This window comes from Brachionichthys hirsutus, chromosome 3 (assembly GCF_040956055.1).
Source record: "Brachionichthys hirsutus isolate HB-005 chromosome 3, CSIRO-AGI_Bhir_v1, whole genome shotgun sequence".
In the NCBI taxonomy this organism is placed as follows: Eukaryota; Metazoa; Chordata; class Actinopteri; order Lophiiformes; family Brachionichthyidae; genus Brachionichthys; species Brachionichthys hirsutus.
The window spans coordinates 16,661,410-16,805,588 of record NC_090899.1 but is presented as its reverse complement, the minus strand read 5'-3'; the positions used below and the strand labels follow the sequence as shown (position 1 = coordinate 16,805,588).

The 144,179-nt window shown below is 47.6% G+C and overlaps 3 protein-coding genes across 4 annotated transcripts in view; 1 reads left to right on the top strand and 2 right to left on the bottom strand.

The window, feature by feature from the left end:
- LOC137917764 (aldehyde dehydrogenase, mitochondrial-like) overlaps positions 1–43,315 on the bottom strand; it is a 56,109-nt gene extending 12,794 nt beyond the window's left edge. Inside the window, exons 1-8 of one of the 2 annotated variants that reach the window (XM_068760493.1) lie at positions 43,127–43,315; positions 33,553–33,657; positions 28,597–28,737; positions 26,518–26,597; positions 18,655–18,766; positions 17,295–17,423; positions 12,897–13,010; positions 10,451–10,553 (exon numbers count right to left, since the gene is read on the bottom strand). In XM_068760493.1, coding sequence (XP_068616594.1) covers positions 10,451–10,553; positions 12,897–13,010; positions 17,295–17,423; positions 18,655–18,766; positions 26,518–26,597; positions 28,597–28,737; positions 33,553–33,657; positions 43,127–43,243 — 901 coding nt within the window. In that variant the 5' untranslated portion in view covers positions 43,244–43,315. The remainder of the gene's footprint in view (positions 1–10,450; positions 10,554–12,896; positions 13,011–17,294; positions 17,424–18,654; positions 18,767–26,517; positions 26,598–28,596; positions 28,738–33,552; positions 33,658–43,126) is intronic. The other variant, XM_068760494.1, reaches the window with a different exon arrangement.
- Positions 43,316–51,332: 8,017 nt separating this feature from the next.
- On the bottom strand, positions 51,333–81,434 carry rwdd1 (RWD domain containing 1). The gene is made up of 7 exons (XM_068760105.1): positions 81,296–81,434; positions 77,211–77,276; positions 76,995–77,125; positions 75,367–75,510; positions 74,453–74,585; positions 51,758–51,820; positions 51,333–51,555 (listed from the first exon to the last, which is right to left on the bottom strand). The coding sequence occupies exons 1-7, from the start codon at positions 81,366–81,368 to the stop codon at positions 51,443–51,445; spliced, it is 723 nt and encodes a 240-aa protein (XP_068616206.1). The 5' UTR covers positions 81,369–81,434; the 3' UTR covers positions 51,333–51,442.
- Positions 81,435–88,835: 7,401 nt separating this feature from the next.
- Positions 88,836–121,882, top strand: dtnbp1a (dystrobrevin binding protein 1a). Its single transcript, XM_068759559.1, has 9 exons — positions 88,836–89,038; positions 95,128–95,181; positions 95,413–95,463; positions 95,555–95,615; positions 96,936–97,068; positions 108,744–108,876; positions 111,792–111,814; positions 115,780–115,926; positions 121,388–121,882. Exons 1-9 carry the CDS (start codon positions 88,983–88,985, stop codon positions 121,528–121,530), a joined length of 801 nt encoding a protein of 266 aa, XP_068615660.1. The 5' UTR covers positions 88,836–88,982; the 3' UTR covers positions 121,531–121,882.
- The last annotated feature ends 22,297 nt before the right edge of the window (positions 121,883–144,179 follow it).

Sequence of the window (144,179 nt, the reverse complement as noted above, 5' to 3'; positions counted from 1 at the left end):
TGTAAACATATCTCTGAATCAATTTCTTTATTTTACGAACTTAACAATAATGATGAAACCTCTCCATCCATATTATGGGATACTCTCAAAGCATACATATGGGGCATAATCATCTCATTTACTTCTCACGCAAATAAACAGCGCAGATTTTGGCAGAAGGAGCTAGAAGATGCTATTGCTGATTTGGATAAATCACTTTCAGCCACTAATACACTGGACTTGTATAAAGAAAGAGTAAAACTTCAAACAGAACTTGATCTCCTCCTTACTTTCGAAGCAGAACGACTTCTCCTCCGCTCCCGAGGGATGGTGTATGAGCATGGTGACAAAGCTGGACGCCTTTTGGCTCAGCAGTTGAAGGCAAAAGCGGCATCAAACCAAATTACTCAAATAACAGACGAATCAGGCTTATTAACTTCTGACCCAGACAAAATAAATGATACGTTCAGATCATTCTTCTCCAAAGTATATGCCACAGAGTCCGTGACAGAATAAACTAATTTAAATACATTTTTTGAAAAACTGGATCTGCCCAAAGTCTCAGCGGAGGATAACCAAAGATTGGATGCCATTATCACACTTTCTGAAATTAAAGGGGCAATACAATCAATGAACAGTGGTAAATCTCCAGGGCCTGAGGTTACCCGGTTGAATTTTATAAGAAATTCTCAGACCAGTTAGCTCCCCTACTCCTCGAAATGTTTAACCACTCATTCAAACAGGGCACCTTACCAACCACACTTACGCAGGCTTCCATCTCCCGAATATATAAGAGTGGTAAAGACCCTCTGAGCTGTGCATCCTACCGACCAACATCACCAAGACACTCATATTCTAATATAAGAAGGCTTCTTAACGTCATCCTCTCCACATCTTCTAATGTCCCAGAAGCCATAATATCGCTTGACGCGGAGAAGGCCTTCGATAGGGTGGAGTGGGCGTATCTCCTCTTTTCTCTGAGACAGTTCGGCTTTAATCCAAATTTCATTTCATGGGTCAGTTTACTCTACTCCTCTCCCTTTGCTTCAGTCTGTACAAATAACCAACATTCCACTCCATTCCCATTATTCCGGGGAACACGACAAGGATGCCCGCTTTCTCCGTTGCTGTTTGCCCTGGCGATAGAACCACTTTCAGCCGCATTGAAGATGGAGCAGGGATTTGGGGGGATTGAAAGATGGGGCATAAAACACCAGGTTTTGCTGTATGCGGACGACTTGCTCCTCTATGAAAGTGATCCTTTGTCAAGTATCCCACGCATCCTAACTTTATTAGACTCTTTTGGCTTAATATCTGGCTATAAACTTAATTTCTCCAAAAGTGAATACTTCCCAATCAACCAGTTAGCCATAGACTTACCGACATCGACCATACCCTTTGAAATGGCCAATACGGGATTTAAATATCTTGGCATTACAATTACACGATCTTTGCGAACAATGCGAGAGCATAATCTTACTTCGCTAACATTAAAGGTTAAATCTGATCTACAAAGATGGCATTATCTGCCATTATCCTTGGCTGGTAGGATACAAACTATAAAAATGAATGTCTTGCCAAGATACCTGTATGTTTTCCAATGCCTACCCATTTTCCTTCCCAAATCATTTTTTGCAACTATAAATGGCATGATTTCATCGTTCATCTGGGCGGGGAAACGGCCAAGGGCGGCCCGTATATTGCTTTGTGAGGACAGATCGACTGGGGGACTGGGTCTGCCCAATCTAATCGGTTACTACTGGGCAGCCAACATGCATCTTGGTTTACTTGCCCTCAATCCAGCTGGTGCCGGAGCGAATCAATCTCCTGCTCCTCGTCGCTACTAGCTTTGACTTGTAGTACCCTGCCCCTTTCCCCGTCAAAATTTACCGCTAATCCAATCGTTGTTGGAACATTAAAAATTTGGACACAGATAAGACGCCATTTCGGATGGGATTCTCTTCCGCTGGCAACTCCTATTTGCAATAATCACCTGTTTACTCCTGCAAATCTTGATTTAAGATTCTCCACCTTGGAAAAAAAAGGGATACGTAGTCTGGGAGACTTGTACATAGACGGGGTGTTTGCAAGATTTGACCAATTAATTTCTACTTTTAATCTACACAAATCAGACTTTTTCCGGTATTTTCAGTTGCGAGATTTTGTGAGAACGCACACTGCATCATTTCCGCTGAAACCATCACCCAGCAGAATGGACTTGGCCCTTAAGGCTGGGACCTTGTCAAGGGGGCACACCTCTTATTTTTATAATTTACTGTCCTCATCCAGTGGACCGATTTTGAGCAAGACCCGGGTGAACTGGGAGTCGGAACTTCAGCTGTGCTCCTCAGAGACCTTCTGGGAGCGAACTTTGGGGGCTGTTAACTCATCATCCAGCTGCGCCAGACTCTCATTAATACAATTTAAGGTCGTACATAGGCTACACTATAGCAAGGAAAAACTGTCGAGAGTCTTTCCGGACAAATTTGATGAGAAGTGTAGTAGGTGCTCGCAGACCCCTTGTAACCTCACCCATATGTTCTGGACATGTCCCAAGCTGTCTGGGTCCTGGAAAAGATTCTTTAAAACAATTTCAGATATATTAGGCATTAATATAATTCCAACTCCGCATATCGCCATCTTCGGCTTGCCCCCAGATGACCTCCAGATCACAGCGATCCAGAGAGACATTATTGCCTTTTGCTCGCTTGTCGCTCGTAAGAGAATTCTCTTATTATGGAAGTCCTCCCAACCACCATTACTGAAAGTCTGGCTCCATGATATCTTAGGCCTTCTGAAACTGGAGAAGATGAAATTCTCGCTTAGAGGTTCATCTGATAGATCCTCCACTCATTGGAGACCTCTATTCAATTATCTGGATGGGCTGCCGGCTGGGGAGGTTTCTCTGTAAGGTCCTTGTATGTGGTTTTGTTTGAACCTGCCCTCCTGTGCTGGTCTGCCAGCGGCAGATAACTGCCACTCTTTCAAGAATTATTCAGACACTGTAGCACAACAAATCTGCTTGACTGACCAAGGAGTAGGCAGCTATTAGGAGTCGTCTTGTTTACATAATCAGATACTGACACTTGTGTGAATGTATGTATAATGTATTTTTTTCTTTTTCTTTTTTTTTTTTTTTATCCTTGTTTGCTTTTGAGATTACCACTGTTATTATTATCACATGTACGAGTATTGTTCATACTTGTTTGTTATCTCTAGTCTACTATATTGGGGGGTGGGTGGGTGTTCATTTGGTTGGTTGTTTAAAAAAGAAAAAATGTAACTGTACGTTTGCACTTTATGTCCAACTTGCATTTGATAAATAAAAGTATAAAAACAAACAAACAGAAAGACAGTCACAAAAACAACAACTAGAATGAACAATCAGATTGCAGACCCTCGCCTCCAATAGACTATTCAAACTATTCAAACCTGCGCTAACTTGCTGCTCCTAAACGGGAAAAGATACAACTACAACTGTAACATATATGAAACTAGAATGACCTATGAGTGTGCACACCAAATTTGAAGTCTCTAGCTCCAGAATTGAGGTCAGGATGGACTCCTGAAAAATGCCGATTTTAGAATGAAAATTAGCTTTCAGATCCGGATTGTGATCCGGATCAACACCACTCTCGGGGAGGACCGACCCACGGACAGAACCTTGCTTGTGTAAAAATCTCAAGTCGATTACCGTATTTTCACGACCTTATGACGCACCTGGTGATTCGGCGCAGTCTCATTAACAGCTGATTTTTCGGTATTTCAAACGTACAAAGGGCGCGCGGATCAAAAGGCGCCGGCATGATAGGTGCGCAAAATAAAGCAGGAGGAAAACTGAGTTTGGTACTCACATCTTTAATCGTCATTAATCAAACAAGCATACTAGTGCGCGTTTTAAAAAATAGAGCCGGAGCAAAACAGAGTCATTAATCAAACCCATCAAAGTCCTCATCCTCTGTTTCTGTAGTGAACAGCTGCGCTAGATCTCCGTCAAACATGCCGGCCTCTTTCTTCACTGTCAGAGTCTTTCTGTGCTGTGCGCGGCGACGCCTCGGAAATGAAGCGAACAACGATGCTAGCAGACAGTTAGCCGAAGCAGCTACAATCCAGTCAAACTGTGGCGCTGCGCTGCCTTCCACTCTGAGTGGAACTGTGTTCTCCTTCTGTCCCCAGCGCTCCCACGCAGCACGCAGTTTAACGTTGAACGGTTGGAGTTCTTTGGTTAATCCACCGGGGATGACGCTGACAAGCTAGCTTGCTAGTTAGCGCGTTAGCTAGCTTCACTCCGGTTTAGACCGTATCGGTGAGATCGCCGCGCACGGAGTCGCAGATCGCAGGAACCGAGTTGCTGCAGGTCTTCTTCTTGCTTCCTCCGCTTCCTCCACCGATTCATTAATGCTGGATTCTCTCTCCGCTGCTCTATTCCCGTGTTCTGCTGCGGGACCGACAGCCTCGGCAGCCACTTCCGTCAACACGCCATAATAGTTTACTATGGTGAAGCGCATCGGCATATCACTCCGCGAGGCGCCTGACTGAGTCCGCCTTACAACAACAAATAGGCCGCGCGGACCAATGGACGCGCGGCACATTTTGAAAAAAATCTAAGACTATCAGGCGCGTCCTATGGGTGTGAAAATACGGTAGTTTACTAGTTTTTGAGTTATGCGCTTGGACAGACAAACAGACAGACAAACAAAAGGACCCAATTGCAATACCCTCGCCTCCCCTTCGGTGAGGGTAACGACACTGGCCATATATCCATCCTGGAAGAGCACAGAACGGCCGTTGGCTCCACGGCCGCCCTCTTGAATTAGGACCAGTAGGATCAGACAGAGTACCGGGAACAGTACTATAGGCCTGCGCTGACCAACTGTCAGGGGCCAACAAGGATCTTCAACACCTCCTTGGGACAGGCTACCATTCCGCCTTGCCTCAAAGCAGCCACCATCGTTCCGGTCCCCAAATGACTACAGACCAGTGGCACTAACATGCTCCCATTGAATGAAGTGCTTTGAGAGGCTCGTCCTTCACCACCTCAAATCCTGCCTCCCTAAATACTGCGACCCCCATCAGTTTGCTTATAAAGCAAACAGGCCAATGGCTGATGCAATCAACACTGCTCTGCATACTGCTGCAAGCTACCTGGAAAAACAGGGGAATTATGTCAGGATGCTTTCTGTTGACTTCACTGTTTCACAATATGGTGTTGAACACCATATTGCCGAACTTACTCATCAGGAAGCAGACTGACCTAGACTTCCCAACCCTCCCCTGGGACTGGATCTACAGCTTCCTGACCAACCGTCCACAGACAGTGATGATTGGAATGGAGAGATCATCCACCCGGACACTCAGGACTGGCTCCCCTCAGGGCTGTGTGCGGAGCCCCTTCCTGCACGCTCTGTACACACATGACTGCGTCCCAGCCCACCCCTCAAACATCATTCTCAACTTTGCAGATGACACTACAGTGGTGGGTCTCATTTCCAACGGCAATCACAGAGCGTACAGGGAGGACGTCCAGTGGCGTGCAGCCTGGTGCTCAGCAAACAGCCTTCTGCTGAACACCAGCAAAATCAAAGAGATGGTGCTGGACTCTTTGTATTAATAATCCACGTTTCCGGAGGAGATGACGTCACTGAGCTGAGCGGTTGGACTAGCGCAGAGCTCCCGCTCCCATTTATCTTAAATTACATTTTTAACAACCACAGAGTTATTATTTTTTGAAGCCCGGAACCTTTTATCCTTTATAACAATGTTGGGCAAAGAAAGCGGCTCGGTCTCGTCCGGGAAAGCGAATAAACCTCAAAGAAATCCGAGAAGCAAACACGATAGCGAGGTAAACAATGGCGGCCCAGGTGGGGACGGCTATTCCTCCCAGCTAATTCGGGAAGTTACCGAAAGCGTCAGCAAGATTCTGGAGGAGAAGCTGGCCAAATTTACGAATGCATTGGAAGCCATGACAGCCCGTGTGGAGGGCAACAGTAAAAGGCTGGACGAAGCGGAGGGTCGAGTGTCGACACTGGAGGACCTGCTAGCTAACGCCGAAAACAAGCTTCGGGAAGTTGAGGTGAAGGTGCGGACGCTCGCTGATAAAGCGGACGACATGGAGAACCAAGCGAGACGGAATAACATCAGGGTGGTCGGTTTAAAGGAAGGAGCTGAAGAACAACCGGTGGATTTCTTTGAACATTGGCTGCCGAAAATACTGAATTTGGAAACTAAACGGGGCATAATTAAAGTCGACCGGGCGTACCGGGGGTTCGGGCCGGCCCGCGATGACCGGCCCCGACCCGTTCTCATCAAGCAGCACAACTCCGGTGATAAACAGCGGATCATGGCTGCGCTGCGGGAGAAACGCCAGCTGACGCATGAGGGGCAGAAGCTATATTTCCAACAGGACTTTTCCGCCGCAGTGAAGGAGAAGCGGCGCGGATTTAACAAGGTGTGTGAACGTCTGATCGGACTGAACGTCCGCTTCTTCATGCGGTTCCCGGCTGTCCTCTGCTTCACATACAAAGGAGAGAAACAGGCTTTCCAGTCCCCCCGAGCAGCGCAGTCCTTTGTGGACGGACTACCGTGACCTGTATAAGGTTTGCTACTGGCTAACGTATACTCCAGATGCAACATGTTTAGAGGCAGGCTACAATTGAAATACTGATTCTGCGTTGTGCCTTTCTTTATTTTGTTTATATGTTAATACAGCTGTTTACATTCGTTTTGCATAATGGTTGGTAAGTATAGCTGCTGTGGTGAGAGCATAACTCCTGAGGAGAAAGGGGCCTGATTAGATTGTTTTATTTATTTTTATTTTACTCTGAAGGGGTGTGGGGGCGGGGGTTACTTGAAGAGAATGACGCTATTTCTCTTCTTTGGTGTGTCTTTCACTTTCAGTGTCTTATGACTGATGCACAAACCTGGTTACTATGGTTGTGTTTTTGTTTTTTCTTTGTTCTTGGGCCTGCTGAGGCCCATTTTGGTGTTCAATGCCCATTGTTCAGGGGCAGAGTTTTTGTTTTCAGTGCTCTGAAATATAATACTACCTCCTCATCACTACTAAACCCTGTCATATATATTTTATTTTATGTTACCTCCATCCACGTTAAGATCTGGGAATGTAAGGCTGTCAAGCTGGCGTTGCTCATGTCCCATCCACTCTGGCCAGTGCATTTTTGGTGTATCCTAACTTAATGCATTTAGTATGAGTGACGTCAAGATTATCTCTTTAAACGTTAAGGGGTTAGGCCATGTTGTGAAAAGGCAAAAGATTATCTCCCTTTTGAAGAGGGAGAAAGCACAAATCGCCCTTCTACAGGAAACTCATCTGACAGATACGGAACACGTTAAGTTAAGGAGAAGCTGGATAGGGCAGGTGTTCTACTCGTCCTTCAATTCACATAGCAAGGGAGTAGCCATTCTGATTCATAAGACATTGCCCTTTACTTTGGATGAGGTTATTAAGGATGATGAAGGTCGATTCGTTATTGTTTCAGGTTTTCTTTATGGGGAACGAATCCTTATCGGCTCAGTTTATGGTCCTAACACGTTTGAGCCCTTATTCTTTTCTCGATTACTCGCAGCAACATCCTCACATCTGACGCCCTTCACAGTAATCGGGGGAGACTTTAACTGTGTCCAGGACGCCGGTCTTGACCAATCTCCATCAAGGTCGGGTTTCACCTCAAAAAAGACGGCAAGGCTGAAGGAGCTGTGTGCAGATCTGGGTCTATTTGATGTTTGGAGGCTAATGAATCCAGGGGCAAAGGATTACACATTTTACTCTCACCCTCATCAATCCCTGTCAAGAATAGACTATTTCCTAGTGTCTAGAGATGTAGTAGACCGAGTCAAAACATGCTCAATTGACATATGTACACTTTCCGACCACAACCCAGTATCTATAATTATCTCCCCTCCCCATCTTGATCCTTCCTCACGCCATTGGAGACTCAATTCCTCACTATTAAGCAGCCCCCTATTTTTGGATTTTCTGGAGAAACAATGGGAATTTTTTATGTCAACAAATGACACCCCAGGCATAAGTCCTTCCCTATTATGGGAGACAGCTAAGGCATTTATAAGGGGGTCTATTATATCTGACACGGCGGCTCAAAAAAGGGATGCAACCAGGAAGCAATTGGAATTAGAACATTCAATCCAAGAATTAGAGAGTGAGTTTAAAGGTTCTCCATCAAGGCATGTTCTTAAAAAATTAGAGGCAGCAAGATCGGCACTTAATCAGCTCTTAACAAGCAAAGCAGAGACTTCTGTTTTTTTTGCCAGACAGCGATTGTATGAACACGGCAATAAACCTGGCCGCCTCCTTGCCCGCCTGGCAAAGGGCCGAAATGCTGTGAATTTAATATCATCACTTAAAGATAGTACCGGTAACAAAACTCATGAATCCAAGAAAATTAACAATATTATGAGACAGTTCTACAAGAAGTTATATTCCAGTGAATGTGATACTGCAGAGGGGCCGAGAAAGTCTTTCCTGGATCAGGTTAGTCTCCCCTCCCTCACAGAAGAACAGAGGGAGTCCTTGAGTGGACCGGCTACCAGGGAGGAGGTACTAGATGCCATTCGCGCACTTCAAAGTGGGAAAACACCAGGACCGGATGGTTACGGACCAGAGTATTACAAGAAAATGAGCAGAGTTGTGGTGGGTCCCCTGACCAATATGCTTTTGGACTCTTTCAGGAAATTAGAATTTAGCCAATATCTCCTTGATCCTAAAAAAAAATAAGCCATCAGACGAGTGTGGGTCCTACAGGCCTGTCAGCCTTATAAATGTGGACAGCAAGATCCTCTCTAAGGTACTGACCAGGAGACTGGAGAATCATTTACCATTACTTATAAATGAAGACCAGACAGGATCTCCATATCTGTCTGACCGCCTTTGTGTCCCCACTCCTTCCCGCACCCTGAGATCCTCTTCCTCCATACACCTGTCTGTCCACTCCGCCCATCTCATCACGACGGGGAGCAGAGCATTCAGCCGCTCTGCTCCCCGTCTCTGGAACTCATTACCACCCCAACTCAGAAACATCGATTCTTTCCACCATTTCAGAGCACAACTCAAAACACATCTGTTTGAAACTGCCTACTCCATCGGATGCCAACTGTTAAGTTTTAGTTTTTATTCTTATTTCTCATTACCATATCACAATCTTAATTTATTTCCGTTAAATTTGTTTTGAACTTACTATTTTATTTTATATTCTGTTGCATTCTTATTTTAGATATGTTATTCTTGAAATGTGTTGTACGGTGTCCTTGAGTGCCGAGAAAGGCGCCTCCAAATAAAATGTATTATTATTATTATTATTATGACTGGAATGAAGCAATAGCCTCTGCCAGATCTACATTTATTTGTAATCGAATGAGAGAAACCCAGTTTAAGATAATTCATAGAGCCCATATAACACCATATCTCCTTAATAAGATGGATAAGCAGACCTCCCCTCTTTGTATTAAATGTAAACGGTCGGTGGGGACATACATTCACTGTTTCTGGGACTGTCGTCTAATTTCAAGGTTTTGGAGCAATGTAGCCCAGGAACTGAGGAGGATTTTTCCAGTTAGGGTTACAAAAGATTCAGGACTTTTCATTTTAGGCTTGCCTTCAAAAACATTCAAAAACATGAGCAGATTTGATTCCAGACTTTGTGACAAACTCTTGTTTCTGGCCAGGAGATGCATTGTGAAACAGTGGAGAAGTGACAGACCTCCCACTGTTACACAACGGTACCAGGAAGCGTATAAAGTTCTGCCCTTAGAGAGGCTTACTGCACGGATGAAAGGGGACGATGGCCTGTTCGAGAGAACGTGGTCGGCCTTTCTGATGTACTTGCCCCCGTCCCGCTAAACTGGAGTGTTCCCACGACATGACCTAATGTCATCATTTACCTCATAACTTATTGTTTTTGTTTTCTGGTGACTTGATTTAATTTACTTTGTGCATGTTGTTATTTTTGTTGTATTTATTTCTATATTTTAATTCTTAACTTTGTTAGATTTTCTCCTTTTTTTACAGGGTTGGGTTTTTGAGTGAGGATGGTATGGAGTTATATGAAGCGACTTTATTTTGGATGGTGGTGTATATTTCTGTAGAATGTAGGTGTAGAATGATTTGGTTGGTTACAACAAATATTTATTTTATAAAACACTTTTAAGTCTAATTAAAGTGACATTTACATAAACTGATAATGACCAAATCCCTAGTTCAAAAACGAGCTGCTAGGCTACATGACCAATTTCTTACTCCTTCCCTGAATGTTTGCAGGGTGTCAGTTGACATTGAGATTTACTGTATATTGCTTGTGCAAATTTCCAAAGATATTTACAGCTGCTCTTTTACTGAATGGTATGCCGCCCTTCATTAGAATGTTACAGCAAGAGTTGCCTGTTAAACAAGCAAAGAGCAGCATATTCCATCTTAAAGCGGCGTAAACAGAGAAATACATACGGTTAGCATCTGACAGGACGATATTAGGACTCTTTCCTCCCAGCTCCAGAGTGACTTTCTTCAGGTTACTGCTACCTGAAGCCTGCTGAATTAGGTGACCCACCTGAAATGCGAAAAGATACATTCACTTTAAACTAAATCTTGAATTCGACATTTCAAGTTAGAAGTAACCACTATCCAATTTATTTAATTTAACTGGATAAAAATCTTAAATGCATGGTTGTATATAAAAATTCACAAATATGAAAGTAATTCATTGATAATGGCCGTGAAGACTTACAACCCAGACTGCTAGAAATAGCTGAATGTCACTGAAGGAATTTACACATTCTGTGACATTTCTTGGTTACAGACCGGGGTGTGTTAGGGTGCTTTCACACCGCACCAAGAGGACTCGGTTCCTTTGGGAGCAAATTCCTGCATCTATAATTCGTTGAAAGGTCTGCGTTCACACTGTGATTTCTTCATGGAACGAACTTTTGGAGCAGCGTCGCGTGGCTGAAAGGGGCGCTCGTCGATTGGACAGAGTAGAAGGGGAAGTCCCGCCCTCTCCCATGTTTCTTTTTTGAGTGCGCAGTTGCGGCTGCTGCTCCTTTAGGGAGGGAATCTCATTTAGTTCTGGCCTAAATCATAAATGTTACACAACGCTAGTCGTTTTTAACAAACACAAAGTCGCTGTGGATCCGTAAAGTCTCCGGATCAGTTCAGAACAACGGAATGAAAAATTTGTAAAATGCTTCGGCGAATCGCTGATTTCCTGTCAATCAAAATCACTCCTCAGACAGATCATCCAGTCATCATGCCCCAGAGATGCTGATGGGCGGGACAAAGCCCAGCATTTATCCAATGACCATCCAGTTTCGCGCATTTGAACCGCCCACTCCCCGCACCGCGCCGTGGAGCTGCAGGGAGAAGTCGTATCAGTTACCGGTGATACGTAGCTGGTTCTGAAAAAAATATTAAAGAATTATAACGCATATTTAGTTCATGAAATCTACACACAGCGGTACATATTTCACCACTTAAATTTTTTTGGGTAACTGAGCTTCCCCTGCAGAGCAGCTTGGAGCGCTCGCTGTACTTCCTCTACCTGTCACGGCCTGGGGCAGGGTAGGACCCAAACGCGAGGTAGACGAGCGGAAATGCAAACACAGCTTTTATTGGCGGGTAGGACAGGCAGGCAAACAGATCCGGGGGGGGAGCAGGCACAAGGAAGGTCCAAGAGACAGGCGCGGGTCACAAACCCAGCCAGGCAGGCAGGCAGACGGAACACAAGGGGCAGGCGAAGAGGCAGGGTCCGGGAAGCAGGCAGGTTCGATACACGGGGGGGGTCGGTCTGAAGGCTGGAGAGCAGGTAGCATTACTGACAACCTGGCAGTGAGGTGTGGCATGAACAGGGTCTACATAGGGCACCGGCTGATTGGAGATGGGTTGCAGGTGCTGACGGAACAGAGGTCTGGGAATGAACTGATTGGCAGGAGGACAGTGAGGGAATGACCCCGCCCCGCCTCGAGGCGTGACGCTACCGGAGACGCACCGTAGCGTCACTACGTACAGCTGATCCTGCCTTTGCTCCGCCCAAAGGAACCGAGACCCTCCTTTTCAGGCGGACTTTTCTGATCCTCTCCCGAGTCCGGATGCGCGTTCCCACTGGCCCAAATGGAGCGGATTATCCGAGGAAAGGAACTCTGGTCAGTTTAAAAGGGAGCAAAGAGCGGCAGTGTGAAAGCACCCTTAGAAGGGAAAAATCTGTCATGCAGGGTTTCTCACCAAAACCAACTGTGTTGTGGAGGCCTCATGAGCACGTATTTGTTTCTCCATAAAAACACTTTAACTCATTCAATGCCAATGACGTCTGAAGACGTTTTTTCTAACCCAAACATTCACTGCCAACCCTGACATTGAAATCTGCCTCTCTTCAACAGCCAATAACTCCGAAACGAAAAATGGTAGCAACACACCTGATGAAAGAAGATGCTTAAATCTTAGATTTGGTTGGTTCTGTGTTCGCATAGTCAGTCCAGAATATTCGGTGGGGCTTGGAAAATCAAGGTAAATGAGTGAAAACTGGGGCACTCAGCATAAAGCTGAGCTGAAAATGGCTGGCACTCAATGAGTTTGAGGAATTAACTGTTTCTAAAGTAAAAAATTGTTTTTGCATCTATACATTCGCTTGCTTCTTTCCTTCTTTTAATAAGTAACATACTGAATATCTTTGTATAGCATCAAAACCAATTAAATTTGTGGAATCTGGTAAATCTGCCAAGAACATGTTGCTAAATCTAGGTACATCTTTATGCTTATTATATACATAACACAGTTCATTGATCTGACAACTTGGTAGACCGCACCAGTGATGCAGCTGAGTAACGTCATTAACCTTCAGTTTTAATACTTCATTTTATTGATGAACAACATCAAAAAGGCAAAAACGGAATTTCCATACCTCCGTGGAGCCAGTGAAAGCCAACTTGTCAATATCCATGTGGCTTGCAATGGCAGCACCCGCTGACGGCCCCATGCCAGCCAAGATATTCACAACACCTTCAGGAAAACCCACCTGGAACAAACCACATCAATACATGCTTGTGCTGCCAAAAAACGCCGTCGATAATTCAACATAATTCCGTTTCCGGAATGGCGGCGCGTACACACGCTGCGGCCCGAGGCTCCCGGCTTTTCGTGCTTGTTTTTGTATTCTTGTTTATATTTGCACCTATTCTGAGGATCCAGCCCCTCATCCAGTCTGGAAGCGCTGAACTGTGGAAATTGGGGAAAAACCAGGTTGGATTACCGTCTATTTTGGATTTTATCCCTCCCGAGCTCCAGCGAACATCGGAGCCCCCCACTATCCCACCGCTGTGGCCGAGGAGGCGAAGAAGATACCGTAAACAAAAGCGGGGTAAGCGGGGCGGCGTGCGTGCTAGGCTACGTGCTAACCCACACAGGCCGGCGCTACCCAGCATCTTCCTCGCCAACGCCAGGTCGCTCGTCAACAAGATGGACGAAATACGGCTGAGGATCGTCTCAAAGCGGACCGATAGCTGCGTGGCGATCTTCACCGAGACCTGGCTGGACGCCAACATCCCCGACGCAGCGGTGGAGCTAGCGGGCCGCTCGCTGCTCCGCGCCGACCGGACTGCAGCTTCAGGCAAGGCCAAAGGCGGAGGTTTGGCGCTGTACGTTCACAACTCGTGGTGTTCTGCTACGAACGTGATCGGAACATTCTGCTCCCCCGACCTGGAATAACTTGCAGTGAAATGCAGACCTTTTAAACTGGTTAGAGAACTCAGCTCCGCTGTGATCATAGCAGCCTACATACCACCGCGTGCTAATGCTAAGCTAGCGCTGGAGGAGCTGTACTGCCTGGTTAGCAGCCAGATGGACGCTAATCCAGAGGCCGCTGTGATTGTAGCTGGAGACTTTAACCACGTGGAACTGAAAGCTGTGCTCCCCTAATTCCACAAATTCATCACCTTCCCCACCAGAGAACACAACATTCTGGATCAGGTCTACTGCCACATCCCGGGGGCCTACAAGGCTGTAGCAGCCCCCCACCTGGGTATGTCTGACCACATCTCAGTGAACCTGATCCCTGCATATAAACCGCTGATCTGCAGGACTAAACCCACCACCAGGACCGTGCAGGTCTGGACTGAGGAGGCTTCCTCAGCCCTGCAGGACTGTTTTGAGCACACGGACTGGGAGGTATTCAAAGAGGATGCAGATTTTGAGGAGTACACGTCATCTGTGCTTTCCTATGTTCACTTCTGCACTGATGCTGTCCTTCCCACAAAGACGATCACGGTTTTTCCGAACCAGAAACCGTGGGTGGACAGCACGGTGCGGCTTCTGCTCAGAGCCCGGGATGCAGCCTACAGAGCAGGAGACCGGCTGGCCTATAGCAGGGCACGGAGTGAGCTAAAAAGAGGCATCAAGCAGGCAAAGCACAGATACAAGCAGCGCATTGAGGAGCACTTTGAGAACAAGAACCCACGTGACATGTGGAAAGGCATCAGGGCTGTGACGGGCTACAAACGCAGGGACCAGCTGAAGTTTGCTGACGACACCACCGTGGTGGGTCACATCTCCAACAACGATGAGACCCACTACAGAGAGGAGGTCCAGAACCTGATGCTGTGGTGCTCGAGTAACAGCCTTGTTCTGAACACCAGCAAGACCAAGGAGGTCATAGTGGACTACAGGAGGTCCAGGAAGACTGAACATGCCCCCCTGTGCATACGAGGGGAAGCAGTGGAGCGTGTGGAGAACATTAAATTCCTGGGCATCCACATCTCCTCTGACCTCTCCTGGACACTCAACACCAGACACCTGGTGAAGAAGGCCCAGCAATGGCTCTTCTTCCTCAGGAAGCTGAAGCGGGCTGGACTCTCCTCTGTGCTGCTTGAAGACTTCTACCGGGCCACGATAGAGAGCATCCTGTGTCTCAGTGCGACCGTGTGGTACGGCAGCTGCACGGCGCAGGACAGGAAGGACCTATCCCGGGTGGTGAGGACAGCTCAGGGGATTGTGGGTCACCGTCTGCCTGATCTGGACTCTGTTTACACCTCCAGAGTCCAGAGGAGGGCCAGACGCATCGCCACAGGCCCCACCCACCCGGGCCACGGACTGTTTGTCCCGCCCACAGACCCCACCCACCCGGGCCACAGACTGTTTGTCCCACCCACAGACCCCACCCACCCGGGCCACAGACTGTTTGTCCCGCCCACAGACCCCACCCACCCGGGCCACAGACTGCTTGTCCCGCCCACAGACCCCACCCACCCGGGCCACAAACTGTTTGTCCCGCCCACAGACCCCTCCCACCCGGGCCACAGACTGTTTGTCCCGCCCACAGACCCCACCCACCCGGGCCACAGACTGTTTGTCCCGCCCACAGACCCCACCCACTCGGGCCACAGACTGTTTGTCCCGCCCACAGACCCCACCCACCCGGGCCACAGACTGTTTGTCCCGCCCACAGACCCCACCCACCCGGGCCACAGACTGTTTGTCCCGCCCCCATCAGGGAGGCGGTTCAGGACAATAAGAAGCAGCACAGCGAGGCTCAGGAACAGCTTCTTCCCCCGAGCTGTGAAAGCAGCCGTTCCCTCGTAGTGATCTGGGACTCGGAATGGACGCTCTGTGCCTGTCCTACTGAGGACGCTCGGTGCTTGTCCCACTGTGTTTCTATTGCTGTGTGTATATCTCATTGTTTTAAAATGTTTTGTATTTTGTTTGATGTTCTTCTGTGTGCCTTAAGCCGGGGGCCTTCACACAATATTGTTATGTTAGCATAATGACAATAATGAATCTTGAATCTTGAATAAAAAGAGCATTTAATATGTTTAGATCATAAGGGCTTAGCTCTGTTAGGAGGCGAACTTCTCTCCATTTTGCCATGATTTTTGGCACTAGCCTTCATTTCCATGGAGGTTCCTGATCCTTCCGTAGTGTTAAATATATATATATATATATGTATATATAATGTGAAGTTTGAGAATATGGACCGAATTCTGATATACAGTAGTCCCTCATTTTCCGTGGGGGTTACGTTCCAAAAACAACCCGCAATAAGTGAAATCCGCAATGTAGTGATCTTTATTTTTAATTATTATACATGTACATAAATGTTTTAGGGCTGTAAAACCCCTCACCACACACTTTATACGCGTTTAACAGTCAGGCATTAATCTAAATAGATTGTTTCAGTATTATAGAATGAAACCAAAGATCAAAACCTTTTCAGAACTAAACATTTGTTGGAGAAATATAAATATATAGTACGTACAGTAAACGTTTTCCTGTTAATAATGTTAAGGCGTGCAGGTCGAGGAAAGAGCCGCTTGGAGTGCAGAAGAACAAATATTCTACTCGTGCTGTCTTTAGCCTCTCATGCTGCTTTATTGGATAGCTTAGCACAGCGGAACGGCAGCGGCTACATGTATCAACAGGAAGAAACAAAGCCCAAAAGGGACGTGACGTTTATGCTCCTACAAAATAAAAGCCTCTTTTTACACAGAGAATAAGAGCGCTATTAAACAAACGCTTAACAAATAAACATGATAGCTTTTAGAAATAACGAATTTAATTTTAATGATCAACCTACGAGGTTGAACACATAAGAAGTTATTAATAGCAACTCGCGCTTATTTCACAGTTCCTCCGACCGCGCCTTCGTCTTGTGCCGTTTCAAGGCGCGTTCAAGTGCAAAAGAAATCTGAAAAATTGCATTAAAAAACTCTGCGAAGTCGCAGAAGATGAACCGCATTATATCGAGGGACTACTGTAAACCCTTTTTCCACACGCTCTCATGTTAAAGTGTGTCGTCGCTGAACTGAAGTGTGGCTTAACTACTTCGCTGATGTGTAGTGCTAAATTTATGTAGAAAGTAGCGCTTCCACAATAAGATCATCAGGTCTATTAACATAAGTAATAAGTGAACCTAAACAATGATGACATGACAGTATGAGACCAATTTAGAGATTTATGTGTCTATTCAACAGTATAATAAGAAAAAGGAATAAGATTGTAAGCCTTGATGACCTACTTCATTTAGTTATGGTTTGGTTATATTAGAATAGTGATATGTTATTTTTTGAGTTATTTACCTTGAACTAAAATGTGTTCTTTCTTGTAGAAGAACACACATGCCACACTCATGCCCTTCACACATACACTTACCCTGTAGTATTTGATGCTACAAGAACAGATTAAAGCAGAAAATAATATCTGTCTCAGTTTTGATTCCCACACACTCTGAATGACCTTAACCCTATTGCCAGAGCACCAGGGTTAAGCCAGCACTCTACCAGACAGAATAGTGTTCTCTCCACTCCAGTACCTCTTTAATCAAGCTGGCCACATAGAGTGCTGTGAGTGGTGTTTGCTCTGCAACTTTCATCACCACAGTATTACCAGTCGCAAGGGCGGGGCCAAGTTTCCAGGCCTGCATCAACAGAGGGAAGTTCCACTGCAAAGAGAAGGAGACGTGTCTGGGAAATATCAAGCATGCTGGTACGTTCACATTGTTATATTAGATTGTCATTTTTCATTTAAAGACTGTGTGACAAATGTCAATGGAAATGTCCTGCTTCGGGGGTCATGTTAAGGAAACTCGGGCAAGTTTGCAAATTAGTTTTCTGTTGTTCAACTAAATTAAGCCAATTGAAACACTGGTGCACTGAATTTGGGCAGGGATAATTGTGTGAGATCAATTCAGGTTTTTAGTGCATTATTCTACTTCCAGATTATAATCTGCATATACCAGAACTCAAAACACACACACACACACACATTTTAACCCACTTCAAGAGACAGACTTGTTTATAGCCGGAAATAAACATTCCTATCCAACACCTCCCCCAGAGATCCGCAGAGGAATGTGATAATGCATATATAAACACGAACACTCATACATCCTCCTAAGAGGTATTCTCAGCAGAGAAGTGGCAGTAGATAAGACTCATCTCATCTGCAAGAAAATGGATGTGTGTATGCTTATTACAAGTACATAACATGAGGTTTAGTAGTTATATTTACATTCCTCTTTTTTTTGTAATTACCAACCACCCATCCGCAGAAAAATAGCCTGGTGTGAAACCGGCCTGTGGCAGCAAAAAAGTTGGGGACCACTGCAGTAAAATATATCCCTCTTGTTGGTCATTTTGTACTTGTTCAACTTATGTCCATTTTTACTGGCCGGAACCAATCTTTTCACAAAAATTGCTCAATTAATTTTTTGGGGTCAGAAATCGTGATTTTTGTGAAACCAGCCTGTGTTCAGCTGCCGCTACAGGGACACCGTCGACCTACAACCTATGTGACTCACGACTGCTCGACTTTATGATTACACTCATCTGTTCTTTGTCTGTTTGCGAGGTGTTCTTACGACATACCTGAAAGCGGCCGAGCAAATGGAGTGTGCCACAGTTTCTGCGGTCTCACCCACAATGTCTACGGAGAGGAAATGGTCTCTTTCTATCGCTGCGCTGAAAACGTCTGGCATTTAATGAGTTAATTGACAACAGTTGAAGATGTATGACAAAAAATGGGAGGAAATGGGAGAGTGAAGAGTTGACATGTGAAAAAGGGCCGTGAGCCAGAATCGAACCCAGTGCCACTTCATCTACATCCGGGGACAATATTTCCGGCCTTCCGCTTACCCCCCGGTGCCTAAAAAGAAGAAAACCAGAATCACTTACCGGTATGATCTGTCCACAGACTCCGACAGGTTCATGTCTTGTATAGCAGAAAAAGTCTCCATCAATGGGGATAGTTTTTCCCTCCCATTTGTCAGCCCAGCCCGCATAATACCTAAATAACACAAGTGGTTTGGAGTGTGAATTTGTGAATACAATCCAGTTTCCAAAAACTGCTCATCATTTCGAAGGACTGTCATTCCAGGGCTGCCTTTCTGTTTCCCAGTATCCAATCCAATCCAAAAACAACCACGTCGCCCAAAGTGCTGAACACAGCAGTGAACTTAAATTCAAATAGTCAAAGCAGACAACAAGCTCAAAGTGCTGCTTCAATGCAAGCAATATGCACATTAGTGGAATAAGAACAAGAGAAACTTGAAAAAATGCAACATTCATTTTAATTGTCAAGTTGTGCAGAAGGTGCATCAGAACATTCTGAATGTTGCCAATACTACAAACACACTGCAATTTAAATACATCTTCAATATTCATGTGAATATTAATCAACATTTGTATTCTAAAATTTAATGTGAAATGTCTAAATTGTAAAAGCAAATCCTGATCCAGAATAAATATATTTTCAGTATAAATTAGACCCATATTCTGTGGATAAAGTGCACTAATTGTGTCTTTTAGATTTTATTTCTCACGAGTTTAATCTTTGTCTTTGCATGCAGCTTAACTGTCGACGATTTATGTACGAAGGACTTTCAACGGAAACAAGACCGCAAGGGCTTTTTAGAAACGCTCCTCTTAGACAGGATGTGTGACTGTACTTGTACTGTAATACATGCTACTGTGTGACTGTACTTGTACTCTAACATTCTATCTAATAAATATATTCATCATCATCAGCCCTGGTGACTGTTCTATGGTTAGTTAGACAAACATTTGGTAACACTTAAACTCAGCGACTCGTTTATGCCTTTTTATTCCAGCTTGTGATTTCAGTGCTAAATTAATACGGTCCCGATTTAAACGTTGTGGTTTCCTGGTTTCTTCACGTCCCTCGTCCAGAACACGTGATTCAAAGGATCATCATGAATCCCTGCAGAAGCCTGCTGACACTAAACCAATGGCTTAATAGTTATATTATATTAACCGTATGTGAATATGTTTTATTCATTCGTACTAAATAGACTTGATACGTACTAACAAGCTAGCTGTAGACTTTCCAGCAATCTGATTGGCTGTCGTTTCTGTCCATCGTATTGTTAGCCAATCATTGAACGGGTTCCACTCTGAAGGGCGCTGATGTTTTGATTTTAACGGAGAGACGGTCTGCCTCCGTGGAGCGAGTGACCGTCCCGTCCGAGCGGTCAGCAAAAAAACACCAAACGGAACGGATCGAGTTTACGCCATCGACCTTAAAAACCGACGGGGACGAATCGTTTCCGTATCCGGCCGGAGGGAAAATAGTAATGATTACTTTTGAAAGAAAAGTTCATGTAATATTATTACTGAAAATGTAAAAGTAATTTGTTACACTATTCGTTACTGAGAAAAAGTAATATTACTTATAATTAGGCCCGAGCGCCTATTCTAGGCGTAAGGGGCTATTGCTTTTGCAACGCAGAAGACGACAAGTTGACGAGCGCAGCTCGTCAACTCTCGACAAAGTTGACGAGCGCAGCTCGTCAACCCTCGACAAAGTTGACGAGCGCAGCTCGTCAACCCTCGGCATCCAACACACTCACGCACACACACACCGACACTCAACAGCACACACACACACACACCGACACTCAACAACACACACGCACACACACAGACATCGACAAACACAGTTGACGAGCGCAGCGAGTCAACTGTGTTTGTAACTGTCTTCCGATGGTTGACGAGCGCAGCGAGTCAACCATCGGGCGACCAACACACCCACGCCCACACCCACGACACTCAACAGCACACACACACACACCCCGACACTAAACAACACAGACACGCAGACACACACACACACACAAACACGAGTTGACGAGCGAAGCTCGTCAACTCGTGTTTGTGTGCCCCCACAGACGCGTAGCCCTCGTCGAGACCATTCCGAAAATGTATTTTGTGTAGAAATCGCACACTCAGAAAAAAAGTTATATTGTTTTTGCAAAAATTCTTTATTCTTTTTCTTTTTCTTTTTCTTTTTCTTTTTCTTCTTTGTTCTGCTGTTTAAACGGCAATTTGACCCCCTGAACATGCTCGAAAACTCACCAAACTTTGAACCAAGCTCAGAACCGGCGAAAAATTAATTATTTTATGTGTTTCAAAATTGGGCATGAAAAAGTGGCGCGCCAGCGCCACCTACAAAAATCACAATGCATTGTGCCTATGGGGGGTCCGACGCCAACTTTGTCGGACAGCCACGAAATTCGGTACACACATGCGTCAAGTCAGGGCAAAAAAAAAAAAAAAATATGGCCACGCCCCCAAACACACAGGAAGGCGGCCATATTGGATTGAATTTTAAAAACTGCTGAGTCAGCGTTTGCACACACACACACTCCAATCCAAACCAAATTTTAAACACTTATTGACCCTTCCTACCTGGACACTTTAAAAGGGAAACTTTGACAATCAGCCTTACAGCGCCCCCTAGAGAACGATAACAAAAATTGAAAGGGAATTAAAAAAATACTTTGCCAGAAATGATTGAAATTTACCAGAAAAGTCCCTCATGTGGTACCAATCAAAAAACACAATCGTAACCATGTTGTTGTTTTTACGGTGTTGCCGTGGCGATGGCAACCCCTCCTATGGGGAGCGGTCCGACGCCAACTTTGTCGGACAGCCACGAAATTCGGTACAGACATGCGTCATGTCAGGGCAAAAAAAAAATGTATTGTGGCCACGCCCACAGACACACAGGAAGGCGGCCATATTGGATTGAAACTCCTGATGGCAGTTGCCATATAATCCAAATAACGATTTGACTAAACTGTGAGCTACTAATGCAGCTAAAATCTAAACACTTGCGAAGCACTCAGGACAAAAGCGGCGTGCGTCGGCGGGTCAGCTCAACGGCCTGTCGGCCGGCGAGGGCCTACAACGCCGCTTGCGGCTTTAATTACTAGTTACTTTAGTTACTTTCCCCAACACTGGTGATCAGTGCAGCGCAAATTAGTTTGCCAGAAATTATTGAAACTTACCAGAAGATTTCCTCATGTGGTCCCGATCAAAAAACCCAATCGTAACCATGTTGTTGTTTTTACGGTGTTACTATGGTAATGGCCAAAGTTCCCCATGTTAGTCTATGACAAACGACACGATATTATCCCATTATATTTAAAAAGACATATTACCATGGAAACGTCCCAAATTTGCCACATACAATCTAACCCGCATGCCGGTCGGAAAACTCAATCGTAACCATGTTGTTCTTTTGACGGTGTTGCCGTGGCAATGGCCGGCATTCCGCATGTTAATCAAATGAGTGCGACACAAAACAATCACCAATCTTATGAAAATGGCATATTAGCATGGAAACGTCCCAAATTTGCCACATACATTCTCACACACATGCCGGTTGAAAAGGCAATGACACCCAGGCTGCATTTTTTACGCTGTTGCCATGACGATGGCAACCCCTCCTATGGGGAGGGGTCCGACGCCAACTTTGTCGGACAGCCACGAAATTCGGTACAGACATGCGTCATGTCAGGGCAAAAAAAAAAAAATGTATTGTGGCCACGCCCCCAGACACACAGGAAGGCGGCCATATTGGATTGAAACTTAAAAACTCCTGATGGCAGATGGCCATATAATCCAAATAACGATTTGACTAAACTATGAGCTACTAATGCAGCTCAAATCTAAACACTTGTGAAGCACTCAGGACAAAAGCGGCGTGCGTCGGCGGGTCAGCTCAACGGCCTGTCGGCCGGCGAGGGCCTACAACGCCGCTTGCGGCTTTAATTCGTCTTCTTGTCCCTGATTGCCATGATTTTGGTGTGACAAGTATCCATTCACATCACGCTTGTGATGGTCAATTGAAGGTGTGTCTGAATGCAAATGTGGCAACTTGCAAAACAGGTGAGATTTACAATAATAATAATAATGCGTTGGTTTTATAGCGATTTTCTGGGCACCCAAAGACGCTTCACACTGTGCATCATTCATTCACTCCATACTTGGTGGAGGTGAAGCTACTATCGTAGCCACAGCTGCCCTGGGGCAGACAGACAGGAGCGAGGCTGCAAATTTGCGCCATCGGCCCTCCTGACCACCACCAACATTCACTCGCTCTCTACATTCACACAGGCAATGTGGGTGAAGTGTCTTGCCCAAGGACACAACGACAGTGTACACATGTACCGGAGACGGGAATCAATCCGCCAACCTCTCGGCCATAGGACGACCCGCTCAACCACCTGTGACTGTCGCCCCTATCAACACAGATTACTTACGGGTGTCCGCACGTTTGATAAAAACAATTTTTTTTGTACTTGCACAGATTCAAAATTTATCGTGTTATACTCCTTACGTCTTTTAACCACCATAGTCTTGATCAAAATAAACAATTAGGATTTTCAGCAAAATTTTGCCCTTCTACGAGAACCAGCTCCTTCGTCTTACTCTTGAAAGTTAACGACAATAGTTCTTGGCATAGCTTTAGGTCTCGGTTTTGGAACCAGGCTCCGGTGGGCGCGCTGTAATGCAACTCCCCTCTCAAAAACCCCTCGATAAACTGTGGCACCAAGCTCCCCTCCTCGCCTTCTGCCACATCAAAGATGCGGGTATTGTTTCTCCTAAACCAGCTCTCGAGGTCCACCACCTTGCGATGTAAAGATTTTTGCTGCCGCTGAAGCTCCGAAAGAACGTCAATGATATCTAGAGCGCCGCTCTAGGTCTCAGCTGCTGCCACTCGCCCGGACAGGCTCTGCATCACCGTAGTCAGGCTGTCGAACTTGCTATTAATGTCCTGTAGACCTACCCTGAGCTCGGACTTGAACTTTACCTCCATTCCGGCTTCAGTAATGTCCGCTGTATCGTCGTGACCTCCAGTAGCCTTTGCCTCGTTCCTGGCCGAGATAGCTTTAGCATATTTTCCAAGACCAAAGTTTTCTTCAGTCCCTAGCTTTATTAACTCCACTTAATTATCGAGTTCACTGTCAACCGTCTTAAGTTTCATGTTCTTTAGTGGGTAGAATACAAGCTGACTCGGGAGAGCTGCGCTAACGGGCGTCTATTCTCTACATGTCCAAACCGGAAAGCGGTGGCCTGTTTTAAAATTTTCCACAAGTTTTTGATAGTGATATTTTGAAGTGCGCAAGCTCTCTCTCAATATCTGAAAAGACACTACTAACCTGTCCTTCTTCCACTTTTGCTCAGCTCTCCTACAATTGCGCCTGGTGAAGCGTGTTGCCTCATTTAGCTAAGGTTCAGGTTTGGAATTGGGTTACTTTGTGTTAAGTGGAGCAACGACATCCAAAGAGCTTCCACATATCGACTCGAAATGAGCACAAAATGTCTCAACATCAGCTTGACAGTGCTGCGGTTCTAATTGGGCCAAATGCTGCTTTTGGAGCAAAACAGTGGAGAACTGAGCAGCAGGGTAACACACATCAATATTAAAATCCCCTAACCTCCTATCAATGCTTGATCGTATTTTGGAATAATTTCAGAAAAAAAGTCAGCAAAGTCCAAGATTACGTTTTTGTCATACTTTGGTGGTCTGGACACGAAAGCGCATAAATCCGGAGAACAGTGCCCAGTTCAAATGAGTTTATTTCAAAGCTTGAGTAAGATGCTGCCAGCGTGAGCTGCTTACAAAGAAAAATGTCTTTGTAGACTTTCGCAATGCCACCCCACGACCAATTACCCTCGGGTAATTAAAATAAGCACACTTGGGGGGGGGGGGGGGGGGGGGGGGTCAACAAGGCAGCAGACTCACCGATAGCCATCCAGGTCCCCGTTACGCACAGAAAATGCAAGCCATAACTTGTGAAAGAAATTCAGAATGAAAGTCTTGTTGGCTGCAGCTCGGGCCTGGGCAATATCTGGCAGAGGGGCCCAACAAGCCGGCCTCAGGTTGTGGACATTTACTCCACACCGGTGGAGGTAAGGAGAAGTCGGATGGCGCTCCAGGATGTCTGTATCAGAGATGAACCAGGTAGTGACAGGTAGTATCCAGGGTCTGCCATGGGATAAAGCGATGACAGCCCGGCTCAAAATGTTCCAAAAGTCGTGACCGAAGGTGGGACAAAGCTCTCAGTTTCACTGGCCGACCGGTCCGCCTCCCGTGCCGTTTTCGTCTTCCACGCGGAGGAGGAGCTGGTCCTCGCCGCAGGTAAGCCGGTATACCAGACAAGAATGGATAACCATCCCACTCAAAATTCACCACATTTTGGAGTGGAGGATGGAGATGAAGAAGTGTCTGTCGGTCATACACAAGTATCGAGTTGACTTTTGATACAACAACCCATAAAAGCAATAAAAATACAATTACCGTATTTTTCGGACTATAAATCGATCTAGTCAGAAAATGCATAATGAAGAAAAAAAAACACATACAAGTCACATTTTTGGGGTAAATTTATTTGACAAAAACCAAGAGCAAGAACAGCAGAGATAGGATTTGGCCCAAAAATTCCCGGAAATACGCTCCGAGCACGCACTATGATCAGAAACTCAGACCGTTGTTCAAAAGTGCCCTTCTGTTATTCAAAGTAGCCTACCCCAAAGAAAGAAAGGAAACAGTTCCAGCACAAGCTGCTGATTGCTTTATGACGTTAAAAATAGGCTGCGTATTAATGCAAGTGGATCGCGGGTCTACCTCAAAAAATACACGCACGCGAACAGACACCGCAAGCAGTAAATTCTGGATGGACGAAACTTCATCTATGGAAAATCTTTTCTTTTTAGACTAACGCCTTCAGGGCCAAAGTCGCAAAATTGAGACAAGCAAAGTATGGGGCCTCATGTCGTTACCACTCCACACTATGTTGGTAGTTACTTGATTATAAGTATGTACGGATCGCCGCCCGGTCGTGGAGAGGAGACGATCCACATTTTAGCAGGAGAAAACGCACCATGTAGAGATTCCTGAACGCCTAACGGCTGACTCAGATTCTGACGAGGAATATCCACCCTCTGATGAACATGTTCAGTCGTCCAGTGAGACGGACAGTCCATGAGCTTGGACCCAACGGCGCCTCTGCTTCACTTCGTCCTGTCCAGGGTGGATGGAGGGGACGTCGCAGGGTTGGTAACGCTAACGCAAACGTTTTGACTGCCCACGGAGATGCAAAAAGTCGTGGAAATAGCGCCATACACGGTAGAGATCGCGGGAGAAAATACGCCGCTAACGGAGGGGGCAGCGGGTGCGCTCGCCGTCCCACCGTAAATGCAGGCAGTGGTGCTGTTCACTGTCTAACCATGAATAGTGAGATGAGATGAGAGATGAGGAAGTGGTTCATGTACACTGGATGCCTGGTGTCATAATATGAAGATCAGATTTTTATACCCATCACAGACTTTGGTTCATACTGACGATTATTCTCATTTACACAAAAGTGATGTCAAAACTGAATATTGTATTGTAAAAACTCTGGAGGCCAAAGGGTTTACATGGTTTACCATTTCAACTATAATCCCACGTTTATTGGGTACCTTTTGTCATCTAGTGGAAGAGCTGTAATTTTAATATACAAGTATAAAATTAAGTAAAAAAAATGTAATGCATCATGAAGAAAAACGTATACAAGTCTCACCCGAGTATAAGTCGCAGGACCAGCCAAACTATGAAAAAAGTGTGATTTATCGTCCGGAAAATACGGTAATGCCCCAGTGATGGACAGCGAGCCACACACACTGGCAGCGTCTAGGAAATGCACATACTGTTACTTTAAAATAAGTCCTGTATAGTTTATTTCTTACCTAAATACCTTCACAACATGGGGCAGGTCCACACTGTAGGAAATGGCATATGGCTTTCCATTATCAAGGGTCTCCAGTTCCTGTGTCAACATGATACATTTTACATTATAACATAAATCAATACAAGTTGGACAATGACACATTTTAAAATGTCAGAATATCCTCTTGAGAGCCAGCCTGCTAGCATGTCCTCTGTAGTGGACATTTGTGGAAAGCTTTTATTGTCAGTGTCAACACAGTACAAGTACGCAGTACAAGTACAGTGCAACATTGAAACAAGATTCAATGAGTGAGCTTCCAACGCTGCCAACAACTCTTCTTGGAGAAGGTGCAGAAAGCATCAGGTACACAGGACAACACACGGAGAAGGGAACGACACGCTGCACCGGGAACGATGCACCGGGAACGCTGCACCGGGAACGCTGCACCGGGAACGCTGCACCGGGAACGCTGCACCGGGAACGATGCACCGGGAACGATGCACCGGGAACGCTGCACCGGGAACGCTGCACCGGGAACGCTGCACCGGGAACGCTGCACCGGAAACGCTGCACCGGGAACGCTGCACCGGGAACGATGCACCGGGAACGATGCACCGGGAACGATGCACCGGGAACGATGCACCGGGAACGATGCACCGGGAACGATGCACCGGGAACAATGCACCGGGAACGATGCACCGGGAACGCTGCACCGGGAACGCTGCACCGGGAACGCTGCACCGGGAACGATGCACCGGGAACGATGCACCGGGAACGATGCACCGGGAACGATGCAATGGGAACGCTGCACCGGGAACGCTGCACTGGGAACGTTGCACTGGGAACGTTGCACCGGGAACACGCAGGGATTTTTTCAATGACGAGCAGGAACCAGGCAAGTCCGGAGAATTGTCCTTCGGGGAGGGGGGGGCGCAGTAGGAAGGTTTCCAGAGCAGATGAGCCAATGAGGGGTGTGTGTGTGAGAGAGAGTTCACGTGTGTGGAAAGTCAGAGAGATGTCCTTGGATTGTTTTGGTAGACAGATAGGACCTGGCATCGTACAGAACTCTCTCAGAGGGGGAGGGAGGGGGGGGGGGGCTGGAAACATGAAATGAAACTTTAGCTTAATCCAAATATACAACTGGTCCTCAGTTATTCCTCGTTTTGTGTGCGAAGGTGAGACTTCAGTCCCTCCAAGCCAGGACTCAGTCCGGAGATCGATACAGTTCTACCTGCTGGGGCAGGATGGTATCCATTTCTGCCGGTCCTCCCTGGATCGATCCCTGAGCTCTTTGCCCAGGTCCTCGATTCGAGCCACCACACGGTCCCCCAGAGCACCGAAGAGCACTTTTAGATCCATGGTCAATTTATCCAGAACTTTGAAAGCCACAGTCTTGGAGACTTTCCGGTACACCAGGGCAGCTCCCGTCCCAATTAGCAGACGCCCCCCCCCACAATCCAAGGACATGTCTCTCTGACTTTTCACACACATGAACTCTCTCACACACACACACCCGTCAATGGCTCATCTGCTCTCAGAAATCTTCCTACTGTGCCCCCCCTCCTCTGCCGAAGGACTATTCTCTGGAATTGCCTGGTTCCTGCTTCTCATTGAAAAACCCCTTGTGTGTTCCCACTGCACCTTCTCCAAGAAGAGTTGTTGGCAGCGCTGCAGTCGCTGCTCACTCATCGAACTTGTTTCCTTATTGCACTGTACTTGTACTGTGATCACAATGACAAAAGCATTCTATTCCATTCGTGTCTTGGAACACTCGTATATCGAGGTATTACTGTACCTACCTTACCTATTGAAGTGAAGCACAAGAGTAAAATTACATTTTATCGACACGTTTTAATTATTCATGCATCTCTTTTTTTTACTTATTCTCTAAATCAATTGCATAAAGAATAAGAGACAAAAACAAACATTTCAATCCTGGACATTTGGACTACTCCATGCTCTTCCATCGCAGGTTTGATTTTTGATACTAAAACCTGGTGAATATGCTCATGTGATTATACTGGTGGAACAACAGCAAAACAAATAAAAGACAAGTTATTTACTCAGAAACAGGTCAGTATATTTAATAACTACTCACAGCGAGGTAAGCAGCGTCCCTCTCAATTGCATCAGCCAACCTGTTTAGAAGCAGGCCGCGATGAGAGGCATCCATCCGTCGCCAGGGTGACCCCAAACGGAAGGCATTGCGGGCTGCTTTCACCGCTATTTCTACATCTGCCTGTAAATAATGACACCACAATACGTGCTTTACTTGGTGTAATAGATTCAAGATTCAAGATACTTTATTGTCATTATGCAAGCATAATAAAATCGTGAGAAGGCCCACGGCTTAAGGCACACATCATAACATAATCAAATCAAAAACTAAATTCTCTCTATTTAAAGGAACAATATATATACACACAAAGAGAATATATATACACAGAGAGTGTGAGAATCACAGGCAGTAGTGCAGAATAGCAAAGCAGCAGCAACAGGACCGGCATAAAGCGTCCCAGATCACTACAAGGGAACGACTGCTTTCACAGCTCGGGGGAAGAAGCTGTTCCTGAGCCTCGCTGTGCTGCTTCTTATTGTCCTGAACCGCCTCCCTGATGGGGGCGGGACAAACAGTCTGTGGCCCGGATGGGTGGGGTCTGTGGGCGGGACAAACAGTCTGTGGCCCGGGTGGGTGGGGTCTGTGGGCGGGACAAACAGTCCGTGGCCCGGGTGGGTGGGGTCTGTGGGCAGGACAAACAGTCTGTGGCCCGGGTGGGTGGGGTCTGTGGGCGGGACAAACAGTCCGTGGCCCGGGTGGGTGGGGTCTGTGGCGATGCGTCTGGCCCTCCTCTGGACTCTGGAGGTGTAAACAGAGTCCAAATCAGGCAGACGGTGACCCACAATCCCCTGAGCTGTCCTCACCACCCGGGATAGGTCCTTCCTGTCCTGCGCCGTGCAGCTGCCGTACCACACGGTCGCACTGAGACACAGGATGCTCTCTATCGTGGCCCGGTAGAAGTCTTCAAGCAGCACAGAGGAGAGTCCAGCCCGCTTCAGCTTCCTGAGGAAGAAGAGCCGTTGCTGGGCCTTCTTCACCAGGTGTCTGGTGTTGAGTGTCCAGGAGAGGTCAGAGGAGATGTGGATGCCCAGGAATTTAATGTTCTCCACACGCTCCACTGCTTCCCCTCGTATGCACAGGGGGGCGTGTTCAGTCTTCCTGGACCTCCTGTAGTCCACTATGACCTCCTTGGTCTTGCTGGTGCTCAGAACAAGGCTGTTACTCGAGCACCACAGCATCAGGTTCTGGACCTCCTCTCTGTAGTGGGTCTCATCGTTGTTGGAGATGTGACCCACCACAGTGGTGTCGTCAGCAAACTTCAGCTGGTTCCTGCGTTTGTAGTCCGTCACAGCCCTGATGCCTTTCCACATGTCACGTGGGTTATTGTTCTCAAAGTGCTCCTCAATGCGCTGCTTGTATCTGTGCTTTGCCTGCTTGATGCCTCTTTTTAGCTCACTTCGTGCCCTGCTATAGGCCAGCCGGTCTCCTGCTCTGTAGGCTGCATCCCGGGCTTTGAGCAGAAGCCGCACTGTGCTGTCCACCCACGGTTTCTGGTTAGGAAAAACCGTGATCGTCTTTGTGGGAAGGACAGCATCAGTGCAGAAGTGAACATAAGAAAGCACAGATGACGTGTACTCCTCAAAATCTGCATCCTCTTTGAATACCTCCCAGTCTGTGTGCTCAAAACAGTCCTGCAGGGCTGAGGAAGCCTCCTCAGTCCAGACCTGCACGGTCCTGGTGGTGGGTTTAGTCCTGCAGATCAGCGGTTTATATGCAGGGATCAGGTTCACTGAGATGTGGTCAGACATACCCAGGTGGGGGGCTGCTACAGCCTTGTAGGCCCCCGGGATGTTGCAGTAGAACTGATCCAGAACGTTGTGTTCTCTGGTGGGGAAGGTGATGAATTTGGTGAATTTGGGGAGCACAGCTTTCAGTTCCACGTGGTTAAAGTCTCCAGCTACAATCACAGCGGCCACTGGATTAGCGTCCATCTGGCTGCTAACCAGGCAGTATAGCTCCTCCTGCGCTAGCTTAGCATTAGCACGTGGCGGTATGTAGTACGCAAAAGAATCACTTAATTATATACTAAATAAAAAATACACTTAAAAGGTGAAACGCTATTTAATATATGAATAAACTGTATCACCAACCACCTTACGGCCACAGCACCGATCAGCCGCTTCGACAATGGAGGCACAAAACATGGTCCACTCAGACTCAATGTCCCCTGCCTCCCCCGGTACATGATCCTCTCCCGGAGGTGGGAGTTAAAACTCCTTCTGACAGGCGATTCTGCCAGACGTTCCCAACAGACCCTCACAATACGTTTGGGCCTGCCAGGTCTGTCCGGCATCCTCCCCCACCATCGGAGTTGACTCGCCACCAGGTGATGGTCGGTTGACAGCTCCGCCCCTCTCTTCACCCGAGTGTCCAAGACATGCGGCCGCAAGTCCGGTGAGACGACTACAAAGTCGATCATCGAACTGCGGCCTAGGGTGTCCTGGTGCCAAGTGCACATATGGACACCCTTATGCTTGAACATGTTGTTTGTTATGGACAATCTGTGACGAGCACAGAAGTCCAATAACAAAACACCACTCGGGTTCCGATCAGGGGGGCCATTCCTCCCAATCACACCCCTCCAGGTCTCACTGTCATTGCCAACATGGGCGTTGAAGTCCCCCAACAGAACGAGGGAATCCCCAGAAGGAGCACTCTCCAGTACCCCCTCCAAGGACTCCAAAAAGGGTGGATACTCTGAACTGCTGTTTGGACCATAGGCACAAACAACAGTCAGGATCCGTCTCCCCACCCGAAGGCGGAGGGAAGCTACCCTCTCGTTTATTGGAGTCAACTCCAACACACAGGCACTGAGCCGGGGGGCAATAAGTATTGCCACCCCTGCCCGGCGCCTCTCAGTGGAAGAGAGTCCAGCCCCTCTCAAAAAGAGTGGTTCCGGAGCCCTTGCTGTGTGTCGAGGTGAGGCCAACTATATCCAGTCGGAACTTCTCAACCTCGCACACCAGCTCAGGCTCCTTCCCGGCCAAAGAGGTGACGTTCCACGTCCCTAGAGCTAGCTTCTGGAGCCGAGGGTCGGATCACCAAGGTCCCCGCCTTCGGCTGCCGCCCAGCTCACACTGCACCCAACCCCTCTGGTCTCTCCTATGGGTGGTGAGCCCACGGGAAGAAGGTCCCACGTTGCTTCTTCGGGCTATGCCCGACTGGGCTCCACGGGTGAAGACCCGGCCACCAGGCGCTCTCCATCGTGCCCCACCCCCAGGCCTGGCTCCAGGAGGGGGCCCCGGCAACCCACGTCCGGGCGAGGGAAGCCCAGGACCAATTATCAAACTCGTCATGAGGGGTTTTTCGAGTCATCCTTTGTCTGTTCCCTCCCCTAGGACCCGTTTGTCATGGGTGACCCTACCAGGGGCATATAGCCCCCGACAACTGAGCTCCTATGATCACTGGGACACGCAAACCCCTCCACCACGATAAGGTGGCAGCTCAGGGAGGGGGTAATAAAATTGATTTGAAATCTCGTGAACTCAATCTCGTGAGATGTCTCGTCTCGTGGAATTTGTGTCTCGTCCCACCCCTAGTTTCAGACTATCACTCTTATTTAGAAATGTAGTCAGTCACAAGAACTGACTGACCCTGCTAGACAAGAACAGTGTGCGGCATTTCAGTCAGGGTTTTTTTCCCCTGACTCCTGTAACAACTCACACTTATTTCCTCGGTTCCTTGATGAAAAATCAAAAACCTGAGTGAAAAAAAGCCTTTTGGGTTGGGCCTTGGGCTGGGAAGCAGAGAAGTCCACCGGTTCAAGTCCCAGCCCAGACAACACGAGGAACGTTTGCTGGTGGCTGGAGAGGGGCCAGTTTTACCCTCAGAGCACTGCCCCCCCCCCCCCCCAATTGCTCCAGGTGCGGCGATCACAGCGCCGCCGTCACCCTGTGCCTTCTCCGCAAGCTCTGGGGCCCCTATGCATATATATGTATGTGTGTGGTTTTTTCAAGGGGCCCTTGTACTGGGGTGGTGTTTGCAGTGTAAAAAGTGTTAAACATATAAATGACAATAAAAAGCTAATGTTAATGTTATCTTAAAGGTCACATATTATACCCTTTTTCCACAAGTTAACGCAGTTGTCAGGCAGTTATATGAAATATATGTGCCACTCTGTGGAGAGCTTCGCCTTTCGACTCTGCTCCTTGTTGACCCCAACGAATGAACAAGGATGCAGTATCGTGGACAGCGCTGATGTCTGTCGCTTTCTGTCACCTGCTCCATAAAGCAGTTCGTTCAAAGTGTTTAACACACACTAAAACATTTTTGCCCATTTTCGCCGGAACATTACCACCAAAAATAAACTTTATGCAGGGAAAATGTCATAGACCGTGGACGGGCAGAACACAGACATTGGGGTGCACGATGAGTCATGAGCTGGCTGCTCTCAGCAGCGGCTTGACACTGCGCTTCTCGCGGATGATGCGGCTCACCCGATCTCTAAGGTAGAGTCCAGCCAGCCTGCGGAGGAAGCTCATTTCAGCCGCTTGTACCCGCGGCCTTGTTCTTTCGGTCACTACCCACAGCTTGTGGGGTAGGAGGGTAGGATCGGAGATTGACCAGTAAATGGAGAGCTTCGCCTTTCGGCACAACTCCCTCGTCACCATGACGGTGACGAGAGCACAGCAGGAGGTCATTACAGACATAGGGAAAAGTGAGTTTTTCATAATATGTCCCCTTTAATCTTCAGTGAAAATGTTAACCCCTTGTTTGCACCTCAGTAAAATAACAGTATCCTTGAAAATCGTGTCAGAGAAATCACCAGCAAGATCTATCAGCCTCCTACTTTACTACATGAGTTTGCCAATGTCTCTCCAAGTCCACTCTGTCTGTATGGAGGGTGGGGGGATCTGGACATTGCGTCATGGAAAGGTCAAATGGAATCATTAAAATCCAGTTTGCTCAATCCTACCTGCAGCCTAACATCTTTACCTTATCAGCCTCGGCAACATGACAAATGACTTCTCCAGTTGCTGGATTGATGGTAGGGAAAGTTCTTCCACTCGCTGCATCCCGCCACTGGTTGTTAATGAACAGCTGAAATGTCAGGACAAAGAAAAGGATTACCTTTTGGTGATAACAAGTTTTCCTTAACTTGCAGTCAATGGAGCTTCAAAAGTTGTTCCTCAATATCTGTTGATTATCGACTGATGTTTATGGAGTTTGAAAATAATGTAGGATGGTGACCTATTTTTTCATCCAGATTAATAACAAATATTAGAGTCAAAGTCAGCGATCAGCTAGAACTGTTTCTCTGGACAAAGAGCTCTTTTCTCAGGCTTTTGTTGAAAACTAGTGATTTTGTTGAATACTGCCTCTCTTCAATGGCAAATAAATCCAGAACGGAAAATGGTAGGAACACAGTTTCTGTTTGTGATGAAAGAAGATACTTTGCTCTTTCATTTGATATGCTATATTTACATAGTCATAGTACACAATATTCTGTTGGTCTTGGAAAATAGGGCAATACGAGCGAAAACTGCTGGCACTCTGTTCTGAACATGCTTGCGTACTGTGATTTTAATATTAGAGAAATAGATTTTTAACAAGCATATTCTTATAGCTGAGTCAATTCCGCATGTCAACAGATTTATTACCTCCACCAAGGAGGTAAAAAATCAGTTATGTTATGCAGCATCTTAGAGTATCCACCCTTTTCGTAGCCCTTGGAGGGGGTACTGAAGAATGTTCCTTCTGAGGATTCCCTTGTTCTATTGGGGGACATCAACGCTCACGTTTGCAATGACTGGGACCTGAAGGGTGTTCCAACTATGCGGGGATCACACTTCTCAGCCTCCCTGTTAAGGTCTATTCAGGGGTACTGGCAAGGAGGGTCTGCCAGATAGTCAAACCTGGGATTCAGGAGGAGCAATGTGATTTTCGTCCTGGCTGTGGAACTGTGGACAAGCTCTACACCCTCGGCAGGGTTGTTGATGGTGCATGGGAGTTTCCCCAACCACTCCACGTGTTGTTTTGTGGACTTGGAGAAGGAATTCGACCATGTCCCTCTGGGATTCCTGTGTGTGTATGTGTGTGTGTGTGTGTGTGGGGGGGGGGGGGGTTCTCCAGGAGTATGCGATATGGGACCCCCGGATACGGGCCGTTTATTCCCTATATGACAGGTGCCAGAGCTTCATCTGCATTTCCGGCCAACCAAGGTTGCCCTTTGTCACCGATTATGTTCATAACATTTTTGAACAGAATTTCTAGGCAGGGGGGGGGTCTGGTTTGACCTCAGGATTGGGTCGCTGCTTTTTGCAGATGACGTGATCATGTCGGCTTCATCAGGCCGTGCCCTCCAGCTCTCACTGGATCGGTTCGCGGCCGGGATGAAAATCAGCACCTCTAAATCCGAGGCCATGGTTCTCAGCCGGAAAAGGGTGGAGTGCACCCTCCAGGTCGGGGAGGAGATCCTGCCCCGAGTGGAGGAGTTCAAGTACCTCGGGGTCTTGTTCACGAGTGAGATTCAGTTTGTGCATCTTCATGATACATCTTCTACGTACACAGAAGTTAAATATGGAGTTCCACAGGGTTCAGTGCTTGTACCTATTTTATTGACGCTGTATATTCTTCCCTTCCATTATTAAGAAACATAGCATACATTTCCACTGCTATGCAGATGACACAATTATACCTGTCAGTGCAGCCAAACAAAACCATTCAGTTAGACTCCAAACATATCTTAAGGACAATAACTCCTGTACGACCAAGAACTTCCTGTTATTAAATCTAAATAAAACTGAGGTACTGGTTCTTGGGCGAAAACATCTCAGAAATGTTTGTTCTAGTGATGAACTAGATGGCATCTCAGTGCCCACCAGATGATCTTTGATCCAAGATAAAGCATATTTCAAGGACTGCGTTCTTTCACCTTCACAACATTTCAAAGGTCAGGCACCTACTAACCCGAAAAGATGGAGAAAAAAATAGTCCATGCTTTTGTGACTTCCAGACTGGACTACTGCAACTCCTTACTGTCCGGCTGCCCAAAAAGGTCTATTAAACATCTCCAGTTAACCCAGAATGCAGCAGCTCAGGTTCTGATCCAGAATGCAGCAGCTCGTGTTCTGATCCAGAACGCAGCAGCTCGTGTTCTGACAGAAACCAGACTGAGAACACATTTCCCCTGTTCTGGTATCTCTACTTCTTATTAGAGAACGGATTGAATATAAAATCCTTCTACTCACTTTTAAAGCCCTCAACAGCCAGGCCCCTCCTTACCTTACAGAGATGATTACCCCATATTGCCCCACTAGAACCCTGCGGTCCCAAAATGCTGGCCTGCTCTTGGTTCCAAAAATTTCCAAAAGCAGACAGGGGGGCGGAGCTTTCAGTTATCAAGAGCCTTTATTGTGGAATCGGCTCCCCTGATTGGTTCGTGAGACAGACACCATCTCTGTGTTCAAGAGTAGACTAAAGACTTTCCTTTTTAACAAAGTTTATAGTTAATCAATACAGTAATCAATATGATGTCATAGGCCAGCATTGGTGGCTTAACATCATGACACACTGAGCTCCTCCCCCTCACTCTGGTTATTCATGTTATAAATATTCAGTAATCAGAAAGAGTATACTTTAATAATCCCATACTTTACACACCTGTAAAGTGCCTTAAGATAACTTTATTACCTGGCGCTATACCAGGTATGGGCAAACTAAGGCCCGCGGGCCATATGCGGCCCTTTGGTCTTCTTAATCCGGCCCGCCGAACTTGTCCATATTATATCATTAGATAAAATTGTATTATTATTAAACCTCATTCATTTTACCTCGTCCCTGTAATTTGTACAATGAGCCTTGCATATTCATGCTTTGCTAGCTGTAAAAGGCCAAATCCTTTCACAATGGCTTTTACGTGTCATTTATATTATCCCGTTAGTTCAAACAAACATGCCATCCATATTTTCCTGGCCCGGCTCCAAATTTTAAAAACACTTGTGGCCCGCGAGTCAAAAAGTTTGCCCACCCCTGCGCTATACAAATAAAATTGAATTGAAATTTCGAGAACGATCTGGATACCCGTCTCGATGAAAAAACATAAATCTGATCTCCCCCCCCCCCCCCCCCCATTTACTTATAATGGCCTTTTACAAAAATAATTTCTTCTTCCCATCTCATCTTCATCCGCTTATCTGGAGTCGGGTCGCGGGGGCAATAGCTGCAGCGAAGGACCCAAAACTTCCCTTTCCCGGGCCATATTCACCAGCTCTGATTAGGGGATCCAGAGGCGCTCCCAGGCCAGTGTCTCTCCACCTAGTCCTGGGTCCTTCCCGCAGTCTCCTCCCAGCTGGTCGTGCCTGGAACACCTCTAAAGGGAGGCGCCCAGGTGGCATCCTTACCAGATGCCTGAACCACCTCAACTGGCTCCTTTCGACGCAAAGGAGCAGCAGCTCTCCTCTGAGTCCCTCATGGATGACTGAGCTTCTCACCCTATCTTTAAGGGAGACACCAGCCACCTGCCTGAGAAAACCCATTTCAGAATCAAGAGAATCAAGAATCAAGAAATGTTTATTGTCATTCAGACACTTTCATGCAAGAATGAAAAACAGCACTCAGGTCCCAGCTCGAGGCACACAACAAACAGTCACCAAAAAACAGACACACATTCATTCAACGTAAAACCCAAATATATACACAACAGTGATTGCACGATCCCCAGTAGCAGCATCCAATGTAGCAGAATTTGTCCAACAAGGAAGCAGCGAATTTGGCCTCAGAGTTATTCACTGTTCATAACTCTCACAGCATCAGGGAAGTTCCTGAACCTGGTGGTTCTGGCCCTGATGCTGCGCAACCTTCTCCCAGATGGGAGGGGGGAAAACAGTCCGTGTGCAGGGTGGGTGGGGTCCTTCATGATGCAGGTTGCTTTTTTCCTGCACCTCCTGCTGTAAATGTCACTCACGGTGGGTAGAGTGCTCTCCGAAGTCCTTTGGGCCGATTTTACCACCCGCTGCAGGGCCTTCCTGTCTGCAGCAGAGCAGCTGCCGTACCACACCGTGATGCAGGATGAGAGGACACTCTCCACCGCACACCTGCAGAAGGACGCCAGGACCGGGGAGCCCATACCTGCTCGCCTCAGCCTCCTCAGAAAGTAGAGGCGCTGGTGGGCCTTCTTTACTAGGGCGGCTGAGTTAGTCCTCCATGCCAGGTCGCTAGCAATGTGCACGCCCAGGTACTTAATGCTCTGGACCACCTCAACAGCCGCTCCTCCGATGTAGAGGGGAGGGGGGGTGTAGCCTCCTTTCCTGTAATCCACAAACATCTCCTTCGTTTTCTTCACATTGATGCAGAGGTTGTTTTCTCCACACCACTGCACCAGATGTTCCACCTCCTGCATGTACTCCGACTCGTTGTTGTTGAGGATGCGTCCCACCACTGCTGTGTCGTCTGCGAACTTGACGATATGACTGCTCGGGTACTTGGCCTTGCAGTCATACGTCAGCAGGGTGAACAGCAGAGGGCTCAGAACGCATCCTTGAGGGGAGCCGGTGTTGAGGATGATGGGGCGGAGGAGATGTTGCGGCGGAGGAGATGTTGCGGATTCTCACAGTCTGCGGCCGGTTTGTCAGGAAGTCCAGGACCCAGTTGCACATCGATGGGCTCAGCCCCAGTGTCACCAGTTTGTTGACCAGAGCCTGCGGGATGATGGTGTTAAATGCCGAGCTGAAGTCCAGAAACAGCAGCCTGGCATAGGCGTCTCTGGTCTCCAGGTGACTCAGGGCCTCATGAACCACAGAAGCGATTGCGTCATCAGTGGAGCGGTTCCTCCGGTACGCATACTGATGGGGGTCCACGCTGTCATCGGCGCTGTCCTTAATGTGCCCCATCACCAGCCGCTCAAAGCACATCATGACTATCGGAGTCAGAGCAACCGGCCGATAGTCGTTCAGGCATGACACGGTAGAGGTCTTGGGGACAGGGATGATGGTGGCCGTCTTCAGACACGTCGGCACTGAGCCCTGGGACAATGAGGTGTTGAAGATGTCGGTCAACACCTTGAAGAGCTGATCACCACAGTCCCTCAGAGCCCGGCCCGGGATGTTGTCCGGGCCTGCAGCCTTGCGGGGATTGATCATCATGACATCCTCAGCAGCCAGACTGAGGGGCAGCTCACCTGGTGGAAGCGTGAGCTTAGTGCAGGGTGACGTGTTGGAAGCCTCAAAGCGAGCGTAGAAGGTGTTGAGGGCATCAGGAAGAGCCGGGTCCCTGGGGCACTCCATGCCTCTCTTTTTTTGTAGTCCGTGATGGTACTGATGCCCTTCCACATGCTCCGGGGGTCGTTGGAAGCAAGATGACCCTCTATTCTCAGAGCATAGGAGGCTTTGGCCCTCTTTACCCCCGATATCAGGCTTCTCCTCGCCACTCTGAGTGCTGGAGCATCACCAGACCTGAATGCTGAGTCCCGGGCTTTCAGGAGAGAGCGAACTTCACCGTTCAGCCATGGTCTCTGGTTGGGGTGAATAGTGACTGTTCTGGTGGTGGTCACATCCTCAACACATTTGCTGATGAAGCCCAGGACAGATGATGTGTACTCCTCCAGGTCCACGTCTCCAGCATATGTTGCCGCTTCCCTGAAGATCGGCCATTCGGTCCGCTCGAAGGAGTCCTGCAGCATCACCGGGCCACACAGTGATGGATTTCTGTGTTGGGCGAGTGGACCTGCACGCAGGACGGTAGGAAGGGACCAGCATGATGGAGATGTGGTCAGAGAGGCCGAGGTGGGGACGGGGGGTAGCCCTGTAGCTGTCCTTGCGGTTCGTATACACCCGGTCGAGCGTGTTGTTCCCCCGGGTTGCAATGGTGACATGCTGGTGGAACCGTGGCAAAATGTCCGTCAGGTTGACGTGGTTAAAGTCTCCTGCAACCACGTAGAGCGCCTCCGGGTGCTTGTATTGCCGTTTGCCGATGTCGTCGTCGTGTAGCTCACGTAGCGCCTTGCTAGCATTAGCGCTCGGGGGGATGTAAACAGCTACGACGAACACGGCTGTGAACTCCCGTGGCAGATAGTGGGGCCGGCATCTGATCGTCATGTGTTCTACCGCCTCAGAACAGTGGCTGCTAACCACGGAACAGTTCGTGCACCAACCTCTGTTGATATAGACGCAGAGGCCTCCTCCTCGCGTCTTCCCCGACAGATGGTTACGATCCGCGTGGAAGAGTAGCAGGCGGAGTCCGGCACGTTGTTATTTAGCCACGTTTCCGTCAGGAGAAGCACGCAGCAATCCCGCATCTCTCTGTAGGTGTTTAGTCGCAGCCGCAGAAGGTCCATCTTGTTATCCAGCGAGTGAACGTTAGCCAGAAAGAGCGATGGAGCAGCCAGGCGAGTCGGGATAGCCTTTAGCATGGCTAGCAGGCCGCCCCGCTTCCCCTCTTCTGCTTCCGGGCACACCGTCTCCGCTTGCCTCTGGGACGCTGAACTCTGCTGCGCCAGCCCGATGTCCTCAGGAGCTGTAGCCTTCCAAGCGTGGCTCTGAGAGTTGGTGGAATAGTCATCGATTGAGCATCGTTGACGCTCAAAAGCTCAGTTACACCGTACTTTACCCGCTCACACTCACTTTTCTCCACACACTCATTCATACTAACGCCAAAACCATTCAAACTAAAGCCAAGACTGGGAGCTAGAGAAGTACCATCCGGTACGTGCCGAATATCAAGAAACGTGAAAAATATGTTTCCTAATCACAAGGCTGCAAAGGTTTGTATTTTTCTGTCCCTGTTTGAAGTTTAAATTACAAATATATTTCCCTTCACCATCTTTTTCCATTTTCAAACATTTTTGAAAAAGCGCCAAAGAGCCGCATGCGGCTCCGGAGCCGCGTGTTGCCGACCCCCGTTCTAGGGGAATGAGCTGCGCTCTGAGTGCTTTTCTAGTTTATGTGGCCTCAATTACATCCGAGTAGTGATGGGAAATAAAGCGTTCTGAAGCTTATATAGAAAAAGATTTCAGTACTCAAAGCTTTTCAACACTCCTCTCTGGAGGCACCTGGTGGTCAAATGCATGAATAGCGTGTTGAAGCTACAAATTCAAAGTAACAAAGTTCTTAATTGTTGACCACTATAGAGAGTTGAGTCGACAGCTTGTGTCACTATCATGTACCTTAACTGTCTGATATCGGGCTATTGTTGTGATGCTTTGACATGTATTGTTTGGTATGAAAAGCTAATTATGTTTATTTGATTAATGATTTGAACAAACTTTCCATATTTAAACATGTGCCATTACGTGCTCTCCCTTTTTACAATATGTGCCTTCTTGAGGTTCGCAAACATAATCGATAAAATTATTTTGGTAAAACACAGTGTTGGTTTTTTTGACACATGCGCCGGAGCTTCAGCTTCAAAAGGATTATTACTGCACTCAGTAGACTCTACTGGGCTACCAACAGACTGCACAAGTCTGTTGGCTTCACTTCCTCCGTGTCTTGAGGAGGGACAACTTGGACCAGAAGCTGATGCTGGCCTTCCATCACTGTTCAGTGGAGTGGACTGACTGACTGCCTGGGGGTCTGGGACACCGGCTCCACTGTGGAGAACAGGAAGTCGGTGCACCGCCCATCATCAGGAGAACCCTCACACCCCACCCATCATCTCTTTGACCTGTTGCCCTCTGGACGGCATTACAGGTCAATCATATCCCACACCACCAGACTGCCTCACAGCTTCTTCCCATGGGCCATACGGACATTGAATAACAACTGAAACAATGATCTTCACATTCAAGAATCATCCTATACACGGTGTGCTTACTTCAATAACTATGCAACTACCTCATTCAAATGTATAAATTGTCGCTACGAACCTCGCACTTGACGATAATTTATTCATACTTGATGTTTCCTTTGCGTTGTACTCATAGGCGGAGTTTTGGGGGGGCAGGGGGCGGCATTGCCCCCCCTAGCGTCTGAAAAATGGAACTGCATTCAGTTTTATAAACAAATAAAATAATAATAATTTTTGGTTCAGTCTGTAAAAAATGCCGACATATTCAATTAATGCCGCCAGAATATGAGTTTAAATAAATAAACATGTAACCTGTCATTATTTACTTAAATCTGATCGTGAATATGTTTCCCCTCACTTCATGACGTAAGGTAGAGAACCCGTTCCACCTGTTCCTATAGAGAATGCCCACATCACTGAAACTCCAGTCCACGTTTTCCCTGTGACCGCTAATTGTCGGTTCCTGCAGCGTGTTTGAAGCACACAGAGCAGAATAGAAGAGCTTCAGGAGAAGAACGTGAAAGGATGGATGAAGAATGGATATAAGAACGTTTTTAAAGAAAGTAAGTTTATCACTGCCGGTAGTAACATTTAGTTATTGTGTGACACACTTAAGGGAAACGCACAGATGCATTAGCCATGGAGCTGTATGAGAACCACAGCCCTGTGCCACGCCCACAGTCTCCCTGAATCAGGGGCAGAGACCTGCAGAACCTGGAGGAACCTGCAGAACCTGGAGGAACCTGCAGAACCTGGAGGAACCTGCAGAATCTGGTGACCTGAAAACAGAGGCTGGATGCTCTCCCAAAGATATATTGTCTGTGCACAACCTCCTTTATTCAGACTTTATTTCATTTTGCCTTGTTCCGTCAACCTCATTAAAATGTGTCCAGATTTTACTACGTTTTCTATCACTTATTTTTTCTCTTACCCTTTCTAGCGCGAAGTTTGTCTCTAGCCTAAAGTTCTCTCTCTCCCTGCCTCCCTTTCGTTTCGCCTGCTCGCTGTGCTGCATGTGCGTAAACACCCCCCCTTTGGCTCACAATCGGCTCACAATGACGGAAACCGGCTCCTGTCGTTCACTTCAAAGTCAAAGTCTGAAGAGCGATCTACGGGCCGCACACACACTTTATCACAGCATGGACACCCGACAGTGGTCAATTATGTGATATTAGAAAAATAAGAAATGAAAAATAATTTTTTTTAGGCGATATTGGAAAATCTCTCGCGGCACACCAGTTGGAAACACTGGATTAGGCGAACAGACGTCAGTCAAAAAAGATTTTTGCCCCCCCCCCAGCACAAATGTCAAACCCCGCCCATGCCAAGTACTCGACCTGTGCAGAGTCTGCTTAACTTCATTGCATCACCGTGTATAACGCCAACAAAGTGTCATTCTATTCTACAAATAGCATACCTGTCAACTTATAAGGTTGCGCCTTATTTTTGTAAAAGGACAACATATACTGTATATATATGTATATATATAAGGGCTGCAGGACAGCCAATCAATATATATATATATATATATATATATATATATTGATTGGCTGTCCTGCAGCCCTTATTTCGATTTCACGCACTTACAGAAAGCTACTTGAAAGAATAAAGAATTATGTTTTTAAAGAGAACATGACTTACAATAAAAACGTAATTGTTGCAGTCATGGCATTTAAAGTCACAGGTAAATTAACACTACACGAACTTTCTTATCTGCACGGCAACAATAAATTATAGATGACGCAGTTTGGTAAAATCCAACTCCCATTATATTACTTTCCCTTACCTTATTATAGACGACTTCGGGTCTGGCGCTTGGTGCTGGGATAGCGGCTACCGAATAACGACGGCCCCCGAAACCACTCAGTGGAGAGCCGGCACGAAACACGACAGCCCGTAACATGGCGCTTACTGCAGCCTGCTCGATTCAAGGTAACCCCCGCCGAGCAACTTCCTCCGTCTCCGTCTCCGTCTCCGTCGAGCCCTAGTTCTCGTTCTTGTTCTCGTTCTCGTTCTCGTTCTAGTTCTTTTTTTCTTCTTTTTTTTACTTTATTAACATAACTATGGAAGCCCGTTTCCGCCACATGAAAAAAAAACGTCTCTTACTATCTCATAATGATGATTTACTATCTCATAATGATGATTTACTATCTCATAATGATGATTTACTATCTCATAATGATGACTTACTATCTCATAATGATGACTTACTATCTCATAATGATGATTTACTATCTCATAATGATGACTTGCCATCTCATAATGATGACTTACTATCTCATAATGATGACTTACTATCTCATAATGATGACTTACTATCTCATAATGATGACTTACTGTCTCATAATGATGACTTACTATCTCATAATGATAACTTACTATCTCATAATGATGACTTACTATCTCATAATGATGACTTACTATCTCATAATGATAACTTACTATCTCATAATGATGACTTACTATCTCATAATGATGACTTACTATCTCATAATGATGACTTACTGTCTCATAATGATGACTTACTATCTCATAATGATAACTTACTATCTCATAATGATGACTTACTATCTCATAATGATGACTTACTATCTCATAATGATAACTTACTATCTCATAATGATGACTTACTGTCTCATAATGATGACTTACTATCTCATAATGATAACTTACTATCTCATAATGATGACTTACTACCTGCGCATGCCTGGTCCTGCAGTCGGTGTTCATCGTACAGAGTATAACATGAACGTATCGTAGCGTCCGTCAGACGCTGAAATAAGGACAAGATGGCTTTCACAACAAGCTTTTATTGATTGGTCACTGTTGGCCGTAACCACGGCGCTGACTGAACAGATAGCTCTCTCTCCCCTCCCGTCAGCAGCAGTCCTGGATGCCTTTCCTGACTCTCTGCAGAGTAAGAACCTGAACTGTTACACTGCCCCCCCCTTACTGATCACAAACAAAGTCTCTGAGATGGCCCGCGGGCTTCCTCCGCTTCCGGGGCAGAGTTGGCAGCGCCGCAGCATCCTGCCACTGCGCAGGGGGCGAGTCCAGGGGTGGTGGTGTCTTGTCTCTTGGAGGGGGCGTTGGGGTCCTGGGCTATTGAAGTGGGCACGCATTTCCTTTGTATGGGGCCAACCTGTCCCACTCGTCTCCCTCTAGGGGGCAGCTGGACCCTATACATCAGCGGTCCCCAACCTTTTTCCTGCCACGGACCGGTTTCATGCCTTGAATTTTTTTCGCGGACCGGGGGGTATAAATAAATATTTAATATCAATATCTACTCACCATAAATTGTAGTCCCAATAATTACTTGTCCTTCATGGTTCTTTGTTTCATAAATTCCACATTCTTGTCTTTTAATCCAGGTTCTTGTCTTTTAATCCGGGTCCTTGTCTTTTAATCCGGGTTCTTGGTTTTTAATCCGGGTTCTTGTCTTTTAATCCGGGTTCTGGTCTTTCAATCCGGGTTCTGGTCTTTCAATCCGGGTTCTTGTTTTTTAATCCAGGTTCTTGTTTTTTAATCCGGGTTCTTGTCTTTTAATCAGGGTTCTGGTCTCAATGTGCCGAAGCAGTTTTGAACCCTTCATTGCTCGTTAACGGAGCGAATCAGCTGTTTATAAACCGAGTTTTAAGTCTTAGTCCTGATTTCTCTTCTTGGAGGTCATCACCTCCTCTTCTTCCTCCTCTTCTTCCTCCTCAGCAGGACTTTTCTCCTTAGCAAAGAAGCTCTCCAAATACTTTTGTTTCTTTTTATTAATTTTTGCGAGTTCACGGCTGGTTTTTTCGCAACGTATCAAGACGCGATTGTTACGTTGGAGAAAATCCGGTCGTTTTTCAAAATAAAACACCTTTTAGACGCTAATAATCGATACAACGGAAATTGTAGACATTAGTTGTTCTTTCTGTGCGGCCCGGTAACAAATGCCTCACGGACTGGGGTTGGGGACCGCTGCTACACACGACCTCCCCCAATCTCTACAACACTTCACAGGGCCCCGACCAGTGACAGCCTAATTTTGGGCACCGTCCCTTTTTCCGTCTTGGGGTGTACACCCACACTAAGTCACCAGCGCTGAAGTCTTTCCCTCTGGACCTCAGGTCGTAGTTCCTCTTTTGCCTCATCCCCGCTTTCCCGAGCTGGTCACGGGCAAAAGCGTGAGCTGACTCCATCCTATCCTGGAGCCTCCTGGCATATTCTGGCCCCGGTGGAACTGCTGGTGTGTCCGGGGGGTTTCCAAACACCATCCCCGCAGGGGCCCGCAGCTCCCGACCCAACATCAGCAGAGCAGGTGTGCATGAGGCGGAATCTTGCACGGCACATCTGTAGGCCAGCAAGACAAGGGGGATGTGCATGTCCCGATCACGCTGGTGGTCTGCGGTGAGCATGGCAGTGCTTCTCAATTATTTTCTGTCACGCCCCCCCAGGAAGAAAAAAACAATTTGCGTCCCCCCCCACCAAAAAAGACACTCTTGTATCCTTATTAACATACAAAGAATTATGAAAAAGAAAGAAACATAGATCAACTTACAACAAAGAATAACTTTATTACCTTTTTTTTGTCTGCAACAGAAAATATTTGAAGTGCATCAATTTGCCTGACTTTTTTTTTTAATCCTTAAACTACAATTTATACAATTAAATAATAAATTAAATTAAATAACATCAATAAATAATAATAAATTAAAATTGATCAGCAACATTAACTAGGGAGCACAAAATATAAAACACTTTAACCTTCATCCATCCAATTTCATCCCCTTATCCGGGGCCGGGTCGCGGGGGCAGCAGCCTAAGCAGGGAAGCCCAGACTTCCCTCTCCCCGGCCACTTCCTCTAGCTCTTCCGGGGGGATCCCGAGGCGTTCCCAGGCCAGCAGAGAGACATAGTCTCTCCAGCGTGTCCTGGGTCTTCCCCGTGGTCTCCTCCCGGTGGGACGTGCCCTGAACACCTCACCAGGGAGGCGTTCAGGAGGCATCCTGAATAGATGCCCGAGCCTCCTCATCTGGCTCCTCTCAACGCGGAGGAGCAGCGGCTCTACTCCGAGCTCCTCCCGGATGACTGAGCTTCTCACCCTATCTCTAAGGGAGAGCCCAGCCCCCCTACGGAGGAAGCTCATTTCAGCCGCTTGTACCCGGGATCTCGTTCTTTCGGTCACTACCCAAAGCTCGTTACCACAGGTGAGGGTAGGAACGGAGATCGACCGGTAAATCGAGAGCTTCGCCTTTCGGCTCAGCTCTCTCTTCACCATGACGGATCTGTGCAGAGTCCGCATCACTGCAGACGCTGCACAGATCCGTCTGTCCATCTCTCGCTCCATCCTTCCTTCACTCGTGAACAAGACCCCGAGGTACTTGAACTCCTCCACTTGGGGCAGGATCTCCTCCCCGACCTGGAGGGTGCACTCCACCCTTTTCCGGCTGAGAACCATGGCCTCGGATTTGGAGGTGCTGATTCTCATCCCGGCCGCTAGGATCATTGGGACACGCAAACCCCTCCACCACGATAAGGTGGCAGCTCAGGGAGGGGACACTTTAACCTACAAAACCAAAATGAAAAAAGAATTGTGCTTTTAGCAAAATGAGGAAGTCCGGTCTTCCCTCGTCTCCCACCGTAGTCATTATAATTAAAAAAATAGTTTGCCAGAAATTATTGAAACTTACCAGAAGATTTCCTCATGTGGTCCCGATCAAAAAGCCCAATCGTAACCATGTTGTTGTTTTTACGGTGTTACTATGGTAATGGCCAAAGTTCCCCATGTTAGTCTATGACAAACGACACGATATTATCCCATTATATTTAAAAAGACATATTACCATGGAAACGTCCCAAATTTGCCACATACAATCTAACCCGCATGCCGGTCGGAAAACTCAATCGTAACCATGTTGTTGTTTTTACGGTGTTACTATGGTAATGGCCAAAGTTCCCCATGTTAGTCTATGACAAACGACACGATATTATCCCATTATTTAAAAAGACATATTACCATGGAAACGTCCCAAATTTGCCACACACATTCTCACACACATGCCGGTTGAAAAGGCAATGACACCCAGGCTGCATTTTTTACGCTGTTGCCATGACGATGGCAACCCCGCCTATGGGGAGGGGTCCGACGCCAACTTTGTCGGACAGCCACGAAATTCGGTACAGACAGGGCAAAAAAAATAAATTATTATGGCCACGCCCCCAGACACACAGGAAGGCGGCCATATTGGATTGAAACTTAAAAACTCCTGATGGCAGATGGCCATATAATCCAAATAACGATTTGACTAAACTGTGAGCTACTCATGCAGCTCAAATCTAAACACTTGTGAAGCACTCAGGACAAAAGCGGCGTGCGTCGGCGGGACAGCTCAACGGCCTGTCGGCCGGCGAGGGCCTACAACGCCGCTTGCGCCTTTAATTTAATGTTGATATTAAACTGTCGAAGGGACTAAAGATGGAAATTAGCCGTTAGCTATAATCTTGCATATATACGTGTAAATGTTCATCAATATGTATTGTGCCTGTTTTAAATAAACACAAACATACCATAAGTTTCTAATTTGCACAATGTGGAAGCCTTCGACTTCACACACTCCAGTCGAAGGGGGTGGCAGACCCTGAACAAGCTGACTGGAAGGTCAACAACCCCGGCATAGTGCCCCATCTCTGCAAACTCCATTGCGTCGCTCCTGCTCAGTAACAGCCGCTTCCCGAAAGCAGACAAGGACTTCACTAGAACAACGCAGGGCCCCAGGGTGTGATGCCAACCTATCGGTTAACTTCTCAATGCAAGGAAGCCAAACAAGCCATAAAACATCTTAAGACTGGTAAGGCACCAGGGATAGATGACATCCACCCAGAGTATGTGAAACACCAAGGCAAGAAGGTAACCGACTGGCTCCGTTCCTTCCTCTCTGCATGCCTCCAACGCCTAAAGCTGCTGAAAATCTGGCGCCGTGACAAGGTGATCGCTCTGCCGAAGCCCAACAAGCCAAGTGATGACCCAAAGGGATACGGGCTAATCTCCCTGCTGTGTGTACCCTTCAAACTGCTGGAACGCCTCACCTCAGCGATCGCCCCCCAGCTCCCCAAACAACAAGCTGGCTTTCAAAGTGGTATGTCGACAACGGATCAGGTGACCCTCTTGTGTCATGACAGAGGACAGTTTCCAGGCAGGTAAGAGGGCTGGTGCCATCTTCTTGGACCTTACAGCTGCCTACGACACTGTTTGGCTGCCCGGGCTACATATGAAGCTTCTGAAAACCATCCCGGACAAGCACAAGGTGAGCTACATTATGGAGATGCTGAGCAACCGCAGCTTTAAGCTCCACACCAGCAACAGCCAAAGCAGTAGGGTAAGAAGACTTAGGAACGGTGTCCCACAGGGCTCTGTGCTAGCACCGATGTTATTTAACATCTACATCCACGACCTACCCCTAGCAGCATCAAGAAAGTACGGCTATGCAGACGACCTGGCAATCCTGCTTATCAAACCCTCGTGGGAAGCAGTAGAGGAAGGCCTTACAGAGGATATGGACATTCTATCCTCTTACCTGAAGGACTGGCGACTCAAGCTCAGTGTCCAGAAGACTGTTGCAACAATGTTCCACCTCTACAACAGGGAAGCAACACGCAAAATCAACATCACCGCTGACAATGCACAGCTACAGGCCCAGTCCTCTCCAACCAGTGGCGGGCGGTGCATTTTACACCTAGGCCTTCAGTGAAGTCCTACTTAGTCCGACTTGAATAAATACCCCTCATAATACCATCATTTATGACACCACAGCTTTAGAAATAATGTACAAACACACACTTACGCACTACTGGGTGTTGCATCACCTCAATCGTGTACAACACGGGATATTTTTTCCGGAGCATTTAAAAATCAATAAACTGCATCAGCAATTAAAACTTATCACTATACGTGGTACTATCAGAGTTATAAATAAAAGGGAATTTAACATTATTTGTCCAAAACGTTTTAAAGTCCACCAAGAATATATGCACGCTTTAAATTGGGAACTTGCAGTTTAATATAAGAAAGACCGCAACAAAACGGCCACATTTTTCTCGTTGTGTACTTCCACTACAATCACACAGCTGCACCGGCGTGCCACATTATTTACACACATTGCATTTACAGTATATCTGTGATTTTATTTTGTTATGTTAAATAAATAAAATGTTGGTACTCACCAAAACAGCTGTCCCCCAAAACAGTTATTTGAAAACAAAATCCATTCTCCTTTCTTAAAGTTCCTAAATCCAGTGTTGCTCCAAACATTAAATCGATCCCTTGCAAACAAAAGGCATTCCCAGCAGAACAATTTGCAGCAACCCTCGGAAGCTGTAAGCCAAAAGTTTGAAGCCTGGAAGTGGCGTACAAATCCTTTCCCCACCTGGGACAGGTTAGCTAGCTCCGGAGTTGGACGACGTCGGCTCACGAGAGCTAGCTTCTCTGTAAAGGTCCGTCTTGAAAATGGCCTTTCAAGAATATCCACAACCAAATCCACACTTTCCCCTCCTTCGGCCATTGTGGGTTAAAAACGCAGGAATAGTTGTGGTTTTATTTTCGGACGGTCGCGCCGTACCGGTCTGCATTAGTTGATGACGCAATATGCATAGCGCTGCCCTCTCACACGGAGTATCCAATCACAGGCAGGAAGGCCTTACTTTCACCAACTCGTGATCTGATTGGCTATCGCAACTGTCTATCAACTCAACTCTACGAGCCCGTTCACTCACACAACACAGACGGCAAGCGGCGCTGATTCTGAAGGTCTCGGACGGATAGTACTTGCCACTGGTACTATGAAATCCGCCTGGCAACACAAGCTAGCTGAATTCACCTAAAAATACATCACTGTAATATAATATAACATGAATGTGAAGAATATATATATATATATATACATAAAATTAAATTGATTTTATCATAAATATGATCATGTATTCTTGATTTCTGGTTATGTTAGGCAAGCAGAGAAGGCCTTGCAGGCCCTGACCGCCCGCCACTGTCTCCAACATACCTTGGCGTGAAGCTCGACAGAACACTGTCCTTTAAACAACATCTGGACTGTTAAAGGAAAGACCACTGCCCGGTCAGCACTGATACGGCGTTTAGACGCAACCACGTGGGGAGCCTCCTCAAAGACGCTGCGTCTCTCCACCGAGGCCCTGGTCCTGCCTGCTGCTGAGTACTGTGCCCCAGTCTGGAGCCGTAGCCCCCATGTCCAAAAGCTGGATGCTGCACTCAACAGCGCACTACGGACTGTCTCCGGATGCCTACGTTCCACTCCAACCAACCAACTACCGGTCCTTGCTGGAATCGCCCCGCAGAGATCAGGCGAGAGGCATCCATACTAGCTCTTGCTTGGAAGGCACATCTGAGCGAATCTCACCTTCTCCACAAGGTTGTCATGGAGACACCACATCACACCCGCCTCAAGTCCCGTCGCCCTTTTGCTACACAGGCCCAGGAACTGCTCCACACGACACCAGCTGACAGATCTAAGGAATCCTGGGTGAAGGCCAGATGGAGGGACCGGTGGAAGGGGGCAGTACCATCCAGGCTCCACCGCTACATTGAGGATCCAACAGATGTTCCTGGCCAGGACCTGCCCCGCGAGGAGTGGAATACCCTCAACCGGCTGCGGACAGGAGTTGGACGCTTTGGTGCAACAATGCAGAAGTGGGGTCTTGCATACAGTGCCCACTGCAAATGTGGGGATGGATCCATCACAGACTGTGGACCACGTGCTGACCAGCTGCCCCATATACCGCCGGCCAAATGGTGATCAGGGCTTAATTGATTTGGACAATGACACAATGGACTGGCTTGCTGCAACAGAGCTGAAGGTCTAAGGACATACGACAGAAGAAGAACCTCAAGGCAAAGCATCTAAATTCTCACTCAACCTCCTAGCTAGAACTATTTCACAACCTCTTTTGGGCCAGTATGCAAAATAGCACTAGAGCCAAGTCATACATTTTTCTGGTCCATTTATTTTTTCATGCATAGAAATGAATACTCATGGTTGTACTGTCTTTAAAAAAGACATTTCTATGAAATCTGTCTTCAGCACTCCTCAGTTCTACTTATGCTAATCATCATCACTGCCCATCTCTAAAGGATCAAAGTCTGGGTCGTCCTCATCCAAATCCAAGTCCTCAATATCCTGGAACAGGGACTCGTCCACTTCAACATTGTTTCCAGCTAAAGAAGAAAGTCAGTGTGTCAGAACAAAATGATCTTTAAATACTTTGAAAAAAGAATTTTCTTTTCTGCCCAATAACAGTAACCTAATCAGTAATTATGACACATCTCGAAATGTCCTGTTAGTGTGGAGTAAGAATTATATTACAATCAAGAGTCATAATTATTATTCCTGAGCAGTTGGTGAGAAACGTTAAATTACCATCTTCGAGGAACTGAATGTCAGATGTGTCCAGATTGTGGTCTCTCTCAAACAGCTGTTTACCTGGTAAGGGAACAACATAACAAGAATAAACATCATTTTTATGGTGTCTTTCATGCAAGTCAGTGTTTTTCAAACCCATCCATCCATCCTCATCCGATTATCTGGGGCAGGGTCACGGGGGCAGCAGCCTGAGCAGGGAAGCCCAGACTGCCCTCCCCATGGAGGCATCCTGATTAGGGTTAGGGGTTAGAGGTTAGGGTTAGGGTTAGGGCCTCCTCATCTGGTTCCTCTCAATGCGGAGCTTCTCACCCTATCTCAGGGAGAGCCCCGCCCCCCCACGGAGGAAGCTCATTTCAGCCGCTTGTACCCGCAATCTCGTTCTTTCGGTCACTACCCAAAGCTCGTGACCATAGGTGAGGGTAGGAACGGTGTAGTACTGCATCAGGGTGTAGTACTGCATCAGGGTGTGGTACTGCATCAGGGTGTGGTACTGCATCACGGTGTAGTACTGCATCAGGGTGTGTTACTGCATCAGGGTGTGGTACTGCATCAGGGTGTGGTACTGCATCAGGGTGTGGTACTGCATCAGGGTGTGGTACTGCATCACGGTGTGGTACTGCATCACGGTGTGGTACTGCATCAGGGTGTGGTACCGCATCACGGTGTGGTACTGCATCAGGGTGTGGTACTGCATCAGGGTGTGGTACTGCATCACGGTGTTGTACTGCATCAGGGTGTGGTACTGCATCAGGGTGTGGTACTGCATCACGGTGTAGTACTGCATCACGGTGTGGTACTGCATCAGGGTGTGGTACCGCATCAGGGTGTGGTACTGCATCACGGTGTGGTACCGCATCAGGGTGTGGTACCGCATCAGGGTGTGGTACTGCATCACGGTGTAGTACTGCATCAGGGTGTGGTACCGCATCAGGGTGTGTTACTGCATCAGGGTGTGGTACCACATCAGGGTGTGGTACTACATCACGGCGTGGTACTCCATCACGGTGTAGTACTGTATCAGGGTGTGGTACCGCATCAGGGTGTGGTACTGCATCACGGTGTGGTACTGCATCAGGGTGTGGTACCGCATCAGGGTGTGGTACTGCATCAGGGTGTGGTACTGCATCACGGTGTAGTACTGCACCAGGGTGTGGTACCGCATCAGGGTGTGTTACTGCATCAGGGTGTGGTACTGCATCAGGGTGTGGTACTGCATCACGGTGTGGTACTGCATCAGGGTGTGGTACTGCATCAAGGTGTGGTACTGCATCAGGGTGTGGTACTGCATCAGGGTGTGGTACTGCATCAGGGTGTGGTACTGCATCAGGGTGTGGTACCGCATCAGGGTGTGGTACCGCATCAGGGTGTGGTACTGCATCACGGTGTGGTACCGCATCAGGGTGTGGTACTGCATCACGGTGTGGTACCGCATCAGGGTGTGGTACCGCATCAGGGTGTGGTACTGCATCACGGTGTAGTACTGCATCAGGGTGTGGTACCGCATCAGGGTGTGTTACTGCATCAGGGTGTGGTACCACATCAGGGTGTGGTACTACATCACAGTGTGGTACTACATCACGGCGTGGTACTCCATCACGGTGTAGTACTGTATCAGGGTGTGGTACCGCATCAGGGTGTGGTACTGCATCACGGTGTGGTACTGCATCAGGGTGTGGTACCGCATCAGGGTGTGGTACCGCATCAGGGTGTGTTACTGCATCAGGGTGTGGTACCGCATCAGGGTGTGGTACCGCATCAGGGTGTGGTACCGCATCAGGGTGTGGTACTACATCACGGCGTGGTACTCCATCACGGCGTAGTACTGCATCAGGGCGTGGTACCGCATCAGGGTGTGGTACCGCATCAGGGTGTGGTACTGCATCACGGTGTAGTACCGCATCAGGGTGTGTTACTGCATCAGGGTGTGGTACCGCATCAGGGTGTGTTACCGCATCAGGGTGTGGTACTACATCACGGTGTGGTACTACATCACGGCGTGGTACTGCATCACGGCGTGGTACTCCATCACGGCGTAGTACTGCATCAGGGTGTGGTACCGCATCAGGGTGTGGTACCGCATCAGGGTGTGGTACCGCATCAGGGTGTGGTACTGCATCACAGTGTGGTACTACATCACGGTGTGGTACTACATCACGGTGTGGTACTGCATCACGGTGTAGTACTGCATCCTGGCATAATACATCACGGTGTGGTACTGCATCACGGTGTAGTACTGCATCCTGGCATAATACATCACGGTGTGGTACTGCATCACAGTGTAGTACTGCATCACGGTGTAGTACTGCATCCTGGCATAATACATCACGGCGTGGTAACGCATCACGGTGTAGTACTGCATCCTGGCATAATACATCACGGTGTGGTACTGCATCACGGTGTGGTACTGCATTACAGTGTAGTACTGCATCCTGGCATAATACATCACGGTGTGGTACTGCATCACGGCGTGGTACTGCATCACGGTGTGGTACTGCATCACGGTGTGGTACTGCATTACAGTGTAGTACTGCATCCTGGCATAATACATCACGGTGTGGTACTGCATCACGGCGTGGTACTGCATCACAGTGTGGTACTGCATCACGGCGTGGTACTGCATCACAGTGTGGTACTGCATCACGGCGTGATACCGGGGTGTGGTACTACATCATGGTGTGGTACTGTATCACAGTACTGCATCACGGTGTGGTACTGCATCATGGTGTTGTACTGGGGTGTGGTACTACATCACGGCGTGGTACTGCATCACGGTGCGGTACTGCATCACGGTGTAGTACTGCATCACGGTGTGGTACTGCATCATGGTGTGGTACTGCATCCTGGCATAATACATCACGGTCTGGTACTGCATCCGGGTGTGCTACTGCATCACGGTGTGGTACTGCATAACGGTGTCGTACTACATCACAGTGTGGTACTGCATCACGGCGTGGTACTGCATCACGGCGTGGTACTGCATCGCGGTGTGGTACTGCATCACGGTGTAGTACTGCATCCTGCATCTGGGTGTGGTACTGCATCACGGTGTGGTACTGGGGTGTGGTATTGCATCACGGTGTGGTACTGCATCACGGTGTAGTACTACATCACGGTGCGGTACTACAACACAGTGTGGTACTGGGGTGTGGTACTGCATCACGGTGTGGTACTGCATCACGGTGTAGTACTACATCACGGTGTGGTACTACATCACGTGTGGTACTGGGGTGTGGGACTGCATCACGGTGTAGTACTACATCACGGTGTGGTACTACATCACGTGTGGTACTGGGGTGTGGGACTACATCACGGTGTAGTACTACATTACAGTGTAGTACTGCATCCTGGCATAATACATCACGGTGTGGTACTGTATCACAGTACTGCATCACGGTGTGGTACTGACGTGTGGTACTGCATCATGGTGTTGTACTGGGGTGTGGTACTACATCACGGTGTAGTACTGCATCACGGTGTGGTACTGCATCGCGGTGTGGTACTGCATCACGGTGTAGTACTGCATCCTGCATCTGGGTGTGGTACTGCATCACGGTGTGGTACTACATCACGGTGTGGTACTGGGGTGTGGTACTGCATCACGGTGTAGTACTACATCACGGTGCGGTACTACAACACAGTGTGGTACTGGGGTGTGGTACTGCATCACGGTGTGGTACTGCATCACGGTGTAGTACTACATCACGGTGTGGTACTACATCACGTGTGGTACTGGGGTGTGGGACTACATCACGGTGTGGTACTGCATCACGGTGTAGTACTACATCACGGTGTGGTACTACATCACGTGTGGTACTGGGGTGTGGGACTACATCACGGTGTAGTACTACATCACAGTGTAGTACTGCATCCTAGCATAATACATCACGGTGTGGTACTGTATCACAGTACTGCATCACGGTGTGGTACTGACGTGTGGTACTGCATCATGGTGTTGTACTGGGGTGTGGTACTACATCACGGTGTAGTACTGCATCACGGTGTGGTACTGCATCGCGGTGTGGTACTGCATCACGGTGTAGTACTGCATCCTGCATCTGGGTGTGGTACTGCATCACGGTGTGGTACTACATCACGGTGTGGTACTGGGGTGTGGTACTGCATCACGGTGTAGTACTACATCACGGTGCGGTACTACAACACAGTGTGGTACTGGGGTGTGGTACTGCATCACGGTGTGGTACTGCATCACGGTGTAGTACTACATCACGGTGTGGTACTACATCACGTGTGGTACTGGGGTGTGGGACTACATCACGGTGTGGTACTGCATCACGGTGTAGTACTACATCACGGTGTGGTACTACATCACGTGTGGTACTGGGGTGTGGGACTACATCACGGTGTAGTACTACATCACAGTGTAGTACTGCATCCTAGCATAATACATCACGGTGTGGTACTGTATCACAGTAATGCATCACGGTGTGGTACTGACGTGTGGCACTGCATCATGGTGTTGTACTGGGGTGTGGTACTACATCACGGTGTAGTACTGCATCACGGTGTGGTACTGCAGCATGGTGTAGTACTACATCACGGTGTGGTACTGCATCCTGGCATAATACATCACGGTCTGGTACTGCATCCGGGTGTGCTACTGCATCACAGTACTACATCACGGCGTGGTACTGCATCACGGTGTGGTACCGCATCACGGTGTGGTACTGCATCATGGTGTGGTACTGCATCCTGGCATAATACATCACGGTCCGGTATTGCATCCGGGTGTGCTACTGCATCACAGTACTGCATCACGGTGTGGTACTGCATAACGGTGTCGTACTACATCGCGGTGTGGTACTGCATCACGGTGTAGTACTGCATCCTGCATCTGGGTGTGGTACTGCATCACGGTGTGGTACTGCATCACGGTGTAGTACTACATCACGGTGCGGTACTACAACACAGTGTGGTACTGGGGTGTGGTACTGCATCACGGTGTGGTACTGCATCACGGTGTAGTACTACATCACGGTGTGATACTACATCACGTGTGATACTGGGGTGTGGGACTACAACACGGTGTAGTACTACTTCACAGTGTAGTACTGTATCACAGTACTGCACCACGGTGTGGTACTGACATGTGGTACTGCATCATGGTGTTGTACTGGGGTGCGGTACTACATCACGGTGTAGCACTGCATCACGGTGTGGTACTGCATCATGGTGTAGTACTACATCACGGTGTGGTACTGCATCCTGGCATAATACATCACGGTCTGGTACTGCATCCGGGTGTGCTACCGCATCACAGTACTACATCACGGCGTGGTACTGCATCACGGTATGGTACTGCATCATGGTGTGGTACTGCATCCTGGCATGATACATCACGGTCTGGTACTGCATCCGGGTGTGCTACTGCATCACGGTGTGGTACTGCATAACGGTGTCGTACTACATCACGGTGTGGTACTGCATCGCGGTGTGGTACTGCATCACGGTGTAGTACTGCATCCTGCATCTGGGTGTGGTACTGCATCACGGTGTGGTACTGCATCACGGTGTAGTACTGAATCACGGCGTGGTACTGGGGTGTGGTATTGCATCACGGTGTGGTACTACATCACGGTGTGGTACCGGGGTGTGGTACTGCATCACGGTGTAGTACTGCATCCTGCATCTGGGTGTGGTACTGCATCACGGTGTGGTACTGCATCACGGTGTGGTACTGCATCACGGTGTCGTACTACATCACGGTGTAGTACTGCATGACGGTGTGGTACTGCATCACGGTGTCGTACTGCATCCTGGCATAGTACTGCATCACAGTGTAGTACTACATCACGGTCTGGTACTGCATCCGGGTGTGCTACTGCATCACAGTACTGCATCACGGTGTGGTACTGCATCACGGTGTCGTACTACATCACGGCGTGGTACTGCATCACGGTGTGGTACTGCATCACGGTGTCGTACTACATCGCGGCGTGGTACTGAGGTGTAGTACCACATCACGGTGTGGTACTGCATCACGGTGTAGTACCACATCACGGTGTGGTACTGCATCACGGTGTAGTACTGCCTCCTGCATCCGGGTGTGGTACTGCATCACGGCGTGGTAATGCATCACGGCGTGGTACTGCATCACAGTGTAGTACTGCATCACAGTGTGGTACTGCATCACAGTGTCGTACTCCATCGCGGTGTGGTACTGCATCACGTTGTAGTACTACATCACGGTGTGGTACTGCATCCTGGCATAATACATCACGGTGTGGTACTGCATCCTGCATCACGGTGTGGTACTGCATCAGGTGTGGTACTTCATCACAGTGTGGTACTGACGCGTGGTACTGCATCAGTGTAGTACTACATCACGGTGTGGTACTGCATCCTGGCATAATACATCACGGTGTGGTACTGCATCACGGTGTAGTACTGCATCCTGGCATAATACATCACGGTGTGGTACTGGGGTGTGGTATTGCATCACGGTGTGGTACTACATCACGGTGTGGTACCGGGGTGTGGTACTGCGTCACGGTGTAGTACTGCATCCTGCATCTGGGTGGTACTGCATCACGGTGTCGTACTAAATCACGGTGTAGTACTGCATGATGGTGTGGTACTGCATCACGGTGTGGTACTGCATCACAGTGTAGTACTACATCACTGTCTAGTACTGCATCCGGGTGTGCTACTGCATCACAGTACTGCATCACGGTGTGGTACTGCATCACGGTGTCGTACTGCATCACGGTGTGGTACTACATCACGGTGTAGTACTGCATGACGGTGTGGTACTGCATCACGGTGTCGTACTGCATCACGGTGTGGTACTGCATCCTGGCATAGTACTGCATCACAGTGTAGTACTACATCACGGTCTGGTACTGCATCCGGGTGTGCTACTGCATCACAGTACTGCATCACGGTGTGGTACTGCATCACGGTGTCGTACTACATCACGGCGTGGTACTGCATCACGGTGTGGTACTGCATCACGGTGTCGTACTACATCGCGGCGTGGTACTGAGGTGTAGTACCACATCACGGTGTGGTACTGCATCACGGTGTAGTACCACATCACGGTGTGGTACTGCATCACGGTGTAGTACTGCCTCCTGCATCCGGGTGTGGTACTGCATCACAGCGTGGTACTGCATCACGGCGTGGTACTGCATCACGGTGTGGTACTGCATCACGGCGTGGTACTGCATCACAGTGTAGTACTGCATCACAGTGTGGTACTGCATCACGGCGTGGTACTGCATCACGGCGTGGTACTGCATCACAGTGTCGTACTCCATCGCGGTGTGGTACTGCATCACGTTGTAGTACTACATCACGGTGTGGTACTGCATCCTGGCATAATACATCACGGTGTGGTACTGCATCCTGGCATAATACATCACGGTGTGGTACTGCATCCTGCATCACGGTGTGGTACTGCATCAGGTGTGGTACTTCATCACAGTGTGGTACTGACGCGTGGTACTGCATCAGTGTAGTACTACATCACGGTGTGGTACTGCATCCTGGCATAATACATCACGGTGTGGTACTGCATCACGGTGTAGTACTGCATCCTGGCATAATACATCACGGTGTGGTACTGGGGTGTGGTATTGCATCACGGTGTGGTACTACATCACGGTGTGGTACCGGGGTGTGGTACTGCATCACGGTGTAGTACTGCATCCTGCATCTGGGTGGTACTGCATCACGGTGTGGTACTGCATCACGGCGTGGTACTGCATCACGGTGTGGTACTGCATCACGGTGTGGTACTGCATTACAGTGTAGTACTGCATCCTGGCATAATACATCACGGTGTGGTACTGCATCACGGCGTGGTACTGCATCACAGTGTGGTACTGCATCACGGCGTGGTACTGCATCACAGTGTGGTACTGCATCACGGCGTGATACCGGGGTGTGGTACTACATCATGGTGTGGTACTGTATCACAGTACTGCATCACGGTGTGGTACTGCATCATGGTGTTGTACTGGGGTGTGGTACTACATCACGGCGTGGTACTGCATCACGGTGCGGTACTGCATCACGGTGTAGTACTGCATCACGGTGTGGTACTGCATCATGGTGTGGTACTGCATCCTGGCATAATACATCACGGTCTGGTACTGCATCCGGGTGTGCTACTGCATCACGGTGTGGTACTGCATAACGGTGTCGTACTACATCACAGTGTGGTACTGCATCACGGCGTGGTACTGCATCACGGCGTGGTACTGCATCGCGGTGTGGTACTGCATCACGGTGTAGTACTGCATCCTGCATCTGGGTGTGGTACTGCATCACGGTGTGGTACTGGGGTGTGGTATTGCATCACGGTGTGGTACTGCATCACGGTGTAGTACTACATCACGGTGTGGTACTACATCACGTGTGGTACTGGGGTGTGGGACTGCATCACGGTGTAGTACTACATCACGGTGTGGTACTACATCACGTGTGGTACTGGGGTGTGGGACTACATCACGGTGTAGTACTACATTACAGTGTAGTACTGCATCCTGGCATAATACATCACGGTGTGGTACTGTATCACAGTACTGCATCACGGTGTGGTACTGACGTGTGGTACTGCATCATGGTGTTGTACTGGGGTGTGGTACTACATCACGGTGTAGTACTGCATCACGGTGTGGTACTGCATCGCGGTGTGGTACTGCATCACGGTGTAGTACTGCATCCTGCATCTGGGTGTGGTACTGCATCACGGTGTGGTACTACATCACGGTGTGGTACTGGGGTGTGGTACTGCATCACGGTGTAGTACTACATCACGGTGCGGTACTACAACACAGTGTGGTACTGGGGTGTGGTACTGCATCACGGTGTAGTACTACATCACGGTGTGGTACTACATCACGTGTGGTACTGGGGTGTGGGACTACATCACGGTGTGGTACTGCATCACGGTGTAGTACTACATCACGGTGTGGTACTACATCACGTGTGGTACTGGGGTGTGGGACTACATCACGGTGTAGTACTACATCACAGTGTAGTACTGCATCCTAGCATAATACATCACGGTGTGGTACTGTATCACAGTACTGCATCACGGTGTGGTACTGACGTGTGGTACTGCATCATGGTGTTGTACTGGGGTGTGGTACTACATCACGGTGTAGTACTGCATCACGGTGTGGTACTGCATCGCGGTGTGGTACTGCATCACGGTGTAGTACTGCATCCTGCATCTGGGTGTGGTACTGCATCACGGTGTGGTACTACATCACGGTGTGGTACTGGGGTGTGGTACTGCATCACGGTGTAGTACTACATCACGGTGCGGTACTACAACACAGTGTGGTACTGGGGTGTGGTACTGCATCACGGTGTGGTACTGCATCACGGTGTAGTACTACATCACGGTGTGGTACTACATCACGTGTGGTACTGGGGTGTGGGACTACATCACGGTGTGGTACTGCATCACGGTGTAGTACTACATCACGGTGTGGTACTACATCACGTGTGGTACTGGGGTGTGGGACTACATCACGGTGTAGTACTACATCACAGTGTAGTACTGCATCCTAGCATAATACATCACGGTGTGGTACTGTATCACAGTAATGCATCACGGTGTGGTACTGACGTGTGGCACTGCATCATGGTGTTGTACTGGGGTGTGGTACTACATCACGGTGTGGTACTGCAGCATGGTGTAGTACTACATCACGGTGTGGTACTGCATCCTGGCATAATACATCACGGTCTGGTACTGCATCCGGGTGTGCTACTGCATCACAGTACTACATCACGGCGTGGTACTGCATCACGGTGTGGTACCGCATCACGGTGTGGTACTGCATCATGGTGTGGTACTGCATCCTGGCATAATACATCACGGTCCGGTACTGCATCCGGGTGTGCTACTGCATCACAGTACTGCATCACGGTGTGGTACTGCATAACGGTGTCGTACTACATCGCGGTGTGGTACTGCATCACGGTGTAGTACTGCATCCTGCATCTGGGTGTGGTACTGCATCACGGTGTGGTACTGCATCACGGTGTAGTACTACATCACGGTGCGGTACTACAACACAGTGTGGTACTGGGGTGTGGTACTGCATCACGGTGTGGTACTGCATCACGGTGTAGTACTACATCACGGTGTGATACTACATCACGTGTGATACTGGGGTGTGGGACTACAACACGGTGTAGTACTACTTCACAGTGTAGTACTGTATCACAGTACTGCACCACGGCGTGGTACTGACATGTGGTACTGCATCATGGTGTTGTACTGGGGTGCGGTACTACATCACGGTGTAGCACTGCATCACGGTGTGGTACTGCATCATGGTGTAGTACTACATCACGGTGTGGTACTGCATCCTGGCATAATACATCACGGTCTGGTACTGCATCCGGGTGTGCTACCGCATCACAGTACTACATCACGGCGTGGTACTGCATCACGGTATGGTACTGCATCATGGTGTGGTACTGCATCCTGGCATGATACATCACGGTCTGGTACTGCATCCGGGTGTGCTACTGCATCACGGTGTGGTACTGCATAACGGTGTCGTACTACATCACGGTGTGGTACTGCATCGCGGTGTGGTACTGCATCACGGTGTAGTACTGCATCCTGCATCTGGGTGTGGTACTGCATCACGGTGTGGTACTGCATCACGGTGTAGTACTGAATCACGGCGTGGTACTGGGGTGTGGTATTGCATCACGGTGTGGTACTACATCACGGTGTGGTACCGGGGTGTGGTACTGCATCACGGTGTAGTACTGCATCCTGCATCTGGGTGTGGTACTGCATCACGGTGTGGTACTGCATCACGGTGTCGTACTACATCACGGTGTAGTACTGCATGACGGTGTGGTACTGCATCACGGTGTCGTACTGCATCCTGGCATAGTACTGCATCACAGTGTAGTACTACATCACGGTCTGGTACTGCATCCGGGTGTGCTACTGCATCACAGTACTGCATCACGGTGTGGTACTGCATCACGGTGTCGTACTACATCACGGCGTGGTACTGCATCACGGTGTGGTACTGCATCACGGTGTCGTACTACATCGCGGCGTGGTACTGAGGTGTAGTACCACATCACGGTGTGGTACTGCATCACGGTGTAGTACCACATCACGGTGTGGTACTGCATCACGGTGTAGTACTGCCTCCTGCATCCGGGTGTGGTACTGCATCACGGCGTGGTACTGCATCACGGTGTAGTACTGCATCACGGCGTGGTACTGCATCACAGTGTAGTACTGCATCACAGCGTGGTACTGCATCACGGCGTGGTACTGCATCACGGTGTGGTAATGCATCACGGCGTGGTACTGCATCACAGTGTAGTACTGCATCACAGTGTGGTACTGCATCACAGTGTCGTACTCCATCGCGGTGTGGTACTGCATCACGTTGTAGTACTACATCACGGTGTGGTACTGCATCCTGGCATAATACATCACGGTGTGGTACTGCATCCTGGCATAATACATCACGGTGTGGTACTGCATCCTGCATCACGGTGTGGTACTGCATCAGGTGTGGTACTTCATCACAGTGTGGTACTGACGCGTGGTACTGCATCAGTGTAGTACTACATCACGGTGTGGTACTGCATCCTGGCATAATACATCACGGTGTGGTACTGCATCACGGTGTAGTACTGCATCCTGGCATAATACATCACGGTGTGGTACTGGGGTGTGGTATTGCATCACGGTGTGGTACTACATCACGGTGTGGTACCGGGGTGTGGTACTGCGTCACGGTGTAGTACTGCATCCTGCATCTGGGTGGTACTGCATCACGGTGTCGTACTAAATCACGGTGTAGTACTGCATGATGGTGTGGTACTGCATCACGGTGTGGTACTGCATCACAGTGTAGTACTACATCACTGTCTAGTACTGCATCCGGGTGTGCTACTGCATCACAGTACTGCATCACGGTGTGGTACTGCATCACGGTGTCGTACTGCATCACGGTGTGGTACTACATCACGGTGTAGTACTGCATGACGGTGTGGTACTGCATCACGGTGTGGTACTGCATCACGGCGTGGTACTGCATCACAGTGTAGTACTGCATCACAGTGTGGTACTGCATCACGGCGTGGTACTGCATCACGGCGTGGTACTGCATCACAGTGTCGTACTCCATCGCGGTGTGGTACTGCATCACGTTGTAGTACTACATCACGGTGTGGTACTGCATCCTGGCATAATACATCACGGTGTGGTACTGCATCCTGGCATAATACATCACGGTGTGGTACTGCATCCTGCATCACGGTGTGGTACTGCATCAGGTGTGGTACTTCATCACAGTGTGGTACTGACGCGTGGTACTGCATCAGTGTAGTACTACATCACGGTGTGGTACTGCATCCTGGCATAACACATCACGGTGTGGTACTGCATCACGGTGTAGTACTGCATCCTGGCATAATACATCACGGTGTGGTACTGGGGTGTGGTATTGCATCACGGTGTGGTACTACATCACGGTGTGGTACCGGGGTGTGGTACTGCATCACGGTGTAGTACTGCATCCTGCATCTGGGTGGTACTGCATCACGGTGTGGTACTGCATCACGGTGTCGTACTAAATCACGGTGTAGTACTGCATGATGGTGTGGTACTGCATCACGGTGTGGTACTGCATCACAGTGTAGTACTACATCACTGTCTGGTACTGCATCCGGGTGTGCTACTGCATCACAGTACTGCATCACGGTGTGGTACTGCATCACGGTGTCGTACTACATCACGGCGTGGTACTGCATCACGGTGTGGTACTGCATCGCGGTGTAGTACTGCATCCTGCATCCGGGTGTGGTACTGCATCACGGCGTGGTACTGCATCACGGTGTAGTACTACATCACGGTGTGGTACTGCATCCTGGCATAATACATCACGGTCTGGTACTGCATCCGGGTGTGCTACTGCATCACAGTACTACATCACGGCGTGGTACTGCATCACGGTGTGGTACTGCATCACGGTGTGGTACTGCATCATGGTGTGGTACTGCATCCTGGCATAATACATCACGGTCTGGTACTGCATCCGGGTGTGCTACTGCATCACAGTACTGCATCACGGTGTGGTACTGCATAACGGTGTCGTACTACATCGCGGTGTGGTACTGCATCACGGTGTAGTACTGCATCCTGCATCTGGGTGTGGTACTGCATCCTGCATCTGGGTGTGGTACTGCATCACGGTGTGGTACTGCATCACGGTGTAGTACTGCATCACGGTGTAGTACCGCATCACGGTGTAGTACTACATCACGGTGCGGTACTACAACACAGTGTGGTACTGGGGTGTGGTACTGCATCACGGTGTGGTACTACATCACGTGTGGTACTGGGGTGTGGGACTACATCACGGTGTAGTACTACATCACAGTGTAGTACTGCATCCTGGCATAATACATCACGGTGTGGTACTGTATCACAGTACTGCATCACGGTGTGGTACTGACGTGTGGTACTGCATCATGGTGTTGTACTGGGGTGTGGTACTACATCACGGTGTGGTACTGCATCATGGTGTAGTACTACATCACGGTGTGGTACTGGGGTGTGGTATTGCATCACGGTGTGGTACTACATCACGGTGTGGTACCGGGGTGTGGTACTGCATCACGGTGTAGTACTGCATCCTGCATCTGGGTGTGGTACTGCATCACGGTGTAGTACTGCATCACGGTGTGGTACTGGGGTGTGGTATTGCATCACGGTGTGGTACTACATCACAGTGTGGTACTGCATCATGGTGTAGTACTGCTTCCTGCATCTGGGTGTGGTACTGCATCACGGTGTGGTACTGCATCACGGTGTCGTACTACATCACGGTGTAGTACTGCATGACGGTGTGGTACTGCATCACGGTGTAGTACTGCATCACGGTGTGGTACTGCAGCATGGTGTAGTACTACATCACGGTGTGGTACTGCATCCCGGCATAATACATCACGGTCTGGTACTGCATCCGGGTGTGCTACTGCATCACAGTACTACATCACGGCGTGGTACTGCATCACGGTGTGGTACCGCATCACGTGTGGTACTGCATCATGGTGTGGTACTGCATCCTGGCATAATACATCACGGTCCGGTACTGCATCCGGGTGTGCTACTGCATCACAGTACTGCATCACGGTGTGGTACTGCATAACGGTGTCGTACTACATCGCGGTGTGGTACTGCATCACGGTGTAGTACTGCATCCTGCATCTGGGTGTGGTACTGCATCACGGTGTGGTACTGCATCACGGTGTAGTACTACATCACGGTGCGGTACTACAACACAGTGTGGTACTGGGGTGTGGTACTGCATCACGGTGTGGTACTGCATCACGGTGTAGTACTACATCACGGTGTGATACTACATCACGTGTGGTACTGGGGTGTGGGACTACAACACGGTGTAGTACTACTTCACAGTGTAGTACTGCATCCTGGCATAATACATCACGGTGTGGTACTGTATCACAGTACTGCACCACGGTGTGGTACTGGCATGTGGTACTGCATCATGGTGTTGTACTGGGGTGCGGTACTACATCACGGTGTAGCACTGCATCACGGTGTGGTACTGCATCCTGGCATAATACATCACGGTCTGGTACTGCATCCGGGTGTGCTACTGCATCACAGTACTACATCACGGCGTGGTACTGCATCACGGTATGGTACTGCATCATGGTGTGGTACTGCATCCTGGCATGATACATCACGGTCTGGTACTGCATCCGGGTGTGCCACTGCATCACGGTGTGGTACTGCATAACGGTGTCGTACTACATCACGGTGTGGTACTGCATCGCGGTGTGGTACTGCATCACGGTGTAGTACTGCATCCTGCATCTGGGTGTGGTACTGCATCACGGTGTAGTACTGAATCACGGTGTGGTACTGGGGTGTGGTATTGCATCACGGTGTGGTACTACATCACGGTGTGGTACCGGGGTGTGGTACTGCATCACGGTGTAGTACTGCATCCTGCATCTGGGTGTGGTACTGCATCACGGTGTGGTACCGGGGTGTGGTACTGCATCACGGTGTAGTACTGCATCACGGTGTGGTACCGGGGTGTGGTACTGCATCACGGTGTGGTACTACATCGCGGTGTGGTACTGCATCACGGTGTAGTACTGCATCCTGCATCTGGGTGTGGTACTGCATCACGGTGTGGTACTGCATCACGGTGTAGTACTACATCACGGTGCGGTACTACAACACAGTGTGGTACTGGGGTGTGGTACTGCATCACGGTGTGGTACTGCATCACGGTGTAGTACTACATCACGGTGTGATACTACATCACGTGTGGTACTGGGGTGTGGGACTACAACACGGTGTAGTACTACTTCACAGTGTAGTACTGCATCCTGGCATAATACATCACGGTGTGGTACTGTATCACAGTACTGCACCACGGTGTGGTACTGGCATGTGGTACTGCATCATGGTGTTGTACTGGGGTGCGGTACTACATCACGGTGTAGCACTGCATCACGGTGTGGTACTGCATCATGGTGTAGTACTACATCACGGTGTGGTACTGCATCCTGGCATAATACATCACGGTCTGGTACTGCATCCGGGTGTGCTACTGCATCACAGTACTACATCACGGCGTGGTACTGCATCACGGTATGGTACTGCATCATGGTGTGGTACTGCATCCTGGCATGATACATCACGGTCTGGTACTGCATCCGGGTGTGCCACTGCATCACGGTGTGGTACTGCATAACGGTGTCGTACTACATCACGGTGTGGTACTGCATCGCGGTGTGGTACTGCATCACGGTGTAGTACTGCATCCTGCATCTGGGTGTGGTACTGCATCACGGTGTAGTACTGAATCACGGTGTGGTACTGGGGTGTGGTATTGCATCACGGTGTGGTACTACATCACGGTGTGGTACCGGGGTGTGGTACTGCATCACGGTGTAGTACTGCATCCTGCATCTGGGTGTGGTACTGCATCACGGTGTGGTACTGCATCACGGTGTGGTACCGGGGTGTGGTACTGCATCACGGTGTAGTACTGCATCCTGCATCTGGGTGTGGTACTGCATCACGGTGTGGTACTGCATCACGGTGTCGTACTGCATCACGGTGTGGTACTGCATCACGGTGTGGTACTGCCTCCTGGCATAGTACTGCATCACAGTGTAGTACTACATCACGGTCTGGTACTGCATCCGGGTGTGCTACTGCATCACAGTACTGCATCACGGTGTGGTACTGCATCACGGTGTCGTACTACATCACGGCGTGGTACTGCATCACGGTGTGGTACTGCATCGCGGTGTGGTACTGCATCACGGTGTCGTACTACATCGCGGCGTGGTACTGCATCACAGTGTAGTACTGCATCACAGCGTGGTACTGCATCACGGCGTGGTACTGCATCACGGTGTGGTACTGCATCACGGCGTGGTACTGCATCACAGTGTAGTACTGCATCACAGTGTGGTACTGCATCACGGCGTGGTACTGCATCACGGCGTGGTACTGCATCACAGTGTCGTACTCCACCGCGGTGTGGTACTGCATCACGTTGTAGTACTACATCACGGTGTGGTACTGCATCCTGGCATAATACATCACGGTGTGGTACTGCATCAGGTGTGGTACTTCATCACAGTGTGGTACTGACGCGTGGTACTGCATCAGTGTAGTACTACATCACGGTGTGGTACTGCATCCTGGCATAATACATCACGGTGTGGTACTGCATCACGGTGTAGTACTGCATCCTGGCATAATACATCACGGTGTGGTACTGGGGTGTGGTATTGCATCACGGTGTGGTACTACATCACGGTGTGGTACCGGGGTGTGGTACTGCATCACGGTGTAGTACTGCATCCTGCATCTGGGTGGTACTGCATCACGGTGTGGTACTGCATCACGGTGTCGTACTAAATCACGGTGTAGTACTGCATGATGGTGTGGTACTGCATCACTGTGTGGTACTGCATCACAGTGTAGTACTACATCACTGTCTGGTACTGCATCCGGGTGTGCTACTGCATCACAGTACTGCATCACGGTGTGGTACTGCATCACGGTGTCGTACTACATCACGGCGTGGTACTGCATCACGGTGTGGTACTGCATCGCGGTGTAGTACTGCATCCTGCATCCGGGTGTGGTACTGCATCACGGCGTGGTACTGCATCACGGTGTAGTACTACATCACGGTGTGGTACTGCATCCTGGCATAATACATCACGGTCTGGTACTGCATCCGGGTGTGCTACTGCATCACAGTACTACAGCACGGCGTGGTACTGCATCACGGTGTGGTACTGCATCACGGTGTGGTACTGCATCATGGTGTGGTACTGCATCCTGGCATAATACATCACGGTCTGGTACTGCATCCGGGTGTGCTACTGCATCACAGTACTGCATCACGGTGTGGTACTGCATAACGGTGTCGTACTACATCGCGGTGTGGTACTGCATCCTGCATCTGGGTGTGGTACTGCATCACGGTGTGGTACTGCATCACGGTGTAGTACTGCATCACGGTGTAGTACTGCATCACGGTGTAGTACTACATCACGGTGCGGTACTACAACACAGTGTGGTACTGGGGTGTGGTACTGCATCACGGTGTGGTACTACATCACGTGTGGTACTGGGGTGTGGGACTACATCACGGTGTAGTACTACATCACAGTGTAGTACTGCATCCTGGCATAATACATCACGGTGTGGTACTGTATCACAGTACTGCATCACGGTGTGGTACTGACGTGTGGTACTGCATCATGGTGTTGTACTGGGGTGTGGTACTACATCACGGTGTAGTACTACATCACGGTGTGGTACTGCATCATGGTGTAGTACTACATCACGGTGTGGTACTGGGGTGTGGTATTGCATCACGGTGTGGTACTACATCACGGTGTGGTACCGGGGTGTGGTACTGCATCACGGTGTAGTACTGCATCACGGTGTGGTACTGGGGTGTGGTATTGCATCACGGTGTGGTACTGGGGTGTGGTACTGCATCACGGTGTAGTACTGCATCACGGTGTGGTACTGGGGTGTGGTATTGCATCACGGTGTGGTACTACATCACAGTGTGGTACTGCATCATGGTGTAGTACTGCATCCTGCATCTGGGTGTGGTACTGCATCACGGTGTGGTACTGCATCACGGTGTCGTACTACATCACGGTGTAGTACTGCATGACGGTGTGGTACTGCATCACGGTGTAGTACTGCATCACGGTGTGGTACTGCAGCATGGTGTAGTACTACATCACGGTGTGGTACTGCATCCCGGCATAATACATCACGGTCTGGTACTGCATCCGGGTGTGCTACTGCATCACAGTACTACATCACGGCGTGGTACTGCATCACGGTGTGGTACCGCATCACGTGTGGTACTGCATCATGGTGTGGTACTGCATCCTGGCATAATACATCACGGTCCGGTACTGCATCCGGGTGTGCTACTGCATCACAGTACTGCATCACGGTGTGGTACTGCATAACGGTGTCGTACTACATCGCGGTGTGGTACTGCATCACGGTGTAGTACTGCATCCTGCATCTGGGTGTGGTACTGCATCACGGTGTGGTACTGCATCACGGTGTAGTACTACATCACGGTGCGGTACTACAACACAGTGTGGTACTGGGGTGTGGTACTGCATCACGGTGTGGTACTGCATCACGGTGTAGTACTACATCACGTGTGGTACTGGGGTGTGGGACTACAACACGGTGTAGTACTACTTCACAGTGTAGTACTGCATCCTGGCATAATACATCACGGTGTGGTACTGTATCACAGTACTGCACCACGGTGTGGTACTGGCATGTGGTACTGCATCATGGTGTTGTACTGGGGTGCGGTACTACATCACGGTGTAGCACTGCATCACGGTGTGGTACTGCATCATGGTGTAGTACTACATCACGGTGTGGTACTGCATCCTGGCATAATACATCACGGTCTGGTACTGCATCCGGGTGTGCTACTGCATCACAGTACTACATCACGGCGTGGTACTGCATCACGGTATGGTACTGCATCATGGTGTGGTACTGCATCCTGGCATGATACATCACGGTGTGGTACTGCATCCGGGTGTGCCACTGCATCACGGTGTTTTACTGCATAACGGTGTCGTACTACATCACGGTGTGGTACTGCATCGCGGTGTGGTACTGCATCACGGTGTAGTACTGCATCCTGCATCTGGGTGTGGTACTGCATCACGGTGTAGTACTGAATCACGGTGTGGTACTGGGGTGTGGTATTGCATCACGGTGTGGTACTACATCACGGTGTGGTACCGGGGTGTGGTACTGCATCACGGTGTAGTACTGCATCCTGCATCTGGGTGTGGTACTGCATCACGGTGTGGTACTGCATCACGGTGTGGTACCGGGGTGTGGTACTGCATCACGGTGTAGTACTGCATCCTGCATCTGGGTGTGGTACTGCATCACGGTGTGGTACTGCATCACGGTGTCGTACTACATCACGGTGTAGTACTGCATGACGGTGTGGTACTGCATCACGGTGTCGTACTGCATCACGGTGTGGTACTGCATCCTGGCATAGTACTGCATCACAGTGTAGTACTACATCACGGTCTGGTACTGCATCCGGGTGTGCTACTGCATCACAGTACTGCATCACGGTGTGGTACTGCATCACGGTGTCGTACTACATCACGGCGTGGTACTGCATCACGGTGTGGTACTGCATCGCGGTGTGGTACTGCATCACGGTGTCGTACTACATCGCGGCGTGGTACTGCATCACAGTGTAGTACTGCATCACAGCATGGTACTGCATCACGGCGTGGTACTGCATCACGGTGTGGTACTGCATCACGGCGTGGTACTGCATCACAGTGTAGTACTGCATCACAGTGTGGTACTGCATCACGGCGTGGTACTGCATCACGGCGTGGTACTGCATCACAGTGTCGTACTCCATCGCGGTGTGGTACTGCATCACGTTGTAGTACTACATCACGGTGTGGTACTGCATCCTGGCATAATACATCACGGTGTGGTACTGCATCAGGTGTGGTACTTCATCACAGTGTGGTACTGACGCGTGGTACTGCATCAGTGTAGTACTACATCACGGTGTGGTACTGCATCCTGGCATAATACATCACGGTGTGGTACTGCATCACGGTGTAGTACTGCATCCTGGCATAATACATCACGGTGTGGAACTGGGGTGTGGTATTGCATCACGGTGTGGTACTACATCACGGTGTGGTACCGGGGTGTGGTACTGCATCACGGTGTAGTACTGCATCCTGCATCTGGGTGGTACTGCATCACGGTGTGGTACTGCATCACGGTGTTGTACTAAATCACGGTGTAGTACTGCATGATGGTGTGGTACTGCATCACGGTGTGGTACTGCATCACAGCGTAGTACTACATCACTGTCTGGTACTGCATCCGGGTGTGCTACTGCATCACAGTACTGCATCACGGTGTGGTACTGCATCACGGTGTCGTACTACATCACGGCGTGGTACTGCATCACGGTGTGGTACTGCATCGCGGTGTAGTACTGCATCCTGCATCCGGGTGTGGTACTGCATCACGGCGTGGTACTGCATCACGGTGTGGTACTGCATCCTGGCATAATACATCACGGTCTGGTACTGCATCCGGGTGTGCTACTGCATCACAGTACTACATCACGGCGTGGTACTGCATCACGGTGTGGTACTGCATCACGGTGTGGTACTGCATCACGGTGTGGTACTGCATCACGGTGTGGTACTGCATCACGGTGTGGTACTGCATCATGGTGTGGTACTGCATCCTGGCATAATACATCACGGTCTGGTACTGCATCCGGGTGTGCTACTGCATCACAGTACTGCATCACGGTGTGGTACTGCATAACGGTGTCGTACTGCATCGCGGTGTAGTACTGCATCCTGCATCTGGGTGTGGTACTGCATCCTGCATCTGGGTGTGGTACTGCATCACGGTGTGGTACTGCATCACGGTGTAGTACTGCATCACGGTGCAGTACTGCATCACGGTGTAGTACTACATCACGGTGCGGTACTACAACACAGTGTGGTACTGGGGTGTGGTACTGCATCACGGTGTGGTACTACATCACGTGTGGTACTGGGGTGTGGGACTACATCACGGTGTAGTACTACATCACAGTGTAGTACTGCATCCTGGCATAATACATCACGGTGTGGTACTGTATCACAGTACTGCATCACGGTGTGGTACTGACGTGTGGTACTGCATCATGGTGTTGTACTGGGGTGTGGTACTACATCACGGTGTAGTACTACATCACGGTGTGGTACTGCATCATGGTGTAGTACTACATCACGGTGTGGTACTGGGGTGTGGTATTGCATCACGGTGTGGTACTACATCACGGTGTGGTACCGGGGTGTGGTACTGCATCACGGTGTAGTACTGCATCACGGTGTGGTACTGGGGTGTGGTATTGCATCACGGTGTGGTACTACATCACAGTGTGGTACTGGGGTGTGGTACTGCATCATGGTGTAGTACTGCATCCTGCATCTGGGTGTGGTACTGCATCACGGTGTCGTACTACATCACGGTGTAGTACTGCATGACGGTGTGGTACTGCATCACGGTGTGGTACTGCATCCTGGCATAGTACTGCATCACAGTGTAGTACTACATCACGGTCTGGTACTGCATCCGGGTGTGCTACTGCATCACAGTACTGCATCACGGTGTGGTACTGCATCACGGTGTGGTACTACATCGCGGTGTGGTACTGAGGTGTAGTACCACATCACGGTGTGGTACTGCATCACGGTGTAGTACTGCATCCTGCATCCGGGTGTGGTACTGCATCACGGCGTGGTACTGCATCACGGTGTAGTACTGCATCGCGGCGTGGTACTGCATCACAGTGTAGTACTGCATCACAGTGTGGTACTGCATCACAGCGTGGTACTGCATCACGGCGTGGTACTGCATCACGGTGTGGTACTGCATCACGGCGTGGTACTGCATCCTGGCATAATACATCACGGTGTGGTACTGCATCACGGTGTGGTACTGGGGTGTGGTACTGGGGTGTGGTACTACATCACGGTGTGGTACTGCATCACGGTGTAGTACTGCATCACAGTACTGCATCAGGGCGTGGTACTGCATCACAGTACTGCATCACGGTGTGGTACTGCATCACGGTGTAGTACTGCATCCTGGCATAATACATCACGGTGTGGTACTGCATCACGGTGTCGTACTACATCGCGGTGTGGTACTGCATCACGGTGTGGTACTGGGGTGTGGTACTGGGGTGTGGTACTACATCACGGTGTGGTACTGCATCACGGTGTAGTACTGCATCACAGTACTGCATCAGGGCGTGGTACTGCATCACAGTACTGCATCACGGCGTGGTACTGCATCACAGTACTACATCACGGCGTGGTACTGCATCACAGTACTGCATCACAGTACTGCATCACGGTGTAGTACTGCATCAGGGCGTGGTACTGCATCCCAGTACTGCATCACGGTGTGGTACTGCATCCTGGCATAATACATCACGGTCTGGTACTGCATCCGGGTGTGCTACTGCATCACAGTACTGCATCACGGCGTGGTACTGCATCACAGTACTGCATCACAGTACTGCAGGCCTTTACCGGTGAGTTTGTGCTTTCCTGCCTGGTCCTCCTCCTTCTGGGTCTTCTTCCTTAGCTCTGCCATCTCCAGCTCAAAAGCAGCTTTCCACAGCAGGAAGTTCTCGATGGTCACCACCGTGCCGTGGAACGCCCCCTGGAAAACACAGAAAACACAGAATACACAGACTCACCGTTTAACGGTGGGGTAACCAGTCACATGGAAACAGTATCAAGTCATCAAAAATCCCACGCTCAACAAAACTCCAAAAACAAACCAAAATGCTGATGCCCTTCAGACAGCGCTGCTTCGACCTTTCTTCAGCTCGTCAGGCGTTTGGGAACGAGGAGAACAACTCCAGTCAAGTGGAACGGCTCACACTCCTGCCACGCGTTCAATGGTGATAAATCAGGACTACAATCCCGTTATAATATGAGCAGAACGTGGTTATCCATTGCCTTTGAGAATAATAATACATTTTATTTATACAGTATAGCGCTTTTCTGGACATGCAAAGACCCTCTTTAGAAGGTATGTCCAACTTGGCAGCAAGAGCTCGCTCTGAAACCCGGGACCGAGTTCATAACTAAAATACATTTTCCCACATAAAATAACTGAAAACAATTTATTCCGTTCTGCACGCAGCTGCATCTACAGATTCTTACGCCTGGCAGGAGCTATCGATAGCAGTCCTCACGGCCGTATCCCGGGAAACCCTGAGCTGCGGGCCGAGCTGAGACCAAAGTCTGATGCGTTGTCCCCCTCTCCTGCCGAGGTTCTACAAATATCCTGACAGCACCATTAACCTCAAGAGCTGAATCAGGAGACTTGAGATCTACGACAGAGCAGCCTTTAAAATTCCTACTTATTCAGGACACGGATTATGTCATGAAGTGGAGAAACACCAGTGAGCGTAACCCCCCCGCCCCATCCCTACCTTTTCTGCTTCCTCTGCCTCTCTCTCTCTCCTTTGCTGTTCCTCCTCTTGTTTGTATTTCATCACATCCACAATTTCGTTGAGTTTATCTTGAACGGCTGTGACCAGGGTGAAGATCATCACCATGCCCAGGTTCTCCTCTGCCTACAAGCAAAGGTATTTCATGATGACTAACAGCCGGCGAGGTCCTATTCAAAACATATAAACTGCAGCTAAATCACCAATATTAGAACATGTAATTGACCTATTCTTTGCGGAACTTACCTTTCTGCGTTTTTTGTTGAAGTAATATATTTTGTTGTTTGTTATGTTACACGTTTCTCACAGATTGCAAATCATTTACAAATTTTTTATTCGATAAAACCAAAAACCGAGACTCTTTAAGAATTAACCGAACTGAAGCCGAAACCGAAGGCCAATTCCCACAACACAGGGATCGGCCACCCGCGGCTCTAGAGCCACTTGCGGATCTTTAGCGCCCCCTCATGGCTCTCTGGAGCTTTTTCAAAAATGTAGGAAAATGCCAAGGGGGGGTATATATTTTTTTAAATATGGTTTCTGTAGGAGATCAAACATGACAAACATTCTCAACGTTTCCAATGCTCTAATAGAATAGCACTTTGTTGTCATCACACACTGGGATGCAATGAAATTAAGTAAAATGTGTATAATAAATATTCAATTTCACAATTTTTGTCAACAAAGATTTACGTCAAAGCCTGCGACACAACTTTCAGCGCAGCGCCATGCCAGGCCAGCGGGGGCGTCATGGGCCGTGGATCCCAAAGGGAAGAAATAATACATCAACGTGTGGCGAGCCTGGACGTCTGCAGTGCAGGCAGAGAGAGAGAGAGATTCATTCTCCTGTCTGTCCCACCCACGGCGCGGGTAAACCAACCAATCAGCAGTGAAGCTGGACCGGTGAACGTGCGCCGCTCACGGACACAGTAACAATCGGTATCGGCCATAAAAAAACACACGACTAATATTTGGAAATCCCCACCAGCCATTCAGAACTGAAGAAGCCTCTTGGATGAGCAGTCAAATGTCTTCAAATGTCTTTATTCACCAGAGACTTGGATTACAGTGTCTTCACAGACAATGTGAGGACGCCGAAGGACTCCTGTAGAAACATCATCCCACGTGAGGACGCATAGAGAATGAATGCTCAGCTCCAGACCGAGCAACGCCCTCAGACAACCGGCTCAGCCAAAGGGCGACACGCCCAAACACAAAGCCAGACAGAGCAGGTGCAGGTCATCAGGGGTCACCGGTGACCCCGAACCTGAGGAGCGGGGGTCATACAACAGAATATCTGGATTGAGATTTAGTAAAAATATTTATATTTGTCTCTTTTTAAGGATAAAGGTTAAGTAATTTGTTGGTAAACTCTTAATTTTTAACTCCATTCTAGTCCTGTGTTGTTCATAAAGGATTGACAAATGTTTATTTGGTAAAGAAATGAAAACAGAAAAACATGAGACGACATTTCTGATAGACTTTACTTTGTATTTGAGGTAGTTCCTTTGGACAGTTTAACTTAAATATCTGCTAATTCTGTCAGATCACAGGCTCAGCAAAGGGACAAGGAACTAATAGCGTGTGAGTTAAGGACACAGGGGACTGACCTGCTGCTGCAGCAAGGTGAGGACGTCCTCCAGGTCACCGTCCTCCAGATTCTCCTGGGAGTGGATTTCCCACAACGGAGGCTCATCCGGGTACTTTTCTACGTAAGTGAACTTAAATGTTGCTTCCACAGCTGCAAAATAAGAACAGGATCTCATAGTACGGCATCCAGATACATTTTAATTGTGGAACTAAAGACGTTTGACTGGCTTGTGTACTTTGACAGTTGTCCCCTGCCTCTGATGTGACGGTGATGGTGAAGCTGGTGGGATCCTCTGAAAGCACTGCAAACACACGGGACAGATCATTTCATTATCATCAATAAGTGAACGGTTTCACTGCCAACAAGCATCTGCAAAGATCAATCAGCATGTTTACTGCAACGCTAGAATATATCTTATATCTTATATCTTATTGCTTGGATGACTCCGCCTCCCTCCTATAAAACCGACGGATGCGTGCCGGGCCTGCGGGAGGATTTAGACTCACTTGAATGTGACCTGTTCTTAACAGGGTGGCGCAGTGGTAAGCGCTGTTGCCTCACAACAAGGAGGTTGCGGGTTCAAATCCTTTCTGTGAGGAGTTTGCATGCTCTCCCCGTGTCTGCGTGGGTTCTCTCCGGGTTCTCCGGTTCTCCGGGTTCCTCCCACCTCCAAAAACATGCAGCTTAGGCTGCTTGGTGACGCTAAATTGGTGTGTGTGTGGCTGATTGGCTGTCCCTGCGATGAACTGGCGGCTTGTCCAGGGTGTACCTCGCGACCCGATAACGGACAAAGGTTGGAAAATGAATGTCCTTAACATGGCTTTTTTGAAGGGATATGATTATCCCATATAAATGTGTCAAAATATATGCAAACAACAAACCAGGTTACACAATCAGTCAAATCCCGCCTGCATGGAAAGCTCTTAGCTTCAAACGGGGCTGCTACAAAAGAGATCAAAGGAGAAATTGTAAAAGCAAAACAGAATTACTTTATAAATCAAACTTCTAAGACAAAATGGCTCAGCTTGGGCATACATGAAGAATATAATGGCCTTCAGAATCCAAAGCCCAGAAACCACGAGGGTCTAGATCAGGGGTCGGGAACCTTTTTGACTAAGAGAGCCATGAAAGCAAAATATTTGGACATGTATTTCAGTGAGAGCCATATAATATATTTTAAGCGCAGATTCAACTAAACGTCAGTATAAGCGGTAAGCAGGTAATAAACTAGTATAATAAGCCTCTGAACGTTACGGACTAACGTGAGCGGAGCCCAGAAAGCAGAGAACAGAGACGGTGCGATGGTTGAATTGATCATTTACACCTGGAGCTGCACACAGGACGAGGGGGGGCTGGAGCCCAACGTAATAATACACAGCCGAGAGAAAACCAAAAAGCAAGTGATGCCCTCTTGAAGCAAACGCAGGGCCCCGTCTTTTTCACACATTTATTCCAAAAGAAGGTCCCAGGTAAGAATACATTAAAATAGTAGTAATCTGGAATTAAGGTGGAGCCAAACAAAGTCCACTCTGCCACCGTGCACACAGCTGGCCACGCCCACCCCTAATGGCGGGATGACGGCCTACTTTTAAAGTGGCAGCCCAGGCTCAGGGCGTAACCGTGACAGCGTGCTTCCGCTCTGTGATTTTCACAATAAAATGCAACACAAGCTCTACTAACAGACGGCGACCGGCTGGTGCCGCAAAGAAAACGGAACATAAGATCCAGACACAAGTGAACAAGTTACTTACAACAAAAAAACACGACACACGACCTGGGCGCGGAAACCAGGAAACCAGCTGGGGTCAGCACGGGCAAGGCGAGTTAAAAAAAAAAAAAAAAAATTTTTTTTTTTTTCTTTTTTTTTTTTAATCTGAGCGCGAGCCATATGCGATCATCAAAAGAGCCATATATGGCTCGCGAGCCATAGGTTCCCGACCCCTGGTCTAGATGGTTCCAAACAGTATTCATGGTTTTTATTGTCCTCGTCATTCATTCTGTTTCAGTACGGAAACACAGGAACTGAAACAGATGAAAAGCCCACTTCCCCGTGTTTCTAACTATTCTGGTGATTCTGGGTCCTGATCAACCCAAAACGGTCTGAAATCACCTCCTGAAGCACGTCTGGAAGAAACCCCGCTCAACGCCGGGGGACGTGCACGCGTGAACTCACTCACAACGCCGCTGCCAGTGACATTTCTTGTCGCTAAACACAGTTTTGAACTTCGTAACTCTGAGTCGTTGTTAAATGTACGTCGGTAATTGAGGGCCACCTGTCGAAGAAAATCTTTGGATCTCGCTTGACAAGATGTTATTACTTATTCTTAATTCATGAACAATTACTATTCTGGATTAGACCTATGAACATTTTACCACTGGTAACTCGCACTGCGTGTTTTTGCTGCTGCTGATTCACATCTTTGGATCCACTCTTGAGCTGCTGTCCTTGTTCTGATTAGTGATGCGTCGGTCGGAACGATCCGGTTCTCAGGAGCCGGTTCCGTCATTGGGAGCCGACTGGGAGCCAAAAGAAAGTCTGTTAAAGTCTAACGTGATTGGTCGAGATGTGTGTGGGCGTCTGCGTGTCCACAACGAGCGAGGGGGGGGGGGGGGGGGTTACGCACATGATGAAACAAAATGGAGGCAGGGAGAGACTACACGCGCTAGAAAGGGTAAGGAAAAAACGAGTGATGGAAAACGTAGTAAAATCTGGACACATTTTAACGCGGTTGACACAAAGGCAAAACAAAATAAAGTAAGATCGTATCTTGAGGAGCCGCTTATCCGAAGAAGTGCAGCCCCCACGTCTCACACACGGAGACTGTACCGGGGCAACATCTGTCCCCTCAGAGAGAAGCTTCCCCAGAACAGGACAGATGATAACAGAAAGAGAACCAGGATCAGCCCCCCCCCCCCCCCCGCCAAGCTCAGGCACTCTTCAGTAAAACAGTAGAACTGTTACCTGATGCTGCTTTATCTTTTGCACTTTTTACCCTCGCCGAAGGGGAGGCGAGGGTATTGCAATTGGGTCCGTTTGTCTGTCTGTCTGTCTGTTTGTCTGTTTGTCTGTCCGAGCGCATAACTCAAAAACTAGTAACCCAATCGACTTGAAATTTTTACACAAGCAAGGTTCTGTCCGTGGCTCGGTTCTCCCCGAGAATGGCGTTGATCCGGATCTGGATCCAGATTCTAGAATTATCTTTACATCTGGAATTGTGCCTGTGCTGTAAACTGCCACTTTAAGAGGGAGGGACACGAATGGAATGATGGGAAAAAGAGTCCAGAAGGAGTCTTGTAGTACGTTCCGGAGCAGCAAGCTAGAGCAGGTTTGGCCCCTCTGATCCGGAAGCCCTGTTTACTGTCTCACAAGATCCAATAGTCTATTGGAGGCGGGGTCTGCAGTCTCTGATTGTCGTTTTCTAGTTAATTTATGTTTTCTTGTTGTGCTGTTAGAGATTTACATGCAGAGATTTGACCTTGTTCTCTGTGAGATGTGTTCGGTTTTGTATTTTATATTATATAATATGTTTTTTGTAGCTAACAGTGTAAAGAGGATTTAAATAAAGACATCATCAACATTTGATATATTGTATGTTTTTACATTAGTAGCTAATTTTACACAATGCACATGAGTTGGTATTAAATTAATTTTGCCAACAACAACAACAAAAAATCTGAGGAGCCACTTGGGAGCCAGAAGAGCCGGAATGCCCATCACTATTCTGTAGTCGGGTTTTAGCTTGTGTTGTATTATCGTCATTACTGTTACGTGTTCCACCGAGAAAAATTCCTCGTCGTTGACAATAAAGTGATTCTGATAGCGAAATACAGCACATTAGTTCAGTGTCGCACAAAGCAAGAAATAATGACGATGTATCACTCCTTTGTGATTATTTCATTTCAAAGACACGCTGGGCCTGTTCACTCTTTATCCTGAAAGATGATGGGGTGGTGACGTCACATGGAACAAGAGCAGCGCCAAATTCATCTCCTGCGAGGTTTGATTTTCCACTCAGAAACAGTCAGCTAGCGCCCTGCTAGCGCCCTGCTAGCGGAGCGCTAGCGCTGTGCTAGCGACCCGCCAGCGACCTGCTAGCGCTGTGCTAGCGCCCTGCTAGCGCTGTGCTAGCGCCCTGCTAGCGCTGTGCTAGCGCTGTGCTAGCGCCCTGCTAGCGCCCCGCTAGCGCCGTGCTAGCGCCCCGCTAGCGCCGTGCTAGCGACCCGCTAGCGACCTGCTAGCGCTGTGCTAGCGCCCTGCTAGCGCTTTGCTGCGTGGGAGCGAGCAGAGTTTCAGTTCGTCAACAATCATGAAAGTCAAACCTGTGAAGGAGTCGGGGTAGATGGACTCCATGGCTTCAAGTTCGTTTCTTTGCTCTTCCACGTAGTCCGTCATTTTCGTGTGTTGCAGGTTATCTAAGATTTAAGCATTTTTTCTTCTTCTTCTTCTTCTTCTTCTTCGGTTGGAAACAGCATTACCGCCACCCACAGTCGAGAGAGAGAGAGATACATTTTAGGTGGGTAATTTGGATGGGTTAGGGTTATACAGGATGTTTGACTGTACTTGTACTGTAATACATGCTACTGTTTGACTGTACTTGTGCTGCTCCTAATATTCTATCGAATAAATATATTCATCATCATCAAGTGGACTTGTATGTTGAGACTCGTCCAGTGAGAACCCAGGACAGCAGGAAGCTGGGACGGGATAAGGCAGAGGAACTCCAAGGAGAAACCTCCCCTGGGTGGAGTTCATGTCATGAAAACTTGCTCATGACAGAGTATAAGAGTAGAAGTACAGCTGGAACAACTGAAGGGAGGAGAGTAGAGGGTCTCAGTGTATCATGGGAAGTCCTATGTGCTGCGTTTTGTTACGTCTTTTGTTTTTTTATCAGTATTTCTTTCTTTTGTATGTACAAATACTTACATATTTTTATACATGTTCGAAAATAAAATTCATTCATTCATTCATTTGGAACTCCTCGTCTGCTAAATACAGTATAAAACCTCATTTGTCCTGTGTCCCTCTCACGTTGTCCAGGTTGACGTCCTCGTCTCCTGCAGCTTTGACTTTATGCATCGGCTGCTCCAAACACTTCAGGAGCATTTCTGGATGCTATTTTAATACGCTTCATTAAACTAAGTTCTCTTTCTCATTCTGCTCTGGATGCTTGAGATGCAGCACAAACAGCTGAGATGTTCCAGCTCCTAGATTTTAGTGCTGCAGAACCACGTCTGAGAAGGTTCTGATTGACCCACGTTTGAGTTCTAGCCTCATTATGGACTTGAATTCAACACATTCACGAGTAATGACCTCCAGAATGTGGGTTCTGCAGAACAGCCTCACAGTAATGACCTCCAGAATGTGGGTTCTGCAGAACAGCCTCACACTTTAATGACCTCCAGAATGTGGGTTCTGCAGAACAGCCCCACACTTTAATGACCTCCAGAATGTGGGTTCTGCAGAACAGCCTCACAGTAATGACCTCCAGAATGTGGGTTCTGCAGAACAGCCTCACAGTAATGACCTCCAGAACGTGGGTTCTGCAGAACAGCCTCACACTTTAATGACCTCCAGGTTGCGCCGTGCCCTCCAACCAACGCCTCCATTCCTGGAGTGCCAGAACCACAGCCAGCAGCTCCCGGTTGCCCACGTCATAGTTCCGTTCTGCAGGCGATAGGCTTCGGGAGAAAAACGCACAGGGATGCACCTTGGAATCCTTCGGGTTCTGTTGTGAGAGCACGGCCCCCACCCCAGTGTCAGAAGCATCCACCTCTACGATAAACTGAAGGGCCGGGTCAGGGTGAATAAGTACGGGGGCTGATGTAAACAGGGCCTTCAAACGGCTAAACGCGGCGGCGGCTGCAGTGGACCACTCAAACGGTGTCTTAGGGGATGTGAGCCGAGTCAACGGGGAGGCGACCTTACTGTAGTCCCTGATGAAACGGCGATAGAAATTTGCGAAACCGAGGAACCGTTGCAGCTGCTTGTGGGAGTCAGGGACCGGCCACTCTGCCACAGCTCGGATCTGCCTTGATCTGTCCCTGTTCCACCACAAAACCCAAAAGCTGTACGGAGGTAGTGTGGAACTCACACTTCTCGGCCTTGATAAAGAGCTCATTTATCTAGCAGCCGTTGGATGACTAACTTCACCTGCTGGACGTGTTCGTCCAGGTTGCGGGAGAAGACCAGAATGTTGTCGAGGTACACAAAAACAAACCGATTTAGCATATCCCTCAGCACGTCGTTCACTAAGGCTTGAAAAACCGCCGGTGCGTTGGTGAGCCCGAACGGCATAACCAAATACTCGAAGTGACTGAGAGGTGTGTTAAAAGCTGTCTTCCACTCGTCCCCCTCGCGGACACGGACGAGGTGGTAAGCATTGCGGAGGTCTAGCTTGGTGAAAATGGTGGCCTGACTAAGTGACCCGAACGCTGAGTCTATGAGAGGAAGGGGGTATTTGTTGCGCACGGTGATAGCGTTGAGGCCACGGTAATCAATACAGGGGCGCAAGCTCTTGTCCTTTTTCTCTACGAAGAAAAACCCCGCCCCGACCGGAGAGGAGGACGGACGGATGATGCCTGCTGCCATGGAGTCGGTTATGTATGTCTCCATGGCCTCCCTCTCTGGCTTGGAGATATTAAACAGCCTCTGTGAAGGGAGAGGTGAGCCCGGGAGCAGATTGATAGCACAATCATAGGGTCGGTGAGGCGGCAGTTCCAGAGCGCGGGTCTTGCTAAAGGCCTCACGGAGGACATGATACACCGTCGGAACATTGGATAGATCGGACGGCGGCGGCGTGGACGGAGGGGTGCGACCGGAGTGAGGGATAGCTGACCGGAGACAGTGCGAGTGGCAATAAACGCTCCAATTGGCTACCGACCTGGTGGACCAGTCTATGTGGGGATTGTGCAGTTTTAGCCAGGGGAGTCCGAGCACCAACGGAGCAGAGGGTGACGAGAAAACATAAAAGGAAAGGACCTTGATGTGGTTTCCTGACAACTGGAGGGTGACAGGGGCCGTGCGGTGTGTGACCTTGGACAGGCGCTTCCCATCCAACGCCAAGACGTCCATGGAACTAGCAAGTGTCACTAGAGGGATCCTGGCTTGGGTACAGAGTTCAGAGTCAACAAAGTTATCATCTGATCCGCTGTTGATCAGAACGTGCACCGGCACAGAATCGTACCTCGAATCGTGACTCCGCTGACTGTGTGGAGGAAGGACGCTGCCCGGTTCAGGAGGGCTCGTCCCATGGCTGGTGGAGTGGCGCTTCTGGGCCGCATGGGGCAGGAGGCGAGGTAGTGACCCTGTTCACCACAGTAGAGGCACAGGTGCTGCTGAAGGCGATGCTGACGCTCCACCCTGGAGAGGCTGGTTCTCCCCAGCTGCATTGGCTCCTCACCAACGCCGGGAGAAGGGGTGGCAGCAGCCGGTTCCGGGGGAATGAAGGCACCCAAGTCGGGCCTCCGGAATGGCCGGGGGCCCATGGATCCACGGACTCCCCGGGTCTCAGCGCGCTCACGGCGTCTCTCTCTGAGGTGGTCATCGAGACGGATAGAGAGTGCCACCAGTTCCTCCAGTGACCTGGTCTCGTCCCGTGCCGCCAACTCATCTCTGACATCTTCATTTAGGCACCTTAAATAAACTGACTGGAGTGCAGTCTGTCCCCACCCGCTCACCGCCACTGTAATACGGAAGTCTACCGAAAAATGGGTGACGGAGGCGGAGCCCTGTCGAAGGGAGAGGAGGCGGCTGCCGGCTTCCCTGCTACAGATGCGGTGGTCGAATACCCTCCGCATTTCAGCCACGAATAACGGGTACGAGTGTTAGGGTTTTCCTTAACCCTCCCCGGTTCTTCTTCTCCGTGTGGGTGCGTGGTCAATAAAGAGGATTTGGGTCATGATTAAGATATTTATATAAATGCAGATCAATACAAGTTGGTTCAGATATCAGCGCTGAGGTTCGATCCTGCTCCGTGTGTCTGTCTCAGGTCCGAACAAAGGGCCGCTCTCTGCGTCCGCGTCTTTCAATGTCCATGAGTCCGTCCCCCTCAAGGTGGGGGTCCCGCCCCAGCCAATCTAAGCCCATGTTTATCTGTGTTGTGTGACATCACTGTTGTGATGCGTTCAATTGAAATCAGTCATTACAACTCCAAACTAAATGTGGTGCGTTCCTAGTGGTGTCGGCATGTAATCACGTTGTGGAATCCCATCTAAATACGGAAATTCCCTCCACGAGTCAAGGGTGGCTGCACCGCTGGAATGGGCGGCGGCCCGCCCAGAGAGGAGACTAATTACGAACGCGATCTTGGCGCTATGGGCGCTGTAAGTCGCTGGCTGGTGATCAAAAACTAATGAGCACTGCAGCAGGAACGGCGCACACTTCCCCGGTTCCCCTGCGTATCTCTCCGGCGTGGGAATATGCGGCTTGCGAGGGAACGCGGGCGGAGGCATCCCCGCTGCGGCCCCGGCAACGCGTTCGACTCGGCCGTCTATTTGCGCTACGGTGGAGCTGGTCTAGGGCGTCAGCGAGGCTCCTGAGGGAGGCATCGTGCTGCCCGACTAGGAGACCCTGACTAGAAAGGGCTTGACGCATCAGTTCGTTCTCTGCGGGGTCCATATCAATTGGTCGGACTATTACTGTTGCGGACTGGTGCGAGGGGACCCCAGGAGACGGTGCGATCGTGGACTTTATATTTTACTGGCGTATGTCCATCAGAAAACACAATATCCTGGAGCCGCACACAGGATTGCAGGGCGGCTGGAGCCCAACGAAAATATCTATATAACAAAAGACACAGCCGAGAAAGAAAAACCAAAAAGCCAGCTCTAATAAAAATTGTTCACAACAAAAAGAAAACGCTACGCACAACCGGGGCGCACGAATCAGCTGCGGTTGGTCGGGAAGGCGAGACCCAGGGACGGGGACGGGGACGGGGACGGGGAGCGGCAGAAAGACGTTCTGCACCCAGAGACGAGATCGAAAGAATAGTCCGACCGGGAACAGTGGGCGGAGCAGGGCTTATGAAGGCTGGTGGCGATTTACCTCAATCTGCCTCAGGTGCGCCCGGGGTGACCGCAGCCAATCCGCACGCAGCAGGTCCTGGAGCGAGAGGCAGACACAGGCGTGCGTGATAAAGCAAATTAACAAGTGCAGCAACACGACCCTCACATCCCCAGGATTATTAGCATTTCCTTTATCAATGCTAATACTCACCGGCACTCTTGACTAACTCATTGCCGGGAGTTATTTGCATTCATAAGGTGAAGGGTTGTTGCCCCCCCCATGGCCCCACCCCCAGGTGAGCTGTTTTGTTGGGATGCATCCAGGTCTGGTTGTGGATTGGGGATTTTGGGGACAGCGTTGCTTATAGATGGTATGTTAATCCTCCTCACTCAAACCATCTGTCCTCTCTGGCTAACACCTGGACATTACTGTCCTCGAAGGCGTGTCCTGTGTCTTTCAGGTGCAGGTGGACTGCAGTGTCTTGTCCTGAGGATTGATCTCTCCTGTGTTGAGACATGCGCTTGTGGAGCGGCTGTTTGGTCCCCCCAGTGTCCCGCTCGCTGCATTCTTCTCTGCACTGGACAGGTCTGGGTGTTTTGTCTTTATGGTGGACCAGCATCTGCCTCAGTGTGTATGGGAATATTGTCTTTACTGAAAATGCTCTTGAATCTTTCAGGAATACCATGTACAGGATGACCTTCCCTTCTCGGTTCATTGTTGCTTTTGTTGTTCTATTTGTTGCTCTTGACAAATGGCCAGTTCAGATAGTCACATGTCTTCAGAGCATTCCAGATGTGCTTCTGCTCTATGGTCTTTCCTTTTGTTCTGGTGGGGATATTTTGGGATCGGGGGGGTGTGGGGGGCTGGGTGATCATTGTAGCTGATCCATGAGGTCACCGTGTCCGTGTCCTCGTCCAGATTGTCCGTAGCAGCCCTAAATATGTCCCAGTCTGTCGTCTCCAAACACGAGCGGAGCTCCTCAACAGCCTCACCGGTCCAGATCTTGGTTGTGCTTGCTACTGGTTTAGCAAGCTTCAGTCTCTGTCTGTATGCTGGGATGAGGTGGATGACCACGTGGTCTGATAGTCCGAGGGCGGCGCAAGGCCCACATCGCGTTACAATGGTCCAACGTGTTCTCCTCTCTGGAGGGGCATTAAATAAAATGTCTGTATGTAGCAGCAATAAACAGACAAATGATTCAAGTTCCAACACAAAAGCAATGACGTCACAGCTGTGTCTTCATTCTGAGAATCATTGTCGACATTAAAGTGTTACACTTTGAAATATAAATTTACTTAAGAACTGTCAGTTACTTGGAACATCATTTAGATTTATATGACAGGTATTTCAACTTCAGAGTTTTGGAGGTAGGATTGAAGGTAGTGGAGGTAGGATTATGTAGTTCAGTGGAAACCACTTTATGGAGGCATGGTGGTCATGTCACCATACCTCCAAACCTTGGTTGGGTGACACCGGGGAGATCGCTCCTCTCCTCCGGGGTTAACTCCCTTACTTCATGCTGGTGAACGAAGCTAAAGTGCAGCAATGCTAAAGGGACACGCCAGACCTGCTGAATAGATGAATATGTCTTTTTCGACTTGCACTCAATAACAATAGTCCTTTTTTCCTCGAGACCTCTCGCGCACCTCTATCTCCTCCGTGCTTCTCTCTCTCTGGCTCACGGGGGAGGGGCACACACCTCAGCCGCACACGCACACACGCACTCGCACTCGCATTCACACAATGAGCTACACATCCCAACACAGACACATCTCACAACATATGTTAGTGTAATCAATATAGGTAATCAATATATTTGCTATATAGCATATATATTGATTACCTGAGATAATTTCATAGTGACACAGGGCAGGGTTAAATACGTTTTTCTTTATCCTGCTCCTTTTCGAATGGAGTACTTGATAGCGTAATAACTGTTTTAAATTGCATGTTTTTTATTGCTTTTTTCTCTTTTATGAATATCCTTTGTTTTATCCCACTTTCGTTCGAAATAAACTTCATAAATTCAAACCTAGCTTATATTTGTGGGTGAAACAAGGTCAAAGTGTTCCCATACACGTACACGGGATCATATTCTTTCATTTGCATTCTCCATCATTAAAGTTTGTATAGTTCAAGTGAAGGTGTACTATTATTATTACTATTAAGAAATTTTAAGTTTGAGGTGGATCGATCCTCCTTCTGAAATTGTCGTTATGAAACCTTAGAACATGTATTTTACTAATGCACTGCATCACAATATTTTTGGTCAGACATAAAAAATTGGATTTCACTAAATATTGATGATGTTCCATGTTTGGAATTACATCATATAATTTTTTATATGAACAATTTGGCCCCATCTGTTTCAGATATAATAAACATAATATTGTTACTGGGTAAATATCATATTCACTGTGCAAAATGGAGAAATAGTAAGCCCTCATTTTCTGGATTTATCAAAAAATTTAAAATATTTGCTTTGTGTCTTAAAATTTTGGCAAAAAACAAAACTGCTAGAGAATTTTGTCAGACCTTTGCTCGTTATTTATTGTTTTATGTTAAATGTGCTGCATCTCTGTTTCTGTATGCAAATTTTAACATGCCTAATTTTGTTTATGTACAGTATTTGAATGAAAGTGTTTTTCTGTTTGTACATATGCTAAGATATTCCCACAGTATCTGTAAATTGTGTTTCTATATTTGCTATCCTCACTGAAAATCTGTATTTTCATTTGTCAAAAAAAAAAAAGAAAAAAGAATGAAGCAGTGCCAAAGACGCGATTCATAAACGTCACTTCCGGCGTTCTATTACGACGTATCGGGGCTCTGACGCAGTGTGTCGAATCAGCTGTTTTGGATACACTGAAGCAGGCTTCCTTAAAGCAACAACAAACAAGGAACGCATTTCCGAGTAAATCAAGGAGGAAATAAGTGTCGATCTACCAAAGGAGGCGTTCTTTGGTGCGAATTAAACGTGGAGACGCTGAAGCTGATTGAATCATGTTTGAAAACTTTCGAGAAAGGCTTCAGTTGGTGCAGCAGGACTTTACATCCAGGTAGGTCGCACTTTCGAAAATATCGTAAAACTAGCTAACTGCAGCCACTGTGTGTGTGTGTAATGTTAGCTGTTGCGTAATTTAAAGCAAATAAATTATTAATGCCGCCCCCCACCAAAAGAAAGAGGTACTTCGTTCCATTTATTCAGTGTACAAAGGTTCAACGTAACCGAGTTGAGATTCGGATAGCTGTATTTCCCTGCTACCAGTCATGTGATGGTGGAGCTGGTGACCAGTGTCCTCCTAAACAGGGTGTTTGGCTGTACTTGTACTGTAATACATACTATTGTTTGGCTGTACTTGTACTGCTCTAAATATATCCATCATCATCCAGCTGGGGACCAGTGATTTGTTGACAGCAATCTGCAGGCTGGAGATGGCAAGAAAAAAGAAACCGTGTTTAAAGAGAAAGTGTGACATTTATAACGTTAGGAGACTAGTTTAATGCAGCCCCAGGGGTAGTTAGTAGACTAGTTTAATGCAGCCCCAGGGGTAGTTAGTAGACTAGTTTAATGCAGCCTCAGGGGTAGGTAGTAGACTAGTTTAATGCAGCCCCAGGGGTAGGTAGTAGACTAGTTTAATGCAGCCCCAGGGGTAGTTAGTAGACTAGTTTAATGCAGCCCCAGGGGTAGTTAGTAGACTAGTTTAATGCAGCCTCAGGGGTAGTTAGTAGACTAGTTTAATGCAGCCTCAGGGGTAGTTAGTAGACTAGTTTAATGCAGCCCCAGGGGTAGTTAGTAGACTAGTTTAATACAGCCCCAGGGGTAGTTAGTAGACTAGTTTAATGCAGCCTCAGCATCAGAGGTAGTTAGTAGACTAGTTTAATGCAGCCCCAGGGGTAGTTAGTAGACTAGTTTAATGCAGCCCCAGGGGTAGGTAGTAGACTAGTTTAATGCAGCCTCAGCATCAGAGGTAGTTAGTAGACTAGTTTAATGCAGCCCCAGGGGTAGTTAGTAGACTAGTTTAATGCAGCCTCAGCATCAGAGGTAGGTAGTAGACTAGTTTAATGCAGCCCCAGGGGTAGTTAGTAGACTAGTTTAATGCAGCCTCAGAGGTAGGTAGTAGACTAGTTTAATACAGCCTCAGGGGTAGTTAGTAGACTAGTTTAATACAGCCTCAGGGGTAGTTAGTAGACTAGTTTAATGCAGCCTCAGCATCAGAGGTAGTTAGTAGACTAGTTTAATGCAGCCCCAGGGGTAGTTAGTAGACTAGTTTAATACAGCCCCAGGGGTAGTTAGACTAGTTTTAATACAGCCTCAGCATCAGAGGTAGTTAGTAGACTAGTTTAATGCAGCCTCAGGGGTAGTTAGTAGACTAGTTTAATGCAGCCCCAGGGGTTGTTAGTAGACTAGTTTAATGCAGCCTCAGCATCAGGGGTAGTTAGTAGACTAGTTTAATGCAGCCCCAGGGGTTGTTAGTAGACTAGTTTAATACAGCCCCAGGGGTAGTTAGTAGACTAGTTTAATGCAGCCTCAGCATCAGAGGTAGTTAGTAGACTAGTTTAATGCAGCCTCAGGGGTAGTTAGTAGACTAGTTTAATGCAGCCCCAGGGGTTGTTAGTAGACTAGTTTAATGCAGCCCCAGGGGTAGTTAGTAGACTAGTTTAATGCAGCCTCAGAGGTAGGTAGTAGACTAGTTTAATACAGCCTCAGGGGTAGTTAGTAGACTAGTTTAATACAGCCTCAGGGGTAGTTGGTAGACTAGTTTAATGCAGCCTCAGAGGTAGGTAGTAGACTAGTTTAATGCAGCCTCAGAGGTAGGTAGTAGACTAGTTTAATACAGCCTCAGGGGTAGGTAGTAGACTAGTTTAATACAGCCTCAGAGGTAGGTAGTAGACTAGTTTAATACAGCCTCAGGGGTAGTTAGTAGACTAGTTTAATACAGCCTCAGGGGTAGTTGGTAGACTAGTTTAATGCAGCCTCAGAGGTAGGTAGTAGACTAGTTTAATGCAGCCTCAGAGGTAGGTAGTAGACTAGTTTAATACAGCCTCAGGGGTAGGTAGTAGACTAGTTTAATGCAGCCTCAGAGGTAGGTAGTAGACTAGTTTAATACAGCCTCAGGGGTAGTTAGTAGACTAGTTTAATACAGCCTCAAGGGTAGTTAGTAGACTAGTTTAATACAGCCTCAGGGGTAGTTGGTAGACTAGTTTAATGCAGCCTCAGAGGTAGGTAGTAGTCTAGTTTAATACAGCCTCAGGGGTAGTTAGTAGACTAGTTTAATACAGCCTCAGGGGTAGTTAGTAGACTAGTTTAATACAGCCTCAGGGGTAGTTAGTAGACTAGTTTAACGCAGCCTCAGCGGTATTTAGTAGACTAGTTTAATACAGCCTCAGGGGTAGTTAGTAGACTAGTTTAATACAGCCTCAGGGGTAGTTAGTAGACTAGTTTAACGCAGCCTCAGCGGTATTTAGTAGACTAGTTTAATGCAGCCTCAGCATCAGAGGTAGTTAGTAGACTAGTTTAATGCAGCCTCAGGGGTAGTTAGTAGACTAGTTTAATGCAGCCCCAGGGGTAGGTAGTAGACTAGTTTAATGCAGCCCCAGCATCAGAGGTAGTTAGTAGACTAGTTTAATGCAGCCTCAGGGGTAGTTAGCAGACTAGTTTAATGCAGCCCCAGGGGTAGGTAGTAGACTGGTTTAATGCAGCCTCAGAGGTAGGTAGTAGACTAGTTTAATGCAGCCCCAGGGGTAGGTAGTAGACTGGTTTAATGCAGCCTCAGCATCAGAGGTAGTTAGTAGACTAGTTTAATGCAGCCTCAGAGGTAGTTAGTAGACTAGTTTAATGCAGCCTCAGGGGTAGGTAGTAGACTAGTTTAATGCAGCCTCAGCATCAGAGATAGTTAGTAGACTAGTTTAATGCAGCCTCACAGGTAGTTAGTAGACTAGTTTAATGCAGCCTCAGGGGTAGTTAGTAGACTAGTTTAATGCAGCCTCAGAGGTAGGTAGTAGACTAGTTTAATACAGCCTCAGGGGTAGTTAGTAGACTAGTTTAATGCAGCCTCAGGGGTAGTTAGTAGACTAGTTTAATGCAGCCTCAGAGGTAGGTAGTAGACTAGTTTAATGCAGCCTCAGGGGTAGTTAGTAGACTAGTTTAATGCAGCCTCAGAGGTAGGTAGTAGACTAGTTTAATGCAGCCTCAGGGGTAGTTAGTAGACTAGTTTAATGCAGCCTCAGAGGTAGTTAGTAGACTAGTTTAATACAGCCTCAGAGGTAGTTAGTAGACTAGTTTAATGCAGCCTCAGAGGTAGGTAGTAGACTAGTTTAATGCAGCCTCAGGGGTAGTTAGTAGACTAGTTTAATGCAGCCTCAGAGGTAGTTAGTAGACTAGTTTAATGCAGCCTCAGAGGTAGTTAGTAGACTAGTTTAACGCAGCCTCAGGGGTAGAAGTGTATCCCTTGAGCCAGTCCCAAGCCCAGATAAATGCAGAGGGTTGCGGCAGGAATGTATATATTAGATACATTTTCAGCTTTCTGCCTGCTCGCCTTTAACCGAACGACCAAATAGGTTTTTTGTAATTCCTTAACATTTAAATGATTATTATTCTGTGGAACCTCGGGTCTCGAACGACTTGGTAGTCAAACAACTCGGTTTACCAGGAAACAAATGGAGTTTAAAATGTCTTGGAAGTCGAACAGATTTTCGGAGTTCGAACACACGAGTGGGGCCGAGGCGAACGAAGGCGGAGTCTACCTTAAGTTTAAGTCAACTTGCCATAGGATAAAGACTGCAGATTTTTTGCTTTGTGTTTTATTCTATTTTTATAGGGTGTTAGAGTTTACTATGTATTGTCTCTGATGAGACCAAATGTGATCAGTATGGTAATATAAAACTAAATGTTGTGCCATCTCTTGCACATTTTCAATTATTTATGTGATTTTGGCTGTATCTGAGTATTCCTTGACAAGAAAAGACGTATGATGACGATGGAGATTAAGCTTGCAATTATCGATCAACATGACCATGGTGTCCGTAAGTGATGAGACACGCCAGTACAAGCGGAGTATCTACAATATGTACAATCCTCAAACAGAAGGATGCTATCATGCTATTTGTTCTCGTTCCTTGAGGGACGAGAACAAATGGTAGACATAAACGGAACCTTGTCCTCGTCCCTCCCGGTAAGCTGTGGGGTTCCTCAAGGCAGCATTCTAGGACCGTTACTGTTCCTCCTATACATTAACGACATGAGTGCTGCCTGTAACTGCAAATTGTTCCTGTTTGCTGATGACTCAGCACTCCTGATTTCGGGAGAGGACAAAGTGCAGGTTGAGGAAGCTCTCAGCTCTGAGGTCACCAGAATCCGTACTTGGCTTACTGATAACAAACTGTCACTACATCTTGGTAAAACCGAATCGATTCTTTTTGGGTCTAAACACTCTCTACGTGAGATAAATGTTAATGATTTCAAGGTCACAGTCGATAATACAGTCATCTCCAGCAAAGAAGAGATTACCTATTTGGGCTGTGTTCTTGACAAATACCTGTCTGGTGATAGTATGGCAACTAAGGTGATCAAAAAAGTCAATCAGAGAACAAGATTTTTGGGCAGAATGTCTGCTTTTGTCAACAAAAGTGCTCTCCGGACGCTTGCTGGAGCCTCGTTCAGCCCCTCTTTGACTATGCTAGCACCTCCTGGTATTCAAACATCAAAATGTCCCTGAAAACCAGGCTCCAAACCTCCCAAAACAAACTGATTCGGCTACTCCTCACTCTGGGGCCCATGACCCACCTTCTTCCTGGACATTTTGCTAGCCTAAAATGGCTCAGGGTAGAAGACAGGGTTCAACAACTCAAAATGGGATTGGCATTTAAAATAGTCAATGCAGCTCTGCCCTCAGTCCCCTCAATCCCTGCATACCTGAATAAACACCTCCACAGATTTAGTGACACCCACAGCCACAACACTAGAGGGAGCTCAAACAACAACCTGATTACCCCCTCCTATAGGACTAACATGGGTAAATCATCTTTTTATAATACTGCCCCCTAAGGGTGGAACTGTTTGACTCCTGCCCTCAAAACATGCACCTCTTTGGCCTCCTTCAAAACAGCCCTAAAAATACACCTTTTAGGGGGACAGAAACGGAGATAGTCATCACGACTCTCTCCGGGTCAAACCCCCCCTCCTTTTTTTATCCACCTATGTTGCACGTATTAATTGCTTTAGTAATTTATTGTAATTTATGTAAGTTATTTATTGTCATTTTGCATCAGTGGTGTAATTTATTTTAGATTAATTGTTAGTTTGCACTGGCGGTGTAAAAACATTTTATTTTTGTTTTTCTAATGTTACGTTGCATCAATTGCGTAATTTAATATTGGTTTTATTTTTATTTGTATTGTTAATTGTGGATGATTTATGTACGAAGGACTTTCAACGGAAACAAGCCCGCAAGGGCTTTTTTGAAATGCTCCTCTTAGACCGGATGTTTGACGTTATTTGTACTGTAATACATGCTACTGTGTGACTGTACTTGTACTCTAACATTCTATCTAATAAATATATTCATCATCATCATCAAGAACACAAAGCTTTCCAGAGGCAGAACTATTATGTCTAAGTTTATGTAAGTGTACGCTGTTAGGGTTTTCCTTAACCCTCCCCGGTACTTGTTCTCCGTGTGGGTGCGTATTCAATAAGGAGGATTTGGGTCAAGATTAAGATATTTATATAATATGCAGATCAGTACACGTTAGTTCGGATATCAGCGCTGAGATTCCAACACAGCTCTCGTGCCCGCGCTTTGTTGGAATGAAGACGCTTCCTGCTTCGTCCTCACGTCATTCCGTCCCCTGAAGGCCAGAATTAGCCCCGGCCAATCTAAGCCCATGTTTACCTGCGTCATTATGTGTCGTCACCAGATGAGGCGTTCAAGTGAATCAGTAATAATAACACAAACATAAATGTGGTGCTCCCTGTTGTGATGTAGGCGTGTAATCACGTTGTGGAATCCCATCTAATATGGAAATTCCCTACAACGTGTAAAGGTACAATTACTGAATAAAGTGTTGCGTACCATCCGACTTTAACCCCCCCCCCCCCCCCCAACTATATTACATTTTTATCATTTAATGATCTCTCTCTTTTCAGCTTCAAGACGCTTGGCGACAAGACAAAAGACACCAAAATCAGGAGGCAACCCAGGTGCAGAAAATTAAGCTTACGTCCGTGCCCTGTATAATTTTATATAGTGTTATAACAGGATTACATTTACTGGGTATTCTAAAACCAACAATCATTACTAAGCAGTTGGGTACAGATTGCTGGTTTATGAACTAGGCTTTAGGAGTCGAGAAATACGAGTTATTTACATTTATAGTTATGTGACATTATTCTTTTGGGAATGTGGTATGATATTCTTAATGTTTTGTTCAGGTTCGAGGAAAGCTTTCCTAATTTCTCTGCTGGAGTGGAAATCCTCAGCAGGTCTCTGCAGACACACCAACCAGCACACACACATGCACAGTTTATTCCAAAATAGTTTTGACATACTGCTTCTACTTCCTTGTTTCTAAAGGTATGAGGACAGTTGGTTTCCACTGCATAAAAGGACTAAAGATTGTGCTCAGGCTGCGGAGGTAGGACCAGCAGCAGATGTATTTATTATTAATTATTAATACTATTCACACTATACAGTGGATTGTCTTCTTGGGTGGGTGGTGAGTATGTTATTTAATGATTTAATATTATATAACATATATTCATAAGATGTACGGGATAGACTTGTGTAGTGTCACAATTAGGGATAATCCGATCTCGCGATCGGAAATCGGGCCCGATCACGAGCTTGCGGACGCGATCGGAGTCGGACATTACCTCCCGATCAGGACTCGGATATACACTCCCGTTCAAAGGTTTGGGCTCACCCAGACAAAGGAAGGTCAGTTTCATAGCTTCTCTAAGCAGCTAAACGGTTTCCAGCTGTGCTAACATGCTTGCAGGGTTTTCTACTCCTCCATCAGCCTTCTGACGCAACGAGCAAACACGTTGTAGCATCAGAACCCTGCAGTGATGCTTGCTGGGAGTGGGCCTCTATGCACCTCTGTAGATGTTGCACCAAGAACCAGACATCTGCAGCTACAATAGTCATTTAACCACATTAGCCATGTATCGAGAGTATTTCTGATTCGGTTCAAGTTAGCATTGAAAAAAACTGCATGTTCTAAGACCTAAGTGATCCCAAACCTCTGAACGGTAGTGTATATGGATCGTTATTTTCATAACTTTTGATCGGATCTGGAGTTACGCTGTGGCAGAGAGTGAGACCTCTCTACTCCGGAACTAAAAGCAGCATGACATCGCTTCCTGTGACGCTATTGGTTGGAAGCAGCTTGAAGCTAGTCGTGCGAGTCTGTCTGCACTGTGGAAGTATTCTGAAGTGGATGAGAGAAACCTGGCGATTGAGCTGCTGTTCATTTTATTCTAAATATTGGTATTTAGTATTTCCTGTTGTACTAGTCCAAGTCCAAAGTGAACAAAGGACTTTATTTATTACTGGAATGTTCAATCTACGCCACAGAAGAGCTCTGTTTAAGAGTTAAATGTTGGAATAAGCCACACTTCACTGGAAGAAATGACAATGACAATATATTATATTTTTTGAAAACAAAGTAATTTAAGACTGAATTAAAATTTATATAAATAACGAATCTGCATGAAATATATCAAATTGTTCACATAGAGTATTTCACAGTGATTTGGCTAAGGTACCGGTAGTTAAAAGGCACCAATCTTCTACTAAGTGGACTTTCTACTACTGAGCTTGAACTAAGAATGATCATTAGGATTTAGGAGAGAACCAGCTGGGAATACCGGTGATCGGACAGTTTTCTGTGTTCCTCGTGATTATGTTGCTGCAGCTTGTATAAACTGTCCCGTCCTCTTCCTCTGTTTGTCAGACTGTAGATGGAGACATAGTCATGCTCTCAGCACACTGGGAGAGAAGGAGAATATCTCTGGCACAACTGCAGGAACAACTGCAAAATTTGCCGGCCTTTATCTGTGACCTTGATGCCATTACTGCTAACATAGGTATGACGTCTAACTGTTAAATGAAGCTAGCTGACATTTTTTCCAATAATAGATGGTTTTATTTCAGGCTGTAGACCATAGCTGCATGTACTAACTGCATGATTTTACAGTTTTAGCAATTGCTTTGGGTCATTTCTTTAAATGATGTTAACATGTATTTGTATTAACAATATACATAAATAAGTGGGATAACTTAAATGTCTACATCTTAGATGATTAATTTATCACTAATTCTTTGATGTAAAGTATAGCCCCATTTCTAAACAAGTTGGGACACTGTAAAATGTTAATACAAAAGATGTGATATGTAAAAACAAGATAATCCCATAATCAAGTTGAAAACAGCACAAAGAGCATATCAAATGTGGAAAATTCTATCTGCCAGCCTGTCTGTCTGTCGTATCTGGTCGACCCATGTTCTCTATTTATCAAGAAGAGCAAAAAGAAAAACAGAGTCAGCTGGATTTTCTTGGTGGGGATGTTTTTGGCTCAGGGTTCTGATGTGAGCTGGGCGGCAGCCGAAGGCGGGGACCTTGGCGGTCCGACCCTCGGCTCCAGAAACTAGCTCTAGGGACGTGGAACATCACCTCTCTGGCGGGGAAGGAGCCTGAGCTGGTGTGCGAGGTTGAGAAGTTCCGACTGGATATAGTTGGCCTCACCTCGACACACAGCAAGGGCTCCGGAACCACTCTTCTTGAGAGGGGTTGGACTCTCTTCCACTCTGAGTTCCCACTGGTGAGAGGCGCCGGGCAGGGGTGGCAATACTTATTGCCCCCTGGCTCAGTGCCTGTATGTTGGAGTTTACTCCAATAAACGAGAGGGTAGCCTCCCTCCGCCTTCGGGTGGGGAGACGGATCCTGACTGTTGTTTGTGCCTATGGTCCAAACAGCAGTTCAGAGTATCCACCGTTTTTGGAGTCCTTGGAGGGGGTACTGGAGAGTGCTCCTTCTGGGGATTCCCTCGTTCTGTTGGGGGACTTCAACGCCCATGTTGGCAATGACAGTGAGACCTTGAGGGGTGTGATTGGGAGGAATGGCCCCCCTGATCGGAACCCGAGTGGTGTTTTGTTATTGGACTTCTGTGCTCGTCACAGATTGTCCATAACAAACACCATGTTCAAGCATAAGGGTGTCCATATGTGCACTTGGCACCAGGACACCCTAGGCCGCAGTTCGATGATCGACTTTGTAGTCGTCTCACCGGACTTGCGGCCGCATGTCTTGGACACTCGGGTGAAGAGAGGGGCGGAGCTGTCAACCGACCATCACCTGGTGGTGAGCCAACTCCGATGGTGGGGGAGGATGCCGGACAGACCTGGCAGGCCCAAACGTATTGTGAGGGTCTGTTGGGAACGTCTGGCAGAATCTCCTGTCAGAAGGAGTTTTAACTCCCACCTCCTGGAGAGCTTCGACCATGTACCGGGGGAGGCAGGGGACATTGAGTCTGAGTGGACCATGTACCGGGGGGAGGCAGGGGACATTGAGTCTGAGTGGACCATGTTTCGTGCCTCCATTGCTGAAGCGGCCGATCGGTGCTGTGGCCGTAAGGTGGTCGGTGCCTGTCGTGGCGGCAATCCCAAGACCTCTTGGTGGACACCGGTGGTGAGGGACGCCGTCAAGCTGAAGAAGGAGTCCTATCAGGCCTTTTTGGCCTGTGGGACTCCGGAGGCAGCAGACAGGTACCGACAGACCAAGCGGAGTGCAGCTACCGCGGTTGCTGAGGCAAAAACCCGGGCATGGGAGGAGTTCGGTGAGGCCATGGAAAACGACTTCCGGACGGCTTCGAAGAGGTTCTGGGCCACCATCCGGCATCTCAGGAGGGGGAAGCAGTGCACGGTCAACACTGTGTATGGTGGGGATGGTGCGCTGCTGACCTCGACTCGAGACGTCGTAGATCGGTGGAGGGACTACTTCGAAGACCTCCTCAATCCCACCGACATGCCTTCCAGTGAGGAAGCAGGGCCTGGGGACTCAGGGGTGAGCTCCTCTATCTCTGGGGCCGAGGGTGCCGAGGTAGTTAAAAAGCTCCTCGCTGGCAAGGCCCCAGGGCTGGATGAGATCCGCCCGGAGTCCCTTAAGGCTCTGGATGTTTTAGGGCTGTCTTGGTTGACACGACTGCAACATTGCATGGACATCGGGGGCAGTGCCTCTGGATTGGCAGACCGGGGTGGTGGTCCCTCTTTATAAGAAGGGGGACCGGAGGGTGTGTTCCAACTACAGAGGGATCACACTCCTCAGCCTCCCCGGTAAGGTCTATTCAGGGGTACTGGAGAGGAGGGTCCGCCGGATAGTCGAACCTCGGATTCAGGAGGAGCAATGTGGTTTTCGTCCTGGCCGTGGAACTGTGGACCAGCTCTACACCCTCGGCAGGGTCCTTGAGGGTGCATGGGAGTTTGCCCAACCAGTCCACATGTGTTTTGTGGATTTGGAGAAGGCATTCGACCGTGTCCCTCGGGGAGTCCTGTGGGGGGTGCTCCGGAAGTACGGGGTGTCGGTCCCCCTCATACGGGGTGTCCGCTCCCTATATGACCGGTGCCAGAGCTTGGTCTACATTGCTGGCAATAAGTCGGACCTATTTCCAGTGCGGGTTGGACTCTGCCAGGGCTGCCCTTTGTCACCGATTCTGTTCAGAACCTTTATGGACAGAATTTCTAGGTGCAGCCAAGGCGTTGAGGGGGTTCGGTTTGGTGACCTCAGGATTGGGTCGCTGCTTCTTTGCGGATGACGTGATCCTGTTGGCTTCATCAGGCCGTGCCCTCCAGCTCTCACTGGATCGGTTCATCAGCCGCATGTGAAGCGGCCGGGATGAGAATCAGCACCTCTAAATCCGAGGCCATGGTTCTCAGCCGGAAAAGGGTGGAGTGCACCCTCCAGGTCGGGGAGGAGATCCTGCCCCAAGTGGAGGAGTTCAAGTACCTCAGGGTCTTGTTCACGAGTGAGGGAAGGATGGAGAGGGAGATCGACAGACGGATCGGTGCAGCGTCTGCAGTGATGCGGACTCTGCACAGATCCGTCATGGTGAAGAGAGAGCTGAGCCCAAAGGCGAAGCTCTCGATTTACCGGTCGATCTCCGTTCCTACCCTCACCTATGGTCACGAGCTTTGGGTAGTGACCGAAAGAACGAGATCCCGGGTACAAGCGGCTGAAATGAGCTTCCTCCGTAGGGTGGCTGGGCTCTCCCTTAGAGATGGGGTGAGAAGCTCAGTCATCCGGGAGGAGCTCGGAGTAGAGCCGCTGCTCCTCCGCGTTGAGAGGAGCCAGATGAGGTGGCTCGGGCATCTATTCAGGATGCCTCCTGAACGCCTCCCTGGTGAGGTGTTCAGGGCACATCCCACCGGGAGGAGACCACGGGGAAGACCCAGGACACGCTGGAGAGACTATGTCTCTCGGCTGGCCTGGGAACGCCTCCTGGGGATCCCCCCGGAAGAGCTGGAGGAAGTGGCCGGGGAGAGGGAAGTCTGGGTTTCCCTGCTTAGGCTGCTGCCCCCGCGACCCCCCCGGATAAGGGGAAGACAATGGATGGATGGATGGTTCTGATGACCCTTGACTGTTTTGACAGATCGGTCTAAAAACACAAGAATATACCTCTACTTTGTAAATGCATAGACAAAAATATATAATTATTTCTTATGAATCCGTTTTGTTTGGGGTTGCAGCACCCAGCTCAGCTATTGTTTAGTATGGCAGGAATTTTTTTTATAGCAGCGATGAGCTCCTCCGTTCAGCCTTTACAGTCGGAACGACAGCGTCAGCAAAGATGTGAGCACAGTGACAAGGAAGCCTCATTCATTTTCCAACGCTTTCTCGGCTTTAGCGGGTCAGGGAAGTTGCCGGAGTCTCTCGGCATTCTGGCGGTGTGGTGTAACCTCTTTTAGGTACACTACTGTTCTATTGTGAAAGGCCCAACAGTGGGCCGTGAATGGGTTTGGTTTGTGTTATCTTGAGGTTTGAAGATGCTGAATAAATGCAGTCCAGTTGCTCTACAATGTGTCGCATGAATCCTTACGCCCAATAACATGACATGGTGTCAGAAGCAGAGCGGCATTAAGAGCTCGCCAGGGAGTGAAAGTGCGTTTTCTGCGAGCGAAAAAGTACGTTTTGAGACGGAATGATGTCGCAAGAAGAAGCGGGAGCTAACTTACAGGCTGCACAGCCTCCCGTGCACCCGCCCCAGCAACGAGCAAATAACTGCAATATCGCTAATCTGCCCCCGAACGCCTCATTCACGAGGCTAACCAAGTGAACACGCTAGTCTACTGTATGGGGGATGAAGCGGACGACATTCTTCAAGATCTAGCTTTGGGGTCCTTCATGATGGGAGGGACACTACACAACGTTCATTACCCCCTTCGGACGCTACTACTTCAATAGACTTCCCTTTGGAATTGCCTCTGCGCCAGAGCGTTTTCAGCGGAGAATGTAGGTGTAGTTTGTCACATGGACGACATCTTTACCTCGGGACAGGACCAGCAGGAGCACAATGGCAGACTTCACACAGTGCTTGCCAAACTACAAGAGGCAGGTGTTACATTAAACATGGAGAAACGTGAACAGACCAAACACAAGGTAAAGTTCCTCGGACACATTTTGTCTGAAGATGGAGTCCAACCAGACCCAGACAAAATCAGAGCCGTCAAACGTCAGCGAAGTGCGCCGCTTTCTCGGGATGGTCAAATTCATGGGCAAATTCATCTCATCACTCGCTGAGAAAGATAAGCCCCTTAGAGACCTGCTCTCAAAGAAAAACCAGTGGGTTTGGAGCTACGCAAAACAAAAAGCATTTGATCATCTGAAAGGTGATCTGACGTTAGAAAGTCGCACATATTAAGTGTCTTGGTAATTTATTGTAATTTATGTAATTTATTGTCATTCATTGTCATTTTACATCTGTGGTGTAACATTATTTTTTGTTTTTTCTAATGTTATTTTGCATCAATTGAGTAATTTAATATTAGTTTTATTTTTATTTGTATTGTTAAATGTCGATGATTTATGTACGAAGGACTTTCAACGGAAACAAGACCGCAAGGGCTTTTGAAATGCTCCTCTTAGACAGGATGTTTGACTGTACTTGTACTGTAATACATGCTACTGTTTGACTGCACTTGTACGCTAACATTCTATCTAATAAATATATTCGTCATCATCATCGTCACACCTGTGCTCACACTATGACCCGAACAAAGAACTGAAACTGTCTGCAGATGCCTCATCCTATGGACTGGGAGCAGTCCTTTTTCAAAAAGAGGGTGAGGAGTGGAGACCTGTAGCATATGCATCACGCTCCTTGACAGAGACGGAGCAGAAATATGCGCAAGTGAAGAAATAGGCACTTGGACTAACGTGGGATTTAAAGATTTTCTCATCGGGAGACACTTCTCCTTAGAGACTGATCACAAGCCAGTCAGCCTTCTGGGACAACAAAGAGAGTGCAATGGATTTATTTGTGCTCCTTAATTCTACCCCTTCCATCCAACCATCACCAAGAGTTGTCCCAATACACCAGGTTCACATCAGCCTCTAGAGGAAAGTATGGATCACCAAGTTCTCAGGAGATCTGAGGAAGAAGAGAGAGAGCATAGTGAGAGCCACAAACACTGAACCAGCAACCTCCACTGACTCAGAGACCTGTGGGCGGAGTTAACTCAGATCGAGTTTTGATTGGTGCTGGAGTGGTGGACCTGGCATGCGTGAAACCTCCACCTAAGAACGGGGGAGTCATCCCGGACCCAACAATGGAGACATGAGCCCCCAGATCACCCCAAGCAGCCACTGCAACCCGAGAACGACCCCCGGGGCCCCCCCAGAGCCACACGCAGAATAACCAACCCAGGGCCCTAGAGCGACTGACACCGATTCAGCCGATGAAACCAAGGCCAGTGCAACGGCACGGGGTACAGCAGGCCGGCCCGGTGCCCCACCAGCACCAAACACCTTACCCCCCACAACCACCCAGGCGCCCACCCCCCTCCAAGCACCCTCCACCCATCCTACCCCCGTGTGGATCACAGATACCAAAAGTGAAGGGACAATCGTCTCATCTCACTCCAGACCCCGCTCGTATGTGGTGGAGAGCCAGTCAGGAGCCATCAGGAGGAATAGGCATCATCTATTGCCATTGCCTAAAATCACACCAAATGTACAAACACCAAGTACAGCAGAGGGCGCTCCGCCCACACCAAACAGATCTGAGTCTGCAGCTCAGACGCCAGAGATGGTTTCCCCAGGTTTTGTCAGAACGAGGTTTGGCAGAGTTGTCATCAAGCCACAAAGACTGAACTTATGAAAGTAAATGGGTTTAAATGGAATCAAAGTGTTAATGAAAAGTACAGTTCCATAGTATGTAAAATGAAGAGAAAAAATATTCTGTGTTTTATTCATGCAGTGAGAAATTCACTTCATTTCAAATGTGCCGTGAACGGGTTTGGTTTATGTTATCTTGAAGTTTGAAGGCGCTGAATAAATGCAGTCCAGTTGCTCTACAATGTGTCTCATGAATCCTTACGCCCCAATACCACAACAGCGGAGCTCTTTACAGCACTCTCCCTCGCTCTCGCCATGGCGACGCAGCTGCCACAGAGACGATGAACACGAGCAAATCTAGCATCCTCCTGTCAATTTTCATCTACATTTTAAGCTCTGGCTTCTTCACTTTCCTCACGTCTTTGCTGACGCCGTGATTCAGACTGTTCATATATAATTATATATTTTTGTCTATGTATTTACGTAGTAGAAGTATATTCTTGTGTTTTTAGACCAATTTGTCAAAACAGGCAGGGATCACTTTAACATCTGCACCGGTGAACTTGGTGTTACGATCCTCCGTGTTCACTTCTTGGGTCTTAATTTTTGCCCCGGTACCACCTACCTGAAGCAATGACATAAAACTCGAACAATGACTGACACCATGAATGTTGTCGTATTCGAGCACATATGCATCCATCCATCCATCCATCCATTTTCATCCGCTTATCCGGGGCCGGGTCGCGGGGGCAGCAGCCCAAGCCACCTTATCTGGCTCCTCTCAACACGGAGGAGCAGCGGCTCTACTCCGAGCTCCTCCCGGATGACTGAGCTTCTCACCCTATCTCTAAGGGAGAGCCCAGCCCCCCTACGGAGGAAGCTCATTTCAGCCGCTTGTACCCGCGATCTTGTTCTTTCGGTCACTACCCAAAGCTCCGTGACCATAGGTGAGGGTAGAAACGAAGATCGACCGGTAAATCGAGAGCTTTGCCCTTCAACTCAGTTCTCTCTTCACCATGACGGATCTGTGCAGAGTCCGCATCACTGCAGACGCTGCACCGATCCGCTAGTCGATCTCCCGCTCCATTCTTCCCTCACTCGTGAACAAGACCCTGAGGTACTTGAACTCCTCCACTTGGGGCAGGATCTCCTCCCCGACCTGGAGGGTGCACTCCACCCTTTTCCGGCTGAGAACCATGGCCTCGGATTTAGAGGTGCTGATTCTCATCCCGGCCGCTTCACATGCGGCTGGAACCGATCCAGTGAGAGCTGGAGGGCGTGGCCTGATGAAGCCAACAGGATCACGTCGTCTGCAAAAAGCAGCGATCCAATCCTGAGGTCACCAAACCGAACCCCCTCAACGCCCCGGCTGCACCTAGAAATTCTGTCCGTAAAGGTTCTGAACAGAATCGGTGACAAAGGGCAGCCCTGGCAGAGTCCAAACCGCACTGGAAATAGGTCCGACTTATTGCCGGCAATGTAGACCAAGCTCTGGCACCGGTCATATAGGGAGCGGACACCCCATACTCCCGGAGCACCCCCACAGGACTCCCAGAGGGACACGGTCGAATGCCTTCTCCAAATCCACAAAACACATGTGGACTGGTTGGGCAAACTCCCATGCACCCTCAAGGACCCTGCCTAGGGTGTAGAGCTGGTCCACAGTTCCACGGCCAGGACGAAAACCACATTGCTCCTCCTGAATCCGAGGTTCGACTATCCGGTGGACCCTCCAAAGGCACTGCCCCCGATGTCCATGTGATGTTGCAGAGTCGTGTCAACCATGACAGCCCTACAACATCTACCTTGGTAACCTCGGCCCCAGAGATAGAAGAGCTCACCCACGAGTCCCCAGGCCCTGCTTCCTCACTGGAAGGCATGTCGGTGGGATTGAGGAGGTATTCGAAGTAGTCCCTCCACTGATCTATGACGTCTCGAGTTGAGGTTAGCAGCGCACTGTCCCCACCATACACAGTGTTGACCGTGCGCTGCTTCCCCCTCCTGAGATGGCGGATGGTGGTCCAGAACCTCTTCGAAGCCGTCCGGAAGTCTTTTTCCATGGCCTCACCAAACTCCTCCCATGCCCGGGTTTTTGCCTCAGCAACCACGGTAGCTGCACTCCGCTTGGACTGTCGGTACCTGTCTGCTGCCTCCGGAGTCCCACAGGCCAAAAAGGCCTGATAGGACTCCTTTTTCAGCTTGACGGCATCCCTCACCACCGATGTCCACAAAGAGGTTCGGGAATTGCCGCCACGACAGGCACCGACCACCTTACGGCCACAGCACCGATCGGCCGCTTCGACAATGGAGGCACGAAACATGGTCCACTCAGACTCAATGTCCCCTGCCTCCCCCGGTACATGGTCGAAGCTCTCCAGGAGGTGGGAGTTAAAACTCCTTCTGACAGGAGATTCTGCCAGACGTTCCCAACAGACCCTCACAATACGTTTGGGCCTGCCAGGTCTGTCCGGCATCCTCCCCCACCATCGGAGTTGACTCGCCACCAGGTGATGATCGGTTGACAGCTCCGCCCCTCTCTCCACCCGAGTGTCCAAGACATGCGGCCGCAAGTCCGGTGAGACGACTACAAAGTCGATCATCGAACTGCGGCCTAGGGTGTCCTGGTGCCAAGTGGGGCAGCAGTGGCTCAGTGGGTTGGGCCCTGGGCTGGGAAAAGGAGAAGTCCACTGCTTCCCCGGTTCGAGTCCCAGCTCTGGTGGAATGTGGAGTGTGGGCTGGTGACTGGAGAGTGGCCAGTGAGCCCTTGAGCAAGGCACTGTCCCCGCTAACGGCTCCAGGTGCGCCGTGTGCTAGGGCCCTTTGATACACGTATTAGTGTGTGGTTGTTTTAAGGGGCCCATTCAGTGAAAATTTGATTTCATTGTGTGTGTCCGCAGATGATGATTAATAAAAGTATTTCATTTCATTTAAGTGCACATATGGACACCCTTATGCTTGAACATGGTGTTCGTTATGGACAATCTGTGATGAGCACAGAAGTCCAGTAACAAAACACCACTCTGGTTCCGACCAGGGGGGCCATCCCTCCCAATCACCCCCCTCCAGGGCTGACTGTCATTGCCAACATGGTCGTTGAAGTCCCCCAACAGAACGAGGGAATCCTCAGAAGGAGCACTCTCCAGTACTCCAAGGACTCCGAAAACGGTGGATACTCTGAACTGCTGTTTGGACCATAGGCACAAACAACAGTCAGGATCCGCCCCCCCACCCGAAGGCGGAGGGAGGCTACCCTCTCGTTTATTGGGGTAAACTCCAATATACAGGCACTGAGCCGGGAGGCAATAAGTATTGCCACCCCTGCCCGGCGCCTCTCACCAGTGGCAACTCCAGAGTGGAAGAGAGTCCAACCCCTCTCAAGAAGGGTGGTTCCGGAGCCCTTGCTGTGTGTCGAGGTGAGGCCAACTATATCCAATCGGAACTTCTCAACCTCGCACACCAGCTCGGGCTCCTTCCACACCAGAGAGGTGATGTTTCACGTCCCTAGAGCTAGTTTCTGGAGCCGAGGGTCGGACTGCCAAGGTCCCCGCCTTCGGCTGCCGCCCAGCTCACACTGCATCCGACCCCTCCGGTCCCTCCTATGGGTGGTGAGCCCACAGGAGGCAAGTTATACAAAGAAGAGAAATAAAACACAGTTAAGCAATTCCACATCTGCTTCGATCCGTCAGTAATCTCTTGCCTTCGATGGGGCTTGTGTGACCCAATCGGAACTCATGCGTGAACTCTCTCTGAACTTCGTTTTGCAGGACAGTTCAGGCAAAGCTTGCAAATGTAGCTTTTACTTGACTTGGGGACGTACAGGGATGGATAATTATCTAAATAATTATCTGAAATCGTACCTTGAGGAACGAGAACAAATGGTGGACATAAACGGAACCTTGTCCTTGTCCCTCCCGGTGAGCTGTGGGGTTCCTCAAGGAAGCATTCTAGGGCCGTTACTGTTCCTCCTATACATTAACGACATGAGTGCTGCCTGTAACTGCAAATTGTTCCTGTTTGCTGATGACTCAGCACTCCTGATTTCGGGAGAGGACAAAGTGCAGGTTGAGGAGGCTCTCAGCTCTGAGGTCACCAGAATCCGTACTTGGCTTACGGATAACAAACTGTCACTACATCTTGGTAAAACAGAATCTATTCTTTTTGGGTCAAGACACTCTACGTGAGATAAATGTTGATGATTTCAAGGTCACGGTCGATAATACAGTAATCTCCAGCAAAGAAGAGATTACCTATTTGGGCTGTGTTCTTGACAAATACCTGTCTGGCGATAGTATGGCAACTAAGGTGATCAAAAAAGTCAATCAAAGAACAAGATTTTTGGGCAGAATGTCTACTTTTGTCGACAAAAGTGCTCTCCGGACTCTTGCTGGAGCCCTCGTTCAGCCCCTCTTTGACTATGCTAGCACCTCCTGGTACTCCAACATCAAAGTGTCCCTGAAAACCAGGCTCCGAACTTCCCATAACAAACTGATTCGGCTACTCCTCAATCTGGGGCCCATGACCCACCTTCTTCCTGGACATTTTGCTAGCCTAAAATGGCTCAGGGTAGAAGACAGGGTTAAACAGCTCAAAATGGGATTGGCATTTAAAATAGTCAATGCAGCTCTGCCCTCAGTCCCCTCAATCCCTGCATACCTGAATAAACACCTCCACAGATTTAGTGACACCCACAGCCACAACACTAGAGGGAGCTCAAACAACAACCTGATTACCCCCTCCTATAGGACTAACATGGGTAAATCATCTTTTTATAATACTGCCCCCTAAGGGTGGAACTGTTTGACTCCTGCCCTCAAAACATGCACCTCTTTGGCCTCCTTCAAAACGGCCCTAAAAATACACCTTTCAGGGGGGCAGAAACGGAGATAGTCATCACGACTCTCTCCGGATCAACCCCCCCCCCCCCCCCTTTTTCTCCACCTACGTTGTACATATTATGTGTCTTTTTTATTTATTGTTATTTTGCATCAATTGAGTAATTTAATATTAGTTTTATTTGTATTGTTAATTGTGGATGATTTATGTACTAAGGACTTTCAATGGAAACAAGACCGCAAGGGCTTTTTAGAAATGCTCCTCTGAGACAGGATGTTTGACTGTACTTGTACTGCTCTAACATTCTATCTAATAAATATATTCATCATCATCACATACGAGAAATGTTGGAGCCTTCACATGACACTTCTGATTGCAAGCTTTGCCAATAATCTCTTATCTTTTCAACTGTGCTAGCTCATGCTAATATTTTCTGATCTCTAGATATGTAAATCGTATGCTGATTAAATTATATCATTTCTGAGTGTTGGTGGTAAAATACTGTTTGTCATCTTAAAATGTTTATATTTGAGGTGCCCTAGAGTTCACAAAGAAAGATGTACTTATACATTTACTGAGTTTCACTGTGTGTGTGTCCAGCTCATTTGGAAGGTGACTTTGAGGAAATTGAGAGCAGACTGGTGTACCTGGAGACTCTGTGTGTTCAGTGTGAACAACAGATGTCAGAACAGCAACATATCAACGAACTAGAAGCCTATAAGGAAAAGAAGAGGTATGTGAATATGTTTTTTCTTTGTGCTTTAATACATTTTAAACATCAAAGAACAATAGGATGCTTGAATAGAGTTTATGACCTCACTGCTTTCTGAGTATTCCACCAAAATTCAGCAATTTTATACTCATTCAGGTCGCACTGGACAATTTAGTGTAACCAATTCGCCTAATTTGCATGTTTTTGATGGTGCGAGGAAGCCAGAGAACCACGCACACACGGGGAGAACATGCAAACTCCTCACAGAAACGCCACAAGTTGGATTCGAACCTGTGGCCTTCTTGATATGAGGCAACAATGCTAACCACTGCGCCACCGTGCTGCCCAATTTTATACTGTAATCATTAAATTAATTTAAGTTACATTTTATTTATATAGCGCCAGATCATAACAGAAAGTTATCTCAAGGCATTTTACAGGATTAGCAGGGAAACACAGAACAAAAGTTGACCCACAAGAGGAAGAACTTTGGCAACGGAGGCAAGGAAAAACTTCCCTTTAACGGGCAGAAACCTTGGACAGAACCTAGGCTCATGGTGGACGGCCATCTGTCTGGACAGGCGAGAGAGAGAGAGAGGGATAGAGGGTAAGCAAGCAATAACTGATACCCAGACAGCTCATGTTTGTCATTCATTGTCAGGTCATTTGGTTGGTTCTGTGTTTGCCTGGTCATAGTACATAATATTCTGTGGGTCTTGAAATATGGGGACGGTACTGAGCGCATGGCAGAGCTGTCAACGGCTGCTATAGAATGAGTTCAAGTCCTGCTGATGGTGGTGCCCAGGAAGTGGCAAAATACTGTCTGTTCGTCTGTTAGCAAGATAATTCAAACACTGTGGATCTAGATCCAGAAGAATCCGCCATGACTGAAGTGCCTTTTGTGAATAACTTCTAAGCTAATGATATCAATGTGAATCTAATTGCGAACGTTTTGCTTTCATGGTTAAGGAATCTAAAAATATAGATAAAATGAATGTAGGGCCATTATTTTTGGGGTAAATTACAATATAGGGAGACGAGGTGCTCGACGGAGGTCTGCGCTCTGAGTTCTTTTCTCGTTTCATATGATTTTCTCAAACTTTGATTTTTATGAGTTATTGTGGTTAATAAAGTTAAAGGTCCCATATTATGAAAAACTCACTTTTCCCATGTTTCTACACAATTATGGTGAGTTTGGGTCCTTATCAACCCCAAAACAGCTAAATAAACCATCAAGTCAATCGTTCGTAGTTTGCGTAGGTCTGTAATCACCTCCTGAAATCACGCCCCTTGTGACATCAAGATGTTGCGTGCATCCTCTCCCTTCTTTACGTCTATTCCTTGTAGCTTCACTGTCCCCCCTGGGACCTTCTCATGTACACACATGTACTCTGTTTTACTCCTGCTCACCTTCATTCCTCTCTTTTCTAGAGCAGACCTCCACTTCTCTAGATTCTCCTCTACCTGCAGACCACAATGTCATCTGCAAACATCATATTCAGAGGAGCTTCCTGTCTCACCTCATCTGTTAGTCTATCCATCACCATGACAACCAAAAAGGGGCTCAGAGCTGGTCCCTGGTGCATCCCACCTCTACACTAAACTCCTGTTACTCCTACTGCACACTTCACTGCTGTCCTACATGTCCTGAACTACTCTGACATACTTCTCTGCCACTCCAGACGTCCTCATGCAGTACCACAGTACCTCATGCAGTACCACAGTACATCATGCAGTACTACAGTACCTCATGCAGTACCACAGTTCCTCTCTGGACACCCTGTCCTAGGCTTTCTCTAGATCTACAAAGACACAATGCAGCTCCTTCTGACCTTCCCTGTACTTCTCCATTGCTAGCCTCAATGCTAACATTGTGTCTGTGGTACTCTTCCTCGGCATAAAGACATACTGCTGCTCACAAATACTCACTTCTGTCCTTCGTCTAGCCTCAAACACCTTTTCCCCATAACATCGTTACTCATCAGCTTTATCCTCTACAGTTTCCACAACTCTGTTTGTCTCCCTTCTTCTGTGCTGTGGCTCAGTTGGTCGTCCAGTGATCATAAAGTCGGTGGTTCGAATCCCAGCTCTGACTGTCTGCATGTCAAAGTGTCCTTGGGCAAGACACTGAACCCCAAATTGCTCCCAGTGGGTCTGGCAGCACCTTGCATGGCAGCAGTCGCCCACTGGAGTGTGAATGAATGGGTGAATGTGAGGCCTCATGTCGGTTGTTTGTCGGTTTAGGGAATTTAATAAACCGGACACCTCCTTCCAGTCTTTCGGGGTACCGGTCGTCATGGTTACACAAGCCGTGAATACAATGTTTCACTTTTTTGCCTTTGTGTAACATGCAAACCGAAGCGCGCTAAGCTTGTTTGTATGAGGAAGCAAACCGATACACATGCACGTGTAGCCCAGAGATGACTTGCAGTGTCATGATTGGTCATAGCCCACGAATAACGCCACTTTTAACGTCAACTCAAACTTCCGTGGTGACAACTGTTGTATTGTGTTGTTTTTTGTATAATTCTGCATAGTTATTGACCATTAGACCGTGGTGTAAACTGTAAAGATATATTTTATAAGCGACACTTCTCTTAGATCATGCTGTCTTGGCCCAGATACTTTAGGCTCAAGATTAAAAAAAAACATTTGTGAAGCTTTTGTACCATCTTTGCAAAATAAATTGGAAGTAATTGGAAGAGTTGATTTCAATACTTTTTAATCAACTCTCACACATTCACAGCCACATATTCATAAATACCACTTTCACAGACATCGCCTCAATTTTCATTTTTACATCCTCATTGTCTGATACAAGAGTGACCCTAACCCTCCTGATGAGGGAATATGATTTTTTTTAGAGAAAAAGAATGACACAGGCTTATTTTGTCTGATACGTTTGCTAATTGTTCATATCTGATGTTTTGTAACAGGAGGGGATTGGAGTCGCTACAAGGTAAGCTACTGGAGTGTAATCGGCCATGTCTTGTGTGCCTGCATTTTTAATGACTTAAACAACTGACTAATTTATGACTCAAGCTGTGAATTTGTTTTTTTGGCCTCTTTTCAAAAATGTTATTTTGTTCTGTTGTCACATTTTATTGTGTGGTATGTATTAACAAAATAGAGAAGAAGATATGCAAACACAAGGAAGTGTGAATTATTTTTTATGTAATTATTATTTAGGGTACCCAGAGAGGAACTGTGGTCCTGCATGAGGAAGTCTTGAGTGGCAGAGAAGTATGTCAGAGTAGTTCAGGACATGTATGAACTTGCCTTTAGTGTAGAGGTGGGATGCACCAGGGATCAGCTCTGAGCCCCTTTTTGGTTGCCATGGTGATGGATAGACTAACAGATGAGGTGAGACAGGAAGCTCCTGAATGTGATGTTTGCAGATGACATTGTGATCTGCAGGTAGAGGAGAATCTAGAGAAGTGGAGGTCTGCTCTAGAAAAGAGAGGGATGAAGGTGAGCAGCAGTAAAACAGAGTACATGTGTGTACATGAGAAGGTCCCAGGGGGGACAGTGAAGCTACAAGGAATAGACGTAAAGAAGGGAGAGGACTTCAACAGGGTCGCTGCAGGTTTTTAAAAGGTAGTAAGTTAAATTAGGCCAAATTAAGCCCAGTAAAAAGTAGCAAGCATCATCTAGCGTGGTAGAAATTTTTCGAGCCCCCATCCAACTGGGACTATCCTATTTTCAATTTGTGTAATTTACGTGCAGGCCTTAAATCTCCTTAAATTACTAAACTTGCATGAATTAATTTTTATGTTGTGAGTAGGACCTGAGTGACAGGAAATGGTGTACCTTGCATGGGCGTTGATTTGCGTTTGCGATTCAATCTGGCATGTGACTAAACAACCTCTGCGCGAGTACTTTCTTTCAGACATGGGCAAGAGCAAATTTTCCAAAATCTGGCTGGAGGAATTAGAATTTAAAGACTGGCTTAGTTGGCAACAGCCGGGAGGCTTATTGCAAGGTCTGTAAGAAGACTATAAATGTTACCTGGATGGGTGTGAACACGGTTAAATCGCACATGGACTCGAGTAGCCGCCACCGCTGTCGTTATTTTGTACTGGCGCTACGGTTAGTTAAAATGATTGTGGTCGTGATGCTAATTTACGTTAGCCCGTCTATAGCGTTGTCCATTATGTGTTGGCATTAAGCTTGCAGACTTTGTGTAGGGTTAATATTGAAGGCATTACTATATTGTTAGTGGTAATTTGACAACCAGTAAAACATTATACGTGTTTTAGTTCTTCTTTGTTTATGTGTTTAGTTTTACAGTTGAACTTGCCTTGTAGTGCCACTAACTGGCACTAAAGCTACTTGTTTAAAGGCTTGATGATGATGAATATATTTATTAGATAGAATGTTGGAGCAGTACAAGTACAGTCAAACAGTAGTATGTATTACAGTACAAGTACAGTCAAACATCCTGTCTCAGAGGAGCATTTCTAAAAAGCCCTTGCGGTCTTGTTTCCGTTGAAAGTCCTTCGTACATAAATCATCGACATTTAAAAATACAAATAAAACTAATATTAAATTACTCAATTGATGCAAAATAACAATAAAATAAAAAGACACTTAATACGTGCAACGTAGGTGGACAAAAAAAGGGGGGGGGGGGTTGATCCGGAGAGAGTCGTGATGACTATCTCCATTTCTGTCCCCCTGAAAAGTGTATTTTTAGGGCCGTTTTGAAGGAGGCCAAAGAGGTGCTGCGCTCGTCAACCATCGGGCGACCAACACACCCACGCCCACACACACGACACTCAACAGCACACACCCTGACACTAAACAACACACATACCGACACACACAAACACGAGTTGACTCGCTGCGCTTGTCAACTCGTGTTTGTGTGTGTAATTAGGTGCTGAAAAAAAAACCTGAAAAAAAATATTATTATGGCCACGCCCCCAGACACACAGGAAGGCGGCCATATTGGATTGAAATTTAAAAACTGCTGAGTCAGCATTAATGCTGACGGTGCATTTGAACGAACTCCTCCTCGGGGGTTTCACCAAATGAGCTGAAATTCAGTGTACACCATCTAGAGACTTGGGGCATCAAAAGTTATCCAAATTATTTTTATACATTTCACGGTTTCCGTGCGGCAAAGCTCCAAACTTGAGGTAGAATTTTGAGCGTTTTTGTACACCAAAAATTGCTCCCGTTTGCACACACACACTCCAATCCAAACCAGATTTTAAACACTTATTGACCCTTCCTACCTGGACACTTTAAAAGTGAAATTTTGACAATTGGCCTTACAGCGCCCCCTAGAGAACGATAACAACAATTGAATGGGAATTTAAAAAATAGTTTGCCAGAAATTATTGAAACTTACCAGAAGATTTCCTCATGTGGTCCCGATCAAAAAACACAATCGTAACCATGTTGTTGTTTTTACGGTGTTACTATGGTAATGGCCAAAGTTCCCCATGTTAGTCTATGACAAACGACACGATATTATCCCATTATATTTAAAAAGACATATTACCATGGAAACGTCCCAAATTTGCCACATACAATCTAACCCGCATGCCGGTCGGAAAACTCAATCGTAACCATGTTGTTGTTTTTACGGTGTTACTATGGTAATGGCCAAAGTTCCCCATGTTAGTCTATGACAAACGACACGATATTATCCCATTATTTAAAAAGACATATTACCATGGAAACGTCCCAAATTTGCCACACACATTCTCACACACATGCTGGTTGAAAAGGCAATGACACCCAGGCTGCATTTTTTACGCTGTTGCCATGGCGATGGACACCCCTCCTATGGGGAGGGGTCCGACGCCAACTTTGTCGGACAGCCACGAAACTCGGTACAGACATGCGTCATGTCAGGGCAAAACATTTTTTTATTATAGCCACGCCCCCAGACACACAGGAAGGCGGCCATATTGGATTGAAACTTAAAAACTCCTGATGGCAGATGGCCATATAATCCAAATAACGATTTGACTAAACTGTGAGCTACTCATGCAGCTCAAATCTAAACACTTGCGAAGCACTCAGGACAAAAGCGGCGTGCATCGGCGGGTCAGCTCATCGGCCTGTCGGCCGGCGAGGGCCTACAACGCCGCTTGAGGCTTTAATATTAATTTGTTTTGGAAACATATTTAATTACTTTACTCTACGCTGCTACAGTTGAACGTTAAAGTCGTGCTGGTCGTAAAGAATATTGTGAAGGGAGTAAATTATCTGTATAAACCCTGTTCAGGTACCTCGAGTCAACAGTGAGATTACAAGGAAGAGACGTAAAGAAGGGAGAGGACTTCAGGTACCTCGGGTCAACAGAGCAGAGTGATGGAGAGAATGTGGAAAGGAGGAGAAGAATTGTGTGCAGGCAGGCTGGAACGGGGGGAGGAAAGTATCAGGTGTGCTCTGTGATAGGACGAAGGGACAGGTCTACAAGACAGTGGTGAGGACAGCCATGATGGACGGCTTAGAGACAGTGTCTCTGAGGAAAAGACAGGAGGCGGAGCTAAAAGTGGAGGAGATGAAGATGCTGAGGTTCTCCTTGGGAGTGACCAGGTCGGACAGGATTAGAAATGAGACAATAAGAGGGACAGTGAAGGTTAGACGTTTTGCAAAGGACAGGGTGAAGTGGAGAAGGTTGGGTTGCTGTGGCGACCCCTCATGGGACAAGAAGAAAGTCCAGTAGTAGTAGTAGTAGTAGTAGTAGTGTATGCAACCCTCTCCCCTCAGGCAGGAGGCTACGGTCCATCCGGACCAGAACCTCCCGCCACAAGAACAGCTTCTTCCCCTCTGCCATAAGACTCATGAACACTCAATGATTCTATATTGAAAGATGAAAGACACTGATGAAGAATGTTTTCTGCTAATTGCATGTGAAACACTATCGATTGAAAAGGATTCTAAAATGTGGTGTTCTGTTCAAAGGGGAATTGAATGCTCAGCACGCTCAGAACCTCGCAGAGATTGAGCAGACTACGCTGCAGAAAATGAGAGAACGACAGAAGGTCTATGAAGAAGCCTTTCAAGAAGACATGAAACAATACCTGTCCACTGGGTATGTGCAGCATAGAGGTGAGTGGGCATTATTTATCTCGTACAATTCAACACTATTCAGTTACTTATGATGAAGTATCAGCAGTGTAAATGCAGATTTTGAAGGCTAGTTTAAATTAAAGCTGCACTATGAAATTATTTTTTCTCATATTTTCTATAACAGTTACTTTGTTACTAACTACATTAGGAAAGAGATTATCTTCCCCCAAAAAAACCTCAGAAAACCAATCTTGTGTTCCTCATTTCAAGAATAATTTCCCCCTAAATGCGTACCTTAATCAATCGGAGCCAGGAGGAGTGTCTGACAGAGTCCGTAGCCTCTACTTCCACGAGCTGCTGCATGCATGCAGGGGCCAAGAGGGGCCGTCCTCAGCATGCCCACTAGAGCAGGGCCAAGACACTCCAGGTTTCCTTTCCAACCATCTCTCCAGCTGCTGATCTCACTAATGAGTTCCTTCTCTTAAATTGTAGGAGGTGTTGTCTATTAAAACTTGCTTTAGTGACCGGCTGGAAGGAAAACCCGCAGCGTCTCGGCACCCAACTTCCGGATGGCGCCTCCTACGGTCGCCCTGGTGATGTCGTGCGTTCTGTGTTGTCTGTTTTTTAACGTTAGTTGTGCGTCTGCGTGCTCTTACACCCGTGCAGAGCTTCTAAACTTTAGATCGACTCCCACGGACCTTTTACCCGTTTTTTTAGTTTCTGCTGCAGAATTAGTCCATGTTTTGGTGAAACGAGTGAGACGCCGGAGAAGAGGGAAGCGTGCCGGCGCTCTCGTCCGACTCCGTAAACCGGGACCTTGCACCCCCTTACCCAGAATATTCCTCTCCAACGTCCGTTCTCTCAGCACCAAGCTGGACGAGCCGGCGCTGCTGATGAGGAGAAATAAGGACTTTTCCTCCTCTTGTGTTTTGTGCTTTACGGAGACGTGGCTCAGCGCACAGATCCCGGACAGCGCGCTCCGGCTGGAGGATTTCCACCTCTTACGCGCGGATCGTGACCCGCTGCTCCCCCGTAAGGCCAAAGGCGGCGGACTCTGCTTCTAGATCAACAACGGCTGGTGCTCCGACGTGACTGCGATCCAACACGGTTCTCCTGCTCTGGAATACTTCTTCATTCACTGTAAACCATTTTACTCTCCCCGTGAGTTCGCTTCATTCATCCTGGCAGCTGTTTACATCCCGCCGGCCGCCGACGTGCACGAGGCTCAACGTGCGCTCCAGGAAAATATTTTGTGTTTGGAGCGGACTTTCCCTGATTCTCTTGTTATTGTTCTTGGTGACTTTAACAAGGGAAATCTGAGCCAGGAACTTCCCAAATACAGACAGTTTATTAAAGCCCCACCAGAGAGGAGAACACGCTGGACCATTGCTACACGACGGTGGGCGGGGCCTATCGTGCTGTACCACATGCTGCCCTCGGACTATCAGACCACGTGGTCATCCACCACCGGACACGGTGACCTCATGGATCAGCTACAATCCCACTCTCCATTCCGTGTAGCGGTTCGGTTCTTTATGATGGTGATGAATATATGTATTCGACAGAATGTTAGAGGGGTACAAGTACAGTCAAACAATAGCATGTACAGTAGTCCCTCATTTTCCACGGGGGTTACGTTCTAAAAACAACCCGCAATAAGTGAAATCCGCAATGTAGTGATCTTTATTTTATTTTAGTTATTATACATGTACATAAATGTTTTAAGGCTGTAAAACCCCTCACCACACACTTTATACACGTTTAACAGTCAGGCATTAATCTAAATAGATTGTTTCAGTATTATAGAATGAAACCAAAGATCAAAACCTTTTCAGAACTAAACATTTGTTGGAGAAATATAAATATATAGTACGTACAGTAAACGTTTTCCTGTTAATAATGTTAAGGCGTGCAGGTCGAGGAAAGAGCCGCTTGGAGTGCAGAAGAACAAATATTCTACTCGTGCTGTCTTTAGCCTCTCATGCTGCTTTATTGGATAGCTTAGCACAGCGGAACGGCAGCGGCTACATGTATCAACAGGAAGAAACAAAACCCAAAAGGGACGTGACGTTTATGCTCCTACAAAATAAAAGCCTCTTTTTACACAGAGAATAAGAGCGCTATAAAACAAACGCTTAACAAATAAACATGATAGCTTTTAGAAATAACGAATTTAATTTTAATGATCAACCTACGAGGTTGAACACATGAGAAATGATTAATAGCAACTCGCGTGTATTTCACAGTTCCTCCGACCGGCACATTCGGACGTTTCAAGGCGCGTTCAAGTGCAAAAATAAAATCTGAAAAATTGCATTAAAAAACTCTGCGAAGTCGCGGAAGATGAACCGCATTATATTGAGGGACTACTTTATTACAGTACAAGTACAGTCAAACTATATAATGTATTAGAGTACAAGTACAGTCAAACAGTAGTATGTATTACAGTACAAGTACAGTCAAACTATATAATGTATTACAGTACAAGTACAGTCACACAGTAGCATGTATTACAGTACAAGTACAGTCAAACATCCTGTCTCAGAGGAGCATTTCTAAAAAGCCCTTGCGGTCTTGTTTCCGTTGAAAGTCCTTCGTACATAAATCATCGACATTTAACAATACAAATAAAAATAATATTAAATTACTCAATTGATGCAAAATAACAATAAAATAAAAAGAAACTTAATATGTACAACGTAGGTGGACAAAAAGGGGGGGGGGGGTTGATCCGGAGAGAGTCGTGATGACTATCTCCGTTTCTGTCCCCCTGAAAGGTGTATTTTTGTATTTTTAGGGCCTTTTTGAAGGAGGCCAAAGAGGTGCATGTTTTGAGGGCAGGAGTCAAACAGTTCCACCCTTGGGTGGCCGTATTGTAAAAAGATGATTTACCCATGTTAGTCCTATAGGAGGGGGTAATCAGGTTGTTGTTTGAGCTCCCTCTAGTGTTGTGGCTGTGGAGGTGTTTATTCAGGTATGCAGGGATTGAGGGGACTGAGGGCAGAGCTGCATTGACTATTTTAAATGCCAATCCCATTTTGAGTTGTTTAACCCTGTCTTCTACCCTGAGCCATTTTAGGCTAGCAAAATGTCCAGGAAGAAGGTGGGTCATGGGTCCCAGATTGAGGAGTTATCAATTCTGTTAACTGTTAAAGAACACGGCTTAGCACTAACATGTTAAGCCGTGTTCTTTATTTACTTGCAGTAGAGGATGTGAAGTGATATTTTCCTTCAAAGTTTTCGTATGCTGTGTGAGAATTTTTTTTGTATATTGCGAGTGTTTCCTCCCTTTGATGTTATATCCTCTTTGCAAGTTGCCCTGCTGTCATCCTTTTCGTGTGAAATACAGGCAAACTTTGTAAAGTTTGTTTCGCCGAGGCGCCATGTTTCCTAGTAGCTGTCTGGCGAGTGAAGTCGCTAAACACGTTACATAGCTTATGCAACGTGTTTAGCGACTTCATTCGTCTTATGCAACGTGTTTAGCGACTTCATTCGTCTTATGCAACGTGTTTAGCGACTTCATTCGTCTTATGCAACGTGTTTAGCTACTTCATTCGTCTTATGCAACGTGTTTAGCTACTTCATTCGTCTTATGCAACGTGTTTAGCTACTTCATTCGTCTTATGCAACGTGTTTAGCGACTTCATTCGTCTTATGCAACGTGTTTAGCGACTTCATTCGTCTTATGCAACGTGTTTAGCGACTTCATTCGTCTTATGCAACGTGTTTAGCTACTTCATTCGTCTTATGCAACGTGTTTAGCGACTTCATTCGTGCCCATTGGTATCAAGTGAATCGTTTGCAAAAATAGCAAACAATTCCAAGGAATTGGATCACTAGGAACCGGTTTTCAACAAAAAAATGGTTTTCGATTCCCATCCCGAGTGGGGAATGGACTTTGTTGTGCAATGGCACTGTGAAATATTTACAGACAGTCATTTAGAACAGATTTAAGGCGCTTAGCAAGTTGGTACCTTACGCGCGTCTTTAAATGTCTAATATTTTCATTATTTTTATGAAGAAAAAATCATTTCTAGCCTGAAAAGGGAGAAACTACTTCTGTACTTTCGGTTTGTCCCATTCGGGGTCACCACAGCAAATCAATGTTCTCCACTTCACCCTGTCCTTTGCATCGTCCTCCCCAACACCAGCCACTCTCATGTCCTCCCTCACTACGTCCATGTCTCTTCTCCTGGGTCGTCCTCTAGTCCTGTCCTTTGCATCGTCCTCCCCAACACCAGCCACTCTCATGTCCTCCCTCACTACGTCCATGTCTCTTCTCCTGGGTCGTCCTCTAGCCCTGTCCTTTGCATCGTCCTCCCCAACACCAGCCACTCTCATGTCCTCCCTCACTACGTCCATGTCTCTTCTCCTGGGTCGTCCTCTAGTCCTGTTCCCTGGCAACCCAGGGAACAGGACTAACCCTAAAAAAAGGGAACTAACCCTAAAGAAAATGGTAATAAAGTTATTCTTTGTTGTAAGTTGATCTATATTTCTTTCTTTTTCATATTTCTTTGTATGTTAATAAGGATACAAGAGTGTTTTTTTTCGGGGGGGGGGGCGCGAAATGTTTTTTTCTTCCTAGGGGGGGCGCGACAGAAATAATTGAGAAGCACTGCCTCTAAGCCGTCCATCATGTCTGTCCTCACCACCGTCTCTAAGCCGTCCATCATGGCTGTCCTCACCACCGTCTCTAAGCCGTCCATCATGGCTGTCCTCACCACTGTCTCTAAGCCGTCCATCATGCTGTCCTCACCACTGTCTCTAAGCCGTCCATCATGTCTGTCCTCACCACTGTCTCAAAGCCGTCCATCATGGCTGTCCTCACCACTGTCTCTAAGCCGTCCATCATGGCTGTCCTCACCACTGTCTCTAAGCCGTCCATCATGGCTGTCCTCACCACTGTCTCTAAGCCGTCCATCATGGCTGTCCTCACCACTGTCTTGTAGACCTGTCCCTTCGTCCTATCACAGAGCACACCTGATACTTTCCTCCCCCCGTTCCAGCCTGCCTGCACACGATTCTTCACCTCCTTTCCACATTCTCTCCATCACTCTGCTCTGTTGACCCGAGGTACCTGAAGTCCTCTCCCTTCTTTACGTCTATTCCTTGTAGCTTCACTGTCCCCCCTGGGACCTTCTCATGTACACACATGAGAAAAGAGTAAATAAATGAATGAAATAAATTTCCTAACCACACAGATTAATGCAAAATAAAATCTGTATCTATGGGTAAATGAGATTTGGGTTTGGAAATCTAAGTGTTTTGGAACACAAGTCCTGCGATGGGAGACGAGTCTCTATCTTTAGGAACAACATCAGCACTAACCGCATGTTAGATGTTAGCTTGGTGAAATTGGATTCCAAAGCTGATTATGGTTTCATAAAGCAACTATGTATTGTAAAATCACAAAATACCCTGACTCCTTGTTTGTCAGCATTCACAAATGGTTGCATGCTAGTTTTGATGAAGATTGCGTGTTTTTTGTGTGTGTTTGTAGAATCATCATCGGAACCTGATGGATGTGTTCTGGATCAGATCACAATAAGTAACCGGTCAGACCTGGAGGCTTTGGATGACTTTCTCAACTCCCCTGATGATGACAGTACTGGATCATCACTGACTGCTGGTGACCCGAACTGAGGCTATCTGCAAGCTATTAAAAATTCAAGACAGACAGTTGCTGCTTGGGCTGGGCAATAGGACTTAAAACCAGCGTCGCTATTATCATTATTTACACCCGTTCCTCTTTTGCAGCAGCTGCAGCAGGCAACGCTTATACCCTTGTCGTATGTTCTAAAACGTTTTCTACTTACAGTAGCACAAGAGCTAGAATCTAGGGGGGAAATCTGACTCCTCTAGCAAAACCTAGTGCTGCTAATGCCATTCATATGAATCAACTTTTACTTTAATAAATTTGCCTACTAAAATCTTAGGTGGACCATTTTTGTAAGCTTAATTGTTAACGGTTATCTTCACTAGTGAAGTGAAATAAATCAGGATTTTGCTTTTCTGGTAAATCACTTTCTGCTGCCAGATCATGAAAAATACAAATTCTCCCATGGAAACAAAGGTGGCGCTGGATCGACACGGAAGCTCGACACCTACAGGAAATTGCAGTGGCGATGGTGTTACTCTGTGTGCCCCTTTGCATTGGGCAGAAGATGGAGCCCAACACGAATTCACTCAAATGTGTTCAAGCTCGTCTGAATCTGTGAGGAACCAAATCAGCCTGACGCTTCCCACAAACAATCAACTGTTCAATGAGAATGCAGAATGGAGCAAGTAGCCTGAGGGGCATCAGAGGAGGAGCCGTTCATCCATCGTTCAACCACGGAGGAGCTGTTCATCCATCGTTAAACCACGGAGGAGCTGTTCATCCATCGTTAAACCACGGAGGAGCTCTTCATCCATCGTTAAACCACGGAGGAGCTGTTCATCCATCGTTCAACCACGGAGGAGCTGTTCATCCATCGTTAAACCACGGAGGAGCTGTTCATCCATCGTTAAACCACGGAGGAGCTGTTCATCCATCGTTAAACCACGGAGGAGCTGTTCATCCATCGTTAAACCACGGAGGAGCTGTTCATCCATCGTTCAACCACGGAGGAGCTGTTCATCCATCGTTAAACCACGGAGGAGCTGTTCATCCATCGTTAAACCACGGAGGAGCTGTTCATCCATCGTTAAACCACGGAGGAGCTGTTCATCCATCGTTAAACCACGGAGGAGCTGTTCATCCATCGTTAAACCACGGAGGAGCTGTTCATCCATCGTTAAACCACGGAGGAGCTGTTCATCCATCGTTCAACCACGGAGGAGCTGTTCATCCATCGTTCAATCACGGAGGAGCTGTTCATCCATCGTTCAACCACGGAGGAGCTGTTCATCCATCGTTAAATCACGGAGGAGCTGTTCATCCATCGTTAAACCACGGAGGAGCTGTTCATCCATCGTTAAATCACGGAGGAGCTGTTCATCCATCGTTCAACCACGGAGGAGCTGTTCATCCATCGTTAAATCACGGAGGAGCTGTTCATCCATCGTTCAATCACGGAGGAGCTGTTCATCCATCGTTCAACCACGGAGGAGCTGTTCATCCATCGTTAAACCACGGAGGAGCTGTTCATCCATCGTTCAACCACGGAGGAGTTGTTCATCCATCGTTAAATCACGGAGGAGCTGTTCATCCATCGTTCAATCACGGAGGAGCTGTTCATCCGTCGTTCAACCACGGAGGAGCTGTTCATCCATCGTTAAACCACGGAGGAGCTGTTCATCCATCGTTAAACCACGGAGGAGCTGTTCATCCATCGTTAAACCACGGAGGAGCTGTTCATCCATCGTTAAACCACGGAGGAGCTGTTCATCCACATCCATCGTTAAACCACGGAGGAGCTGTTCATCCATCGTTCAACCACGGAGGAGCTGTTCATCCATCGTTAAATCACGGAGGAGCTGTTCATCCGTCGTTCAACCACGGAGGAGCTGTTCATCCATCGTTCAATCACGGAGGAGCTGTTCATCCATCGTTAAACCACGGAGGAGCTGTTCATCCATCGTTAAACCACGGAGGAGCTGTTCATCCATCGTTAAACCACGGAGGAGCTGTTCATCCATCGTTAAACCACGGAGGAGCTGTTCATCCATCGTTCAACCACGGAGGAGCTGTTCATCCATCGTTAAACCACGGAGGAGCTGTTCATCCATCGTTAAACCACGGAGGAGCTGTTCATCCATCGTTAAACCAAGGAGGAGCTGTTCATCCATCGTTAAATCACGGAGGAGCTGTTCATCCATCGTTAAACCACGGAGGAGCTGTTCATCCATCGTTAAACCACGGAGGAGCTGTTCATCCATCGTTCAACCACGGAGGAGCTGTTCATCCATCGTTAAACCACGGAGGAGCTGTTCATCCATCGTTAAATCACGGAGGAGCTGTTCATCCATCGTTAAATCACGGAGGAGCTGTTCATCCATCGTTAAACCACGGAGGAGCTGTTCATCCATCGTTAAACCACGGAGGAGCTGTTCATCCATCGTTAAACCACGGAGGAGCTGTTCATCCATCGTTAAACCACGGAGGAGCTGTTCATCCATCGTTCAACCACGGAGGAGCTGTTCATCCATCGTTAAACCACGGAGGAGCTGTTCATCCATCGTTAAACCACGGAGGAGCTGTTCATCCATCGTTCAACCACGGAGGAGCTGTTCATCCATCGTTAAACCACGGAGGAGCTGTTCATCCATCGTTAAACCACGGAGGAGCTGTTCATCCATCGTTAAACCACGGAGGAGCTGTTCATCCATCGTTAAACCACGGAGGAGCTGTTCATCCATCGTTAAACCACGGAGGAGCTGTTCATCCATCGTTAAACCACGGAGGAGCTGTTCATCCATCGTTAAACCACGGAGGAGCTGTTCATCCATCGTTAAACCACGGAGGAGCTGTTCATCCATCGTTCAATCACGGAGGAGCTGTTCATCCATCGTTAAATCACGGAGGAGCTCTTCATCCATCGTTAAACCACGGAGGAGCTGTTCATCCATCGTTAAACCACGGAGGAGCTGTTCATCCATCGTTAAACCACGGAGGAGCTGTTCATCCATCGTTAAACCACGGAGGAGCTGTTCATCCATCGTTAAACCAAGGAGGAGCTGTTCATCCATCGTTAAATCACGGAGGAGCTGTTCATCCATCGTTAAACCACGGAGGAGCTGTTCATCCATCGTTAAACCACGGAGGAGCTGTTCATCCATCGTTCAACCACGGAGGAGCTGTTCATCCATCGTTAAACCACGGAGGAGCTGTTCATCCATCGTTAAATCACGGAGGAGCTGTTCATCCATCGTTAAATCACGGAGGAGCTGTTCATCCATCGTTAAACCACGGAGGAGCTGTTCATCCATCGTTAAACCACGGAGGAGCTGTTCATCCATCGTTAAACCACGGAGGAGCTGTTCATCCATCGTTAAACCACGGAGGAGCTGTTCATCCATCGTTAAACCACGGAGGAGCTGTTCATCCATCGTTCAACCACGGAGGAGCTGTTCATCCATCGTTAAACCACGGAGGAGCTGTTCATCCATCGTTAAACCACGGAGGAGCTGTTCATCCATCGTTAAACCACGGAGGAGCTGTTCATCCATCGTTAAACCACGGAGGAGCTGTTCATCCATCGTTAAACCACGGAGGAGCTGTTCATCCATCGTTAAACCACGGAGGAGCTGTTCATCCATCGTTAAATCACGGAGGAGCTGTTCATCCATCGTTAAATCACGGAGGAGCTGTTCATCCATCGTTAAATCACGGAGGAGCTGTTCATCCATCGTTAAACCACGGAGGAGCTGTTCATCCATCGTTAAACCACGGAGGAGCTGTTCATCCATCGTTCAACCACGGAGGAGCTGTTCATCCATCGTTAAACCACGGAGGAGCTGTTCATCCATCGTTAAATCACGGAGGAGCTGTTCATCCATCGTTAAATCACGGAGGAGCTGTTCATCCATCGTTAAACCACGGAGGAGCTGTTCATCCATCGTTAAACCACGGAGGAGCTGTTCATCCATCGTTAAACCACGGAGGAGCTGTTCATCCATCGTTAAACCACGGAGGAGCTGTTCATCCATCGTTAAACCACGGAGGAGCTGTTCATCCATCGTTAAACCACGGAGGAGCTGTTCATCCATCGTTAAACCACGGAGGAGCTGTTCATCCATCGTTAAACCACGGAGGAGCTGTTCATCCATCGTTAAACCACGGAGGAGCTGTTCATCCATCGTTAAACCACGGAGGAGCTGTTCATCCATCGTTCAACCACGGAGGAGCTGTTCATCCATCGTTCAATCACGGAGGAGCTGTTCATCCATCGTTCAACCACGGAGGAGCTGTTCATCCATCGTTAAATCACGGAGGAGCTGTTCATCCATCGTTAAACCACGGAGGAGCTGTTCATCCATCGTTAAATCACGGAGGAGCTGTTCATCCATCGTTCAACCACGGAGGAGCTGTTCATCCATCGTTAAATCACGGAGGAGCTGTTCATCCATCGTTCAATCAAGGAGGAGCTGTTCATCCATCGTTCAACCACGGAGGAGCTGTTCATCCATCGTTAAACCACGGAGGAGCTGTTCATCCATCGTTCAACCACGGAGGAGTTGTTCATCCATCGTTAAATCACGGAGGAGCTGTTCATCCGTCGTTCAATCACGGAGGAGCTGTTCATCCGTCGTTCAACCACGGAGGAGCTGTTCATCCATCGTTAAACCACGGAGGAGCTGTTCATCCATCGTTAAACCACGGAGGAGCTGTTCATCCATCGTTAAACCACGGAGGAGCTGTTCATCCACATCCATCGTTAAACCACGGAGGAGCTGTTCATCCACATCCATCGTTAAACCACGGAGGAGCTGTTCATCCATCGTTCAACCACGGAGGAGCTGTTCATCCGTCGTTAAATCACGGAGGAGCTGTTCATCCGTCGTTCAACCACGGAGGAGCTGTTCATCCATCGTTCAATCACGGAGGAGCTGTTCATCCATCGTTAAACCACGGAGGAGCTGTTCATCCATCGTTAAACCACGGAGGAGCTGTTCATCCATCGTTAAACCACGGAGGAGCTGTTCATCCATCGTTAAACCACGGAGGAGCTGTTCATCCATCGTTCAACCACGGAGGAGCTGTTCATCCATCGTTAAACCACGGAGGAGCTGTTCATCCATCGTTAAACCACGGAGGAGCTGTTCATCCATCGTTAAACCAAGGAGGAGCTGTTCATCCATCGTTAAATCACGGAGGAGCTGTTCATCCATCGTTAAACCACGGAGGAGCTGTTCATCCATCGTTAAACCACGGAGGAGCTGTTCATCCATCGTTCAACCACGGAGGAGCTGTTCATCCATCGTTAAACCACGGAGGAGCTGTTCATCCATCGTTAAATCACGGAGGAGCTGTTCATCCATCGTTAAATCACGGAGGAGCTGTTCATCCATCGTTAAACCACGGAGGAGCTGTTCATCCATCGTTAAACCACGGAGGAGCTGTTCATCCATCGTTAAACCACGGAGGAGCTGTTCATCCATCGTTAAACCACGGAGGAGCTGTTCATCCATCGTTAAACCACGGAGGAGCTGTTCATCCATCGTTAAACCACGGAGGAGCTGTTCATCCATCGTTAAACCACGGAGGAGCTGTTCATCCATCGTTAAACCACGGAGGAGCTGTTCATCCATCGTTAAACCACGGAGGAGCTGTTCATCCATCGTTCAACCACGGAGGAGCTGTTCATCCATCGTTAAACCACGGAGGAGCTGTTCATCCATCGTTAAATCACGGAGGAGCTGTTCATCCATCGTTAAACCACGGAGGAGCTGTTCATCCATCGTTAAACCACGGAGGAGCTGTTCATCCATCGTTAAACCACGGAGGAGCTGTTCATCCACATCCATCGTTCAATCACGGAGGAGCTGTTCATCCATCGTTAAACCACGGAGGAGCTGTTCATCCATCGTTAAACCACGGAGGAGCTGTTCATCCATCGTTCAACCACGGAGGAGCTGTTCATCCATCGTTAAACCACGGAGGAGCTGTTCATCCATCGTTAAACCACGGAGGAGCTGTTCATCCATCGTTAAACCACGGAGGAGCTGTTCATCCATCGTTAAACCACGGAGGAGCTGTTCATCCATCGTTAAACCACGGAGGAGCTGTTCATCCATCGTTAAACCACGGAGGAGCTGTTCATCCATCGTTAAATCACGGAGGAGCTGTTCATCCATCGTTAAATCACGGAGGAGCTGTTCATCCATCGTTAAATCACGGAGGAGCTGTTCATCCATCGTTAAACCACGGAGGAGCTGTTCATCCATCGTTAAACCACGGAGGAGCTGTTCATCCATCGTTCAACCACGGAGGAGCTGTTCATCCATCGTTAAATCACGGAGGAGCTGTTCATCCATCGTTAAATCACGGAGGAGCTGTTCATCCATCGTTAAACCACGGAGGAGCTGTTCATCCATCGTTAAACCACGGAGGAGCTGTTCATCCATCGTTAAATCACGGAGGAGCTGTTCATCCATCGTTAAATCACGGAGGAGCTGTTCATCCATCGTTAAATCACGGAGGAGCTGTTCATCCATCGTTAAACCACGGAGGAGCTGTTCATCCATCGTTAAACCACGGAGGAGCTGTTCATCCATCGTTCAACCACGGAGGAGCTGTTCATCCATCGTTAAATCACGGAGGAGCTGTTCATCCATCGTTAAATCACGGAGGAGCTGTTCATCCATCGTTAAACCACGGAGGAGCTGTTCATCCATCGTTAAACCACGGAGGAGCTGTTCATCCATCGTTAAACCACGGAGGAGCTGTTCATCCATCGTTAAACCACGGAGGAGCTGTTCATCCATCGTTAAACCACGGAGGAGCTGTTCATCCATCGTTAAACCACGGAGGAGCTGTTCATCCATCGTTAAACCACGGAGGAGCTGTTCATCCATCGTTAAACCACGGAGGAGCTGTTCATCCATCGTTAAACCACGGAGGAGCTGTTCATCCATCGTTCAACCACGGAGGAGCTGTTCATCCATCGTTAAACCACGGAGGAGCTGTTCATCCATCGTTAAATCACGGAGGAGCTGTTCATCCATCGTTAAACCACGGAGGAGCTGTTCATCCATCGTTAAACCACGGAGGAGCTGTTCATCCATCGTTAAACCACGGAGGAGCTGTTCATCCATCGTTAAACCACGGAGGAGCTGTTCATCCATCGTTAAACCACGGAGGAGCTGTTCATCCACATCCATCGTTCAATCACGGAGGAGCTGTTCATCCATCGTTAAACCACGGAGGAGCTGTTCATCCATCGTTAAACCACGGAGGAGCTGTTCATCCATCGTTCAACCACGGAGGAGCTGTTCATCCATCGTTAAACCACGGAGGAGCTGTTCATCCATCGTTAAACCACGGAGGAGCTGTTCATCCATCGTTAAACCACGGAGGAGCTGTTCATCCATCGTTAAACCACGGAGGAGCTGTTCATCCATCGTTAAACCACGGAGGAGCTGTTCATCCATCGTTAAACCACGGAGGAGCTGTTCATCCATCGTTAAATCACGGAGGAGCTGTTCATCCATCGTTAAATCACGGAGGAGCTGTTCATCCATCGTTAAATCACGGAGGAGCTGTTCATCCATCGTTAAACCACGGAGGAGCTGTTCATCCATCGTTAAACCACGGAGGAGCTGTTCATCCATCGTTCAACCACGGAGGAGCTGTTCATCCATCGTTAAATCACGGAGGAGCTGTTCATCCATCGTTAAATCACGGAGGAGCTGTTCATCCATCGTTAAACCACGGAGGAGCTGTTCATCCATCGTTAAACCACGGAGGAGCTGTTCATCCATCGTTAAACCACGGAGGAGCTGTTCATCCATCGTTAAACCACGGAGGAGCTGTTCATCCATCGTTAAACCACGGAGGAGCTGTTCATCCATCGTTAAACCACGGAGGAGCTGTTCATCCATCGTTCAACCACGGAGGAGCTGTTCATCCATCGTTAAACCACGGAGGAGCTGTTCATCCATCGTTAAACCACGGAGGAGCTGTTCATCCATCGTTCAACCACGGAGGAGCTGTTCATCCATCGTTAAACCACGGAGGAGCTGTTCATCCATCGTTAAACCACGGAGGAGCTGTTCATCCATCGTTAAATCACGGAGGAGCTGTTCATCCATCGTTAAATCACGGAGGAGCTGTTCATCCATCGTTAAATCACGGAGGAGCTGTTCATCCATCGTTAAACCACGGAGGAGCTGTTCATCCATCGTTAAACCACGGAGGAGCTGTTCATCCATCGTTCAACCACGGAGGAGCTGTTCATCCATCGTTAAATCACGGAGGAGCTGTTCATCCATCGTTAAATCACGGAGGAGCTGTTCATCCATCGTTAAACCACGGAGGAGCTGTTCATCCATCGTTAAACCACGGAGGAGCTGTTCATCCATCGTTAAACCACGGAGGAGCTGTTCATCCATCGTTAAACCACGGAGGAGCTGTTCATCCATCGTTAAACCACGGAGGAGCTGTTCATCCATCGTTAAACCACGGAGGAGCTGTTCATCCATCGTTCAACCACGGAGGAGCTGTTCATCCATCGTTAAACCACGGAGGAGCTGTTCATCCATCGTTAAACCACGGAGGAGCTGTTCATCCATCGTTCAACCACGGAGGAGCTGTTCATCCATCGTTAAACCACGGAGGAGCTGTTCATCCATCGTTAAACCACGGAGGAGCTGTTCATCCATCGTTAAACCACGGAGGAGCTGTTCATCCATCGTTAAATCACGGAGGAGCTCTTCATCCATCGTTAAACCACGGAGGAGCTGTTCATCCATCGTTAAATCACGGAGGAGCTGTTCATCCATCGTTAAACCACGGAGGAGCTGTTCATCCATCGTTAAACCACGGAGGAGCTGTTCATCCATCGTTAAATCACGGAGGAGCTGTTCATCCATCGTTAAACCACGGAGGAGCTGTTCATCCATCGTTAAATCACGGAGGAGCTGTTCATCCATCGTTAAATCACGGAGGAGCTGTTCATCCATCGTTAAACCACGGAGGAGCTGTTCATCCATCGTTAAACCACGGAGGAGCTGTTCATCCATCGTTAAACCACGGAGGAGCTGTTCATCCATCGTTAAACCACGGAGGAGCTGTTCATCCATCGTTAAACCACGGAGGAGCTGTTCATCCATCGTTCAACCACGGAGGAGCTGTTCATCCATCGTTAAACCACGGAGGAGCTGTTCATCCATCGTTAAACCACGGAGGAGCTGTTCATCCATCGTTCAACCACGGAGGAGCTGTTCATCCATCGTTCAACCACGGAGGAGCTGTTCACCCATCGTTAAACCACGGAGGAGCTGTTCATCCATCGTTAAATCACGGAGGAGCTGTTCATCCATCGTTAAACCACGGAGGAGCTGTTCATCCATCGTTAAACCACGGAGGAGCTGTTCATCCATCGTTAAACCACGGAGGAGCTGTTCATCCATCGTTCAACCACGGAGGAGCTGTTCATCCATCGTTAAACCACGGAGGAGCTGTTCATCCATCGTTAAACCACGGAGGAGCTGTTCATCCATCGTTAAACCACGGAGGAGCTGTTCATCCATCGTTCAACCACGGAGGAGCTGTTCATCCATCGTTCAACCACGGAGGAGCTGTTCATCCATCGTTAAACCACGGAGGAGCTGTTCATCCACATCCATCGTTCAATCACGGAGGAGCTGTTCATCCATCGTTAAACCACGGAGGAGCTGTTCATCCATCGTTAAACCACGGAGGAGCTGTTCATCCATCGTTCAATCACGGAGGAGCTGTTCATCCATCGTTCAATCACGGAGGAGCTGTTCATCCATCGTTAAACCACGGAGGAGCTGTTCATCCATCGTTAAACCACGGAGGAGCTGTTCATCCATCGTTAAATCACGGAGGAGCTGTTCATCCATCGTTAAACCACGGAGGAGCTGTTCATCCATCGTTAAACCACGGAGGAGCTGTTCATCCATCGTTCAATCACGGAGGAGCTGTTCATCCATCGTTCAATCACGGAGGAGCTGTTCATCCATCGTTAAACCACGGAGGAGCTGTTCATCCATCGTTAAACCACGGAGGAGCTGTTCATCCATCGTTCAACCACGGAGGAGCTGTTCATCCATCGTTAAATCACGGAGGAGCTGTTCATCCATCGTTAAACCACGGAGGAGCTGTTCATCCATCGTTAAACCACGGAGGAGCTGTTCATCCATCGTTCAATCACGGAGGAGCTGTTCATCCATCGTTAAACCACGGAGGAGCTGTTCATCCATCGTTAAATCACGGAGGAGCTGTTCATCCATCGTTAAATCACGGAGGAGCTGTTCATCCATCGTTAAATCACGGAGGAGCTGTTCATCCATCGTTAAACCACGGAGGAGCTGTTCATCCATCGTTCAATCACGGAGGAGCTGTTCATCCATCGTTAAACCACGGAGGAGCTGTTCATCCATCGTTAAACCACGGAGGAGCTGTTCATCCATCGTTAAACCACGGAGGAGCTGTTCATCCATCGTTAAACCACGGAGGAGCTGTTCATCCATCGTTCAACCACGGAGGAGCTGTTCATCCATCGTTAAACCACGGAGGAGCTGTTCATCCATCGTTCAACCACGGAGGAGCTGTTCATCCATCGTTAAATCACAGAGGAGCCGTTCATCCATCGTTCAACCACGGAGGAGCCGTTCATCCATCGTTAAACCACGGAGGAGCTGTTCATCCATCGTTAAACCACGGAGGAGCTGTTCATCCATCGTTCAACCACGGAGGAGCTGTTCATCCATCGTTCAATCACGCACCGGATGTCGTTTCCTAGCTTCCTATTGAAACTTGAACGTGACGCTCGACATGCTCTCGTCTCATTCCACCGCACACTTGAAAAATATTCCATCAGTCCACTTCTTGTATTTTAACCATTTACTTTAAAATTAAAACATTACCACATTTAAAACAATGTTATCCACTATATATATATGTGTGTGTATATGTATGAGTAACCAATAGCGTGGAGAGAGAGCGAGGTCAAAAAACTATTTTGCGCCAAACTTCCATGTTTTTCCGGCGTTTGTCTTCACTTCCTGTCTATCAAAATAAAAGCATCTCAACAGTGAACATCATGATCATATTGAACTCCCTGGTAGAAACCAGGGCGTAAACTGACGTAAATTAAAGCATTTCAACATTCTTAGTCCATGAATTTATGAATCATGTTTATTTTAATAAACTTTTTAACCATTTTTCAGAATAGAATAGAATAGAAAGCCTTTATCATGGCATAGTAGCTACACAATGAGATTAGGAGTGCAGCTCCATCTGGTGTCTAAAAACAACATAAAATACAAATGATCACGGAACATTCAAGTACTTGCAGGATAATTTAAAGTTTAAAGTGAACAGTCTATTGAACAGTCAATTGTTGTCTGTCTCGCTATCGCTTCCCATCCATCTCCTTGTTTTTGACTCGTCTCCGACCTGCCATTCTCTCTCTCTCTCTCTCTCTCTCTACCCAGCCGGTCAGACAGATGGCCGTCCACCATGAGCCTAGGTTCTGTCCAAGGTTTCTGCCCGTTAAAGGGAAGTTTTTCCTTGCCTCCGTTGCTCTTGTGGGTCACGTTGGGTTCTGTGTTTCCCTGCTAATCCTGTAAAGCCTTGAGACGACTTCCTGTTGTGATCTGGCGCTATAGAAATAAAACTGAATTGAACTGAATTGAATTGGATTGAATTGAACAGTGCATGCAGAGAGATTGACCAGTATTTACCATGTTAATAGCATACATTAGTTATTGCACATTTAGATATTGCACATAGTGAGTAGTATTCCTGTATAGTCCTGGTTGTCGTTCTGATGGCTCTCGGTATAAAACTGTCTCTGAGTCTGTTGGTCCTGCTCTTGTTCAACCTGTAGCGCCACCCTGAGGGCAACAGGTTGAACAAGGTGTGTCCAGGGTGGGAGGAGTCTCTGACGATGTTTGTAGCTCTGCTGAGGTAGCGAGAGCCGGTGATACAGTCCAGGGGGGGGGGGGGGGGGCAGAGAGCAGCCGGTGATACAGTCCAGGGGGGGGGCAGAGAGCAGCCGGTGATACAGTCCAGGGGGGGGGCAGAGAGCAGCCGGCAACACCGTCAAAAGAACAACATGGTCACGATTGAGTTTTCCGACCGGCATGCGGGTTAGATTGTATGTGGCAAATTTGGGACGTTTCCATGGTAATATGTCTTTTTAAGTATAATGGGATAATATCGTGTCGTTCGTCATAGACTAACATGGGGAACTTCGGCCATTACCATAGTAACACCGTAAAAACAACGACATGGTTACGATTGGGTTTTTTGATTGGGACCACATGAGGAAATCTTCTGGTAAATTTCAATAATTTCTGTCAAACAATTGTTTTTAATTCCCATTAAATTTTTGTTATCGTTCTCTAGGGGGCGCTGTAACGCCGATTGTCAAAGTTTCACTTTTAAAGTGACCAGGTAGGAAGGATCAATAAGTGTTTAAAATTTGGTTTCGATTGGAGTGTGTGTGTGCAAACGGGAGCAATTTTTGGTGTACGAAAACGCTCAAAATTCTACCTTAAGTTTGGAGCTTTGCCGCACGGAAACCGTAAAATGTATAAAATAAAATCAATACCACACTTTTTTTTGCATTGTACTGTACATCAAACTCAACCCCATACTCGGAGCATACACCCAACAGCTGCTGGAACCCAACAGTACTGGGGGACATAATTGCCAAGTCGTCTGCGTACATCAGATGGTTTAACCGAGTGTCCCCGATCAGACAACCTGTCTTACACTTCCCCAACTGCTTGGACAGGTTATCCATGTAAAGGTTAAACGGGGCTGGAGACAGAAGCCCCCCCTGCCGTACTCCATTGCCTGTACTGAAGGGTGAGGATAGGTTATTTCCCCATTTAACCTGCATATGTTGTTTGGCATACCAGTAAACCGGGATACGTACGATGCATCCAGGCACACCCCTAAGCTTGAGTTCAGTAAACAGGTTATGGTGATTCACCCTGTCAAATGCCTTGGAAGCATCAATAAACCCTTTGATCATTGTAGAGCCCTGCCTTCTGTAGGATTCAACAGCTTCTTTCAAGGCAGAGATACATAGATCTGTGCTGTGCTTAGATTTAAAACCAAACTGATTGTCTGTGGTGTTGATGAACTCACTTAGTCGATCTAGTAACATCTCTTCTAACACCTTAGAAAGAGTACTGGCTAAGGCGATGGGTCTGTAGTCGTCCAAACTTCCTATTTTACCTGCCTTGTCCTTAATGACAGGCACTAATGTCCCTGTCAGCATGGTTTCCATGGTTTCAGGCAGTATACCATGTGTCATCAGCCCTGTGAGGCAGATGGACAGCAGTGCTGCTACTCTGGGGCTGGCTAACTTAAGATGCTCTGCAGTGATGTTATCCTAGCTACTAGCTTTGTTATCAGCTAGCTGCTCTACAGCATGATAAACCTCGTCGGGAGCAAAATGAATCACTTCCTCATTTAACTTTCCAACACAATAGGGCTCACTTTTAATACAATTAAACAGAGCTGCATAGTGCTGCCTCCACGCTCTGCTATGTTGTCCGCACCAGATACACCCTCAATGTGGCATGGCAGTACTGCTTTGGCCCTATTTATAGCTTTTACTTCTTTCCAGAACTCAGTGACATTGTTACCCAGCAAGCTTTCAGCCATAGAATGAGCTCTTAAGGCTTGCTCATGCTTCCCAGCAAAGCGCACTGCATATTTATATCTAGCATGAGTATGTTTCTTACGCCCGAAGTCTGGCCCCTGTCTGGGTCTACCAGCTATAACCCAGGCCCTATGAGCTGTATTAGCGGCTTCTTGATGGTCAGCTACATACTTGCTCCAGCCTTTCTGGGGTGAGTGTGTAGAGGTCTACTGGCCTCATATATAGCACTCACTATACTATCGTACATTTCACATAGGTCATTACAGTGAGTGATATCATCACAGTTAATATTTGAACATAAAACAGCATCCATGGGTAGCTGGACTTCCCTTAAGAGAGCATCTGTCTTCCCACAATAAAACAGGGCATCCTCTTTTGATAGTTTAGTCCAATTAATTTTGACCCTGTTGGCGCCATCTTCTGTTGAACCGCTTCAGACAGGTAAGTTCTCAACATTTATCGTCACAGAGACAGGTAAGTGATCAGTAGTAGTCAACCCATACATAATTTCCACTATTTCCAGACTTTCATGGGCATCGGCAGTACAGATGATATGATCCAGGCAGGATGTTGTGTGCCATGCTTCACTGATGTAAGTATAACTATCTACAGGCAGGAGCTTCATGCTGGAAAGAACCAGTTTACTGTCATGACAGAACTGCGTCAAGTGCTGACCAAAGAGATTCATTCAAATCACCCGTCACAAATATATTTGCATATGTGCATTCCTTAATATATGAGTTTAAAAATGCCAATCTAGTCATATATTCATCTTCATTTTTATAGCAGTCATATGGGATATAAACATTTAAAATGATAAAAACATTCATATCATGCACAACCTTAATTGCAATACACCAGTCCACCTCTAATCTGCTCTCGGTCTTTGACGAGAGCAGACGTTCTTTTTTTCCTCTCTGCTCCTTTTGTCCCTGCTTGCATTCTTTGTTTCGTCTCGCCTGTCTGCTTTCCAGGACCCGCTGCGTGCTGAGCTCTGGTCTACTAAATCATGGAATTGATTAACGGGTCTCTTAGTGCGATTGATCAAATCTTTTCACCCAAGCATGGGACTCCGGGGGGGGCCACCTGTCCAGACGGGACCCACGCAGCAGGCTACACCATCCCTGGAGAAATGGAGAGTGGTCTGCCTCACGGTCCTATCTGTAGAGGACACTGAAGATATTTGGCCGTTTGGCTTATTGGTGGGGGCGGGGCATCTGCTAATCGGGACGGGAGCTGCCCTGGTGTACCGGAAAGTCTCCAAGACTGTGGCTTTCAAAGTTCTGGATAAATTGACCATGGATCTAAAAGTGCTCTTCGGTGCTCTGGGGGACCGTGTGGTGTCTTGAATCGAGGACCTGGGCAACCAGCTCAGGGATCAATCCGGGGAGGACCGGCAGAAATGGATACCATCTTGCACCAGCAGGTAGAACTGTATCGATCTCCGGACTGAGTCCTGGCTTGGAGGGACTGAAGTCTCGCCTTGGCACACGAAACGAGGAATAACTGAGGACCAGTTGTATATTTGGATTAAGCTAAATTTTCATTTCGGCTGAATATTGGATCTATTATGTCTCCAGCCGGGTTTGCGTGTCTCATAGAATCGCCTCACAAAAGTGCCTTCAGGCCACAGCTCTGGATTGTGCATTTCGCCCACTTCTTTGCACTCTGCAGTTATTTTAAATGAACTGAACCAGTTTTGGACAGTTTCTATCTTTTGACAGGTATCATCACGCCCAAGTTTATCTTTCATGTAGCTAGTCAAGGTCTCACGGTCTAAATCAGGTGAATATTGTGTTGCAAATACACTCACCAGCTTAGATTTTATGACTTGGATGTCTCCACCAGAACCAGTCCCAACAATGCCACCGGTTTTCTTCCCATTTGGAGTATTCGGGCGAGGTTTGGTCTTTACTGAAGCTTTTTTGACGGTTGTTGCTCCTCTTGCCTTGGGCCAGGTTCCAGGGTGGAGTAGCTGCCACGTCACTCCACGTCACATGAGGGACTCCCTTTGCAGCGCTGGTTGGCCTACCCAGGCCCGAGGCAGAACTCTCCATCTTCTGGCTGCAGTACCTCCACATGCAGCGAGATTACTGCATCGATTAGCAATAAGCTTTGTTAAAAAGGAAAGTCTTTAATCTACTCTTGAACATAGAGATGGTGTCTGTCTCACAAACCGAATCAGGGAGCTGATTCCACAATAAAGGAGCTTGATAACTGAAAGCTCCGCCCCCCTGTCTGCTCTTGGAAATGTTTGGAACCACGAGCAGGCCAGCATTTTGGGACCGCAGGGTCCTAGTGGGGCAATACGGGATAATCAGCTCTGTAAGGTAAGGAGGGGCCTGGCTGTTTTTGATGTTTGAATACCAGGAGGTGCTAGCATCGTCAAAGAGGGGCTGAACGAGGCTCCAGCAAGAGTCCGGAGACAAAAGCAGACATTCTGCCCAAAAATCCTGTTCTCTGATTGACTTTTTTGATCACCTTAGTTGCCATACTATCACCAGACAGGTATTTGTCAAGAACACAGCCCAAATAGGTAATCTCTTCTTTGCTGGAGATTACTGTATCGACTGTGACCTTGAAATCATCAACATTTATCTCACCTAGAGAGTGTTTAGACCCAAAAAGAATAGATTCTGTTTTACCAAGATGTAGTGACAGTTTGTTATCCGTAAGCCAAGTACGGATTCTGGTGACCTCAGAGCTGAGAGCTTCCTCAACCTGCACTTTGTCCTCTCCCGAAATCAGGAGTGCTGAGTCATCAGCAAACAGGAACAATTTGCAGTTACAGGCAGCACTCATGTCGTTAATGCAGTGGTTCTCAAATGGTGGGGCGCGGGCGCGGGCGCGCTGCGATGTCAGTGCGCGGTGCGCAGTTTGTGGCCGCGGAGATTTTTTTTTTTGCCTTACGAGAGTAAAGTGTAATTGCACATCCACTCCAGTAGTTGGCAGTGGCGCCCTTATTGTCAGAGTGCGCGCAGGGAGGTTTAGCAGAAGAAGAGCGGTTGTAAACAATATACGGTGGGAGAAGAAGAAAGGCATGACTTCCTCATTTTCTGTTGCAGACTAAAAAAAATGGTAATAAAGTTATTCTTTGTTGTAAGTTGATCTATATTTATTTTCTTTTTCATAAAATAATTGAGAAGCACTGCGTTAATGTATAGGAGGAACAGTAACGGAACAGTCTCTAGGTGCGTTTACATGGACAAAATGTATTTATTCCGATCAGAGTTCAGAGTAAAATTGTGATCCGATGCGCCGTGTTCATGGACCCTAAAAATCCGATCCGATTCGGATTTGCGTGTTCATGCATCACACTTTTGATCGGAACAGAATATTCTGACATGCGCAGTTTGACCAAAAGCACCGGAAATGGTAGAAGAAGGAGCGTAGCGTAGCAACTTCCGCTGTAAACAAATCATCGCTCCTGCCTGAAACGTCAGCGTTATTTCGCTCGTTTTCCCCGTTTGCGCTTTTAGTTTCCTCCTTTAATGTCTCCGGAAACATGTTTGTCTCAGATATTGACCAGTTCTGTCTTCCGCCCGCCGTGCTTTTCGCTCGCTCTGCTTCAACAGCTTCCGGCAATAGCAGCAGCGCGTGTAGCTGACGTCACAGACATGCGCAGTAAGGACGGCTTGTACTGATACATCGGAATAAGTGTTTTCATGCGCCCTGACCGGGTCACAAATCGGTATAAACCACCCCTCTCCATCGGGATAGAATTGTGACCGGATCAGGCTGGATTGGGTTAGACTATTCCGGTTAATGTGTGTCCATGAAGCATTTTTATTCCGATCAGGATTTTAACCGGGTTAAATGTGTCCTTGTAAACGCACCTAGTATCTTGTTCACTTTAAATTTGTGTCGTTTTAGTCTGCTTTTGTTTTATTACTTGCATTTTCTGTTATTATTGAACTTTTGTTGTACTACGCACCGGACGGAGCAGCGCTCCTAATCTCATTGTGTAGCCACTACGCAAAGACAATAAAGGTTTTCTATTCTATTTTCTATTTCTATTCTATTCAGCGGCCGATATGTTACATTTTGTTTCTCTCTCTCTCTCTCCTGATTAGGGCCAGGCCATCTTGAAAGTGGTCAAAGAAATAAATAAAAAATCAGTTTCCATCAAAACATACCCACTGCCGTTATCAGCTTTCATGTTCTGTTCTTGGCCCATAACAGGGATGTCATCAGAGTAGGAAAACCACCTTGACCAGTTTTGCATGGCAGCTTGCCGAGGGCGTAGCCTGCTTATCCAATTTCACCTTGGATAGTAATTTTAGCAATGCTCTTGATTTCATCAGACAAGCAGATCATGACAACGTATATTTAAGAATAATTTATATTGTAGCTCTGGTAATTAGAAAATTAGGGAAGAAAGAAAATTGGAGGAAGATTGACAGGATGGGTGGAGCTGTTTTGTTTTGTTTTTGCACAAAACATAATCCTCCAAACCAGTATGTTTGACTGCTGGCAACGTAACAGAAACTTTAAATTGTCTCACAGCCTGCTGCTTGTGGAAAGAATGTAACGGGATATAAATGAGCCGAGAGACCAGATTACTCATCAACATTTATCTCACTTAGAGAGTGTTTAGACCCAAAAAGAATCGATTCTGTTTTACCAAGATGTAAATGATGTGTGTGACATCATCCAGCACTTTTTCCGTAATCCTGTTCACAAACAAACAAATAGCATCAAGAGCATAACCACCTTGGCGGAGGTGAAACACAAAGACAAGTTGTGCCCAGCTGGCATCTTGCCCAGGGTGTACTCCACCTGTGATCCGCAAGGCGGATAAAGTGGCTGTAGACGATTGTGATCATCTCTCCAAAAGAAAATGGATGGATGAACAAACAAGTTGTGTGATGGGAGTACCGTATTGGCCCGAATATAACACGATGTTTTTTGCATTGAAATTAGGCTGAAAAAGTCGGGTCGTGTTATATTCGGGGTCTAGACGTTATACCCATTCTGAACGCTAGATGGCGCCAGATATCGTTACAACGAATGGTGAACTGAACTACCCAGGCTAAAGCAAACGCCGATCATTATTTTATTGCAATGTTTTTCCTTATTCATATGTTGTGAGATGTGTCTGTGTGGATGTGTGTGTGTGTGTGTGTGTGTTTGCGCATGTCCAGCTGGGGTGTGTCCCGCCAGAGCGAGCGAGTGTGTGAGAGAGAAAGAGAGAGAGCGCAACTAGGAGACAGAGATATGCGAGCGATAGGAGGAAACGGAGTTTTGTTTAACAGTGCAAGTAAAATAAAGCAGCTTCAGTGATTCAGCACGTCTGGCCGGCGTCCATCTTGTGTTGCTGCGCTTCAGCCTTCGTCCCCAGCGTGAAGTCTGGAAGTTAACCCCGGAGGCGCTGGAGAACAACGATCTCCCCAGTTAGACTTCACTTTGATGGTTCATGCAGTTATTGCAATTTTGTTGTTTTATCACAGTAGATTGGTTTATTTACATTTTAAAAACCAGAAGCCATTCATTTACAAATGTGATTGCACTTTAGTTCACATATTTAAATGTTCAGATATTAAGATGTGAGACAGTTTTTGCATGATTTGAATGTGGCAAAATAACATGCTTTTTCTCTCGAATTTATTGTTATAATCATTTGTTTCAGATGTACTGTAATTATTTTCTGTATAAAAATTGAAATTGGTGTTCAAAAAGTATTTTCTCAAACTTGAGTCTTGAAAAAGAGGGGGTCGTGTTATATTCGGGCCAATACGGTATTAAAATCCATCAATTTTCTACCACTTATTCAGGGCCAGGTTTCGGAGGCAATAGTCTGAGTGGGCATTTCCAGATTTCCTTTCCCCATACACCACCTCCAGCTTTTCAAGGGGATCCCGAGGTGATCTGTTTCTCTTTACTGCCTTTACTCTTTACTATATTTTCTTTTGACTCATTTTATGAAATGAAATGATGTCTGATTATTGGTGTGCTCTTTTACAGTTTTTCACTAAAGACACTAAATTCCATTCACTGCACACTCAAAAATTGTGTGTGACATCAAATCTTTAAACACAATTCATGGTTTGCATACATGCAGGGAAAATATTGATTGAACTTTAGCTTTTCTAACAGAGAAGGAAGACCCAGGTCGGTTGGCTCGGTTACATCCAACCAGTTCCAGGTAAACAATGGAACCCAGGGAAGCAAGCTGAGTGAGGAGCTGAGTGAGGACTGGACTAAAGTGAATCAAGTCATTTGAGTCACTGAGTCAGTTACCCAGAAGGAGCATATCAATATACTATATTTGTTTGTTCTCTAGCTGCATATATTGAATATAAATACAACAGAGAAAAATGTGTGTTCAAACAGTGCAGCATTAGAAAACAATAAATATATACCGAATTTTAAATCAAGGTGTTGTATGCCTGTAGAGGTTGGCCTTTTCCTTTTCCTTTTATTTTTTTACTCTATCTGTTTTCTTTTTCCTTTTTCTATAACTTTTGTGTATTTGTACTGTTTGTTTGTTTTTGTGTGTACAGTGTATATGTACCCGTTCTGATCTGTGACTTGTAAAGCTGACACACAACTGTATGTATAAAATCAATAAACACTTTGTTATAAATATATACAATACACTTGTGCAAAAGTAATAAATAAAACAATATTCATTAATTAATTAATTCTGTTTCCACCAATATTCCAAACATATATTTTCTAATTTAAATTATATAATAAAAAGGCTGAATTAAATAGTTTCTGTTAAGTTTCACCTTTTCATTACAGTAACTGCAGCAGTAAAAGGCAGTCGGACACGAAAGTTTATCTTCACAATAAACAGTGGACGAACTAACTGAATATATATTTGACTTTATTCTCTTAATGATTTTTGCGAGACAAACATAACGAGGAAGGGCCCCCCAGGTTCGAGTCGAGTGGATGCTGCCGCTGAAAGCGGGGGGGGGGGGGGGGGGTCAGTGAGTCGTTCAGAAGAGTACGTGAGTTCCGACTCAGTGATGTTGGACGTTGTTCCTGGTATCTGCTGTAGCCGTTCACACGGCTTGGGGGTTACACCAATGACCTTCAATAGCGTCTGATAATGGACTTGTCTCTGCTTATTTTGTTAGATCTCAGTGCAGCCTTTGACACAATAGATCATCAGATTCTGTTACAGAGGCTGGAACAATCTGTTGGTGTTAGAGGATCTGCATTGAACTGGTTTAGATCATATTTATCTGATAGATTTCAGTTTGTACGTGTTCATGATGAATCTTCTACGTACACTGAAGTTAAATATGGAGTTCCACAGGGTTCAGTGCTTGGACCTATTCTGTTCTCGCTGTATATGCTTCCCTTAGGTAACATTATTCAGAAACATAGCATACATTTCCACTGCTATGCAGACGATACTCAATTATACCTGTCAGTTCAGCCAGACAAAGTCGATCAGTCGGTTAGACTTCAGACGTGCCTTAAGGACATTAACTCCTGGATGACCGAGAACTTCCTGTTATTAAATCTAAATAAAACTGAGGTTCTGGTTCTTGGGCCAAAGCATCTCAGAAATGTTTGTTCTAGTGTTGTAGTTGAACTAGATGGCGTCTCAGTGTCCACCAGCACCACTGCCAAGAATCTAGGGGTAGTCTTTGATCAGGACCTCACTTCTACTCACTTTTAAAGCCCTCAACAGCCAGGCCCCTCCTTACCTTACAGAGATGATTATCCCGTATTTCCCCACTAGAACCCTGCGGTCCCAAAATGCTGGCCTGCTCGTGGTTCCAAACATTTCCAAGAGCAGACAGGGGGGCGGAGCTTTCAGTTATCAAGCTCCTTTATTGTGGAATCAGCTCCCTGATTGGTTCGTGAGACAGACACCATCTCTATGTTTAAGAGTAGATCAAAGACTTTCCTTTTTAACAAAGCTTATAACTAATCGATGCAGTAATCAATATAATCAATATGCTGTCATTAGGCAGCACTGGTGGCTTAACATCATGACACACTGAGCTCCTCCCTCTTTATCTGATTATTCATGTTATAAATATATGTGAGTAATCGCTCTCTCTCTTCCTGTAGTCTTGTTCTCTCTCTCCCTCTGTTTGTCCCTCTTTCTCTTTCTGGTCCTGTGTCCCTCAACACTGAGGCCCACGTCGCTAGCATTAGCATGTCCAGTCTTATTCATCTTGTTGTTGTCTGCTCCTGCTCTGTCTCGCTATCGCTTCCCATCCATCTCCTTGTTTTTGACTCGTCTCCGACCTGCCATTCTCTCTCTCTCTCTCTCTCTCTCTCAACCCAGCCGGTCAGACAGATGGCCGCCCACCATGAGCCTAGGTTCTGTCCAAGGTTTCTGCCTGTTAAAGGGAAGTTTTTCCTTGCCTCCGTCTCCAAAGTTCTTGCTCTTGTGGGTCAAGTTGGGTTCTGTCTTTCCCTGCTAATCCTGTAAAGTGCCTTGAGATGACTTCCTGTTGTGATCTGGCGCTATAGAAATAAAACTGAATTGAATTGAATTGCCCCTAGTGCACCACTGTTGCCTTCAGTCCCCACATGTTCTCCAGCTGTTCCTTCAGCCCTTGGTATTTCTCGAGCTTTTCGTGTTCTTTCTTCCTGATGTTGCTGTCGCTCGGAGTCGGGATCGCTACATCCATCACTACCGCTGTCTCTTGATGTTTATCCACCACCTCAATGTCAGGCTGGTTGGACGTCACCAGTTTGTCCGTCTTGCCTGGAAGTCCCACAGGATCTTGGCTTGATTGTTCTCGACCCCCTTTGGAGGCGTCCTCCATCTTGACTCTGGGGTCTCCAGTCCGTATTCGGTATAGATGTTCATGAATACTATGCCGCTACCTGGTTGTGTCTTTCCATGCGTGTCTTGTCTGTCAGCATCTTACACCCTGCTGTGATGTGCTGCACTGTCTCTGAGCTTCTTTGCACAGCCTGCACCTGGTCCTGTCTGGTATGGTCGACCCCGGCCTCTATTGATCTTGTGTTTAGGGCCTGTTTTTGTGCTGCCATGATTAGTGCCTCCGTGCTGTCTTTCAG

Coding starts and splice junctions, on each gene's coding strand:
- rwdd1 (XM_068760105.1), bottom strand. CDS start 81,368: ATGACGGACTACGTGGAAGAGCAAAGAAACGAACTTGAAGCCATGGAG. Junction 74,586..75,366: donor AGGCAGAGGAAGCAGAAAAG/GTAGGGATGGGG, acceptor TGTGTTTTCCAG/GGGGCGTTCCACGGCACGGT. Junction 51,556..51,757: donor CATTCAGTTCCTCGAAGATG/GTAATTTAACGT, acceptor TTTCTTCTTTAG/CTGGAAACAATGTTGAAGTG.
- dtnbp1a (XM_068759559.1), top strand. CDS start 88,983: ATGTTTGAAAACTTTCGAGAAAGGCTTCAGTTGGTGCAGCAGGACTTT. Junction 95,464..95,554: donor GGAGTGGAAATCCTCAGCAG/GTCTCTGCAGAC, acceptor TTGTTTCTAAAG/GTATGAGGACAGTTGGTTTC. Junction 115,927..121,387: donor TGGGTATGTGCAGCATAGAG/GTGAGTGGGCAT, acceptor GTGTGTTTGTAG/AATCATCATCGGAACCTGAT.